The sequence below is a fragment of the Ictidomys tridecemlineatus genome, chromosome 14 (genome assembly GCF_052094955.1).
Source record: "Ictidomys tridecemlineatus isolate mIctTri1 chromosome 14, mIctTri1.hap1, whole genome shotgun sequence".
Classification (NCBI taxonomy): domain Eukaryota; kingdom Metazoa; phylum Chordata; class Mammalia; order Rodentia; family Sciuridae; genus Ictidomys; species Ictidomys tridecemlineatus.
Genome location: NC_135490.1, coordinates 51,004,077 through 51,114,730, shown reverse-complemented (window position 1 = coordinate 51,114,730; position 110,654 = coordinate 51,004,077). Strand labels below are relative to the sequence as shown.

The 110,654-nt window shown below is 36.9% G+C and overlaps 1 protein-coding gene and 1 pseudogene across 2 annotated transcripts; one reads left to right on the top strand and one right to left on the bottom strand.

The window, feature by feature from the left end:
• Nucleotides 1–16,448: 16,448 nt before the first annotated feature.
• Nucleotides 16,449–47,558, top strand: LOC144370392 (protein FAM151B-like; annotated as a pseudogene). The gene is made up of 7 exons (XR_013430369.1): nucleotides 16,449–16,597; nucleotides 22,172–22,297; nucleotides 23,806–23,971; nucleotides 27,471–27,688; nucleotides 30,816–30,951; nucleotides 39,135–39,139; nucleotides 43,813–47,558. The product of XR_013430369.1 is annotated as a protein FAM151B-like (transcript).
• A 5,574-nt stretch (nucleotides 47,559–53,132) lies between these two features.
• Nucleotides 53,133–70,027, bottom strand: LOC144370391 (ankyrin repeat domain-containing protein 34B-like). The gene is made up of 4 exons (XM_078031136.1): nucleotides 69,644–70,027; nucleotides 68,550–68,679; nucleotides 66,716–66,797; nucleotides 53,133–56,392 (listed from the first exon to the last, which is right to left on the bottom strand). Exon 4 carries the CDS (start codon nucleotides 56,367–56,369, stop codon nucleotides 54,825–54,827), a length of 1,545 nt encoding a protein of 514 aa, XP_077887262.1. The 5' UTR covers nucleotides 56,370–56,392; nucleotides 66,716–66,797; nucleotides 68,550–68,679; nucleotides 69,644–70,027; the 3' UTR covers nucleotides 53,133–54,824.
• Between the last annotated feature and the right edge of the window lie 40,627 nt (nucleotides 70,028–110,654).

Here is a 110,654-nt window from a genome sequence, read left to right as displayed (position 1 = left end):
ATAAAAATACAATTTTAAAACACTTACTAAACATGCCAAATATTATTTCAACATGTAATAAATATCTTTAAAATATTTATTCTTTTACAAATTGTACTAAGTTTTCAAAATCCAGTATGCATTTCACACTTACAGTATATCACATTTTGAACTAACCACAACATCCTGGTCCATAGTCAGAATGTGGCTAGTGGCTACACTATTGAGCGGTATACTTTTTAAGTAATATTTTGAGATCTGACATACCACTCTGTTTATAATTAGTTCACATTCATGTCTCCTTTATAAACTGAAATGGCTGTGACTACAAATATAAGCAAAACTGTTAATTCACTGGATAAATCAGTTCAGATCCCCCTTATCTGGGAATCTGGTTAACACACACAATAAGTAGCAAATGGATTATTCCTTATTATGTCTCAAGTAGTCTTCAGAGATGGTGCTGATCAACATGTGCAAACACAATTTGTAGCAAAAACACAGGTTAAACACCAAAACATTTTTATATCAAAGCATAACACTGCCTTAATTATACCATCCCTTCCCCTCACATTCTTGAGCACATACTTCTATGCAATTTATTTATAATATTGCTCTCTAAATTTGATAAATTTTATCAACCATACAGTCACCATTCAAAAATAAACAGAACACTATATAAGACACAAATAAAAAAAATCAACCAGCTACTTTTAATACAATTTGTCAACCAATCTTAAATTCTTGAGTTCCACTGAATTTGATTCTTCTCACAATTCCAATTAAGATACTACTAAGAATTCTCCCAAGTCATTAGGATATTTGCTTAAAATGTAAATAATTCCAACAATGTGTTTTCTAGAAAATAACAACTACAACCATAGCTTAGCACATAAAATTTGTCCTTTAGGCAAGTTACTGAATAAATCAAACAGATACAACTATACTCCTGTTTAATGCTTTTACATTTTGTAACACCATATTCAACAATTTCTAAATTTGGAAAATCAATTCAGATTGCACACAAGCACTAACTTTAAAACTTAAAACCTTACAGGTTTCTACAAAATACTTGTGAATAAATATATTACACAGAACAACAACAGAAAAATCAACACCACTCAAACAAATCTCAGCAAGAAGCACAAGATCACTATATTCATAAGTACAGAATATATGATACATGCTAAGAGTATTTTTCTCCTAATTTAATTTAATTACCTAGGCAATTTTTGTTTAAAGCACTTGCAAAGCTTTAAGAAAGCAAACATAGCTAGCTAGCCTCTTCTGCTGCACATACATACAAGGATAATACATTCATCTCCTAATATTGTTTCCACAATTTAGAAATCAAAACAACAAAAATTGTTTCTTACCTGCAGTTAGGAGAGGATTAAGGGTTATTTCAGCTAGATCCTTCTGAATTCCCTTAGTGAAATGGGAACAGACAAAAAGTATTTGAGACAGTCTAAAAAATAACCAGAAAATCAGAATGCCCTCTACCATCATGCAGGTAAATGAAGGCTGGTTTTGCCTTCAGTAATGCTAACATGACTGCTTCCTCTTTGTTCTCAGAGGCATAACCCAAACTCCTTTACAGAAAATTGCAGCTTTTTTTTCACTTGCTACTGTAAATAGGTAGGTCATTTACACCTGATTTGAGAAAGTGCTCCACTACTACTCAACAAAACGATATAAAATCTATTTTAAAACTGTTTTTACTAAAGAAATTCTCTTTGAAGCTTATATGCAAATGAGACAAAATGGAAGGAGGAAAAGCACTAGAATATTTTTGACAATGACTTCAATCCACATTTACTGGGGTAAAAGTTAGAAAGCTATTGCAAGAGCACATTAATAGTTTTGTCAATATTTTATCTGTTTTTTTAAAAAAAGTTTAAAATTTACAAATACCTTTACCAATGAAAAACTTCCAAGGACTATTTTAGCAATCTTACTTAACCATTTCTTTTCTCTGATCTTAGGTACAGCATGTAAATTTAAATTTCATACTCTTGGAGGAAAGAGGGCCTTGAGGTAACGGGAAAAAGCATTTCTGTGATTTTCTTGAAATTTACAATGTTTTCAAATGTTGTTTAATGTTCTCTCCACAAGATTACAACACACTGAGAAGAATTTTAAATTATTTCAAAGACTGCTGCTATTCAATATAATATTCTCAAGTTCATTAGTGTTTGATTAATGGTGCAATGACGGTGAAAATGTATAGAAAAATAAGAACATGAATCACTATAAAATGCAATAATTGATCAGTTTTTATATTCTCTTTTTCTTTTAGTTGTGATCAATGAAAAACAACAAAACATCAACATTAGGTCATGCTATAGGTACCTTTTATGTTTGATTCAAGAGTTCTACTCAATACAACCACTATCACTGATGGAGTCCCATTGATGGATTTTTTTGCCATCATAGAAAATAAAAGTCAGCAGGAAACAAATAATCTTTCACTTCCAACGAACAAAATGTTTTTTTTTCTGCTGTTGATTTTCAATACTATGTCAAGAACATCCAGGAGTTTTAAAGATGTGCAAAATTTTAACAGCAAAGTGACACCTGAGATTGTTAATGGCTACTTTTCAGTTTTATTTGATCTCACAAGAACAAAGAGGGATGACTACAAAAAAATTGTACCTATTATGCAAGATTTAAAGACTTGTTTGTAAAACTAAGCAAATTTAAAATCTTCTTTTTCAAAAAAAGCCAAGGCCTGACATTCAACGTTTTTTAGCAAATATAAACTTTTTTGATCATTTCCTTTCATGAAAAGTTACACATTTCCTTTTATGAAGCTGACACCACAGATGCCTGGACTGACACCCACGTGGACACGTGCTAATTTCACTCAGGAGTATAACTCACAAAAGAAACATCCCCAATGTACCATCTAATTCAGTTTCACAGATTTTCCTTGCCAACTCCTTAAACTGTCAGGATGAGAATTCAGTCTCTAGGACTCTTGCTGAAATTACCAAAGTACAGAATAAGTTTGCTTAGAAGCATAATTTTAGTGAGGATGTTTTCATGCTCCCTAAAGGATGACAATTCATTCAAGTACAAATAAAATTGGTCATGAAGTATTTCTGCAGTATTGTTCTTGATGTAAAAATAAAAGCATTTAATTGCTTGGAAGACAACCTGACAATGTTACCTTTTAGCACTAGTGGATAACTTACCAGTGGTTTTCCTAGAGAGTTTGGTGCTCTTCTTCCAATGGGTGGCAGAAGGTTGTTTCTTCATGATCTTCAGGCTCTGGAGCAGCAGGGTCTTGCTGGTTCACATCTGAACTGCCACTGCTGGTGCTGGGGCTGTCATCATCATCGGACATTTGCTTATCACTGGCCATCTTCATGAAGTTGTCACTTGGAAAACGTTTTTAAAGAGAAAAGGGAAGAAATGTTAATCTAAGAAATCAATCAACAGCTTTTCCTTATCTTAATATCATTCCCAAATTGTATCTTTATAAAAAGGCTTCAAAAGTGTTAACATTTATTGTATGAAAATGTTACTGGGGATAGGATGAGTCTTACAATGCCAGCTCTCAGGGATTGTCCGAAATCACCCACTCACATTTTTTTCCATTCCTTGGATAATCTATCAATTGTCTACTTTCTCAGAAGGCATGAAAAACATTTGCCAGGGAAGTTAAGGCAAGGAGTATTAACAACATATGACACACTGTAAATAACAGGTTTTTATGAAAAATGTTAAAAAGTCACTACAGGTCTAAATATTCACAGACTGACATGGGTCAGAGCTACCAAATTCCCTTTCCCAGAGGAAAACATTCCCTGTTAACCGCTCATATGCTTATTTAAGGTGAACATCCCTCTTCTATGCACGTAGAACCTTTAAAAACAACACTGGGAAATTTAAAACTCAACTAACAAGCTGCCCTAGCCTTTTCCAGGGCCAGCAATGAAGAGTCATCCAGCCGCCACCATGGGAAAAGCAGAATCCAAACTGCACTTTCGGCAAAGCTCCCCACATCACCAAGGTTCCTTGCTCAATATTTACATCACGGGGGACATTTTATACAAAATTAACGAAAAGAAGGGTAAAAGCCCAAGGAAAAACAACAAAGACCCAAGAACTGCAACAAATGTCTGTGCCCTCATGGGCTAGCCGCTGCTGCTGTCGCTGCTGCTGCCGGCGTCCACGCAGCTCCGCAGCCCTTTGTGGGGAAGGCCGCCCCAGCCGCCAAGTAATAGGAGCAGCCAAAAGGCCCCGCAGCTCGGGACACCGGTGACGTGGATGCCTGGCATGAATGTAGTTGCTGCTGCCGCTGCCACCACCGCCCTAACTGCCCACCCCCCAGGACCCCAGCCCCGCTGCCCTACCTTGCCACCTGAAGGAAGCTGCCACCGCCCCTACTGCCCCCTACGTGGACCCCAGCCCCACCGCCTTACCTCACAGCGGGAATGAAGCTGCCGCCGCCACAGCCCCAGCCGAAGCCCACGGGGACACCATCCCCGCTGCCCTACTTCCCAGCGGAAACGTAACTGCTGCCGCCGCCGCCCTAACTGCCCACGCCCCAGGACCCCAGCCCCGCCGCCCTACCTTGCCGCCTGAAGGAAGCTGCCGCTGGCCCTACTGCCCCCCATGCGGACCTCAGCCCCTACGCCTTACCTTGCAGCAGGAATGAAGCTGCCTTCGTCACTGCCCCGGCTGAAGTTCACATGGACACCATCCCCACTGCCCTACTTCCCGGCAGGAATGAAGCTGCCGCCACCGCTACCACAGCCCTAGCTTCCCCCAAAGCCGACCTCAGTAGGACGAGGCGGTGGCAGGGACGAGGCGGCGGGACTGATCATCCCCTAGCAAAATCAACCAAAAGAAAAACGATTCAAATTAATAAAATTAGAGATAAAAAAGGAGAAATCACAGAGACATCACAGAAATCTTGAGGAACATTAGAAACTATTTATTCTCCAATAAACTGGGTAGCCTAGAAGAATAGGATATATATAGATATATACAACCTGCCAAAACTGAATCAAGAAGACAGAAAACCCAAAAGACCAATAACTAGCAATGAGAGAGAAATTGTAGTAAAAGACTTCCAAAAAAAAAAAGGTCCAAGACCAGATGGATTCTTAGCTGAATTCTACAAAAATTTTAAAGAAAAATGAATACCAATGAACCTCAAATAATTCCATGAGGCAGAAAGGGACAGAACACTTAAATTCATTCCATCAAGCTAGTTTCACACTCATACTAAAACCAGATAAGGACACATCAAGGAAAGAAAACTACATATGAATATCATTGATAACTTAGATGCAAAAATCCTTAATAAAATATTAGCAAATAATTTTCAACGACAAAGTAAGAAGACTGTACATCATAACCAAGCTGGTTTTATCCCAGAGATGCAACTATGACCTTTATTTTGCTTATTTATTTACTTTATGTGGTGCTGAGGATCACACTCAGTGCCTCATGTGTGCAAGGCAAGCACTCTTCCACTGAGCCATAATCCCAGCCCCCTGCATTCTCTTCTTATAGTTCTTAATTTTACATTGAAATTCATAATTTGAACTTGTCAAACATAAGCATAATTATTTATCTGAAATACTTTTGAATCTTTATCAACTTTATTTTGATTCTCATTCTTGTCTTTTTTATTGTTAGCTGGGCTTCTAGAAACTCTGCTTCTAGAAGTTGAAACCCCAAAACTGCAAAAGCACACTGCTCAGCCATCTGCTTTCTTTTTTCCAACTGGTAAAATAACCCAGGGGAAAACTTTTCCAAAATTAGCCTTGCTTCTCTGGATTTATGTATTCTTGTGTACCTTGACTTAGTAATTCTTTACTCTTGTCATATGCTCTTAATATTCCCAAGGAATTTTATTTCTTTTCCTGGATAGTTGGTTCAAATTATTTGGTCTATTCTGGAAATGAAAGTCTTCATCATACAACCTCTTAAAAAGTAGTCATTACTAGAGTATTCCCCAGCCCTACTAACAAAATATTCCCAAGAGGCAGCACGGGAATAGTGAAAACACTGCAGGCTTGCTCACTTTAGCCTGTGTTTGGGTCCTGACCCCACATTTACCAACTGTTATCTTTCTCTACCCATTTCTGGGATCCTCAGTGGCCTTTACTTTTGTATATATCATCAATCTCCTAAAGTGACTAAGACTATGAATTAAAATGTTAAGTACCTAAGCATAACAGCACATGGAACAAGTGCTTAAAATATGAACTACCCACTATTCTCTTCTCTTACTCCTACTTCTAGACTACACCATAATATTTATATTGTTCAAAGTTTGAACTTCTACCTCCTTTTTATTTCCTTCAGGTGATTCTAGTCACAAGAGTTTGAATTGGGGCATGACCAAGCAACTGTATTACAAAACCTGTATAGATTTATTCATCCAAACCCAGGGAACTGGCCACCTATCTACTGCAAGGTAATTTCCAGTTAATAGTTCGTAAGGTATCCATTTAGATACTGGAACATCCACAGAAAGCACCTAGAAAAAGGATTCTTGTCTGTGTATTAACTGTGTGTGTGAGATTAATTCTGAGTAGTTTCAGAGTGATTAATATATAATTCCTTTTCTTTTAAATTTCAGATTAGGGAAAGATTTTGAAGACTATAAAGCTGAATATATTTTCACTTGGATAGATAACATATTTTCTGAGCTCTTCCTTTTGAAATATCTGCAGTGTCTTTTTAACCTGAAGAATGGATGCTGTATTCTCAACATCTATTATTCCACACAAGATTATCTTTTACAGAAAGTCTAATGTAGCATCCCCCATTTTTTTGTAATGCTGAGAGAAAACTATATTATTTATTTTATCTGAATTCTTCTAGGCTAGGAGTCAGAGAAATTGGGTTTTAACTTTTGTACTTATTAATCATGAGCAGATTATATAATATTTTCCTTCTTAATAGTTTTATGTGTTTGCGTATCTTAAGTCTCAGTTTGTTAGCATTGCTAGGTAAATGTAACTGGTAAGTAGTAACAATAGTTTTTTTCTAATGTATATCACTTGTTTTTAATAGTTCTCATTTAGTTATCAAATTCTTCAGTCTTTATTCCCTATATCTCCCCTCACCCATTTGAGAGGACAGCATTAATTAATTAAAATCAACTTAAGGTAGGCATACAATACAAATAATTTTTTCCCCTTGTCCAGTCTGATGATAGAGCCAGAGTCAATTAGTGTTTGAAACGAATGGCACGAGTATTAGGTAAGTAAAACAATAGGTCACTGCAGAAGTGTGTTATAGTACCTGTTTCCATTTTGATACACACCTTCACTAATTGTTTTTTTCTTTACATATGGAAGAATTCAGGCAAGATCTAGAACTTCTCACTGTAGAGGATCTTGTAGTAGGGATCTACCAGCAAAAATTTCTCAAGGAGCCCTCAAAGACCTGGGTTCGAAGCCTCCTAGATGTGGCCATGTGGGATTATTCTAGCAACACAAGGTATTAATAGTGATTTTGATAAGAAAGTTACTTTGGTTTTTTTACTGAATTATATTTTCTTAGAATTGGTATTTTTTTCTGAGAACATATAGTAGGGCTAGTTGTTTTTGGCTTTTTGAGCAATTTTTTTCTATGAGACTTTGTATTGTATTTTTTTGAACATAAGACTCCATTGATTACAAGATACATTGTTACTTTGTGTACCACTAAAAACAAATGGAACTGCCAAATAAACTGACTGTTCTCTCTTATCACTTAGAGTTTCTGTACAATGAAAAGAATGTTTTTAAATTTATTAGATTTCTTTTTTACTGCATGAAACATTTTTGTGCTTACTGATAAAGCAACATGTAAAATAAATACATTGTCTGAAGTATTTTTTTATTTTGAAATAATCTCAGATTCACTGAGAAGTTACAAGAATAGTAACACATACCATTCTCTGATTTCCTAGTTAACATTTTAGTACATTCTCATTACAGTTTTGTCTCTACACACTTTTCGTAAACCACTTGAGAGTAAGTTGCTGTCATCATGATTCTTTTCACCTAAATACTTCCATGTGTTTCCTAAGAATAAGAACATTTCTCTTACATTACCATAGTACAGTTACAAAATCAGGATATTGCCAATGACACTGCCTAATGTGAAGATCATATTCATGGTCTCAATGGTTTAGAGAGTGTTAGGTTTCCATAGTGTCTGGAGCAAAAAATCAAAAATCAAGCCAGAGTACAATCCAAGAACACAAATAGTACTTTGTCTCTTTCAAAGCTTCTTTAATCTGTAACAGTTCCTTAGTTTTTTCTTTAACTTTCATGATCTTGACATTTTTTGAGAGTACAATCCAGTTGTTTTATAGAATGTCTCCCAGTTTGAGTTGGTCTGTTTTTATTCATTGTTAGTTTAAGGTTATGCATTTCAGGCAGGAATACTACAAAAATGGTGCTGTGTCTTCTCAGTGTGCAATTATGTGGCAGTATGATGCCAGTTTGTCTCATTCCTGATGATCATGATAACTTTGTTATTTCTTTAAAATAGTTTCAGTGGGCTGGGGATGTGGCTCAAGTGGTAGTGCGCTTGCCTGGCATGCATGTGGCCCGGGTTCGATCCTCAGCACCACATACAAACAAAGATGTAGTGTCTGCCAAGAACTGAAAAATAAATATTTTAAAAATAAATAAATAAATAAAAATAAATAGTGTCAGTCAGAATTCTTTGTTGAATAGTTACTCTTTTGTACCTTATTAATAAATATTTTGCTGGAAAATGCTGTGAGATTAGATCACTATTTTGCTGCTAGAATTTTCATATCCATTGATGATTTAGTCTAAATCATTTACTACTATGTGAAATAGTGGTTTTTCTAATTTGATTATTTCTTTTGCATTTTTTAGTTGAAATTCTGTAAGAAAGAGCTTTTCTTTTTCACTCTTTTTTTTTAAAATATATTGACATTAGCATGGACTCATGGATTCCTGTTTTATTCAGTGGAATCTAATCTGTTATTACAGTAATTTATTTTTATGCTCAAATTGTTCCATATATGGCCAGTGGAAAGTCCTTTAAAGCAGTGGGGTTTTTTTTTGTTTGTTTTTTATGGCACTTAGAGTGAGCCACATCCCCAACCCCTCCTCACCTTTTTCCTTTTGGAGATGGAGTCTCACTAAATTGCTGAGGCTTGCTTTGAACTTAGAGTCCTCTTGCCTCAGTTTCCCAAGCCACGGGGATTACAGGCATGTGCCATTGCGCCCAGCTTCAAGCAGTGGTTTCTGTGTCCTGACATTAACTCTTCATTCTTCAGGTGTTTTTGATTTCTGGCACCTTATTTTCCAGAATCACCTTGTAATTCTGCTCCACCCTGAATTAGCTATAATTCCAGCCATTTATGGTTCCTTATTCACTAATGATGGCATTGAGGGTTAGGATCTGGGTGCTAGGTGTACTGTTGATTCCTTACTAGAATGTCATTGATTCTAGGTCTTAGTGCAGACAGTCAGGAAATGTGTGTGTGTGTGTGTGTGTGTGTGTATGTGTGTGTGTGTTCATACACACCCTCCATGTACATGCGTCTCTTCTCTTTTTTCTCTGTATCTTGCTATGAGTTTGTACTGACCCTAGTTCCAGTGCAACACAATAGAGTTGTGTTGTATTTTCTTATTTTTGTACTTCCTTTCTCTTGAAAGTGAGAAACGTGGATCTCATATTTTTACTTCCTTGTTCGATCCTAGAATGCATTGAAAGTAGGTTCAGAGTTAAATGAGGCACTGTTATAAAACAAAAGAAATGGCAATTATGATTTGTTTATAATTGTCAGATGGCATGGAGTCAAAGTAATGTTCAGAAGTTATTTGAGTTATTTTGTTTTCCACTTCAGTATAGTTAAATTATGTGTTTGAAATAAGTTTATTTGCTTGTTTATATTCTGTGTATTTGTTGATTTAGTTATTGTTTGAAATTGTGAAGTATGACCATTTTTCAAACAAGATATATGCAGATGTGTTGCTTCAGGCCATCTCCATAACTTAAAACTGGACTCTCTATAGTGCTGAGTTGTATCCAAGGACAGGGATATCTTGCCATTGGTCAAATCTACTTTTGTGTCTTTCAGATACATTTGAAATTTTTCCCACACAGATTGTGTATATCTGGAATTGGCAAATTTTTTTTGGGGGGGGGAGCAATTTCTTTTTTTTTGTTGTTCCGAATCTGATTTATTATACAGCAGGGAAATAACGGGTTTAGATTATACTACAAAAAAACTGGAACTGCTCATAAACAGCAACTGGGCTTACTTGGGGGATGATGGGAGGAATTCTTCACACTACTGCGTAAGGACGCAGACTCCTCATCCTAAACAATCTATTAAAAAATAAACAGGCAAATTTCTTGTAAAACAAAAAACAAATCCACATACTAAATAACATATCCACAAGGACTATAACACATCCCTTAGGGGATAAGCATGTATTTGTAGGAAGCAAACAAAGCTTTCCATAGAGAAACCATTTTCACGAGATGATTAATTGGACCTGCAATGAAGAAAATACATTTCAAAAGATGTGTTCACAATGAACTCATTTTTCACTGAAATACTTAAAAAATAAGACCCTTCTCTATATCAAAGAATTAAAAAATATATCATGGATAAAATAAAATTTTAGTAACAGTCTAAGTCCTAATCAAAGATATATATTTGCAAAAAATATAAATTAAAAATAAAAAGCATGACAGTATAATACTATTTGGAACTACTCAGAATAGGCCAAGCTGAGTTCGTATTCTGATTTAAGGAATTACTTTGAAATGAGTCTCATTCGCACTATAAATTTTTATATTTATATTTGTTGGTGTGACCCCAGGTTGGTATAAATAAACTCTGCATTCCGTTTCCAATCACTTCCTGTAGAAAAAGAATAGCTACACATTCCATTGAGAAGGCAGAAATATACAGCACCATTCCAGAAAAAGTGATTCAATGTCTTTCTTATCTGCTAAGTATGCTATCAGTAAATCTTAATCTATTTAAACTTACAATATAACATCCTACTGCTGGTAGTAAGATTCTATCACATCTTCAAAAGTTGATGCATATATATGTGTGCACACAATAAATAAGTCCACACATTCCTTTTTTCATGTGCCATTCAATGTGTGGCACTTACTATGTGTTCAATAAGTACTTACTGGAATTTTTTAAAATTAGAAAATAAAGGCATAAAAGGAAAATAACCCCTCATAATCCTACCATGTAGAAAGAATTTCTGTTTTCTGTTACATATGATTCCAACCTCCTTTCTATGCATATAAAACATTTTTATAAAGTGGGATCACACTTTATGTACTGTTTTGCCACTTGAAAATTAGTTCTCAACATTTTTCTGCCATGAATTCTTATACAACACCATCTGAAGAGCCATAGAGTTACCCATCATACAGATGCTCCATAACTGAAACAATTCCTTAGTGTTGGAGACTCCAGTAACTTCAAGTTTTTCACTTTCATAACGTTATAATAAATATAATGTGTTCTTTATGTACTACCTCAGTTATATTCCCAGGATAAATTCCAGAACATGCACAAAATGGAAACAACCCAATGTTTATCAACTGATGAATGGAGAAATAAAGTGTGTGTGTGTGTGTGTGTGTGTGTGTGTAAATCAATCCAATGGAATATTATTCAGCTATAAAAATGTAAGAAACACTGATACATATTACAACAAGGAGGAACCCTGAAGATATTATGTAAAATGAAAGAAGCCAGATACAAAAGGCTACATATTGTCTGAGTCTATTCATTATATGAAATGTCCATAAGAAATCTATGGAAACTGCAAGCTGATTAGTGGCTGCTTATGGCTGGGGGTGGGAAAGTTGAAAGAATAAGAGGGTGATAGCTAAAGTGTATTGGATTTCCTTTTGAAGAGATACAAATGTTCTGAAATTGACTGTGTTGATGGTTACAAAATTCTGTGAATATCCTAACAATCAGTGAATTGCATACTTTAAAAGGGTGAATTTCATGGTATATGAATTATATATCAATAAATTTGTCATTTAAAAAATTCTGAGGCATTTTATTGATTGTCTAAAAGTTAAGCAAACAGTTTAAGCTTTGATATTAAGAATTATTTCTTAAAACTAAAATCAAATTTGTCTTAAGAGTACTCCTAAGGTTATGAAACACTCAGATCACTGAGACTGAGACTTCTTAAACTTGGCATTAAAATATTAATATCATTAACCTGTGTGTTCACTATTTACAAATGACAAAAATCCAAACAGGGCAGACTGCTTGGAGATACACACACACACACACACACACACAGAGTCATATGTCACTTAATGATTGGTATATGATCTGAGAAATGCATTGTTTGTCAATTTTATTATTCTGCAAACATCAGAGAGTACACTTCAACAAACTAAGATGACTATGATATCCCTAGGAAAGATAATCTCATGAAACCTTCTACATGTATATGGTCTGTTGTTGTTCAAAGTGTCATTATGTAGCATACACATTTTATTTTATTTTTTTATTTTAACTGGGGATTGAACCTAGAGGGATTTTGTGACTAAGTCACATCCCCAGGTTTTATTTTCAGACAGGATGTCTCTAAATTGCTAAGGGCCTTTCTAAGTTGCTGAGGCTGACCCCAAACACATGATCCTCCTGTTTCAGCCTCCCTGAATCACTGGGACTACAAGCATGTGCCAGCATGCCTGGCTATATTTTTTTTAACACATAAAAGAATACAACAATTTTCAATAATCAGAAAAATTAGCTGTAGTGTCATTACATGAAATGTGAGATTCTGGGTCAATATAGAAATGGCAGAAGGAATAAGATGGTTGTATCCAATTCAACCAAGAATTTTTAGGTGCCTAGTATATGTCAAAAAACTGGACTAGCACCATATCAGGCATAGAATTGAGACACGGTCTAGTGTTGCTTCTATGTCTAAATGAAGAAAACACTGAAGCTCTGTTCTCCTGACAGGGCATGTGCTACTCCTTGGAAAGGGTGTTGATGAGTTGAGTCCATTAACATTCAGCATTATTATTGAGAGATGATTTATGTTTCCTGTCATTTTGGTTCATTTCTAGTTATCAAGTTGAAATAGATTCTACTTTGATTAACTATTCTTTTAGTTTTAGTTTCTGTATGTTTTTATTTGCATATTTTATTTTTTCTTAATAAAATATTTATTGAGTGTGTTTTATAATGCCAGCTTTCTAGTTGTGATTTTTTTTAACTTTTGTTTATTATGGATGTTATTATCTCATATTAAAATCTGATATAATTTAGTATTCTATGCAGAATCCGTTTTGTTTCAGAGCTTAGTATATATTATTTCAAGACCTCCTAGCTTTTAGGGTCTTTGAAAAATCAGCTGAGATCTGGATCGGTTTGCCTCTGAATATGACCAAACATTTTTCACTATCAGGTTTTTAAATTCTATTATAAGTAAAATTCTATACTTATTCTGTATGTTAGGCATTTTCATTCTATTGTGTCTAGGAGTGTTGTAATTCTATATATTTGGAGTTGTATATACCTCCTGTGTTTAATTTTTCATTTCATTCTTAAGATTCTGGAAATTTTTAGTTATTTTGTTGAAAAGATTGTTCATTTTTTGTTTTGAAATTCAATACCTTCATCTATCACAGTGAATCTTAAATTTGGCCTTTTCTTCTTCTTCTTCTTCTTATTATATATATATATATATATATATATATATATATATATATATATAATTCTGTTCATGGTCTGGTAACATCTTTTCTCCATGATGAACTTTATTTTCAAGATTATGCACTACTTCTTTATTACCTGAATATTTGTCCTTTAAGTCATCTAGTGTATTGGTGATGCTTTGCATTGCATTTTTAATTTGGTTTATTGATTTCTGAATTTTGAAAATTTCTGATTGATTTTTCTTTAGAACTTCTATTTCCTTATTGATATTTTACTTCTTGTGTCTTCTCTGTGATTTTACTTTTTACATTATCTTTTATCTCATAGATCAGTTGAAATATATACTTTCAAAATTGCTTCTCTGATATTTTCTTCACTGTGGTTTTTGTGGAATCTGCTTTTGAGTCATTCTGGTTTGTTTGGCATGCTTTGTTCCCTTGCTTATTCATATTGTTTGTGTGTCTATTCATGTATCAAAATGGATCTCTAACAACAGAACTTCTATTCTGTGCATTTCTAGTGATCCTGTAGATATCTTGTGGCTCACAGATTGTGGGGGAGCCAAGTAATTGCAACCAACTGTGCATAAAAAATATAGAACAAAATTGCATAATTAATTTTTATTTTCACACAAAGTTAGTTGTCACAATAAACAGAAATGTATCAACTTATATCAGTAATGACAGTAAGTAATCATGAGTTATATCTTTCATAAAATAAAAGAATAGGTGTTTTCTATAGCTTCAATTGTATTAATGTTGCTTTAGCATTAGTGGTGGTGTGTGGAGAGTGGAGTCTCTGTTTCCTGATCATCATGTGAGCTGCCTCCCTCTGCCACACTATTCTGCCATGATATTCAGCCTCACCTTGAGCCCTGAGGAATAGACCCTATTGTCTATGGATTGAGATCTCTGAAACTATGAGCCCCTAAATAAACTCTTCCTCCTCTACTATTGTTCTGGTCAGATCCTTGAAGTCACAGCAGAAAAACAAAACAAAACAAAACAAAAAACCTGAATAAAACTGTGTCACACCATTTGAGTTTTGAAATCCAGGAGTTGAGGTCAGTAACTCAGTATGAGGAATCAAAGGATCAAAGGTATGGGGTGACATTCTTCAGAAAACAGAGGTTCACTCTGAGTTCTCTCAAATAAGGTCTAATAAAATGCTATGTTCTTATAGAGAGGCAGGGAATCCTTCAAAACATCAAATTAGGCAAGATATTTGGAAGCATTTCAAAGCCACATTATAAAAATGACCCCTCAGAATTACTTTATTGCCTGTATGATATTAATCAAATTTGATCTTAAATTAGCATCTTGTTCAATGCTTCTATTTTTAAGACAGTATAAACACTTTGCTTTCCCTAATTCTTTATAAGACAACCTTACTATTTTGCTAACTCTTCATTAATAAGGTAAAAAAAAAATATTTGATATTGCTTTTTGTGTTTGTGTGTGAGTGTGTTAGTTTTCAATCACTAACAAATAGCTAAGATAATCAGTTTATAATGAGAAAAGTTTTATTTTGGCCTATGGTTTTGGAGGTTGCAATTCATGATGCTTTTGGCTCCATTATTTTGAAATTGTATGAGAGACTTGTATTACTTGTAATGAAGACTATATATGTATGTAACCATTATATAATGTGGAGGACTTTATAGACTTATATTTTATAGCATATTAACTGAAAATCAAGGATTTATGCACAGTGTGAGAGGTTTTCCAGATCATATACAATAAATATGTGTATACATTAGGCTCAGAAAAACTGGATAGCAAAGTTTTCAACTGTAATGACAGAATACTTTGCAAAATATACCTAGAGGAAGATCACTTTCATCATGTTTGGCTTTTGAAATGTTTTAGACAGGTATGTTGATAGAGTTAGAGCTACTGAAATATGCTCAATTATGCTATAATTCTTTTTATTTTTTATTTTTAGTTGTAGATGGACACAATACCTTTATTTTATTTATTTTTATGTAGTGCTGAGGCTTGAACCAGTGCCTCACACATGCTAGGCAAGCAGTCTACCACTGAGCTACAACCCCAGCTTATGCTATAATTTTTAAAAGTGACTTTAGAAAAAATACAGGTGGGGTATATGGATATATAAATAAATGTCCATATTTATAGAATTTAAATATCCGAAAATATGGAATATAAATAATGGATCAAATGATATAATTGATTTATTTTTAGATAATAAAAGTTGACAGCAATTTTATGGTTTTACCATTTAAGTTTGTCTTAAGACTTGAGTAACTATTTAAATAAGAAAAGAGGAATTAATTCTAAGAACAATATGTTTTAGGTTGAATATAAAGAATTATTTGTGATTTGATGACACTTTTAAGATGCTAATGAATACTGGTGTCTCCCCTCTTCTTGTTTTTCTCTTCTTTAAATTATTTTTTATTTATATATGACAGCAGAATGCATTACAATTCTTATTACACATATAAAGCACATTTTTTTCCATATCTCTGCTTATATACAAAGTATTTTCACACCAATTCGTGTCTTCATAACTGAATTTTGGAGAAGGGGAGAGAAAACTTGAAGCTTCATCTAAATATCCTTGTGCAACAACACTCCTTTTTATGGAGTAATAACGATACCCTTTCTAAGATTAAGAAGAAAATATATCCAACGTATTTGGAAATTCGTGCCCCACACCAGCAAATGCTTCCCATCGCTGTGGTCTTCCCTAGGAAGCTCTATCCGCCACGGCCACGGCCACAGCTATGGGCAGGCGAAACTGCGCAGGCGCGGCACTACCCGCGCCTTCCGCCTCGGCCTTGCTGGTGCGCCCAGGAGCTAGGAGCTCGTGGTTCTCCGAGTCCGCCTGCCACGCGGGCGATTGTCGGCTGGTTGCCCATCGCTTGGCGCCTGCGCAAATGGCGGGCGTCCGTCACCATGACAGCGCCTGCCAGGCCGGGTAAGCAGGGGTCCCCAGGGCTTCCGGCTGGGCGGGCTCGGTCATAGTGCGCAGCGCGGCCCTGAGCCCCGAGCTCGCCGCCCGCCTTCCCGAGCCAGAGCCCGGAGTTGGGCCTCTCTGAGAGGCTCCTCTGGCGGCAGGGGAGTGTTTCAGGTCCTCTTAGCTCTCCTCACCTAGTTTTCCTTGAACTGAGCGGCTCCTGGCGGCCGGGGATGGGCGCGCGCCCACCATCCTGTGGTAGAGAACCACGGTTCCCGGGAGGGCGTTAAAGAAAGAGCGTTTAGGGCGCCCGAGAACGGCTGGTTTATTATTTGGAGATCTTGGTTGGTTTGAAGGGATCGTGACACTTGCCCAGCCCATAATTTCAATGGACAGAATAGGGAATAGCCCATGGTCAAGTGCGCTGCTGCTTTGGGAATTGGTTGAGGGTTGACAATGCAGGGAAGGCATGGAGCACGGCCTGCCACCTTCTCGGTGTACGACTTTTGCAAGCTACTAACTAGTGTTTGCTGTTGTTTGACCCCTGGAACCCAAGGTGTTTTAATCCGCGGACGTCCAATTCCCCAGAAGGTTACAGTCTCTCTTACATAAGCATGAGTGGTGGCATTAGACAGCCTCGGTGGCGCATTCCCTCATCAGCTTAGATATTTTACAGAATGTAAATATAATAGGTAATCTTTATGGGGCATTTAAAGTATATTGAAGTAGGTCAGAGCTTTCCAGTACCAGGATTTGGACTCATTACTAGTAGTAACTTTTTGGTGTTTTCTCACAATCCTGACTGAAGAGTAAGATCATAGTAAATATAAATTTTTTATCCTGCATTTTTCCTAATATCACCATGTCACAAAGCTTTCTATAACAAATAACTTTAAGTGACTGAATTTTTTAATCAAAAATTATACTGTAATTTATTTAACCAATTTCCTCATGTTTCCTTTTTTTTAAAAAATTAGAACTCATGCAGTAATGAACAATTTTTTATTATTCTTCCTCAATTCTGATTTAAAAAAATCTTATGCAAGATTTTTGTAACAAGAATTATTGAATCAAAGAATGTGAACATTTTTTAGGGCATAGTTAAGCCTCATAGAATGTTTAATTCTGAAAGTCCAAATCTCAGACTAGGCTCACACTCAAAAAATTAACCACTCTCATTATTAAGCTGTAAAAATACAGATTTTCCTGAATTAGTGCAAGGTTTACAAAATGTTGGAATAAATGTGTGCTCAGGTGAAAATTTCCAGATTGTGACACACGCCATTAAATAATAATAATGAATTCTAATCTCATGAACAGTTTTTGGCTTAGCTAATTCTTAACCAGTTTGTTTCACTAGGTGAATCATTTTCTTCCCTTAACTTTTTAAAAAATAGTATCTTTTCAGTGTAAAAAAATCAAAAGGCACAATAGGATTTTTAGTGCAAGGTTCCCTGCAGTCCCTCAGTCAGTTCCTCTCCACACAGGCATGTGTTACCATTTCTTGTATATCCTTTAAGAGGTTCTGTGTACAAGCCACATGTAAAATATATAATATGTTAATATATGTAATATGCATAGTCTTTCTCCCACTTTCTTTATATACAAATTAATTTTATAGCACTAGTTCTTAGCAGCTTAGAGTAAGTAAGTTTATTATATAGTTCTAAAAGTCTTCAAAACAGTATAATTCAGTAGTTGGCAGTGTATTCACAGACTTGTGCAACTATCACTACAGTTAATTTTAAACTATTGTCATCACCAAAAAAAGAATTAAAATCCCCTTTATACCTCAAACCATAGCTGCACATCTACTTTCTATCCCTACCTATTTATCTCTTCTGGAGGGGTTGTGGTTCAGTGGTAGAGTGCTAGCCTAGCACGTGCGAGGCGCTGGGTTAGAGCCTCAGCACCACATAAAAATAAATAAATATCTATTCTGGACATTTCATATAAATGGAAATGTACAGTGATGTGATCTTGTCTGTATGACTTCTTTCATTTTGCATAGGATTTTTCAAATTGTGTTCATATTGTGGCATGTATCAGTATTTCATTTCTTTTCAGGGTCAAATAGTATTTTGTTGTATGTGCATATGACATTATTTTATCCATTTATTTGTTGATGGACATTTAGATTGGTTATATTTTTTACTATTATAAATTGTTGTAGTTGATTTTGTGCTGATATATAACAGAGACCATAGACTGGGTAATTTGTAATGAGCAGAAATGTATTGGCTTACAGTTTTGGATGCTGAGAAAGCCAAGATGGAGGAGCTAAAGGGCTTTCTTGCTATGTCATAACGTGGCAGAAGGAGCATAGCTGAAGAGCAGCAGGAGACAGAAAGAGACAGTGAGGGAGTACAAGACAGAGTGTGCCTATTCCTATTATAAGGACATTAATCCGTTCATGAGGGTGGTGCCCCCATGAGCCAAACATATCCCATTAGGCCTTACCTCTCAACCCCACTACCCTGGATCATAGGTAATCAGAGGCTTCTTAAATTCTAAAAATATTCATACAGTCCCTGACTTAAGATGATTTGACTTATGATATTTTTGACTTTATATGGTGCAAAAATATACTGGTGCAAAAACATTTCATTTTCCATGTTCATATAGTATTTGATAAATTGCATGAGATTCAACACTTTATAGTAAAATGGGCTTTGTGTTTGGTGATTTTGCCCAAGTATAGGTCTTCTAAGCATGCTTAGTAGAGTAAGCTAAGCTCAGATTTTCAGTAGGTTAGGTGTATTCAGTGCATTTTTTTTAATTTATGATATTTCCAACTTACAGTGAATTTATTAGGACATAACCCTATCATAAGTTAGGGAGCATCTGTATATAGTTGTGGTTAAGTACAATATAGCAATTTCACTCATTAAAAGGGCAAGAAATTTTTTAAAAATTTTAATTTGTTATATATGACAACAGAATGCATTACAATTTACATTACACATATAGAGCACAATTTTTCATATTTATGGTTGTACACAAAGTAGAGTCACATCCTTCATGTCTTCATATGTGTACTTAGGGTAATGATGACCATTGTATTCCATTGTCTTTCCTACTCCAAGAACTTTTTAATTCTAATGTTTTAGATTCTTCAGTCACAGTATTTGTAAGTGTTTCATTGGTCATTGTAATTATACATAGTAGTGGGATTCGTTGTTACATATTTGTACATGCACACAATAGAAGAATAAAATTTGGCTATTTTGTTGCCCATTATTATTAATTTATAAATTGCCTTTATAAAATTTCAAATGCAGTGTTTAGTTGAAAGGTGCTATGGAAATATCTTATTATGAATCATTATCTAACAACTAGATTCCATTAAGTAACCATTTATTTAAGTCATTTGGTCTGTCTCAAAAACTTTATTTGTAACAGCCACATTAGTAACATTCTATCATGAGAATATACTATGATTTAATTATCATCCTATAGTTGGACATTTGTTAGGACCAATAATAGGCCTTCTATAATGCCTGGCTTAAATATTTTAAAAATGATAGCTATGCACTGCCATCTAAGTCCGAAAAGTCTCTGACTCTATCCTGTATGCTAAGTAGGGCCATGCATGGTGTGTTGGAGACTGGGGATAGTGGATTCTCCCGCTAACCCTTCCTTCTTTATTCTATTGCCCATCATCTAGGGTGGTTGCTGGGTCCCTATGCATATTAATAAGAAGTTTAATTATTTGCTCCTCTGTTCACTGATAAAATATTACTTTTATTTGTAGTTTCTGATAGCCTTTTTAAGGTTTGTAACTGTTGTTAGATGGAGATCAAATGACTTACACATAGGGAATTTGTAAGCAATGTTTAAGTGAAAAAAACAATAATTAGGGATGTTAATATTATGAGAAACTTTTTTTATGGTGTGGAAGATCAAACTCAGGGCCTCACATGGGTTTTTTCCCTCTTTTTTGCTTTTTAAAGCTTTCAAAACAGTTCTATATTAGAAAATGGCATAATATGGAGTTGGCCTGGATACAAGTATTTTTTGCCACCACCTGCCTTAGTCTCAGTTAACTTTCATTTTAAAATATATAATTATGAAAAATGTTGTATGCCAAAAGTAGTTGATAGACATGAGAATTATTTATATTTGTACATACTAGATAAATCTATGACTGTTAATTCGAGTTTACTTAATATGAGGGTCTGAGAATCATAATTTGAAGATGAATATGTAGCAAAATATGAGATTTGAATTTTATTTTATTTATTTACTTGTTTGTTTGTTTGGTGTTTTGAACCCAGGGGCCCTTAACCACTGAGTCATATCCCCAGCCCTTTTTATTTTTTATTTTGAGACACGGTCTCATTAAGTTGCTCAAGCTGACCTTGAACTTGTGGTCCTCTTTCCTGGACCCAGTCTCTGGTATTACAGACCTGCACTACCATGCCTGGCCTGTCATTTGAATTATAAATTGTCAATAGACAGTAAGACTTCAGGTAGAGAAAACAATTAAATTGCACAAAACTTAAAAGTTTTAATTATAGCTTTCGCTTTACATAAATTAGGGTCACATTCATTAGAAGACATTGTAAAATATTCTGCTCTTAAATTTCTGCTTTTTTCTGGTTTTATTTTCTTTCTACATTTTTATGCTTCTGGTGTTCAGACCATCTTATATATCTACTAGTTATATTACTCATATGTATTATATACCCGTCACATCATAAGTATTCTTTGTTTTTTTAATCTTGTATTTTCCTCAGGCTAATTACTTTGTTATCCTCCCTGGATAAGTCTTCTGTTCATTTTTATTATTATTTTTTTTTATTCTATCACCTAGCCATCCCTTTTCTGGGCATATACTCAAATAAAATCACTACCTCTTAAAGATATCTCTATGAACATTATTCACAATACTCAAGTTATGGAAAGAACTTGGATGTCTAAAGGCAGACAAATATATCAAGAAGATATGCTATGTCCACACATTGCACATGCATGAGCATGCATTGGGTATATGTGCCTATGTGCACGTGCATGCACACATACACACACACACACACACACACATATACACACACATTCAATGTAATATTATTCAGCTCTAAAAAGAATGAGATTTGCTATTCACCACAATATGGATGAACTTGAAGGACATTATTGTGCTAAGTGAAATAATCCAGACACAGAAAGAAAAAAAACTCATGACTTCATTCATATGAGGAATCTAAAATTTAAAATTTGAAATATACAAAGATGGAGAATAAAAGTGTGGTTACTCAAAGGAGGAATGATGAAACGTAGGTCAGAGGATACAAAGTGGCAAATACATTGGATGAACAAATATAGAGATTTCATGTTCAACGTGAGGGTATATGTGATATTATAGTGTATATGTGATTTATGCTCAGTGAATAGAGATTTTAGCTATCTTGCCACAAAAACTTTAAAAATAGGTAACTGTATCAGATGACTGATAATGTTAATTTGCCTCATTTTAGCAAGATTTTTACTATCAATATGTATCTATATGATCTATCTTATTATACATAATAAAACATTTTAAAATTTTACCCATTAAAGAAACATTCTTTTTTCATGTAAATACTGTCATTTTAGGATCTTGGAGTGAAAATATACTGGAATATTTTCTGAGAAATAACCGTATTACAACAGAAGATGGCACTGAGATCATCTGGTATCATGCAGCTAACCACAAGGCACAGATGAATGAGGCATTGAAAAGTAAGTCAGTCCAGTTTCTGATGTTTGTTTTAAAGAGTAGATTAATTCAATACCTTTTTTTGATATCTAACCAAATTTTTTTAGTCCTAATCTAGCAAATTCATTGGACAAAGGAGGGCATTCTTCTCTCTGCTTCCACCTGAACAGTGAGAAACAGCTGTCTGGATATTTGTGTTTGCTAGAACTTTCTTCAAAAGGACTGTTCCAGAATTTGGATTTGGGGATGATGGTGGAAGTTAGAAATTATCTCTCAATTAAGCTGTACCCACTGACCTAGCTTTATAGGTAATATAAGTAATATTTTGAACCCCATCTACTAATTTGGCTACCTTATTTTTCAGAATTCTTTCAGAAAATGAAATGCTGTTTGTTGAGCCTTCAAACTGCATCGATAGCCTGAAGGCCCTGTGCAAACTGGCCTGTTTTTTCAAGTTCTCCTGTCCCAGTATGCTTAGTTTGCATCTGTACCAGCCTTAGAGTCCTCTCATGGCCCAGCTCTTCTCCTCCTCTGACTGCTATATACATTCTTTCTGGAATGCTCTCTTCTCACACTTTGCCTGGCTAACCTCTTAAACATCCTTTGGTATCAATTAAATTGCCTGTTCCTTTATGAAGACTTTTCTTGAACTCAGAATCACAATTCAGGATAGCTCCCTGTACTCTTCCTTCACATGTGAACTTCTGTGTCCAATTTCTTTTATTTAGCATATTTTTAAAGTTCATTTATGTTCTAAGGTCTATCATTATTTCATGTCTATTTATGATTGTATCATTTCATTGTATGTATATTGCAGTGTGTTTATCCATTCATCAGTTGATAAATATTTCAGTTTCTTATTTTTTGATACTTTTACTATTGCTATGAACATTCATGTACAATTTTTTTGTGGACATATATTTGCAGTTTTCTTGCATTATGTGTCTATAGAGTAGAATTGCTGAGTCATAGTATGTTTAATTTTTTTAAACTGCCATATATTTTTAAAATGGCTCTATTTTTTATATTCCTACTGCTGTGTAGATAAGGATTCTAATCTTTCCACATCTTTGCCAACGTTTGTTACTGTGCATTTTTAAAAACAGCCATCTTGGACTGGGATTGTAGCTCAGTCGTAGAGCACTTGCCTAGCATATGTGAGGCACTGGGTTCAATCCTCAGGTGCATACAAATAAAAATAAAGGTATTGTGTCCATCTATAACTAAAAAAGTTTTTTAAAGATAGCCATCTTGTGTGGTTTCTTTAAAAAATATTTTGTTGTAGATGGACACAATACTTTTATTTACTTGGAAAAATTCAAAAGTAGAACACTAGTTTAAGGTAAATTCATTTAGCTTCTTGGCATGTTTGCTCATCTGTAACAAATAAGGATTAAGTACAGTACCTGACATGTAGTAGTTACTCAGTGTTAGTTTTCTTTCCTTTCTTTTATCTTCTTTAAGAGGGACATGGCATCTCCTGCAGTTCTACAGTTTTTCAGCATTAACTTAAGTTCTTTTATTTGGACAGGTAATGCTCATATGATAGAGGCCAATGTAATTCTTCCAAGTAATGGATCAGAGCATGCACAACCAGTCATGGCCCATCCCCTTGAAACAAACAGTGATAATACTCTATAGGATTGGCTCACTGAGGTTGTGAAGAGCAATAAAGGCATCAAGCTGGATTTCAAGAGGTATTTGTACAAACATGCTACTGGCTGTTATAGAGTAACTTGGGGGCAAAATTAATAGCCACACATAGTCTGACTATCTACTTCTGTATCTTTTCCAAAATGAAAATGGATTTATGGACTCTAGTATGTTTCAGAGTGGACCTAAGGCCTACTGAGCTGTTTTCTATAATTGTTTCTTTGAGGCTAAAGCTAATTTTTATAAAGGGATTTATCATGCATGATCATTCTGATAACAGATTGCTAAATCTAAAGTTCTTTTGTTAATAAGTAGTCTTGGAAGGAAAGGTTCGGAGAGGTTTTGTTTATGTGTATTCAGTTTGATTTATGTTGATGTGTAAAGGGAATAATTTGGAACTTTTCAGTAACCAAAGAATTGCTTAAAAATACTATTTTGGAGACATTGATAATGAAGAATGAGGCTAAATGTCATTACTTCTATGTGCCCACCATAGGAAATTTTGCTTTTAAGTATTTTGTTGTGAAAAATTATAGGTAAAACCAGGAATAAACTGTGACACCAGAAAAGCGGTGATAAGCCCTGTGAAGGCTGCTGCTATTGAAATCCAGGGTTGGCAGTAAACCTGCCTCATCTCTGAGTCATATTTTAAAATTGAATTATCCTCTCTGCCCCCAAAAATAATTATTTGGAGATTTTATGGGATTTTTAAAGTGACTAACCATTTCTTATGGGGCTGACTATATCAATAAGCCTCATTATTCTGTTGGTGAACAAATAAATATACAGAATCTTGACATACAGGGGTTTTAATTGACTAGGTTCAAGAGTTAAAGAGCTATCTTAAAATCATCAGGCTTTTCGAGTGATGACTGGTTCAGCTCTGTTTTATGGACAAAGAGACTTAGTCGCAGAGAGATTAGGTGATTTACCTAAGGATGACAGCTAAGCTTTGCCAGCTGAAGTAGCACCAGATCCTAGGCATTCTCTGCACTATGATAAAGCATCTGATCCTTGATACTTGGCAGTTTAAAGTTTTAGAATGCCTTGCCTTTTCATGTGCTCATTTTTTTTGTATATCTACTATTGCCCCTTGGATTATTGACTGTGATCTATTCTTTGGCTCCCTATATATTAGCCTGTTTATTCTTTAATTTTTTTAAGTTTTAGATGGACACAATACCTTTATTATATTTATTTCTTTATTTTTATGTGGTGCTGAGACGCAAACCCAGTGCCTACCACACACTAGAAAAGCAGTCTACCACTAAGCTACAACCCCAGCCCCTGTTTATTCCTTTGTGTGTGTATGTGGGGGTGGGGTTCTGGGGATTGAACCCAGGGCCTTGTGCATGCAAGGCAAGCACTCTACCAACTGGGCTATATCCCAGCCCCCCCCCCCCACTGTTTATTCTTAAATGCTAGCAGCTACCCCAAAAGAACTGGGCCACTGAAAACTAAAATTTTATAGTGATTTTTTTCCATAACATTTGAAGGGGAATGAATGTAAATTAATGGTTATAAGAACACTTATTACGCATCAGACACTGTTGTAAGAGCATTACATGTATTTTTCATTTAATACTCGTAACAATCCTAAGAGGTAGATCGTTGCTGCTATTCTCATTTTCCAGATTAGGCAATGGAGACCGAAGGGATAAGTAGCCTGCCAGAGGTCACATTGTTGGTAAAAAGAGCTGTCACCCCAATTGGAGAGTTCATGCCCCTAACCAGATTGCTGCACTACCTGTGTGAGAGGAGCTGAATGATATTTTAGTCAATGTTTAGTAGTTCTTATTTTATGCTTCTAGGTTACATGCTTTAGTATAAAAATAATAAGTTTTTAAATTTTATTTGGAGTTTTAGCCAACTCCAGAGTTTAAGCAAAGAATTATTTTCCTTTAAAATGTAATTTGAAGTTACTTATTATAATATCAAGTATAGTTTATATTTTGTCATCCCCAATGTGTATATAAAACTTGTAGGAAAGTAGGATAAGATATTCAGTACCATGCTATTTTGATTTCTATAGCGATGTGGTATGTTTTGTTGATGTTGTTTTCTGTTTTTGTTTTTGCAGTGCTGGGGATCAAACCCAGGGCCTCACACATACCAAGCAAGCACTCTACCACTGTGTCACATCCCCAGCCCACCTTAGTAGTATGTTTTGAAATTGGGTCTTATGGTGCCTCCAGCTTTATTCGTTTTGCTCAGCATTACTTTGACTATTCTGGGTCTTCTGTTGTTTCATATGAATTTTAGATTTGTGGTTTTAGCATGGCATTGATACAGTACAAGACAGGAAGAATTTAAAGCAGAGAAATGAGAGTATTTAAATTAGAATCTACAAAGCCAAACATTAGGGCTTCTTGAGCCATTCTAGGGCCTTCATTTCAGGAGCAGAAGAGTGAGAAGACTTGAATCTCTTTCACTCTGCTGATATGTGGGAGAAGAGGAGTGAGAGACCAGAAGCTAAATGCTAGAGCCTGGTTTCTCTGGTTTATTTCCCAACTTACTGAGAATATTAATTTTTCCTCTTAAGGTAGGAGGCACAAAAGGAGTGGAGAGAAGAAAGATAGAAGCACAGATGGAAGTGTCCTCCCCTAAGATGAGGTAAAAGTGTGGAGAGTGTTGCTGAGTGTTCTCTCCAGCACCCACCTTCATAATGCTTAGCCTTCGCTGCAGTTAACTTTCTTGGAAATGAGCACTTCTAAAGGTTCAGAAGGATTAATCTTAAAGGTCAGAAGATAGAATTAGAAGTAGTGAGGTTTTCTAGTACATTATGTGTATAATTTTAAAAAGTAAAAGTGATGTAGGCTGATTAAAACCTTATTGTTTTAAAGTACATAGGTGTCAGCTTCAGTAGATGTAGGGAGAAAAGAAAAAAAAAAGAACCAGCCTTTCAATTTAACTAAAATATCCTTGTCTCTAGTTTATAGAATAGGTGCTTACAGTAAAAGAAAAATAAATGTGGAACTCATAAACGCTTTAAGGAAATATAGTTTTTTTTTGCTTTCTAGTTATTTTTAGAAATGTGTTTATGTCTCCAAATTCACCCAAAGAATACATGAGGGAAAAAAAATATTTCTTTTTTTTCCTTTAAGGTCTTGAGCTGGTACTGGAGATATAGTGCCTGGACACACTAGGTATTTCATGACTGTGTATGTGTAGGTTATGAGTACATTTAACATTTATTGTCTTATTTATACATTGTCTGATGTGTGAATATTTATGTCTTATATTGTTTCACACTTAGTGATCCTAATATGGAGAGCTTTGAAACCCCTATTTGGTCCATAAGTAGTGGAATTATTTAAGTACTGATAGAACTTTTAAGTTCCTTTCATGAATAATAAGTATAAATCAACATTTTGAGATACCTTAACTTTCTCTTCTGTGTGTGTGTGATTTTTTATTTTATTTAATTCAGGTATTATTATATTACATTTTTATTACAAATTCAAGAACTTTAAAACCATTAGTCTAAAATAATTTCTTTTTACTCTAGAAATATTTCTCATTGTTACCAAACTATGTTTTTAGTCTGGCAGCTGTGAAACCATCCATGATACTCTTAGAAAATGTGAAGAGGCACCTAAAGTGTCCCATATGGATTAATGCTGATATTCTCCCTGGTCCAAATGGAAGTAACAAAGTAGTAAATGCAAAACCATTTATAGACACTGTGACATTCTTTTTTCCAGATGTGACATTTTCCTTGTGTTGGACAACAGGATGGCATCCTGAGAAAGTCAATGAAGGTGATAATGCTAATAATTTATTTTTTGTTGGTCAAATTAAAATATTCTTCAATTATAAAAATAACATCTTTAATATAAAGTAAAAAAAAATCATCCCATAAAATGTAAGAGTAATGGAGAGAAAGACCTGACCCAACAGGTATGTGTATGACCCTTCTGTTATTTTAGATAGATACTGTGTGTATGGTAGTATCTTATCACAGAGCTTCCGTGGCAAATATTTATTTGCAAAGTCTAGAATAACCAAAATTGCCTCTTTAAATTCTTTGAACAAGTCCCAAATTGGTCTCTTTCAACTTGTTAACTGTTTTAGACACCCCCATCTTCCTTAGAGCAAACTCCATATGTCAGATGTCAAAAGCTTTTCAAATGATATGAAACAAAAAGTGGTTAAAAATTTCAAATGTTTCAAATGATATGAAACCAAAAGAGCACAAGTTCTGCTCCCAAGTCATTGGACAGGGCCCTCATTATGTTCTTTGTGGCTGACAGGAGAGTGGGAAGCCAGAAGACATTCTGTAGGCTGGATCCCTTCTTTTTATTCTTGTCTTTCTACAGGTGGACCTCACATTCAGTTTGTTCCTGGTTGAAACTTATTACACTATTGGGTTTATCTATTTCTTCATACATCCCTATGTAGTGATTTCTAGATAATCAGCCAGTAAGCAACTCTCTGGGCCATCTTACCCACATGTTAAATATAAAATCATCAACTAAAAGACATTAGAGACTATCAAGATTGTCCTGTGGATTTCAGGGTGTTCAGTTTCTATTCATGTGCTTTTTCCTTTTCCACTATGCTGAGAATGGAATCGAGGGTTTTGCACATACTAGGCAAGTGATCTACCACTGAGTTACAACCCCAGCCCCAGATGTAAAGTTTTGCATCCAGAATAAATTTAGAGTAACTACTGTCTAGTGAGTAGTAACATTTAGCTAATAACCAATAATTGGTATAATCGAGAAAAAAAATCATATGCTTTAACCTAATTCCACTTTAATTTTCTAATAATTTAGTTTTTTATTAGATTAATTAAAGTATATAGCCTATAATTTGAAATGTTTGAGGATGATAAACTAGAAACTATCTGATACTGCTGTACTGGTTCTAAACTCCATTTCACTGTTTAGTCTAACTCTAGTCTTAGCCTCAGGCTGAACTGAATGCAGCCACACGTGGGTCTTTGGATGTCTCCAGGCTACTTTTCCCTTCCTAACTTCTCATCATTGCCAACTCAGGCTTTATCCTCCCTTAATTCTTATGTTGCATAGTTTTTTTAAAAAGAGAGGTCATAGGTTTATAATAACAAAGGCATAGCTTCTGTTAGCAATCCCTTCTTCTAATGATAAAAATATTATTTTCTAAAAACATTTCTATTTATCAGGAATTAACTGCCAAACCAACATATTGACTTAGGATTTCTATGCTGAATTTAACTTACGATACTTTTTACAACCTACTTTTGAGTTGACGGTAATTTTTAAAAATATTTTTATGATGTTGTTTATAAACAGGCAAGTGTGTTAACATGTCCTAACATGATCAAATTTTCCACTATTTCTTTTCTTTTTTTTTTTGGTACCAGAGATTGAACCCAGGGGCGCTTAACCACTGAGCCACATCCCCAGCCCCTTCTTTGAAAATATTTTAGATACAGGGTCTTAAAGTTGCTTGGGGCCTTGTTAAGTTGTGCAGACTGGCTTTGAATGCATGATCCTCCTGCCTCAGCCTCCTGAGCTACTGGGATTACAGGCACTGTGCCTGGCACTATTTCTACTTTAGTTAAAATGTACAAATAATTTGGAATAGCCAAAAATAAAACGGATTTGAATTGTCACTTGAACAGCTAGTAAATACCCACCACCTTATTTTGAGAAAGAAAATATAACTAGAAAATCTCAGTTTGTAGAGAATATTAATGAATATCAATGATATAGATATATCTAAGAGAAAAGCTTTAGAACCTTTAAAGTAAGTAAAAATAGTGTCAAATTTGTGTTTTTTAGAGAATAAAATTATGGCATTTGCAGGTAAATGGTTAGAGTTAGAGAATATCATGCTAAGTGAAGTAGGCCAATTCCAAAAAACCAAAGGCCGAATGTTTTCTCTGATAAGTGGATGCTAATCCATAATGGAGATGGGGTTAGTGGAGGAACTTTGGATTGGCCAAAGGGGAGGGAGGGGAGCAGAGCAGGCATGGGGATAGGAAAGATGGTAGAATGAGACAGACATCATTACCTTAGGTACATGTATGATTACATGAATGGTGTGATCCTGTGTACAACAAGAGAAGTGAAAAATTGTGCTCCATTAGTGTACACTGAATTGAAGAGTATTCTGCTGTCGTGTATAACTGATTAGAACGAATAAATTAATTAATTTTAAAATTTTGCTTTTTTTTTTTTACACTTGAGAGATTAGTAAAATCTTTTTGGGTTTTTGTTTTGTTTTTTGGTGCTGGGGTTGACCCCAGGGCCTTGTACATGCTAAGCTCATGCTCTATCACTGAGCTGTACCCCCAGCCTCCAGCCACAGTAAAATATTCTTTTTTTTTTTAAAGAGAGAGAGAGGAGAGAGAGAGAGAGAGAGAGAGAGAGAGAGAGAGAGAGAGAGAGAGAGAGAGAGAATTTTTTTAATATTTATTATTTAGTTCTCGGTGGACACAACATCTTTGTTGGTATGTGGTGCTGAGGATTGAACCCGGGCCGCACGCATGCCAGGCGAGCGCGCTACCGCTTGAGCCACATCACCAGCCCAGTAAAATATTCTTAATGTTTTAATTTTTTCCTGTTGAATTTGCTCTAGGGTATTTATGGCATGATTTTTATCTACATTTCCCACTTAAAACATTTCCTTGGGCTGGGGATGTAGCTCAGTAGGTAGTAAAGTGTTTGCCTGGCATGCACTGGGACAAGGGTTCGATCCCCAGCACTGAAGGGAATTTTTTTTTTTTTTTTTGCGTTTTATGTTATTTAATTCACTCCAACTCCAAATGGAAATTTTTATGAATTATCTATGAATTTACCTGTAGATTATCTATGGATTTACCTATTAATAGGTAATTTAGTTTTTTATTAATCAACTCACAAGATTCCAATCAAAAACTTAAATTTCTTTTCCTTTCAGGGTATAGTTGGACAATGGTGAAGGAGATGGAATATATATGCAATGAACTAAATCAACCTGTGACATTCCCTGTCAGAGCAGCATTAGTTAGGCAATCTTGTTCTCAGTTACTCTGGCTGTTAAAGAAATCAAACAGGTAAGTATTATTAGTTTAACAATATAGAGTATACATGTAAGACAGAAAGGGCATGAAAATTGAAAGACAGTGTGAGAGAAAGAGACCGAGAGAATGAAAATAGTATTTAAGTGCACAGACTCCTGCATTAGCTGAAACTCCATGATGAGCCTTCACTTATTTTACATCCTATTCCACAGGAAAGTTTAGTAAATGTTTTCATCGTTTTATTATGTTATAAATTCACAAAATTTTATGAGTAGATTAAATAGTTTCTCTTTGAATTTCATCATAATTTCAGAAATCTTTTTCATATAAAATTAGTTGGACCACATATTAACTACTAAAATGTATTATAAAGTTAGATATTTTAAAACAGTTTGGATACTATGTTTTTAATAGACTGGTCAATAGAAAGTTTAAAAATAAATCCAAATCTATCATGTATAGGAAAAAGCTGGCATTGCAAATCACTGGGACAAAAGTTTAATAACTGATGTTAGAATGGCCATTTAACTGTGCAGGTAAATCAATGATGACAGCTTCCTTTTTCCTTCTCCAAAATAAATTCCAGTTGAACTAAAGACTTGAACATCAAATAGTAAATGCATAAAAATCCTGGGATGATATTTAAATATAGTAAATATATTTTTCTCCTTAGTACAGAAACTATAAAGGAAATTTTGATACATTTGAATACATAAAAATGGAAAGATTCTGGTAAAATAGTACTTTTTATATATGTCAGAGAAGTGTAAAGAATTCTAACACATAGTTTCTACAAATTATCCAGAGAAAGATCTAGATTAATAAATTCATTAGATTGGAGAGAATAGCAGAAACTGACATAGATTACTAGAAACAGTGTAAACTGGCCAGTATTTTTTTTAAGAGAAATTGGCAGAGAGCCATGAATTTCATCAGTGAGGACTTATCTTATTAGTGGAAGTTCACATAAGCACACAGAAATAGGTACTAAGATATTCTTGAAGTATTTTAGTTGTGAAAAAGACTTGAGACATTCTAAATCCCTATCAGACAGAAACCAGTTGAATAAATTATGGTACACCCATATGATGGAGTATTATATACTCATTACAGATAGTGCATTAGATGCTATGTTTAATAAGGAATGTTCTCTAAAATAATTTTTAAGTGAATAAGGTACCAAAGATAGGTGTAGTTTGATTCCATATGCATGGGAAAACAGGATGTATAAAAGTATTTTTAGATGAATTTAGAATCATTTGAATCAATGGCTGCTAGCATTATGCTTAAAGAGAAACATTAGATGGTACCAGACAAAGTCCTAGTTAGGTTCTTTGTTTCAAACAACTGAAACAAATTCTGGCTAACTTAAGCAGGAAAGAGATTTATTGAACTACAGGGAGACATCCACTCTTTGCAGTATCCTGTGATGCTATTAGACATTCTCTTATTGCAAACCCATCATTTATTTATTAACTCTGCCTCTGGTTTTGTTTTCATTAACGTTGGAGAACTGCATGGAAATCAAGTAGCATACTGTATTAACTTTTAAAGATTATTATTGAAATTAAAGCATTCAGTTAAATGAAAAATTGTAAATTCTCAGAACTCTAGAGCCCTTGAGAATATATTCTCATGCCTCCATCTGAGAAACATTTATAATACAGATGAACTATATTTTCATGAAAACATAGTACTCAAATAATCAAGCACACAAGCTCCAGAAGACTATGGGAAAACATGATATATAAAAGTACATATATAAAAGTACACCACATTTGTGAGAAAATTCAGTGCAGGCTGAATTCCATTTCTGTACATTTTATATTGTCTTTTAACAGTGTGTCACAGTGCTTTTCAAATAGTCATGTTCAGTCCTATGGAATTTTCAATTCACAGAGACATCTGATAACCCAATAGACCTCAATCAAAAATAGATCTTTTAAACATAATCCACATGGGCCTGTAAAAGCTGAATTAACACAGAGTATTCTGTGGACATGATGAAAATTATTAGCTGCTAACTAGATATTCCTGAGCTGTTCAATGTGGCAGTTGATCTAAGAAATCTAAGAGTTTCTCCCTATTAAGCAGAAAGTATTTCTTAAATATCTAGTGTTAGATCTTTCAAACTGGAAAGTACTGGTTTATGCAGAAATAATTTATTTTTTCTATAGTTTTTCACATGTAAGTAGGTCAAAACAAAAAGCTATTTAAATTAATATTATAACAAAGGTAAAAGTAATTTTTTAAAGCAGGCTATTTTTCCCACAATAAAGTATCTTATCTTTCAAAAGATATTGCAAAAAAAAAGGTGTTGTTGAAACATATATTTAGGCACAGTGATGTGATTATCTTCACCCCTTATTCTGAATTTATATAATGCATTTTAAAAATTAATTTAAAATTAATTAATCCTTGACCCATATTTTCACAATAAGGGTGAGGTGTGACTGGTTGGAGAAAGTTTTTAAGTAACAAATTCTAATATAAACAGTGAATTACCACTATTCAGAATATCGATTAATACAGGCCAATGTATAAATATGTTTAAATAAAATCTTCTAAAAATGATTTAGAAAGCATTTTAGGATTTTTGTTATATCTTAGGATTGTCATTAGAAAAGTTAATTATTGTAGCACTGTACTTAACAAGTAATTATTGAGAGTATCCTAGTGAATAGGATGCCAAATAATAAATTGTATTTTATTATTTGTTTTAGTTATGAAGTGCTAATTGTTTTAAGTATGCATTTTTATTCATATATTGTTTCAACCACTAAGAGTGTGTGTGTTATAAAACTTCCCTGTATTAAAGTGCTTTCATCTAGTTTCTTCATATAAAAAAAAATTGCCAAAGCACTTGGCAGTCTCTACGGGGAGATTTAAGCCTCTTTTTAGTGATATAATACAGATAATTTTCCCTTCTCATTCAATTTATCGCCTAAATATATGCTAAAGGAACTAGATAAAAATGTGTAGCTAAAAGAACACTAAATAATCACTACTAATGAAAAAATAATTTAGAATTCATTTCAATACAATCTTATTAATGTACAAAGACAAATATGTTTGTATATTAATACTTAATGTAAGTTAGCATTATAATACATTTTCTTTAACCTCATAGTAGCAAATATTTGAAGTTAATATGTATATTGGAATATAACACGTGTGTGTGTGTGTGTGTGTGTGTGTGTGTGTGTGTGTGTTGTTGGAGATCAAACACAGTTCTTCACACATGCTAGGCAAGCACTGTACTGCTAAACTACAGATCCAGCCTCTAAATGTTTTATTGAAAAAATTTAGTTATATGTATGGATGTTTTTCATAGTAGCCAGCATAAAAGGCCAACACAAAATTAGTACAATTAATTTTTTTTCAGTTCTTCTATGAGCATTTATTTAAATGATGTCTGACCTATAGAGTTAGACTACTAAGAAAGAAAACATTTGAAAATTCGGAGGTTGTATCTAGTTATTGTCATACAGCTACTGGTTTCCTTAAATTAAATATCCCCTCAATAAATACAGTAGGAATACATGTTCTTTGAATAAAAAATACAAGAAATCAAAGATAAATGCAAAAAGTCCGAGTTCTTTTCCCCACACACTGATCTTCATTGTCGGAAGCAACAGACTATAACCTAATAGTCTGGGGTGTGCAGAGACTGTCCATACCACTTTCTCCTCATGCTATTCCTCCAGGTGGTTGCCAAGTTCCACAGATTCTGCTTTGCCACCCTTCCTACCATCATCTCTTATCATTAACTGGTCCCCATGTCTCCGGTCTTGTCCCTTTTTAATCTGTTTTCCACACTGCCACCAACCCATTCTAAAATTGAATGTTTTCCAAGATGCAATTCTGATCATGATGTCATACTTGAAAAAAAAAAGCCTTTTGGGAACTTTCTGTCACCAGTGGGATAAATGGCTTATAACTACTGGCGCTTAGAAATTGATGGTCCAAATATACCTTTGGTTAGTACAATTGTTTTTAGACTTACCTAGTTACTCTTTCTATGGAGTATAGGATCATTTTCATTCTACTAAGTTTCTAATTTTGTAGTTTGACTGTTTTTCTAATTATCCTATAGAAAAAACTATAAAACATTTTTGTCATTCTTAGAGTCCTGGAAGGGCTTATATTGTTTGAGATAGGAAGAAATAGTAAATTAATTTTTTTTAAATTAGGGCAAAATCACTGAGATATTTATTCAATCATTAGTGATTCAAGCAACAAAATTTGAATAAGATTCTGCCAGAAGACTGAAGGTTAGAATTATCTTCATGGTGGATGTAGGTGTTTTAATTTTGTTCCTAATAATTATCTCTTATTATCTGATGTTTTGGAGTTTACATAAAAACATCAGCCTTGTTTATCTTGATAACATGAATCCTCAGCATTTAGAACAGTGCCTAGCACACTTCACAGGGATTTACTAAACTCGTGTTAAAGGGAAAAACCAAATGCTCATAGGCATTCTTTAATCATAGAGACTTAGAAATCAGTGCCTTCTGGAGAGAATTTTCTGGTTTTTAAATAGTTACAAGCAGCAATGTTAAACAAAGAGTTTTAGAGGTTATTTAGATTACTCTGGTGTCAGGTGCTGCATAAATCATTTTGTGGCATGCTCTAATGTCATTACTACATGATACATGACAAATACAATATAAATATATACAGTACATTATTTGTACAATACAATATAAATAGTATACTACAAAGATGTTATGGCTTGGATGTGTGTGTACCCCAAATGCTCATGCATGAGGCAAAGCAAGAAGATTCAGAGAGGAAATGATTGGGTTACAAAAGCCTAAACCTGCTCAGTGAATTAACCACCTGCTGGTTAATTGAGTGGTAACTGAAGGCAGGTGGAGTGTGGTTGGAGGAGGTAAGGCATTGGGGGTGTGGTTTGGAGGAATATATTTGTATCTGGCAAGTGAAGCCTCTGTTTCTGCTGCCTGATCATCATGTGAGCTGCTTCCCTTTGTCATACTCTTCTGCCATGATGTTGTGCCTCACCCTGAGCCCCAAGGAATGGAGCCAGCTGTCCATGGAATGAGACCTCTGAAATGTGAGCCCTGAAAAAAACTTTGACCTCTACAGTCATGCTAGTTGGGTTGTTTAGTCACAGCTGCAAAAACAGCTGACTAAAACAAAAGAGGAGTGGCTTCTAAAAAAATAACACTTCCCAGAAGATGCGCAGCAATGTTTCATTCACCTTTAAACAAGATCTTCATCTTGAAACAGTCAATAATGCATAGTACATGAATGAATCTTGTGATGTTGAGAAAGCCATTGAAGTAGGACAGCATTCATTCTTTGTCAGGGAACTATAACAATGAACTGCCAATCAGTTTTTGCTTCTTGCTTAAGCAGCTGGTGAACTCATCCTGCTGTAGAAGCCACAAAGCATGGAGAGGTTCCAATTCTTGACAACATACCTGTTCAAGAACAGTTGCTCTGCTGAGAAGTTGAAGTTTTTTAAAGTTTTTTTTAATCTTAAACAAGCAAACAAATATATAACCATCTTTAAAAATTTTTTTTAGTTGTAGATGGACACAATATCTTTATTTTATGTATTTTTTTAAATGTGTTGCTCTGGGTTGAGGCCATTGCTTTATATACGTTAGGCAAGTGCTCTACCACTGAGCCACAACTTCAGCCCTTCAACTTCTTTTGACTCTTAGACTATTCATATTATTTTATTTGTATAATGGGGACTTATAGTTCAAGCAGGATCATGGCAGAGGTTTAATTCCCAGTCTTACACCTTTTCCTGGAAAATATAAAAAACACAAGGAGAATGACAATAATATCAACAAAATCTCACATGCTGAATTATCAGCAAACCAGAAGGCAGAAAGAATAAAAACCTCTCTGAATTTCTGATTACTTGTAAATGTTCCAGAAGCAATTGAGACCGATATAAGCTTTTATTAGAATCTTGGCCATGTAGCCAGAGTCTGTTTTCTGATCTCAACTTACTAGGTGTGCTTATGGGACCACATTTTGGCCAGCAAACATCATATCTGTTCACAACATTTTTTTTTTCCTTTTTCTTTCAACATTTGTGGGTTAGAATGTGAATAAGATGGTAAATGGCAGCCTTCACTTTTGTGCATGAGAATACTCTTGGAGTTAGTAGAGGAAGAAGATAGAGTAGAGTAGAACCTGAGCTCTAGATGACCATGGAAACAGAGACCCCCAGCCACCTGAGTCCTCATTCCTGCCGTTGGACAATTTGGGAGAGAAATACAAAGTCTGTCATGTCTGAGTCACTGTATTTTGAAATTTCCGTGTTAAAACAGCTTAACCTGTGCTCTAAACAACATACTGGCAGCCGGATGCAGTGGTGTATGCCTATAGTCCTAATGGCTTGGAAGGCTGAAGCAGGAAGATCGTAAGTTCAAAGTCAGTGTCAGAAACTTAGGGAGGCTCTAAGCAACTTAGTGAGACCCTGTCTCTAAAGAAATTACATTAAAAAAAAAAGGCTGGGAATGTGGCTCAGTGGTTAAGCACCCCTGGGTTCAATCCTCAGTACCAAACAACACTAAACAAAACAAAATAAAACAAAACAAAAAAACATACTGGTTATTTTTGCTTGCTTTCCTCTTCTACTAGAGATTTAGAATCAACCTATTGGTTCAAAAGTGAAAAACCCTGTTATTTTTTTTTTTTGAAGAATAATTTGAATTAACATCAAGAGAATTGAAGGTTTATTATGTTAAGTCTTCCTAAAGACATATTAAACATACATTTGTACAGTTCCTTTTTTGTATTTCTCAAAAGCATTTAAGCTTTTCTCTACTTCAATATTTTACATTGTTTATGAAGTTTTTTTTTCCTACTTAGTATTTTATGTTAAGTTGCTATTTAAAATAGGTTCTTTGCTACCATTTTATCTTGTACTGGTTGTTTTTTTATATATATATAGTATACATGGGTGTGTGTGTGTGTGTGTGTGTGTGTGTTATTGATTTCTGTAAATTTACACTGTGACCTAATATATATATATACTAAATTCTCTTATTCATTTTTAAAAGTCTTTCAGATTATTTTTTTTAATTTCTAAACAAAAAATTATATTCTTTTCCATCATATTAATTTTATTTGTTCCCTTTCAACCTTTATACCTCTAAAAATTTCTTTTTCTTTTCTAGGTATGTTGCTTAGTACCTCCATAACAGAGATTGTCACTATGGGGATTTTAATTCTCCAGAAGACAATGCCTGAGGTCCATTTCAGTTGTCAGAGCTTGTGTGTGTGTTGCAGGGACAGGGATTCCTTTGTCTTTTAGTGACAGAGGCCAGCCACACTTCTCTAAATACCCTGTATTACACAGGACAGCCCCACACAGAAGGCAATAGTGTCAAGATTGAGAATTCTAGAAAAGTATTAAATAATAGTATTGCTAGTAAACATATACATCTCTCTACCTTTAATGTACAAGTTTTTAGTAGTTTCTAGTGATAACAGTCTAAAGAAATATTAGTATTCTTATGGATAATTGAATTTTACTAAATACCTTTCCAACTTGTATAAAAATACTAATGTTTTCTCTGTATCTATTAATAAGATAAATTATCTTGATATTTCATAGTATTTAACCATCCTTGCATTCAACACTTTATTATGATATATCAGTCTTTTAACTTGCTACTCAATTTAATTGCTAATATTGTAATTAGAATTTCTGCATTAGGAAGTGAGCTTAGTCTGTAATTTTTTTTTCCTTTCTCAGTTTTAGGCATGAGTGTCATGCACATTTCATAAATAAACGAGGGATCTTTCCTTTTGGATGTATTAAAATAATAATGAAATGGCCTGAACCTTTGTTTTGGTAAATTCAATAGTAAAATGGTTTGGGGAAAGCTTAACTAAATGACTTTTCTATTTTAACCCCCTTTGTGGTACTGGGGATTGAACCCAGGGCCTTGAGCATGCTAAACACTGAGCTGTATCCCCAACCCTTTCTAACATTTTCTAACAGGTTCTTATTGAATTACCTAGTCTAGCCTTAAATTTGTAATCCTCATGCCTCAGTCTTCTAAGTAACTGAGATTACAGGCATGTTCCACCAGGCCCGAGTCTATTTTCTTCTTGGTAAATGATTTTTTTATGTTTTCTATCTCTTTGGAAATCAATTTTTACAAATTATATTTTCCTAGAAAATTGTTCGTTTCATCCAGGTTTTTAAATTTGTTCAGATATGGTTGACTGAAGTACAGTTTATTACTCTCCACTTCTAAGTCTTTAAGATAATTCCCTTGTTTATTTGAGCTTTTCCACTAGTGTCTTGATTGGATTATGTGATTTTTTTTTCTTTTTTAGTTTATTTTTATTTTTTTATATTTATTTTTTAGTTATAGGTGGACACGATATATTTATTTTATTTTTATGTGGTGCTGAGGATCGAACCTGGTGCCTCACGCATGGTATGCAAAAGCTCTACCTCTGAGCCACAACCCCAGCCCCAGTTTATTTTGTTTTTAAGAATCAACTTTTGGATTTATTTATTTTTATCGCTTCTGACTTATTATTTTCTGCTTTTTATCTCTATTAATAGAGATTCTACTTTCTGTAGTTTCTTTTCTTCCTTTGGATTCTTAGCTTACTTATATTCATTTTTATATTTGATAATATATTTATAGTCATTATTTATATTTATCAATGTAAGCATTTAAGACTGTTTTTTTCCCTCTCTCCATTTCTTTGGCTCTATCCTATCACTGTTACGTAGCTTTTCATCTTATTAATTTATAAATAATCTGTAGTTGTAACTTTTTCTCTTTTGTCTCAAAGGTATTTAGAAGGAAATTTTTTAGGCACCTCAGTGGTAGAATTTTTTCATTTTGTTAATTTCCAGCTTCATTGTCTTGTAACTCGATAATGTCTATATTCATACTTTATAGACTTTGTTGAAGATCAGTTTACTGTAAATCTGTGGATTTATTTCTGGGCTTGGTTCTGTTCCATTGATGTGTGTGTGTCTGTTTTTCTGCTAATGCCGTACTATTTTGATTACTGTAGATTTTTTTGTAATGTAATTTAAAATTTTTTTGTAATTTTTATAATGTAATTTTAGGAGTCTGCCTGTATTTTTGAGGATTTTTCATTCATATTCAATTAATTTTAATGTCATTTTAAATTAGGAGTCCGGTGCCTCCAATTTTATTCTTTTTGCTCAAGATTGCTTTGGCTATTTGAATCTTCCATGGTTCCACATGAATTTTAGGATTGATCTGTTTTTATGAAAAATGCCATTGGTATTTTGATAGTGATTTTATTGGTTGCTTTGAGTAGTATAGACATTTTAACAATATTAATTCTTCCAATCCCTGAACACAAGTTATCTTCCTATTTATTTGTGCCATCTTTAATATCATTCATTAATGCTTTGTAGGTTTTGGTCTAGAGATATTTCACCTTCTTTGTTAAATTTATTCTTAAGTAATTTATTCTTGTTGATACTCTTGTAATCAGAATGTCTCTTTTAATTTCTTTTTTGGCCAGTGTGTTGTTGGTATATAGAAATGCAAGTGAGGGCTGGGGTTGTGGCTCAGCGGAGCTGTCGAGTGCTCCTCTCATGCGTGTGAGACCCTGGGTTTGATCCTCAGCACCACATAAAAATAAATAAATGAAATAAAGGTATTGTGTCCAACTACAACTAAAATAATAATAATAGTAAATAAATGCAACTGATTTTTATATGTTGATTTTTATATCCTATAACTTTATTAAATTTATTACTTCTAACAGCTTTTTTGGGGAGTCTTTTAGGGATTTGAGGTGGGTACTGGGGATTGAACTCAGGGGCACTCGACCACTGAGCCACATCCCAGCTGTATTTTGTATTTTATTTAGAGACAGGGTCTCACTGAGTTGCTTAGCGCCTTGCTTTTGCTGGGGCTGGGTTTGAACTCACGTCTTCCTGCTTCAGCCCCCTGAGCTGCTGGGATTACAGGCTTGTGCCACTGTTCCCAGCATCTTTTAACATTTTATATGTATAAGATAATTTAATCTGAAAACACAGACAATTTTATTTCTTCTTTTCCAATTTGGTAAATTTTTAATTTCCTCCCTCTCCCCTCCCCCTTCCCCACCCCCTCCCCTCCCCCTCTCCCTACCACTCTCCCTCCCCTCCCCCTCCTCCTTCCCCTTCCCCTCCTCCTCCTCTTCTTCTCCTTCTCCTTCTCCTTCTTCTTTTTTCCATAATAGATTTGATTAGGACTTCCAGTAATATGTTGAGAACTGGTGAAAATGGGCATCCTTGTCTTGTTCTTATTCTTAGAGAAAATACTTTTAGCTTTTCACTATTGAGTATGATGTTAGTTATGTGCATATCATATATGGGCTTTATTATGTTTAGGAATTTTCCTTCTGTACACCTAACTTGTTGAGTTTTAATCATGAAAGGATTTTAAATTTTGTTAGATATTTTTTCTACACCTATTGGAACAATTATATGATTATTATCATTCATTCTATTAATGTACCATGCCACATTTATTGAGTGGCATGTTTTAAACTGTCTTGCATCAGAGGGATAAAGATGATTGTGATATATGATGGTTTGAAAGTGCTGTTGGATTCAGTCTGCCTATATTTTTTTGAGAATTTTTCATTCATATTCTTTAGGTTATCAGCCTGAATTATTCTTTTCTTGTAGTATCATTTTCTAGCTTTGATATTAGGGTAATGTTGGCCTCCTAAAATGAATTTGGAAGTATTCTTTCCTCTTTAATTTTCTGGTAAGGATTTGAGAAGAATTGATGTTAATTCTTCCTAAAACATCTGGTAGAATTCAGTAGTTAAGTCATCTAGTACTGTGGATATAAAAAGGAAATTGATATTGAGTAAAACTACTAGCTTCTTTCACACAATTACATGCTGTTTCTTTTGTGCCTTTTTGTTGTCTTTCAGAATTATTTTTAATATAATTATTTAAATATGTAATGCATGGGTTCAAAAACCAAATAAACAAATGGTTACACTATGAAAATCCTCTCTCCATCTGCCTAATCCTCCTGCCCAATCTCACTAACCATCATCGTTAGCTTCTTGTTAACCACAGTTATTATTCTCTTCATGCACATCAGAGTAAAATATGAATTTATTCTTATTTCCCTCTCCTTTTAAAACAAGAGACCTATTTTATACACTTTGCTTCTCAAAGTGGGAGAAGGAGGAAAGGTAGAAGAGGAGCCATGCAAGGAGAGGAGGCTGAGATGGAGCAGGGATGCACAGGTGCCTTCTTAGGTGATGGCCGTGTGCTATTTCTTGCTTTTTATTTTGGCTACAGTGGCATTCATTTTATAATGATTTGTTAAAATCTACATTTATGTTTTATGTACCATGCATGTTTTTTCACAATAAAAAAGTTTAATAAATGAAGCCTATGACTTGATTCAAATGAGTTCAATTTAATATTCAGCAATTTTATTTCTCCCATTTCAGTTTAAATACAATAGAGGAATATTAAATGACGAAAAATAACACTGGAAAGCTATTCTTTTAACCTAAATGATCATATCTGTGTCTTTTTATAAGGTTTGTCACCATGGTGCCCATAAATTAGTAGATTCCATTTTAGCCAAAAAAAAAATAATAATAATACAGGTTTCAAAACTAATTTTCATTTTTTTCTATTTTGAGTTCTTTGATGTAGTTTAAAATTCTTTTTGATTTGTTATATGATGCTGCTATGCAACAAAATCCAAAGTACTTTCTTTTGTTATTATATTTCCAAAATGATGTTACTATTTTTAAGGGCTGGAATGTGTCAATTTAAGACCAGATGCCTCAGGCAGTTATTTCTTATCATTAGTAGAAGAAATGCTTTAAAGATTTTTCCCTTAATTCTGACATGTTTATGAGAAAATAAATATGAGCTTAACAGCTTTGCATTTCCCTAGACTCTAATGCAATAGTGGTATTATCACTGGAAGAAATGAAAATGAGGAGTGTAAATAACATTTAGATTCTGAGCATATTCATATATCCACACAAATTTGCATATGTTGTTTTTTAACTCCTCAGAAGGTGATATAAACTTATTCTGTTATTGTTTTTTAAAATATGTTTTTACTTGTAGGTAGACACAAAACCTTTATTATTTATATGTGGTGTTGAGGATCAAACCCAAGGCCCCTTATGTACTAGGCAAGTGCTTTTCCACTGAGCCAGGACCCCAGCCACTGTTCTGTTATTCTTTAAAAAAAAAAAAAAAACATTTATTTTTTAGGTGTAGATGGACACAACACAATGCCTTTATTTTTATGTGGTGCTGAGGTTCGAACTTGGGTCCTGCCTGTGCTAGACTAGCGCTCTACTGCTGAGCCACAATCCCAGCCCAGTGTTCTATTATTCTTAATGACATCTCTTGGCATTCTCACATCTCATACAAACCCCCAAAAGGCATAGTGAGTGAATGGGTTGACTATGGTGACTATGAGTGTTGGGAATGTCAGTAACATTTATGCTCTTTTCCAGTTGTGCTTTGTACTCTGACCAGGTTATAGGTGGAATTTGTATGTGGGGGGATGAATTCCTTGATTAGCAACACAGTCTCTTCAGTTCCTTTTCCCCAAATTAGACCCATTTTCATTACCATCAGTATGAGTTTCCAAAGCCATTTAATTCACATGGAGAGGTGATATAATTTAGACAACATCAGTGTGAATTTTTTGTCTTTAGTCTCTTTGATGTTGATGAAGGAATGAAATAGAAAAATATTAATTACACCATTGCTAATTAATTTTTTCATCTGTGTGCTTTTGATTCAGAGACAAATTGGAATATTTTTAGGCTTATGGGAATTGCTCATTTATGTTTCTTATTTTCATTTTAACAATATAGTTCTGTTTTATTTTAATACAGGTACAGGTCTGACAATTTGGGCTGGAAAAAATGATAACTATTCCATTGAAGATTTGCTTCATATTTGAGACCATTTTAATAAAAGTCAAGTTTTCTATGACATTTTGGAACCACAAAACCATGAATTTAAACAGGCCATTGGAATCAAATTTACTCTCTAAGAAGAACATCTTCTAAATTATTTTCTGTTTTGGTTTTGTAATCCTCTGCTTTGGTCTGAATTAATTGCCATATCATGATTATAGGCTTGTGCTCAGTTTTTCTAATCAAAAAGTGCTTATTATATGCTTACTCTTTTAGACATATGTCCTTGTAATGCTTCATTTATATAAAAGATTTGATAAGAAGAGACTTCAGTGGGCTTAGTATAATAATAATTTACCAAATGTTTCCCAAGCTAGATTGTAAATTCCTTCACGGTAAGGGTACATACATCTGTATCCTTTGCTCTGCCTGGCATGGTCCTGAGCAAGGCATTCAGAAAAATATGTTGCTTCTTTTTTGATTTAGTAAAATTTGATTTACCAGAGAATGCCCTAAGGTATAATTTGCCTTTTGTTAATCAATTATTTTTTTCTCCCAGAAAATCAATTAGTTTTCTATAGAGAAAAAAAGAGTTTTGGTTTTGAATGCAGACAGATTTTCTTTACAGCCCCATTTTTGTCCTTTACTAGCCACAGACTTTGGGCAATTTTAATGACATCAACTCTCCCTTTCCTCATCCATAAAGTGGGGAGTAAATTGAGCATTCTCTCAGAAAGTTGTGAGGATTAAGTGAGACTCACATTACACAGACATCTAACTCAATGCCTATCACACAGTTAATGCCCTACAGATAGTTTCTTTAAACAAAAAAAGACATCTTATGATTACGTGCATTATAGATAGATGGTTCTAAAAGATACAACACAAAACACTGTAGACATATACTTAAATAGTTATAGTATTTCTACTTTAATATTCATCTCTAGTTGAGCACAGTGCTATTTGTCATATAACACCTAAAATTTCATTTTCTGTGATTGTTTGCCAAAATGAAAGGTGCAATTTCATATTAAAATTTTTACAATTGTAATAAAATTTTTTTAATTACAGTAAAAATTTTGTTTTCTACAATGACATATATTAATTACTTTTGTACAAAGACTTGACTTAATAAATAAACTGCATTTTGATGAAATTTGAAATAAAATTTATTTGTCCAGAAGAAATTGCTACTTGATTATCTTACCCTTGATAATATTTTTAAATATTAATATTATAATTCCTTTATATTGAGAAATCTATAAGCAGAATAGCACTTAGGTTAAGATGTAAAGGTGTTCTTAGGAACAAAAACACCCAAGGAAGTTATAAAATGTATTCTGTTAAAGTAAATTTTGAATGACTATCCATATGGGAAAAATAACCTTGAATCCCTACTTCACACCATACATGAGTAATTTGAGATCTTAGGCCTAAATGTGAAAGCTAAAACTATAAAGCATTTAAAAGAGAATAAGAATATTTTTGTGACTTTGGAATAGGCAAAAGATTTTTTTTTTGCTTTTTAATAACCAGAAAGCACTAACCAGAAAAGAAAAAAATGATAAATGAACTTTATCAAATTTTAAAACTTCTCATCAAAAAACCACCATTGACACATACCTGACAGGGCTTATATTTAAAATATATGAAAAATTCCTGTAAACTCATAAGAAAAAGCAAAAAAAAAAAAACTAATTAGAAATGAGAAAAGACTTGAAAAGATGCTTCACAAAAGAAAATAGTCAAATGGCCAAAAGAATATGAAAAGGTTCACAATCGAATTATTCATCCAGTAAAGGCAAATTTAAACCACAATGGAATACCCATATATACCAACGAGAAGGGCTAATTTTTTTTTTGTACCAGAGATTGAACTCAGGGCATTAACCACTGAGCCACATCCCCAGCCACCTTTTATTATTATTTTATTTTGAGATGGGGTCTCTCAAATTTGCTGATGGACTCACCACGTTGCTGAGGCTGGCTTTGAGCTTGCTATCCTCCTGCCTCAGCCTAGGGAGCTGCTGGGATTATAGGCGTGTGACACCCTGCCTTGAAGAAAGGCTAAGAATGTTAATGAGGACCAATGGTGCATTGTAGGAAAGAAAGGAAAGCAGTTTGGCAGCTTCTTATAAAGATAGTATCTATACCCAGGGCCCAGCCATTCTCACTGTAGCATAAATTCAAGAGGAAAGAGCTAATATGTGTGCATAAAAAGATCTCTACAAGAATTTTCATGGGGTTGGGGCTCTACCTCAAGGGTACAGTGCTTTCCTTGCACATGTGAGACATTGGGTTCTGTCCTCAGCACCACATAAAAATATTGTGTCAATCTACAACTAAAAAAAATTTTAAAAATGAATGTTCATAACAACTATATTTTTAGCCAAAAATAAACTAGAAACAACCAACTTTCCATCAATTAGAAGATTGCTAAATGGCAAAATCACTAAAAATGTTTGAACTACTGATACGTAAAACAAAAAAAAGGTAAATATTAAAAACATGCAAAAGGAACAGTTTACATGAGCCACATAGTATAAGCATCCATTTATATGAAGCTCAAGAAGAGCCCAGACCAGTATATTGGGATAGAAGTCAGAACAGTGGTTACCCATGGGCATGGGTAGGTTATTTTCTAAGATGAGGCATATGGGAATGTTTGGGGGTTGATGAAAATGTTCTGTATCTTGTTCTTCTGGTTATTTCAATGTGTATGTAGTCAAAACATTATTGAACTGTACATTTTACTGTATGTAAATTATATATATGAATTTCATGTGGAAAGATGTTACAATCTATCTTGGCAGGTTGTAAAATAACATTATGGTATCATACTATTTATGTAAAATTGTATGTATTTATATTTATAGAAAAATTTTGGAAAGAAGTTCAAACACTAAAATAGGTAAATGGTTAAGTATTAACTATTTGTCCCTTCTCTAGTTCTCCAGTCTAACGTATTGAAATCCCAAAGCCTCCAAATGCTATTGCCCAAGACTGGCAAAGCAACCCTAACCCTAACTCTGATAAGATATTTATTCAGTTGTTCAAAAATTCAGAATGACTAACTTATGCTATGTGCATGATTTTAGTCAGTTATTTCCCTGATGTGAACAAAAGACCTGACAAGAAGTCTACTTTAGGACCCACAGTTTCAGAAGTCTTAGACCATCGCCTGCCGAAATTTTTTTTCTTTGGAACCCGAGGTGAGGCAGAATATCATGGTGGAAGAGTATAGGGGAGGAAAGCAGCTAGGAACATGACATCAGGAAACAGAGCGAGCTCCACTCTTCAGGGACAGAAAAAATACCCCAAAGTCACGCCCTCAATGACCCGCCTCCTCCAACCATACCCTACTTGCCGACATTCACCACCCAGTTAATCCCTACTAGGTACTAATGCACTAATTAGGATAAGACTCTCATAACTGAATCATTTTACATTGTCTCATATGTGAGCTTTTGGGGAACATCTAAAATATCTAAACCATAAGAGCATATATGGGTATATCACAATTAATTTTGTAGAACTATTACACACCAATTTAAAAATAATGAATAATAGAAGGAAGACCAATAGAGCAGAGAAAGGGAATCAGGGGAGGGGGTGAGTGAGCAAGGTATTAAAATAGAACAAATGATGTTATATGCATTTATGAATATGTCAAAATGAATTCCACTGTTATGTATGAATATAATGAACTAATAAAAAATTCAAGAAAAGCACAGATGATTTTGTCCCTGTAAGAGTGATAGAATTGCTAATTATTCAAATATGTACTAATTTATCCAGTGGGAAATTATTAAAAGTAATTTGGAACAGTTTGCTTATTTGCTAAGATTTTGGTTCTTTGCACACACACACACACACACACACACACACACACAGCCATATTTAATTGGATATCTAGTGAATATATAGAAAAATGCTCTCTAACTTCATTAACTAAGATGTAAGTCTCCCTAGTAGGAGCTTATAACCTACTTATAGTCATACAGTCATGAATCAATGCAAGAAAAATGACAGTAGTGTAAAGAAATCCTTTCTATAGAAAATGAGAGGATAATGAATAAGTGGAGCCAAGAACAGCTGATAATGAGGTCTTCAAGTAGTAGGGAGGGATCCTAGGGAGCTCTGCGGACCTCAGCAGCAGGAGTTCAGGGTATAGTGTTTGAGTAGCCCAATCAATGTCAGCCTTCTACTTGCTGTAATTACTTCTCTCCCCTCTTTATACCCATCATCCTTTAGTCTGGGCACCAGTCACCTGTTTTATTTTTTTAATGAGAATCCCATGAATCCTCCCAGCTCAGTAGGAATTCTGAGGAAGGAAAGAAACAGGCATCAAATATCTCTGTCTGATGTGCTAAGGTTCCTAACCTAAGGAGCTTATGTTCTAATAGGGAGAGAGAGAGAGAGAGAGATGTGAATGATGAGTTGCACACTTGCTAAAACTCCTCAGATCTGGGTGTGGTGAGAGCCCAAAGGAGACAGCAGGGAGGGCACGCTTGGGCTGTGTGTTGAAGGATGAATTGGGTTCACTCATAGGAAGGGCCTTGCAGTCGGAGGGGGCACACCAGCCAGTGGGGAAGATACTGATCTGACATAGACATTTTTAAAAATTACCTGTGGCATACTAGACTCTGAGGCAGGGCCTGCATTCCTTTTCTGAACTAAACTTTGTATCTTTTGTCTTAAACAGTGGGAGGCATTGCACCTTTCTTTTTAATATTTATTTTTCAGTTGTAGTTGGACACAATACCTTTATTTATTTTTATGTGGTGCTGAGAATCGAACCCAGGGCCTCACACATGCTAGGTGAACGTTCTGCTGAGCCACAACCCCATCCCCCCCATTCCCCCCAAGCCCGGCCCTGCACCTTTTAAGTAGAGAAAGGTTATAATCAATTTTGAGTGTTAGAAAAGTGATCAGAGTGACAGAGGAGGAGAGAGACAAATTAGGAGACTCAGGATTCTCAAAAGTGAGAGAAGATGAAGGACAGAATTATGATGGAAGCAGAGGGGGATGGAGAAGCTCAACAGATAGAGGAAAGGCTAAAAAGGAAGAATTCTACAAAGCTTAAAACTAGTCAAATGAGTATGGGGGAGAGGGAGGGGTTTAGCGTTTTTAGGTTGTATGTCAGAAGATCAGGTGATGCCACTGAACCCAAATAGAAAAGAGGCCAGGGTGTGGCTTTATTTCTCAGTAGCTCACTGATTTTTCTACTTCATACCAACTTTGGGGAGAGGGGGAATGAAAACTCCATCTGCCTGATTCTGAACTTATCTTCCATTTTAAGAAAGATTTTTCTAAAAAAATTAATCCTATCAGTTTTTTAAATACCATCTTCCCTGCTCTCCCCAGTGTGTATATACTTCTCCCCACCTAAGTAATTTTTACTTTACTACATATTTAAATTATTTCCTAATTATTGCGGTTTGGACATGAGGTAGCCCCCAAAGCTCATGGATGAGTAGATGCAGGGACATTCAGAGGGGACATTATTAGATTAATTTAGTGATTGATCCATTTGATGAATTAATGATTTGAATGGATTAATAGGTGATACTGTAGGCTGATAGGGCATGGCTGAGGAAGTAGGTCATGGGGGCATGGACTTGGGGACTATATTATGTCTGGCTTCTTTTACTTTAAAGCTGTCTCCGCTTCCTGGCTGTCATCAACTGGGCAGCTTCCTGCACCATGCCCTTTCATCTTGATGTTCTGCCTCATCTTGGGCCCAGAGCAATGGAATCATCTGACCATGGACTAAACCTCTAAACCATGAACCAAAATAAGTTTTTCATCTTCTAAGTTGTTCTTGTCAGGTCTTTTGGTCATAGCACTGAAAAGTTGACTAACACAGTAATCTTAATAAAGCTACCCACATGGTCCCATGATTGGAGGGAAAGAAAGCAGGCAGGCTAGAAGGACTCCCAGCCTCCTGTCCTCTTAAGGAGGTTGCTTATGTTCCTGTCTTGCTACAAGTACCAGTCGGACTCACCTGGTGACTGAACTGTCCTGAATCCGTCTGGCTGCTGCTGCAAAAGCTTCAATAAGGCTAGTCATTGTCCCTTTCTTCTTAATCCCTTCTGTGGAATGAAAGAATAACAGTTTTGGAAATTTAATTGAAATTTTGTTTGTGAAAGTCTGTTGCTACTTTTGTCAATTCAAGGGCCAATTAAAACAACAACAACAAATGCTTTCAATGTGTAGGTGTAGCTCAGTGGTAGACTTGCCTAGCATGCATGATGCCCATACAGTCCCCATATAGTATAAAATAAAAAAGAAACAGCAAACCAAGCAACCTCTGTGTTAGAGTAGAGGGCTTGTGCTCTTCACAGAACCTGTTGAGCTCTGCTTCCAAGCTGGGGCTCCTTCAAGGATTCTTCCATGACTTCCCCAGACAGAGGTGGACTTTTTCTGCTGCTGACAGTTTTGTGTAGGGACTGATAGTTGAAAAAGTGTATGGTGGTGTGCCCCAACCCTGCGGGTTCTGAGGACTTGAGGGTGGTGTTAATGGGGTTGTGATAGCTCATGTTTACCACAGGACATGATAACAGAAGGGTGCCCCTGTGTGTGCCTCAGATTCCATCCACATTCCTTCTATCTCTGATTTTGTAGTTCTGAGAATCACTCCAACTAACACTATGACCCCTTTTGGAAAGGAATCCAGAGTGAGTAGTGGAAGAAGTATCATTATGTCCTTTGGTAGAAGTGTTTTTCCCTTGGATGCCAAAGGAAATTTCTTTTCAAATTGACAGGAAGCCCCTTTTAATTGAAATATTTTGCCTGGCAATCAAAATTTGTGCCATTATAATCAACCCTTGATAAGCACAAAAATATGGCTAAAAAGTCTTGTGGTGATTGAAATCCCCAAATCTATTTTTGACAATTAGTTTTCAACTTATCCCAACTTTACATAATGCTATTAATAAGAAAAGGCTATCTCAAAGAACCTTCTGGTTGAAAGGACTTTATAGAATCTCTTTTGTCAAATGTCTGATCAACATCCTCTCTGCTTATTTCCAGAAATGGCAGTTCACATCTTTCTAGAACAGGCTTTTCCATAGAAAGAGAGTTTTGAGTAGCTACAAGGGAACTGAAATGTTTCTGTAACTTCATTTTCTGGTCCTAGTTTGTTTTTATCTGGAGGATTCTGGACTAAGTCAATCATCAGTCCTTAGAGTATTGTAGGCCAACTCGCTCATTTCAACTGAGTCCTTTTCTCTATAGGCTAAACAACACTAATTATTCAACCTATTTAAAACACTTTCAGGGTAGGTGATGGTGCACACCTATGATCCCAGCAACTTCAGAGGCTTAGACAGGAAGATCAGAAGCTCAAGGTCAGCCTCAGCAATTTAAGGTGTCCCTAAATAACTAATTCTCTCTCTCTCTCTCTCTCTCTCTCTCTCTCTCTATATATATATATATATATATATATATATATATATATATATGGCTGGGGAGGTGGCTCTGTAGTAACCTCAGTTGTAAAGTGCCCTGGATTAAATCTCTAGTACTAAACAAAAAACAAAAACAAAACAAAAAAAAGTGCCTTTACCATCTTTTTCATTTTCTTGTGTATATACTTTGGTTTAAGATTTGGTATCTTGAATTAAAACCACTGTTTCAGATATGACCTATGAGTGCAGAATCAGTAGAAGGCACTGATTAATCTTTTAATAACATAGTCTTATCCCTGTTGGCAATCCCAAACATACTTGAATTATATTAAGCTAGGAGTTAAATAAGTGTCATATTTTTCCCTCATTAATTGTCCATCATCTTAATCGTATGCAACTGATTTTCAAACCCTAAACTAATGAGATCCATGACTGTTAAGCTTTTAGGCTATTGGTTTTGTTCCAGTGTTCTAGCCAATTAAGGTTCTTTAAAAATTTTTTTGTTAATGTTGTTAATTGCAATATTAACTATTCTTTCCAGTTTGTTTGTTTGTTTCCTACCTTTTAAGAATTGAAGACATTCTGTATCTGAGGCACATGTTTGTAATCCTAGCAACTCGGGAGGCTGAGGCAGGAGATCATAAGCTAGCCTTGGCAATTTAGTGAGACCCTGTCTCAAAACTTGAAAAAAAAAGATTTAGAATATAGCTGAGTGGTAGAACACCTTTGGGTTCTATTTCTAGTACTGCAAAAAACAACAAAACAAACGAACAAACTGTAGAAATGGGCTGGGGTTGTAGCTCCAGTGAGTGCTTGCTCAGCACATGGGAGGCACTGGGTTCAATCCTTAGCACCAAATAGAAATAAATAAATAAAGGTATTGTATCCATCTACAACTAAAAAAAAAGAAAGAAAGAAAGATACTATAGACACATTCAAAGAAGGTACACAATATAAGGAGTTCTGGCACCAAAGAAGGCTATATAAACTCAAATGTTAATCTATTAAGAATTATGACTTCTCATTGGGCTAGACCCTTCTTGTTTTAATAATGTAGGTTTTGAGTGTGCCTATAGTTCCAGCTATTTGGGAGGCTGAGGTAGGAGTATTGCTTGAGCCCAGGAGTTTGAAGTCATCCTGGGTAACACACAGCAAGACTCATTTAAAAAAAAAAGTTTTATCATTATTCAGGTAAGAGTAACAACAAGACCCTAGGAAGTTAAAGCATCAGGAAATAAAAAAAATTTTAAAAACCTGAGGAATATACTTCTCATCACCCTCACTAGTTCATTCTCTCTCTCTCAAGTAAGCCATATGAGAATCAAATTGGATGCACATTGTCAACATTTGTCTCAGTAACTGAGACTGCCTGATGTCCTCTACTGAACAATTCTTACCATTAGTGTCAGCTACATTCTTGGAAGTACCAGTCCCAAGAGACTGAAAATGGTACCTGTAAAACTAGTTAAAGAAGTACCATCAGAATTTCACATGAAATCATACTTACATAAAGTTAAAAATATAATTTAAAATAGATCTTACACACACACATACACACACACACATGTACACACTGCAAATATCTGCACATTGGTATCCACAGTATATATTCCACTTAATGGAGTGAAAAGTCCCATGGGATAACTTTACAATTGGACTCCAAAAATCTCAGCACCTACAATGTTCTGAAGATGGCTAGCAGGTGAAAAATTCTTCCAAATATGGCCCCAAATTTTTAATCCCATAAAAATTTTGTCATGTTGGAATGAGAATATCAGATTTTTCTTGATTTTGTATTTCTTCAAAGTAACATATATGGCTGTTTCCATTGAAATTTGTAGAAATATTTATTATTAGTATTTAAGAAGTAAACATCAGCAATAATCAAAATGATATTTTAAATTTTTATTGATACCATTTTGTTTATGAACTAATCTATTTACATATTCATTTAAACTGTATCCTTACAACTTGAACACAAGCATTTTTCTTGACATTAACTCACAAAAAACATTTACCTACTTAAGAATTTCTGGTGCAATTTTAAGTTCTGAATAAAAATATTTCTAATGTGATGAATATTAATTTTTTCAAAACATCAAATGAAAAACCTCCCATTACTTTTTAAAATAAAAGCCACGAGACATAAATAATCACTATATACATTATAACTTGCTTTTGTCAAATTACCAAGAAGAGCATCATGCCTATTGTTAAGATCTCCCCCATTACAGAATGCAAAGCAATACTATTGTATATGACAATATTCTGGTTAGTACACTCAGGTTTTGTATAGTTTGGTTTATTCTGTTTTAGAATTGCTAGAAAAAAGTAAGTAATCTTTGTATAAACACCATACTTTAAAGTTATGTAGATAATGTAATCATTTTTAAATATTTTATAATAGTAGCATTTATCTTTTTAGAAGTTATGCATAGGTCCAAAAATACTACGTGATTAGAATGTCACACTGAGATTATCCTTATGTATCTTTATTATATGAATGTCTAATAACTGCATATTGAAATTAAAAGATATTGCTTAATATTGACCAAATATTTAATACATTTTGTCATTAAGTTTCTACTGGCTTTCTTAATTTTAAGTTTACCTAAACTAATCTAATAATTGGCCTTTCTTTTTTAAAATGAAACAAGCATTATTTTCTGTTTGTGATAAATGTCAACCTTTTTTTTTCTTGTTGGTTGTTTTTTTTTTTCTTTTTGGAAGACAAGTATATATTGATGTAATTTAGGAAGAATGCTTTTTGAATTCTGTACTACCTTGTTATTGGAAACCTGTAGATGCTACTTCCAAAAATAACAGGAATTAAAAGATGTGGTACAAGAATAATACCATAAGACAGCAGTTGTATATAAGGTTGTTTAAAAACAACCAAAGCAAAATAAAAAGCACACAAAAAACTTGGCATAGGATATTAGTAGCTTGTAAAATCCCTGACTCTGCCAGATTGATACTGATTTAGCTGACACCAAAAATACGGGTGGCCTACTTTAACTATAGTGTTTTGACCTTTTAAATTTTTAAATTAACTCTTAACTTACCTGCAGTCAACATTTTTTTTTCAGAATTTGATCTTTCTTTCTTTGTACCTTGAGTTGATTGAAGTTAGAACATTTTAGAGCTGTCATTTTCTTTTATGCTTTTTGCATTGTGGAAAATCACCTTATTTGTTGACATAAAATGGTAAATAATTATGACTTGAAAACATTTTTTCCTAATAAAAACATTCTGAAAAAATTTTTTAAATCTTCAAAATATTGTGACCTTTCTTTGCTCATTTTTGTTTAAATGGAAAACCTGGACCACATGAAGGCTGATAAATATTGGAAGCTTTGAGGAAAAATAGCTTTCATTTTGTTTGAGAGAATTACCTTAGCAGAAGCTGTACAATATGCATATGTTCACAGTGCTTAATTCAAAACATAATATTTTAGTCTATCTAACCACAATGGGCTAACTAATTACAAGACATAAAAGGATGGACATTTAAGCTTTCTTTTCTAGGTGTGTATTTCTCTGACACAGACATCTGAAGACAATGTGTTTTGTAGCCTTCTCTTAAAAATTTACCAATTGCTTAATTTGTTCTGTTTGCAAAGACTGTCTCCTTAACAACATTTTTTTTTTACTTTTTAATTCTTTAGGGAAAATAGCAACTGTTGGCATAAGCACTTTTTGACCACAAGAAAGAAGGCTGCAAATCCTATTGTTGACATTGATATCTGAGATGGGAGGGTGAGGATTTACATTTAAGGGTGGCAGAAACCCAGGCCTGGTCTGCATAATATTGTGATCTAAAGGGAAAGCTCCAGAACCCCGCCTTTCTAAAACTGCAGGATTTCTCCTGCTCAGGGGCCCTGGGGGGATGGTCTCTGACAATTCTTTGGAGTCTGACAACAGTGAAGAAGATGGCAAGAGGATCTTCTTTTTTCCTATAAATGCTTTGCCATATTCTAAAGTTGGTGGAATAAGGCCTTCGGAGAGCTGGGAATCAGAGTTGTAGTGATTCGCCCCTGAGTTTCTTTTTTGAACTATGCTTCTCAAGGTGGAGGTAAATATTGTCTGGTTAGGATCTGGGTCCTGATCAACAGGAATTTCAGCACATGGCTGATTTCCATCTGGAAACAGAAATTGATAATTTATTTCATCATATGACATCTTCCTCAAACCAGCCTGATCAAAAGTTCTGAGCAAATGCGCAGTATCTTTTACATCAATGCTTTGGTGCCTTGTGATGAATCGCTTAGAAAGTGGCAGCCCATTGGTTTTGGAGAATTCTTCCTCTGGTGTAATATCCAGGAGCTCCTCTTGCAAGGAGGCCACTCTGTTCTGGTGCTTTAATAACGGGGTACTTTTGATCCAGGCTGGACCCTGGGATAGCTTGGGCCCATTAGGGGACACTGCAGGCTTCCTCACGGGAGAGCCTGGTTCCCAGGTATCATCACTGCTTCCACAGGCCTCCCGGTCTTTAAAGCCAAAAAGGGTCAGTTCAGTTTCAGAAAAATGTGAAAGTTGCGATGAGGCTGTTTTGATGTCTATCTCAGAAGGAGTGGTGCAGGTGGCTGCGGAGTGACACCCATCGATGTCTGCAGGAGGCATGTTTAGGTACTGTTTGGTAGTGTGCCTCCCAGAGGGTGATTTTGCAGTGGTTATAATGATGACCTCTTTCCCCTTTGCCTTGCAAGCACTAAGGAGAACTTTCAGGGTCTCCCTGTCTTCTGCATTTATTGCATAAACAAGAGCTGAGTAACCAGGACGGTCTTGCAAGCTGAGGTCAGCTCCGCTCTTTAGGAGCAAAGAAACAACTTCTGGACCAGCTTTTTCTAAGCAAGCGTGCATCAAGGCAGTTTTCCCAGATTTGTCCTGTATATTGGGATCGGCACTGTTTTCTAACAGGTACTTCACCATTTTGGCTTTACTGACACTCTGGGGATCCACATGTTTGGTCTTACAAGCAATCATTAAAGGCGTTTCCCCGAGGTCATTGCTCTCATTGATGTAGGCACCACCTTCTAGCAAAAGTCTTGTGAGGCGAAGTCGGCTCTGATGGACTGCTTTGATCAAGGAATTTCCATCACTTGAAATTTTTGTACCTTCATCCATCTTCAAAAGTCAGAAATCAATAGCTGGTTATCAAAGAAGATGAAGACCAAAAGATTAGCGGGAATCAACGTCCCAATTTACATTCATTTTGTCACTCACAATTTCTGAAATAGGTATAAAGGGGACATACATTGGATTATGTTATTAACAAATGCAGAGAAAAATCATGAATTGCAAAGTAAATTTTAGAAAAGAAATGACCTTTAGGGAATTACAAACTAAAATGTATTTTTGAAATCATCCTTGAATATTTATGATGGAATGCCAACATGTTATTCCCTAAAGCTCATTTTTAAATAATAACCCACTTATTTTTTTACCTGTTAAAACATATTTTTTAAATTATTTTTAGTTGTAAATGGACACAATAGCTTTATTTCTGTGGTTCTGAGGATTGAACCCAGAGTCTCACACATGCTAGGCAAGTGCTCTACCACTAAGCTACAGCCCAGGCCTGTGGAAGAAAATATATATATATATATATATATATATATAATTTTTTGGTACTGAGGATTAATCTCAGGGGCACTCAACTACTGAACCACATAAATCCCAGCCCTATTTTGTATTTTATTTTTTATTTATTTATTTTTAAAAATATTTATTCTGAAGTTTTAGGTGGACATAATATCTTTATTTTACATTTATGTGGTGCTGAGAATCAAACCCAGTGCCTCGTGCATGCTAGGCAAGCACTCTACCACTGAGCCACAACCCCAGTCCTTATTTTGTGTTTTATTTAGAGACAGGATCTCACTGAGTTGCTTAGCGCCTCACTGTTGCTAAGGCTGGCTTTGAACTCGCAATCCTTCTGCCTTTGCCTCATGAGGGACTAGAACTACAAGCATGTGCCACAGTGTCTGGCAGTGAAAAGTATTTTTAAATGAATAATAGTAAAAAGTAAATTTAAGTAAAAATGCCAATGTTCTGTATAATTGCAATTGAATCAACTAAAATATAGCATGTTTGTAGTAGCTTAATGTAAAAGCTCTAATATTAAATTACTTAAACATGCCCTTAAATAATGCAAGTGATACTAGATTTTCAATTTGAAAGGCATTTTTATGTTTTGTTAGGTGATGAAAAATTATTTGGTCTACAAAACTTTAAGAGAGCTGACATGATGTCTGAAATTCACACTAAGCTAGCAATAGTGAGCGAGATTGTACATTTTTATTAATTCCATTATTTAAATTACATGCTGACTAGACTATGGTGTTATTAACAATTTCTGGGTTAATTTTTTTTTGTTCTAGTTAGTTATTCATGACAGTAGAAGGCATTTTGACACATTGTACACAAATGGAGCACAACTTCTCCTTCCTGTGGCTGAACATGATGCAGAATCAGACCAGAAGTACAACCATTACATGTATATAGGGTAATAATGTCCACCTCATTCCACCATCTTTCCCATCCCCATTCCCCGGTCCCTCCCCTCACTCCCCTCTGCACAATCCAAAGTTTGGGTTAAATTTTAATGGTACTTCATTTGCTCTAAAAAGGTCTTATAGGCAAGAAATCTGAAAGGAGCCCTGGAAGCTTGGTAGACTTAAAAAAAAACATTGAAACTGAAAAAGATTTACATTTAATTTATTTAAATATTTTAAATTCAAACTCCTTCAATAGATCACTTTAGTCAGGGGTAATAATTATGCCTTCATTAAGGCTAAGGGAAATTTTGTCTTTTATTGATATTTAGATGTAAAATGGATGTCTATGTAATATTTAAATCTAATTTAATAGGGTAGTTTTTAGAAATTGAGAACTTATATTTATGCTAATCATTGACTTTTCTCCCCGCCCAGGACTGGGGATTGAAGGATTGAACTGAGACCCTTGCACATGTTGGCAAGTGCCTCATTACTGACCTACATCCCCAAACTTTTTATTTTGTTTTGAGATGGAGTCTTGCTCAGTTGCCCAGGTTGGCCTTGAACATGTGATATAATAACCTCTTAATAGAAAGAAAACACAGAGAGAGCAGAAAATTTAAAAAAAGAAAAATATAGACATGCACAGAAATTAATTCAATTGTTAGGTATCCATAAGCTCTTAAATGTACTGGGTACTGAGATGCAAAGACACAAGCCTACCCTGAGGAGTTCACAATCTTTGGAAAATACTGCATAGCTGGATTATTGTATAATCATCTGGCTACAGGAAGAATCATGACAACACAACAGCTTCAACAACTCTGAAACAAAGGGGGCTTCACAGAAGCCAGCCCTGGATCTGGGTCTTGAAGACTGTGTCAGATAGGGCTGTGAGTGCATCCAGGTAGTAGAGTGCTTGCCTAGCAATCCCCAACACTGCAAAGAAAATAAAAATTAAAAAACCAAAGAATTTGGCAGGCATACAAAAGAGAAAGAGAGAATTAGAGAACACTGTATGCAAAGACCCAGAGGCATACCACAGTAGTTATGAATTACAAAACAAACTCTGTTTACACGGATATAACCAAATTGAGCGAAATACTTTAGCAGATGGTTAGAGTTAGGGTTAATATGGCAGAACACACACAATTTTGCTTCTTCCTGACCAATCCCCACCGCACCACAAAATGAAAGAATTACCCCCCCGACCCCCAAAAGATAGAGGGAAAATGAAAGAAGGGGACAGTGACATTTTGGAAACTAGTAAGCTGGTAAGCCAGTAGCAACTGACTCTATCAACCTGAGAAAGCTGGGCCTTGAGTCAGCAACGATAAAGATAAAGCTGAGAACCAACTCCACACACACCGCGGAATCCTGAAGGCAGCAGCCAGAAGCTTTAGAACTGGGGTGACGATAGTGATGAAGAATTCATGGAAAGTAAGGAAGGCCAGGTGAAAAGCTGTTAGAGAAGTCTTGGGTCCTTGCTGCTGGAAGTGTGATCTCACCTCAGACCAGCAGCAAAAAGCTTACTAGACAGCAGATCTCAGACTCAAGCCCAGAGCTACTGCATCAGCACCTACCTCTTCACTAGATCCCATATGATTTGTGTGCACAGGAAGCATTGCCTTAGGTGGTTCCCACAACTCCAAGTCACTGGCAGTAGACCAGTGTCTCTCTCTTATTCTGGATGTCCAGAATGTTAGGGAGAACTTGACACAGGTATTGCCATTTTGAAACATATCCTTCATCTTCGAACAAGAGTCACCTCCCAGTTACTCTGACTAAACCCCCAGACAATACTCTGTCATCTTGGTTTGGCCTGAAACAATGACCACTTCAACAATGGAGGTGAGACCACAAGCATCCTTTCCTGACAACCCCCTACCAACAGCCTAAATGCAAAATTTCTCCCACTCTCTCAAGTCCCTATAATGACCCCAGGCTATAAGCAGAAGTTGGAAGACAGGTCTCAGTCTCCACTGGATCCCCTCCGCAGGTTTGTCCCTAATAAACCTGTTACTATTGGGACATCTCTCCCCCCTCTTTTCTTCATTTGGTTCTTTCCTTACACAGAGGTGTGCTGAAATGGTGAAACAGGTTTCTGGGTTGGAGACACTAGGCATATTTGAGAACAACAACAGAAAACCGGGAATAAGTGTTTCACTTTTTGACCACTGCCTGGGAGACTCCCTAGCTCAGTTCCAAAAAGGCTGGAAGCCATCCCTTACCCCTGCTATACTCTCCTCTCAAGAGCTGGATCTGCTAAGAGAAAACATCTAGGCAGGTTCCTCTACATGCCACCAGATAATCCCACAGTGAAGCTTACACGTGACAAGCCTCACCTGTGTGCTCGAAAACAAACCAAAGTGCCTCCTACACTGAAGACAGACATCATAGTAAAAGAAATAAGCAACTTGGAGAAAACAGATGTTAGGAAAATGAAAATTTCAAAACTCATTATCCTCACATGAACAAGATATTGTAACTGCATTATAAGAATAAAATCATATGAAAAAAAAGAATATTGAGATTCCATAAAAAAAGTTCTCAAAAGGCAAAAACACGATACAGATCTGGGAAATTCAACAGAAAAGCTGGATGAGAAGGCTGATAAGATCTCTAAAGTATCTCTTACTAGACAAAGGCACCATAAATATACATTGGAGAAAAGATAGCTTATTCAATAAATGGTGCTGGGAAAACTGGATGAAATTAAACCCCTATCTCTCACCATGCACAAAACTCAAAGTGGATCAAGGACCTAGGAATTAGACCAGAGATCCTGCACCTAACAGAGGAAAAAGTAGGCTCAAATCTTCATCATGTCAGATTAGGTCCTGACTTCCTTAATCATATTCCTAAAGCACAAGAAATAAAATCAAGAATCAATAAATGGGATGAATTCAAACTAAAAAGCTTCTCAGCAAAAGAAACAATCAATGAGGTGAAGAGAGAGCCTACAGAATGAGAGAGCAAATTTTTACCACACATACATCAGATAGAGAGCACTGATCTCCAGGATTTATAAAGAACTCAAAAAAATACCAAAAAATACAGACAACCCAATCAATAAATGCACTAAGAAGCTGAACAGACACTTCTCTGAAGAAGAAACACAATCAATCAACAAATATATGAAAAAATGTTCATCATCTCTAGCAATTAGAGAAATGCAAATCAAAACTACTCTAAGATTTAATTTCATGGCAGTTAGAATGGCAGTTTTCAAGAATACAAGCAACAATAAGTGTTGACGAGGATATGGGAAAAAAGGCACATTCATTCATTGCTGGTAGCAACCAATCTGGAAAGCTGTACGGAGATTCCTTAGAAAACTTGGAATGAAACCACTATTTCACCCAGCTATCCCTCTCCTCAGTCTACACCCTAAAGACTTAAAAACTGTGTACTATAGTAACACGGCCACTTCAGTGTTTATAGCAGCACAATTCACAATGGCTAAACTGTGGAAGCAACTTAGATGCCCTTCGATAGATGAATGGATAAAGAAACTCTGGTATATATACACAATGGGATATTACTTGGCATTAAAAGAGAATAAAATTATGGCATTTTCAGGTAAATGGATGGAGTTGGAGAACATCATGCTAAGTAAGCCAATCACCAAAAATCAAAGGCTGAATTTTCTCTCTGATAAGTGGATTCTGATCCATAATGGAGGGAGGGGGCATGGGGGTAGGAAAAATGGTAGAATGCAAAGGACATCATTACCCTAGGTACATGTATGACTGCACAAATGGTGCAACTCTACATCATATACAACCAGAGAAATGAAAAGTTGTGCTCCATTTGTGCACAATGAAATGAAATGCATTCTTCTGTCATATATAACTGATTAGAAAAATTTTTTTAATGTTAAGTAATTTTTTTAATTAGAAATTTTTTAAAATTATTGATAGTTGATTGCATGAAAGCTCTGTGTAAATTTAAGATAAAAAAAAGTCAAAGAGAAAAAAATCTTTAAAGTAGTCAAACAAAATGAATAGAGTGGGGAAGACAATTAGAGGACCAGACCAGGAACTTCAACATTCAAATAATGGAAGCTGCATAAAGGAAAAAATACTGGAGGGCAGAGGTAGGAGCACAGGGGAGAAATCAACGAGATCAAGAAGAATTTCTATGTCCAAGGAACATGAATAACCAAATTAAAAGGGCCCTATTAGAGCATCCCACAATAAATGAAAGCCAACCATACTTATAACACCTGGTTGTAAATTTCTAAAACAGAGAAGATTCCACAGGTTTAGAGGTAGGGTTCAGGGAATGTGGTGATAAGTTTCATACTTAAGGATCCAGAATTACTATAGTTTCAGATCTACCAATAATAATGGTGAAAAACATTGGAGGAATAGCTTTAAAATTCTGAAGGAAAATGAACCTGTTTCAAATTCTATATTTAGCTAAGCCATTGGACAAGAACTAGGACAAACTCTCAAAAATTTACTGGAGGAGGTAATTGACAAAGATGAAATAGTGAAACAAGGAAAAAGGAGAACATGAGACACCAAGGGCTAGACATCTTCAGGTAGGAAAGGCACCCACCCCCAGGAAAATGCTGAAGGGAAATGTTGGGATAATGAGTACCAAAGATACCCTCTCTAAGATCACTTGGTCATTTCTCCTTCTGTTAGCAGAGGACCACATCCCAGGGGGAGCCTGCTCTCAGTTCTTGTCTTTGCTTGCTGTGTCCCAACCACGTTGCTCCTCTCTCTTCTATACTTGTCTTCTGTGGCAATCATGGTGCTCATTTCATCTCTAGTGGGCTTCAGAGGAGAAAGACTGAACAGCCCATTCATTCCCTTTAGATACCAGTACTGGTCTCACTGTGCACTGCCAGCAGCTCTGTAATGTTGAGCCCCACGCTTCCCAGGACCCACTCACTCTTGACCTTGCCTACAGGAGTTCTTGTAAGCACACCTGGACGTTGAGCCAGACCAAGATGCAGAGACTGTCCAATTTATCTTCTGAGAGCTGCCATCATATATTGGCAAATATTGCTCTTTCCTGATGTGTATAATTGTGTGCTTGTTGCCCAGTTTTTTTAAAGATACAATTATTTTACTTACAGATCATTTATAAGTAGGAAATTAAAATGAAAGCAAAAAAGAATGATAAACATAAAAGTTAAGAGAAAATGATCATGTTCTATTTCTGAATCTTGGTGCTATGTATAGGGGTGTCATTTTATTATTATTGTTTAAACGGTACCTATTTCATATACTCTTCCATATAATGCCACTCTTATCTATTTATTGTAAAATAAAACATGCATTCAGAAAAAAAAGCATAGCATACATGCAAAATTTACAGAGTCATACGAGGTCTTCTTTTTGCAACATAATTCATGGTGTTATCAATAGTATTTTTGCACAAACTTTCCATTGCAGTTGCCATGAAAGGAAGCATTCTGAAGAATAAACTTGTTCCTCTCCACTTTGGTATCATTCGTGATGCAAACAAAGAACAACTACTCAATAAATATATATGTAAACACAACAAAAGTAAACATTTTGATTTTACGTCCTCATTGTCACATTCTGTAAGAACTATTCCAGAGATAAACATACCTGTGACTCAGGAACATAGGAATTTAGAATCTACTAGTAGCTTGGGTTCCAACTCAAAAGATCTATTCTAAAGCAAAACATTTGAAAAGAGCCACAGTGAGAGAGCCATCATAAAAGATACTTCTTTTAGTATTTTTCATTTATAAATGCATTTAATACAGCAAAGAAATTTAGAGAAGTGATTTGGAACATAACATCGAAAATAGAAATCACCTAGTAACTAGTAACTAGTAATAAATCACCTAGTAATAATAGATACAGTAAATGGTCATTTTTAAAAATCTTTGGGAAAAAAGTAGCATTTAAGAAACACTGAAATATGAACAAGTTGCCAGGTACCATATTTTAATATTATACTTTCATATAGGGAAATATGCTTTCTATTTGGGAAATCTTGCTTTGGAGTTTTGTTGTTTTAAACTCTCATAAGAACCTATTTGGGAAGTCTCTGGACTTTTCAAGTAAAGGCCTTTGTCCACAACACTAAATCTGAACACTTCCCGTCAAAACTTTTCTTTCACTAAGATTGGTGTCAAGAGGTTCCAGGAGAAAGGGAGCTGGCAATAGGGGCAACCTGGATCCCTGAGTGGCACAGTGTCCACCTCAGTCCTGTGGAAAGCGGGATGCTGTGGGCTGCAGATCTTAAAGAAGCAAATAAATGGTATCAACTGGCTGCCTAAGTTATCTGTCATAAATACAATGGTAGATCCTCTCTCTCAAGGGCTGGAGGGCTGGCTAGCAAAAACAACTCCATGAGGTTTACTCTTTCTTCATTATGACGACTTTTGTTTTTCTTTCTAAGAGACAGGCCTCGCTATATTGTCCAGGCTGGCCCTGAACTCCTGGGCTCAAGCGATCCTTCTGCCTCAATCTCCCAAGTAATTTGGACTATAGATCCATATCACTGCAGCTGGCTATAATGACTTTTAAAGTAACTTGGTTTGCTTACTTTTTAACATTTAGTAGGACAATTCTGAACATTAAATTTTTCAGAGAAAAAAAAGCCATAGATATTTTATTCTTTAAATGTATAGTACATATTTGAGTCCCTAAGGTCACATTTTGTAATCAGTATCTTACTGGAATAATCTCCTATCATTAGGCCTTCATCCTCTTTCAAGTGTTTTTTTTTTAACCTTTCCTTATCTATTTGTACATCCAAAGTGCTGATATTCTGATATTTAAGTCTGACTTATTTTTCATAGAGCTAAATTTACTTTTTAATTAAGACCATTTCTCTTGCCTACAATGTTCTTTTCTCCTGTCTGAGAGAAACATCCTGACTGAGCACCCAGAGCTGAGATATTAAAATTCAGTCAACTTCTTCATTATATGTAGTGTTTAAGCAACCCCCCAGTTCAGTTTTACTTTCCACACAGAAAACACTCCAACTGGAAGAAGTTCAGACTCGCAGGCCCAGGTTTCAATCCCGACACACCTACTAATGAGCTATATGTCCTGGTAAAGGCTCAGTCTATCAGAGTGTTGGGTTCTTCCTTGTAAGGTGCATCTGCCATAGACATGCTGGGACATGCTGGGACTAACTAAGTTGTTGGCCATAAGGAACAGCAGCCATTGAACTGCTTAGACATGTCTGCTTGCAATTGATAAAGAGCTATAAGGGGCACTAGCCATAGGCATTCTTAGCAATGACTGGTTACATATGATAGGGAGTGCAGCTCCATAAGCATGTGCAAAGAACATGTCCAGTTGCAAATATATTACCTCACTGGATATAACCAATGGACGTTGACTTTCACTGGGCATAACCAATCATCAAGGTACACCACCAACATGAAACTATATTTAAATTGCTGGTCCTGCCACATTGAAGTGTTTTGCTCTAAGAAATCAGTGAGAATGGCCACCTTGCCGTCCATCCCTGGACTGACTCCACTATTTCCTGACGTCTAGCCATCGGCTGGAGAGAACCACCAGACAAGGACAACGTCTGCTCTTTGACTAAGAGAAGTCGCGTGGCATTGGAGGTATTTGGGGGCTCATGGTTGCCCTAGGATTGTGTGATTTGTTTATAGTGTTTAATTAATGTGCTTTGAATGCTAGTTGGGGTACTCCAGCACACCCAATGAGCTTTGCATTAATTGTTTGTTTTTGGTGATTGGTGTGACCGAATATATGCTTGTATTTAAAGATAATCCACCTCTGAATAATTATTACTAGCGCTGCTCATGACATTCCCCTATGGAATGACAATCATAATATTCCATGTGGATGAAACATGAAATTAAACAATGCTAGAAGACTTTCTTGTGCCTTCCTACTCACTACATCCTTCTTAAATTTTTTTTTTTTATTTCAGGGATCTGGAGATGTAGCTCAGTGATAGAAAACTTTTCTAGCACAGGCGAGGTCCTGGGTTCAATCTTCAGCAGCACATACACAAACATTGTCTCATAATTCTGACTCCTTTTATTTTTATCACATCTCTAACCTGAAGCCTATTTAAGTAACAGATAAAATACTAAAAATGCTTTTTCAGAATCTATAAATAATATTTTGTAAACATAAGTGGAATATAATCAGTGAGAAATGGAAAGAACATATCCTTTAAGTACATTTTCTTTATAATTTCTAAATCCTATGTTTTTATAAGACCTTAATGATTAAACAGTTGCACAAACATTTTTATTTTAAAGTTAGAATGTCTTTAACATCAATTACAATTCATCATGGCATTTTATCACAATCTTTCAGTATCTCTCTCTACAACCAAGACCCCATCAAAATTAGAACTACTTGGTTAATTTTTTAAAAAGATATATATATATTCTCAAGAACAAAGAAAATTAGAGGGGACGAATCATCAGATAAGTAATTTCAAATAAGCCCTGGAAGAGAGTTGAGCTGGTGGAATGGTAGATAGCTGCAAAATAAAGAGCCAGGGGAGGAGGCTCAAAGAGAAGGGAGCCCACCCATTAACAGGGCCCATAAAGTTGAGCACTCAGAGATTCCAAGCATTGCAGAAAGTGGCAGGGAGGCACAGGACTGAAGATGAGAGGACAGTTGAAAATCTGCAGACAGAGTACCTGGGCCTCCAGCTATTTCACCCTGTCCCAAGTAGCAGACAACTAACTGCAAGAAAACAAAGATTGATAACCTGAGCAAACTGATCAGAAAGGGTCTGAACTTGAAGGCAGCAAGCTGAAAATGTGGATAAAGTGAGAATCTGTAGGCTGAAAGTTGAGATCCCCAGTTCTCTGCCTGCCCTGCTACCAGGAGACTGGAAGCCAGGAAGAAAGAAAATCGTTGCATTTTAAAATTATGAGTCCTATTAAAAATATCTGTGGATAAATGAAGCAGTTCAAACCATAACTATACTCACCCTTCTACACACCCACTCCAAATGGAAATAGAAAGTTACCTGAAAACATTATTCCAAATTTCATACTTCACTTTTTCTCTTCTGTCCCTGGATGAGTCTCCTGGCAGCCAGCTGTCAGTTCCTACCAAAGGAAATCAAAGCTATTCAGAGGCACATAAACACCAATGATTTGCTGCAAGCATCTTTCTCATTTAGAGTCTAGTTTTTTAATTCCTTGTTAAGAAATCTCTACAGTGTTTGTTCAGTTTATCATATTTCACCAATTACGAGTTTGTAAAAGCGCCTGGAGTAGATTTTATGCATAGCAAACTGGTGGGTGTCTGTTTGTAGGATGGAGCCTGCCCTGCAGGCCCTTACCTGGTTCAGCCAGGCGAGAAGGCTAAGGAAGAAAAGAAAAGAAAAGGGAATTCTCCCAAGGTCCTTTGTCTTATCCACCTGCCTGTCAGAGGTTAAGTACACGTTTCTCTGTCCTTTCTTAACATCTCTTTGTCTCTTGGATGACCAGTTTGCTGCAGAGCATGGTTCTGTCTGGAGAACTTGACTCATGCAGTGTCTAACGTGACAGTGCCATTTTGGCTGAGGTACTTTAAAAGCTGTCTTGGAGGTGACAGGCTAGGCCTTTCCTATGGCTTTCTCTCCCAATATTTCCCTGTTTTCCTTTCATTAGGTCAAAAAAGTTGTTTTCCTTTGTTCCTTTTACTATACTTTCTAATTGGATCCATTATCCCACCATAAAGTTAGTTGTCTGGCTATGGTGGAGGAGAGAGGGAGTGAAACATCACAAATAGGTTTGAAGCTCAAATTCAGTCCTTCCCACTAACCCGAGTCCTGCCTTTATGCAGAAGAGACAGCAAGGTGTGTGTGTCAAGAACCTGGGCTGTCTCTCTTCAAGTTACCAACCTTTGGGAAGTAATTTCTCACCCCTAAAATGAGGATAATATCTATGTCACAGTAGACAGTTCTAAGAATTTAAAAATACTCAAATATACTTGTTGCTGAAGAATTCAACATATGACAGTTTCTAAACATGCATCAGCAAATACAGGTCCTCTGCATGTGAATCCTCTGTGCTGGTGGGGTTGGACAATGAGGCCAAATTTCCTCTACCAATGGGTTCTCACCTTTTGTGGGCATAAACATCACAGGGAGAATCTGTTAAAAATAAGATTCCAGGCTCTATTCCTAGATATTCAATACCAGGTGCTTGCTGCCCACTTCAAGAAAATGTGGGGCAGTCTCTTCATTCCTATATGCTATCAACCCCTACCTCTAACTCTTACAGGTCTTCAAGTGGTTTGATGCTCAACTCCTCTGCGGGAGTGAAGGGTAGAGATGGTTAGCCCAGAAAGGAGTTAAGGGAGCCTTTTTCGGTTTCAGAGTACAGCCTTGAGTTAGAACAGGCCCTGGGGGTTGGAGGTTTGCTGCCTTGCTCTTCCCAAACAAGTCTGAAAAAACCTGGTCCTTTGGGGAGCCTAAGGCCAGGATGCCCAGGCCAACTTGGAGTAAGGAAAGCCTGCCAGCCACAATTAAAGCATGCCTCTCCTACCCAGCAAGATGCATCTGAGATTGTCCCAGGAAATGTAAGGGACTGGCCAAGAAGAGTGCTCTTCCCCAGCACCAGTTTCTAAGAATTATTGACAAAATGCCTAAGGGAAGGAGTAGCTAGTACTGTTCCCTACACATACCCACAAAGGGCTAGGTTATCTTCTATTACCTTGGGGCTGTCCCCAGGACCTTTAGGAAAAATCATTGGGATATATACACCCCTACATCTCTGAATAGATTCCCCCTCAATACACACACACATACACACACACACACACACACACACACACACACACACAGGTAACAGAGGGGTGGGTGGAGGACAAACCTGCACCTCCAATCTCAGGGAACCAAGATGACTAGATTTCCGAGCTATTGAGGATGCTGGCAGCGTCTCTGGATCCCCCATGGCGTCTCTTCAGGCTTTTCCAAGAACGGGAGGGAGCAAGCCCAAAGTGCTGTCAGAGAAGGGCAAAGGAAGGTGACTGGGGCGACAGCGTTGGGGCACGGATGGGGGCGGGGCGCATGTTTCTTCACCTCCTCTGTGAGCCAGGGCAGCGGCTGGAGGGCTGAAGCTATTGCCATCCACGAAAGGGGATTCTGACCAGGGCCCCTGAAGAGTGGTTTCCTCACCTCCAGCCCTCTGGGAGGATGCAGCCCACCCTTGGGGAATGGCGAGCCAGAGAGGACAGCCATTGCCCTTATCCCAGGGAAGGCGCACCTCTGCACCCCGGCTCTGCGTGAAGGGGGTCTCCAGCGCGCACATCCTTGGCACCAAGGATGTGCGCGCTGGAGAGCCAAGGGACCCAGCTGCCCACCTCTGTTTGACTCCGGTTGCTCGAGCCAGAGGCTGCAAAGGACTCCACAACCCACCATCTGCGCCCAGCCTGCATCTCCTGCTGCCCAGCGGCCCCAGGCACCTACGGAGACACGCTCGAGCTGGACCCTCCGACCCGCGCGCTCCTGCGGCCGAGCGCGCGCCGCCGACACCCAGCAGTTCCGCGGCTCGGGTACATTCCCCCAGCGCCGTGAGGCAAAGAAGGAGGCGGAACCCGCATCCCGCGGGGTCCAAGCCCCAGCCGCCCCCCGCAAAGCGGGACCCGAGAACCGGCGAGGATTGCAGGAGGCGAGAGGGTATGCTCGGGCTGAGCGCACCCCGGGGTGGCGGGGCAAAGGCGCTGGGGAGGCCCGTGAAGCCCGTTGCCTCTCGGTGGGCCGGGTCTCATTCTTGGCTAGGGGCACTGCAGTGTCAGGATGCACGTGAGGTGCGAGATCCGGAGCCTGAGCTCGAGGGCGGGGCGCACGAAGGCCACGCGGCCTCGGGGTCTCGGGCTGCGCCCTCGGTGCCCTCCTCCCAGCAGCTGCCACGGCAACCCAAAGTTTCCCCAAGTGCAGCCGGCAGAGAAGGCGCCGCACACTGACCTGAGACTCTCTGTCGAGTTGGCAGCGGCGCCCGTCGCTTCCCTCAGGCAGCTCTGACCCTCCGAACTGGTGGCCCCAGGGAGCAAAGCCGGACCGAGCTGCCCACCCGAGTCTGCCGTCGGAAATGGGTAATGGTTTTTGGTCTTTAGCGGCGCCAATCTCAGATGCTAGTCGGTGCCTCCCCGTCCCCGCCCCTGGTTGGCAGAGAGAGGCAGGCGGCGGGCTGAGAAGCTTGGAGTGGGAGCCGGGAGGCGCGCACTTCGCCAGACGCTGGGGCTGTGCGGCGATTCCGCTGGGAGTGACGCGCGGACTTGGGGATTCGCCGCAGGTGGGGGCCGCGTGCCAGTCCAGTCCCGGGGGCCAGAGGTTTTTCTCCGAAGCTCCGCCTTCTGTTCTCATAAGCCGGGCCCCGCCCCTCCTCTGGCCACTGCGCTTTGGCCCCAAAGACTTGACTCGTCCTAGAGCTAGGGTGGTAGGGTCCCCAAGGCCCCTAGGATCTTTGGTCGGCTTCTGCGCCCCTTTTTCTGCCCAGCTCGTATCCATGCGGCTGGTCAGTGAATCTGCCCTCGCGGGACTCTGCTCTATCCTGATCACTTAGGCAATGCCAGAGCCTCACTTCTGGTTGGAGTGTTAGTGGGAACAATCATTCTTGCTTTTATTTTTATGAATTCATAACTATATTACACTGCTATTAAGGCTTAAATGACATTCACCAAAAATACAGTTCATATATTAAACTCCGCTGAAAGATCAAGAAAGATGAAATTAAAACAACAGTTTTTGTTGTTGTTGTTGTGGTGGTGGTGGTGGTGGTGGTGGTGCTGGGGATCAAACACAGGGCCTTTTGCACATGAGCCAAGTGATCTACCCCTCATTGAGCTGTATCCCCATACTAAGGAAATGGTTTTAACTCTGTGCTTATCTTGGAGAGTCTGACAGAGAAAAGATTCACTGTTTTCTATCATTCGGAGTCTTTAGAAGCAAGTTCATGGGACATTTTACCCTAGAGGTGGGAGTTGGAAGTCCTGGATCTGGGTTGCCCTTTGCCATGGTTTGTTTGGAGGTTCCCAGAAAGGAATGGGCAAATTTGCTGGAAGTCTTAGGTCTCTTCCCATTGTCTATTTTTAAAGCTTTTTATCTATGTATATGTAGTGTACATATTTAAAGGTGCACATTTCCCAAATTCAGTGATTTTGCACTAATTGAATAATCCAGATTAAGAAACAACACCGCCAGCTCCCCAGAAGATCTCTTTATATCTCCCCCTTGTGGGGAGTAGTGGTTTCAAACAGCATACATTAGTTTTGCTTGTTTGGCACTTGAATCACCTTGTCACCCTGTCACCCTGTTGTTTGACTAATTTACCACAATATTAAATTTTAGAGATGAATACTGTGTGTGGTTGTGGTTTGTTCATTCTTTTTGCTATATAGTATTCCATGATGTGAATACAGTTCAACTATTTTACTCCTGATAGACATTTGGGTAATATTCAGGTTTGAGACATTACAATATGGCTATAAACATGATACTAGATATCCTTGGGTGAACATATGTACCTATTTCTGTTGGGTACATACCTAGTACTGGAATTGTGAGTCACGAAGTAGGCATATGTTCAGCTCTGTAGATATTGCCAAACAACTTTTTAAAGTAATCCAATTTTTCTTCCTATGTTATTAGTTTCCTATTGCTATTTTTTTTTTAAAAAAAAATGCAGTTGTAAATGGATGGCATGCTTTTATTTTGTTTATATTTTTTTCTGTGGTGCTGAGGATTGAATCCAGTTCCTCACATGTGCTAGTCAAGTGCTCTGCAACAGCCCCAGCCTTCCTTTTGTTATTTTTTACCACAAACAAATCACTGCAAATGTAGTGGCCTAAAATAATACAATTCTTTTTTTTAACAGTCCAAACTGGGTTTTATGTGGCTAAAATCAAGTTGCCTGCAGGGTACCTTACTTTTGTGTGCTCTAGGGGACAATCTGTTTCCTTGACTTTTCTAGCTTTTAGAAGCTTCCCTGCATTCCTTGGCTGGTGGCTCCTTCCTCCAAGCTCAAATCTCTCTTCTTTTTCTCCTCCCATCTCTGTTTCCATTGTCACATGGAAGCATCTGATTCCCCTGCCTTACTTATAGGGAACTTTGTGATTATACTAGGTTCACTTGAATAATCTGCCATCTCAAGATTATTTTTTTCAAAAATTTTTAGTTGTCAATGGACCTTTGTTTTATTTATTTATATGCAGTGCTGAGAATCAAACCCAGTGTCTCACACATGCTAGAAAAGTATTTCACCACTGAATTATAACCCCAGCCCCAAGAGTCTTAATTTAATCATGTCTACAAAAACAAAGCCTTGAGATAAAATCCATAAGAGGATTTTCCCTGGTGACCTGGTCTGTGTTAAGGCTGGTAGGAGAGGGAGCTGATGTTGGAACATAATGTCTGGCCACCACCAACCTGCCACCACTACCATGTCTGAGACAAGGGCTTTCATGTAGAGAATGATAGTCTGGGTTGCTTGGGCTGGGGACCAATGCTGAGGGAAACATTAGGGAAAGCAGACTCTGCTTTGTGGAGTGGTATGAATACATCTGAATACATCTGCCAAATTCATATACTGAAACTTAATTGCTAAGTAATAATATTAAGAGACAGTGTGTTTAAGAGTTAATTCATGTGGATGGAGCCCTTAAAAATAAGATTAGGAGTCTGGGGTTGTGCCTCAGCAGTAGAGCAGCCTCACATGTTCCAGACCCTGGGTTCAATCCTCAGCACCACATAAAAATAAATAAGTGAAATAAAGGTATTGTGTCTAACTAAAACTAAAAAATAAATATTAAAAAAAGAATGAGATTAGGGCCCTTTAAAAGGGCTTGAAGTAGTCAGTTCATGCTTGTCTGTCCTTTTGCCACGTGAGGAAACAGTGTTCACTATCCCGGCAGCCCCCGCCAGGATATTGCAACAAGGCATCATCATCTTGAAACAGAGAGTAGCTCTTGATAGAAATTGAACCTCTTAGTCTTCCCAGCCTCCAGAACTATGAGAAATAAAGTCCTACTATTTGTAAATTACCCAGTCTATGGTATTTTGCTGTAGCAACACTAATAGACTAAGACTTGTTAGTTGTTAACAGCAGGAAGGCAGTGTTCAACACAACATATGCTTCATTGTGGGCAAGGCTTTGTGGTGTGGAATGTCCCCCACATACCATCATGTCCCTTTCCATCATCCATTTCTGGGGATGAATCTACTTCAGGATTGATGATGGGATTGTGAGGACTGACTTCCTATAGCAGGAGAGGTAAGGTAGGGTGGATGGGATGCCAAAACCTGTCCTTCTAAGCTGGGGTGGAGGTATCATCCTGACGGAAACAGGAGTAATATAAATGTTAGGAGAATTATTTATCTACCCTCTTGCTGCATTCCCAGAGAGTTTGAAGACAGACCTCTCTGCCAGATGCTCCCTCCAAATGGCCCTCAGATTAACCACCAATAAAGTTCATGGTCCAGAAATCTCTCATACATATTCAGAGTTTCCCAAACATCTTTACATTTTCTAATTCTCTTAAACATGAGCTGACCATCTAGGATTTTCTGACTTGAAAAAGTTTCAAATGTAAAAAAATTAAACCAAATAAATAAACAGAAATATCAAAATTTGGGGGAAATAGACAATGTAGGAAGAAGAAAACATAAAACCCGTCACTAATATAATAGATGCAATATAAGACAAGAAAAGGTATTATGTAAAAGAAACAATCAGAAATAACAAAAGGCTTTTGAAATTTTAAAGAGCAGATATGAAAATATGAAGTTGATAATCTCAAGAGAAAGGTTACATAATAAAAATAAAGTCATCTCTGAAGAAAAAAAGGGGGAGGGAGAGGACAGTCAGAGAAAGGGAGAGAGGAAAATAAAAAGGCATGGAGGAAAATAAAAAGGCATGGAGGATGAATCTAAAATGTCCAACATCTGACCAATAGGAGTTTCAGAAAGAAAGGACAAGGGATAACATAGGAAGAAATTATCAAGAAGCCAATCCAAAGTTGGGTGCAGTGGCACAGGTCTGTAATCTCACCCCTAAGGGGGTTCTCCTTAGGACAAGAAGCTCTGTAGGTAAGTGTTGAACACTGAGCTTTAGTCACACTGAGCAATGCAGAGCATGTTTTGCTTCTTATATTAATAATTTTCTTCCTCTGGAGAATTGCAAAATCAAGGCCAGAATTCAGTAAGAACCTGTTTCAAAATAAAAAATACAAAGGACTGGGACTCAGCAGTAGAGTACCCCCTGAGTTCAATCCCCCAAATCAGAAAAAATAGGGAAGAAAAGAATCCAAGAAAATTTCCCCAAGATGAACAACATGTTTCCAGATGTGAAGGGCTTGCTTAAGTGCCTAAATCTTTCCATAAAAATAACTGTGGAAAAGGGAACATCTGGAAGAATGTGCTCTCTAAAGCCCCAAATGGGTAACACCTAAAACAATAACTAGTATAAGCACACTATCAAGAATATGGAGTCTTCACAGGAAGAATTGAGTATAGGCATAATCATGGAGTTTAAGTGGCTTCATTTGGGGAGTGGCACCATGGTGGGAATGTCAGTCAAAGGCTACTGGTTTTCTGTCCAAGCCCTGACATACAGCAATTGTTTGACTGCACAAGACATGCACAGGTGTTTCGTCAATAACAACTTAAATGTTAATTTTAAAATTAGTGATAGCTAGAGAGAGAGAGGTAAGATGGGTATGATGGGAGAATCTGGATCAAGCATGTAAGAATTCTTACTATTCTTAGATCCTTTCTTAAGCCTCAAATTATTTCAAAATAAAAAGTAAGAAAAACTAATGATATTCAGTGCTCACCATGTATTTAGTACAGGTAAGCATTTGACAAGCACTATTCCTTTTAGTCCTCACAACTCTTATTATCCTCACCTTACAGGTAAAGAAACCAAACTTCCTTCCTTCATTTTTCAATAATAAACATCTGGAATTTAGAAACACATATTCTAACTGGTTTAGTGTGTGTGTGGCGGGGGGGGGGGGTGCGGTTTTACCCCAATACATTTCCCTGTCACCCACCTCCAACCCCACTCCAAATAGTTAAGAAACATTTTTTTACATTTTTTTTGTTTGCTTGTTTGTTTGTTGTACCAGAGATTTAATCCAGGGGTGCTTAATCACTAAGCCACATTCCCAGCTCTTTTTATTTTATTTTTTATATTGAGACAGGTCTCACTAAGTTGCTTACAGCCTTGCTATGTTGTTGAGGCTGGCTTTGAACTTTTGGTCCCCCTGTTTTGGTCTCCTGAGAAACTTATTTTTATTTAGAAAGCTTTTTCTTTCTTTCAGGAGATGAATAAAATGATTTTAAAAAAAGCCTTAGTGACCCAAATTCAGAAAAGCAACCCTTATTCTTCCCATCTCTAATGACAGGTTCTCAGCTTTTCCTCAGTATTTCCAGATCTGTCCTAGAGAATTGAATGGATCACTCAGGCTACAGGACTTTGCTTGTGGTGGGCCTCGACTTTGGCTTGGCCTCCAAAGCTCTGGCCTCTCCTGCTTTGGGACCACAGGGTATTGTGGAGGTGGCTCCACCTGGATCTGTGGCAGGCAACGTGGAGCTCCATCCCAGTGGAGCCTGGCCCCTGATCATCAGGACCTAGCCCCTGATCCTCTTAGTTTTAAAATACAGGAAAGTATTTTGCTTTGGCTCTGGAGATGCAAATACATTTTTGAAGGCCTTTTTCACTGAAGAAAAGATTTTGGTACAGTGACTATGATCTATTTTTGGAGGGAGTTCTCCTTAGGACAAGAAGCTCTGCAGGAAAGTGTTGAACACTGAGCTTTAGTCACACTGAGCAATGCAGAGCATGTTTTGCTTCTTATATTAATAATTTTCTTCCTCTGGTTTCTTTTCATGCTTCTCTTTAGGTCCCCCTTTCCCCTCACTGTTCAACATTCTAGTTCAACCTTTCCCTGATGTTCTCTGAATCCTAACAGCTTAAAGTGGGGATTTTTTTTTATAGTTTTCTTTTTTCTGATTTATCTTTGGGAGATAATTGCTTCCCTGCTCTGAGAAGAAAAGAAAAGCTTCTAATGTGCTAGAAAGATCAGTAGTGAGGGCTAATGCTTCCTTTCAAGAGTTCTATGCTTAAAATCCACAACCCTTAAACTTGGCTGTGCTCAGTAACAGGGAATCCCAGCTGCATGCACCTCTCTCCTGTGCTGCCCAGGGCACCCTCACTATGAGAACAAAGGAAAAGTGACAGAAAAGATTGGCTTCAGAATAGTCTTTGGGAGTCTCCCAAATAGCAATGGAATATAAATTTTTTGTTCGATTCTTGGTTCTTAGTCCATAATCACTATGCTAGACCATCTTCTCTGCGAAAGGAACTGGGATTTTGTCTGTCAATATTGCACAGCATGTGTATTAATTTGGCTCTTTTTTATTTTTCAGTTTTAGGTGGACACAGTATCTTTATTTTATTTTTATGTGGTGCTGAAGATAGAACCCAGTGCCTCATGCATGCTAGGTGAGCATTCTCCCACTGAGCCACAACCCCAGCCCTAATTTGGCTCATTTTTTAATTGAAAACTGTCCTTCAGAGATGAGAGTCTCATTCTTTGGTCTCTCAACAAATTTTCCTCTTTGACTTTATAATAAGGCTATAATTTCTCAAAGTTTAGAAGATGTCTCTGATTCTTTTCTTGGTCTTTATAAAGGGTTTAGTAAATATAACTTCAGAAGCAGTTGTGAGATGGGGTTATCCAGTTTCGGGATTGCATCCTGAGATTTACATGGCTATATCCAAACTCCTTTTCTGGAATGCAGATGTTCAAGGTCATGAAAAGCTAGTCTGTTGTGCATTAGGAAAAGTTGGCATTGGGCCTGATACAGAGAGAATAAGTCTTGGACAAGAGGACAAGGCAGGTCTAATGAAGGAGAGGCCAGTAGGGGTACGCCTAAAAAAGGACAATTGACCTATGGACTTCAGGATGATCAGGACCAGAGTCCATATTTAAATATCAGTTAAGGTAGCTTTGGACAAATTTCAGTGTTTTAACCAAATGGGACTAAACACACACACACACACACACACAGACACACACACACACATATTACATAACAAAGAATCTAAGGCTAACTCTTTCTCTTTCTCTCCCTTTCAGTCATTCTTAGTTCATAGTTTTGTTCTCATGATCACAAAATAGCTGTCTATCTTCTAGACATCATATCCATATTATAGTCCTGAAGGGTAAGGGTCAAAAGGCAAACAATGTGTAACAACTGTTTTTCTCTTATTTTTTTAAAAATATTTATTTTTTAGTTTTAAGTGGACATAATATCTTTATTTTACATTTACATGGTGCTGAGGATCGAACCCCCCAGTGCCTCATGCATTCTAGGCGAGTACTCTACCACTGAGCCATAGCCTCAGTCCCATATTTCTCTTATTTGATCAGGGAAAAAAAAAGATTTCTTTGGTTCCTTCCTGACCTCTGACTTCTACTTTACAGTCACTGGCCTGAACTGGTCATGTGACTATCTCTGCCTTTAAAGGAAGCAAGAGTCATTTACTGAGCTCAGTGAAATCAGGATTCTGTGAGTACAAAAAGTCAGGATTGCATGTTTCTACCAGTGTCCCTGGACAATTTAACCTCTCTTGGCTCTGTTTTCCTCATTTGCAATATGAACATTGGACCATAATAGTGCCTACATCAGAGGGTTATCATGAATATAATGAGCTCATGTTTATAAAGCACACAGAACATAGCACTATGAAAGTATTTTTAGATAAATCAATAAAGGGCAGAATATCCACTGGATAGGCATTTAGTATGGCCAACCATTATGCATGGTTATTCTGCATGGTAATCCTCCTTTGAGGTAAACATTACAGTTAAGCATTGCAATCTGATATTAGCTGTCCTTAGAGGATTTAGGGAAGGTCAGATGCCTTCATTCGGCAGAGACACATGACAGCAGCCTGGAAAAGTATTGTGGGTGACCTGTAGAGAAGGGGCCAGGGACTAAACAACCCAGCTCCTTAGAGTGACAAGGCACACCCACAAGAGTGGTAGCAGAGTTATAGCTGGGATATGGCTGTATTTCCCAGCTTCCCTTGAAACTGCTGTGGCCAGGTGACTAAGCTTCTGTCATCAGAGAGTGGAAGTGAAGTGCACAACAGAAGGTACCTGACTACTTGCTCTTCCCCCACAGGAGTGGCAGTGATGGGAACTACCTGGTAGATGACGATGGCACAGCTCTCAGGAATATTAGATTCCTGAATGACTTTGTAGTACAGAACCACCCAATGACCTGGAACACCTACTCTGGATTGTTAAATGAGAAAGAAATTCCTATTTATTTTCTTTTATTTGTGGTGCTAGGGATAAACACAAGGCCTCATGCATGCTAGAAGAAACTTATATTTTTATTTGAGCTTTTTGCATTTTGTATCTCTTCTTCCTAGCTCTTTACTTCAACTAATGTAACTATTTTCATAATTTAAAATAGTATCTTTAGAAATCTATAATATGCATGGAATATTTCTGAAAAGAGATTTGGAAATTTTAGTAACATTGGCTATGTTGAAAGAGGGGAACTGAGAGGCTGGGGGACAGGAGGGAGTCTTATTTTGTTTTTAATTGATATCTACTTAGAATAGTTGAGATTTGAACCATATAAATGTAATATTTTTCAAAAACTAATGATAAGGGCTGGGGATACAGCTCAGTTGGTAGAGTGCTTGCCTATTTGTGTGTGTTTGTGGGGTGCTGGTTCAATCCCCAGTATCACACACACACACACACACACACACACACACACACACAAATAAACAAATAAATATATAGACAGATAAAAAAGAAAGAAAGAAAAAAATAATGATGAATTTAATTTGAAGTGTTGATCTTGTGCACTGTAGTTTGTACATGTTCATTACTGATTAGCACTCAGCCTGCATTTGGGTTTCTTATCTACTAATCCAATGACCAGGCGAAGGAGAAAGGTGATGGATGAAGCTGGCAGAGAGAGGAGCAGCCGGTGAATGCCTGAGTGGGAAGGCAGGACTGCAGCGCTCTGCCTGAGCTTCCTCCCAGTGCAGCTCATCTGGGTGCCAGCAACTGGAATGCTCATCTCCCATCAGACAGCCTGTGCGTCAGCTTGAGGGAGGTGATCACTGCATGCAGATTAATGTCACTTCCATTTCTGAGCATCCTAGGTCCCAGGATGGTATCTTTTTCATATGAGGCACTCAGAGAGATTCATTCTGTATTTTTTGTTGGGTGAGCAAAGTGGCATTTTTATAACCAACTGAAGGAGAATTCAGTTCTCATCCTTGCAGTACAAGTTCATTTTTTTTTCTGCCTATTTTATGTTGGGATGAGTAATTTATTATTTTCCTATTCATGATTTCCAAAAAGACTTCCATTTCAAAGCCAAAAGGAAAGGGCAGTGTAATGTTTAGTAATTATCTCCTGAAGCACAAAATGGGGGTTTCTTGTTTAATAAGGATTCAGGAAGGGCATAGTGTGATTGATAGAAGCTCAGAGTTCTAGTGCATATTTGAAATGATTGTTTTATGCTTGCTTTCATACAATGGCTCCGTTTGAAAACTAGGGCCCCTGGGGACACACTGTTTGCTGGAGTACACGGTGGCACTTTCCCCTCCTAGGATTCCTTGAACTCAATTCATTTCCAGAACAGTTAGCCAGGTGGATTCTTTGGTAAATTAGAAACATAAAAAGATTCAAATAACTTCAAAAATTGCTTTTTACTGGCTTGAAATTTAGAATCTTAAAAAACTGATATATTTTTGATAGTATCCATTTGAATTATCCTTATTAATTCTTGGTCACCCAGCCATGCTAGCTCCGGAGGGCCATTGCGCAGCCTGACCAGGACATCGCAGCCTGTTCATGACTCCCTGGGGAATTCATCCTGGACCACAGCCAGATTGGATGCTCATAATTACTAGGTGCATAAGGCAATTGACCCATTTCTCACTTTCCATATGCCACCTTGTCATGAAGCATTCTCTGTCCCCTCAACCAGGAGCTGCAATTTCAGTTTGTTGCTTTCCTAGGGTATTTATCACTGCCAGTCCAGTATTATAGTTATGTGCATCCACATCCCCCAAATCAGACAATTCATATTTGTCTTTGCCATGAGGCCCAGCACTGGGCACACAGTAGGTGCTTATGAATGCAAAATACACTGTGTACAGGGAATTTTTTAAAAAAAATGCACCAAATTCAGTTCTTCTCTGCCAGAACTGTGCTCTTTGGCAGAGATGGACAAACATAGTCCATGGGCCAAGTTCAGCTCTGGTCTGCTTTTGCATGGCCCATTTACGTTTACAAATGATTTGAAAAATCAGAAGATAACACATGAAAATTATACAAAATTCAAATCTCAGTGTCCATTAATAAAATTTTATTGAAACATGGCCACATCATTAGTTTACACATTGTCTGTTGTTGTTTTTGTTCTGCCTATGGAGCTAGGAGTCAAAGCCACTGGGTACACTGAGGTGAGGAGGAATGTGGGATCCATGACAGATGACTCTGAGTTGCAGGATGATTATTTCTCTTTGGGAAGGTTTTCTTTGGTTGGTCCCTGGCTGTCCTTAAAAAAAGGGGGAGTCTTTTATGCAGTTATGCCCCTGCAGTTCATCAGCCAATCCCCCTTCTGAGATGAACATTCTCTCAGAAGGTCTATCTTGACTCCTGAGCTCCTCGACAAAACTCTACTAATACCTGGGCCTTGAGTGCCATAAGTTGCGGCTTTTGTTTCTGGGTGGAAGAACAGCTTGTGAGAGGTAGCAGGTAGATTCTAGGGAGAGACTGAGAAGTCTTGGCTCTTGTGTCTCTTCAAACATGTCCTCTAACTTTGAGGTAAGTCAGCTTCCCTGTCTCTTGCCACATGATGCCCTGCCCTCCAGACTCTGCCATTACCAGATGCAACCCTTCAGCCTTAGACCAGAACCTCTTTTCTTTATAAGAAGAATTCCAGGTAACTCAGACACACCTCTCTGACCTATAAAACTGCAATGGAACATCTTGGAAAAACATCACATCAGTTTTGTGAAGAACTTTGAACCAGGACTAAATACTAGGTATTATATTCACTTTAAAAATCAGTGACAGCCTGTACTCAGAACAAAGATGTGGTTTTTTTTCTTCTTCTGGTGATTCATTATTCACTCTAGATACTCATTTTTGCCATGCATAGGTGCCATGCAAATATGAAAAGCCAGCCTAATAAATTAGTCACTACTTTGATGAATATGTTTTCATTAACAGAGGCAACTACTGATTCATATAAAACACTGAAGAGATGAGGTAATACTGCAATAATTAATAAGATTTAAAGTTGCTCATAGCATAATCAAACCCTGTACACATGCCTTCATGATGTGTGAATATTTGTTGTTGTTGTTTTTTTGTGTGTCCAGCATCCAAATACCCTTTCTATTCTGGCAAATCCAAGATTGTTTTTCACGGATCCAGAATCTTTCTTCTGTAGGAGCTCAGAAGAATGTACCTCAAAGTACAGCAATTTGGCATGCTGAGTACTTTGAACTAAAGGAGATTGGAAGGCCTCAGTGGTGAATGTCTCTCTGACCTTCTCCAGCCATCTCTCTCCCTCAAAGTCATAGAAAACAGGATTCTTCTTCTCTAAATAATATCATAGAGACTAGAACCCTCTTCCAAAAAATCAAGCCATAAAATCCAGAAAGTCTTCTCTCTCCTTTCTCCCTTGAAGACTCTCATTTCAGAGTAGTCTTTCCTCATACCTGGGAGGCAGGAAAGCTACAAAGAAAAGCCAGGAAGAATCTAAACATACAGCCCCTCTTAGTTTTTCTTCAGTGAATCCCTAGTAGATCTTTTCTCTTATCTAATTACATTTTTTATGTGGCTGGTCCATTCTTCATCAAAATTAGGCACAAAAACAGGCCTTTTACCATGGGTGTTTATTTCTGAAGGCTCCCATGTCATGCAAAACTTTGATTAAGTAATGATGGGTGAGGAAGGGTTCACACCTTTCTGCCTTCACTTTTTGGCTCTGGAAGCTGGAGAGGAACAGAAAATCCCCCTACAGATCCCTGAATCTTTTGTGAGGACATCTGAGGAGCTCTGTCAATCAGATACTCTTTCCTGGGACTCTGGATCTTCAGGAATGATAAGAAAGCCAGAGATGGCTGGATGGAATTGAGACTTCATGGATGATGACAAGTGTCCAGGGCTAATGATGTTGGGGCCAACACTCTCCTCTGACTGAGCCTCTGGTAAGAGCCTGGCTGTACTATGCACACCTGATTTCCTATTTCCAAGGCTAATTCTCCAGGCTTTCTGAAATGTTTTGAAACACCCTTGAATTGTTTCAGTAACTTCTTTTTCTGCAGCAGCTCACCAGTGTTGGTTTGATTATCTGCAGAAACTTTGGCTGTTTCATGCTCTTTGTGAGGATAAGACACAGGGTATTATACAAGAAGAAAACTTTATTCTAGACCTGGTTCAATTAGAGGCCAGAAATGATTCATCTTAAAACTACAATTACTTTAAGGGCCCAGCTGACTTGAAAGCATATGTTTTACAAAGAATATTGTTCTTTAACATGTCTGTTCAGTGCATTCAATTGCTACTCACCTCTTCTGTGGACGAAAGACTAATCAGGGGCAGGTCACCATCTCCAAGAGTCTGACAAGGCAGTAATATTTTGGAATTCAAAGAGACCATACAAACGGTTTCATCCAAACACCTCATTTTACAAATAGGAGAACTGAGGTTCAGACTAGCTAAAATATGATTTACTCTAAATTGTGTAGCTATTTATAATTACTGAGAGTAGGGATGTCCATTGGATTTGATGGTGGGGAACCATGTCATTTGGCAGGAAAGATAGGCAGGGTAGGGAGGAGAGAGGCAGAGACAAGTGCTTAGTTTTAAGAGCTGAGATTATGCAGTATGAAGTTAAGAGACCGGGGTGTTGCAGAATCAGGTCAGAGAATGGCCACACATGAAGTGTGAGAAGCTACTGGACAAAGGGGACAGGAGAGTCTCCAAGCCAGAGCCAAACTTGACCTTCTCTTCTTGTCCCTAGGGATGTATGGATAAGGAGCCTAAGAATTTGAATATTTTTCTCTACTTCCTGGTTGTTGTTTTTTAATGCCCCCTGAAGTTTGTTGAAACTTCTCACTTTTCAAAAACTCTCATGAATCCAGCTGTAACTTCTGGAACTTAGGCCCACTCTATCTTTGATCTGGGTGTTGACACGCCAAGTAGGATCAGGTTGCCAACGGACATGCCACCAGTAAGTTCCACTGTCTGGTCATTAGGTCGAATCAGTCCTTCAGTTTGAGGCTTTTACTTTATGTGTTGTACAGATAGTAGCTACATGGACTCCTCAAGAGAACTAATAAATTATTTGGAAGGAGGGAATTTGATTCATTTAGGCTTTAAAATAGAGATTTTAAAATAAAATTGCTTTCTTGGGCATCACCATGAGTTAATGTTACATTATTGACAGATGGGACATATTGAAAGCACTGATATACCTTGGGATAACTCATCCCTTCTGTATGCTATTGCCATTTAGAGTTGATTTTGGTTTTTCATTTGATTTATGCCTTTGTTAGTCAGCTCACCATTACAGCAATAAATATCTCAGATCACTTATAAATTATCAACTTATAAAGATAAAAAATTATTTTGGCTCACAGTTTCAGAGGTTTCGGTCAACAGTCTAGGGCCCTGTCACTTTGGGCCTGTGGGGAGGTGGTGCATCATGATGGAGGTGGTTGGCAGAACAAAATCATTCACTTTATGGATAGGACATAGTAGAGAGCGAGAAGGGGGCCAGGGTTTCACAATCCTCTTTAAGGGAATGCCCTACTGACTTGAAGACCTCCCACCAGGTCCCATCTCTTTAAGGTTATACCACCTCCCACTAGCATCATTTTGGGCAACAAGAGTTTATAAACAAATGGGTCTTGGGGGATACACTTATCCAAATCATAGCATACCCAATAGAGATCTTCTTTTTAAATTTTTTTAACTTATGTTGTTGGATGAGTATGGATCTTCAGGGAAAAGGAAATTGTCTACAGAACAGGGTGATGACTATATAGGGAATAGAGGTTTCACAGGACAGAGAAGATGAGATGAAATCCTGCCCAAACTGAGACATGACTTTATGGAGAAAGTTCAGCTCTCACTCTAGGAAAGAAGAAGTGTTCAAAAATGAACTGCTTCTATAAGATTGAGGTTGTCACTCCTACTTAAACATGGTAAGAGAAAAAAAAATGAAGAAGTGAGTACCTGATTGAGATACGATATTAAAAAAAATAATTTTGAAACTTTGAAAGTCTTTGGTGTTTTTACATCATAGTGGTGCAGCATTTGTAGTAACAATGTGTAACATATCATAGAATCACAACACGCATTCAGTCACTGTGAAAAGGTGAAATTGTTTTAATCTGCATGGAAGTAACGTTTAGGTGATGATAACTGTTCACTGTATAATAGGAGAATTTGATGATTTGTGGGTTTAAGTTGGGGATGTTATTTCTTGTAGATTGGAAAAGTTAAGAAATAGAAAATTAGTAACATAACTTTTAGTTTTGCCTCCAACTCAAAGAAAATCATTTTAAGCTTGAAATATTAAAATGGATTATGAGGTCTTCATACTAATATAATATAATCCGTGTCTGCAGGTTCTGTGGAAAAATATGTACGTGTCAAGACTTTGGGTGGAAAAACACCTTTTTTTCCCCATTAGAACCCCTTTCTGTTGACTGACATCTAAATGTTCTTTTGATCCTAGTGAAGATTGTTTATGGTCATCAAAGATATTCTGTGCAGATTTTAATATCCTATGCAAGATTAAGTCAGCAGCTGAACTTAGTTCTCAATGAACAGGAAGATGTTCCCTACATCCTAATGGTTTACCATTCTGACCAACATTCACTAAGAGAGTTAACCAGTGTGACTGGAGCCACGGGTCAAGTCATTTCCAGTCCTGGAATTGGACTGGACACATTCTTTCCTCTGATTCTTGGTTTATGCTGACCCTGTTCCCTTTCCTGCCCTTTATTCCCTATTTTTCTAACTCTGACACCTCCTTAGAAGACCAGCTTAACTCCTCTGTGCAGCATCACTGACCATTCCAAGCACGAGAGCATATGCTTTATGCAAGCTCCTGTAGTTCTTATGTAGTCCTTAGATGTCTTTAGACTTCTTTATCTTCTTTATCTGCCTTATTGTAGTGAAATTCTCAGCTCTCTGAGGGAGTACCCAAATTCAGCACGGGCAAAGAGCATTGGGTGACTGATTGACAGTCCCCACAAAAGCTAGAGTTGGGGAGAGGGTTATGAAGATTAGGACAGGAGAAGAAGGTAGATGTGGATAGGATCAGGAACATGACAGCATCCTAAAATAATTCAAGGAGAAGCCAGCTGATCTGTGATGTAGCATTTGTAGTAATGATGTGTAACATGTCATAGAATCACAACACGCACTCAATCACCACTGGAGAGTGAAGGCAAAGAAGGTGTTTGGCCAGCCTTAATGTCTTTGTGGACTTCCTTAATTGACTAGATACTTAACTTGCATGTGTGTTTTTCTGGGGATGAAGCACAAGGCCATTATACTTGCTCCTTTACAAGTGGCTCTCCACTTTCATGCTCTGCATAAACTGCTCTTCTGGACTTTCTCTCCTCCACCTCTTCTCTCTGATTAGCAAAAGCTACTGTCCTTCAAAACCCAGTGTGAACACCACAACTTCTGAATGCAGTGTTAGAAATGATGACTTAGGTTTCTAGTGACAGCAGCTCAACCCAAAGTAGGTCTGGCAGAAAAAAAAAAAAGAGGTTAATAGTCTACAAAATGTTTGGAAGGACAGAATGCAACTAGCCCTCTGTGGAATCTATAGCCAGCAATGCAATCTATAGTCAGCAACTTCCCCACTCCATTTCTCATCCTCGTTTCCTATGACATGATGGCTCATTTTAAATCCTGCAGAGAGAATAAAAAAGCAGCATGCAGAGAAGGGAGCCATCTTGAGATTTCTGAATGCAGACACAGTCTGAAGCTCCTTTGGAGATTCCTGAGATACTTTCATATCCTCATAAACAATATTGCCATGCTTAGATCATTCTAGCATGGGAAGGCTTCTGTTTTTGTTGGCTACAAAACACATGACAAAATAAACTGAGATCTTGGAATATAATTATAAAAGGAAACATGCAACTCTTCTTCAGATGGTCTTTGATGATATCACCGATGGGAGCAGGAAGCTTGGGGGTCACTGGGTAGACTGCATTACTCAGAAAGCTTTAACTGATAATCTTTTGACCATGGGCCAAAATTCTAGGTATGTGAGTTTAGCAAGATGCTTTGGGTGCCTCAGGCCACATCACCTGGACCATCTCTGATTTTAACCAGGCTTCTATTACCTAAGTGACCTTGAGAATGTATCCTTTTAAAAGACCTTTTCCACCTCTTCCCTCTTTCCACTCCCTAATTCTTCTTCCTTGGTTGCATCCCTAAGAAACAACCTGTTCTCAGACCTAGAGTCTGCTTTTAGGAAAGTTCTACCAAAACAGAGAGATATTTTGTATACAGTACAATATTTTCCCATAAATAACTTCAGCATTTAGAGTATTTGAACAAATATTATTGGAAAATAATAAAATGAAAATAAAAGAGTAGATTTCAATTAAATAACATGTGAGAAGTACAGACTTTAGTCCATTATGGTTGATGTGGATTTTATTTAATTTTAGTAATAATTCTTCCAGTTCTGATAGCTTCAACCAGGAAAATTTGGTTCTTCTCAAATCATTATTTCTTTCAATATTCTATTAATCTCATATCTCACTGAGACACTCTGTTCTCAGCTAAGTATGAAGAGGTGGGATTGGGTACATTTTGTACCATATCCTTAGTGATCTGTAATTATATCCTGTCATTAAAATGCTATTCTAATCAACTTTACAGAGCTCAAATACCCCTTAACATTTTACTTCTTCCTAATACTAAATGGAACACTTAGGTCTTCATAAAATCGTCTAGGAACATGTCATGAGTGTAAACAAAATAAACTAAAACCATCATTTTTTAACTTGGGGTCAGTTATCTAAAGAAAAAGTTTAATTTTCAATTGCAAAAGTAACATAATAATATTAAGAAAAATTCGAGTGAATAAAAGTATTATTAATAGAAACATACTGTCAAAACATTTTAATTTTATGATTATTATGGTTGGTCCTTTTATAAATGCATTTTTATGCAATTGTAGTATTGGCAAAATTTTGTGTTCATTTCTTTACAAAGAGAATTTTTGAACCTCAGAAAAGCATCTTGAGAGGTTCGCTAGTCCTGTGTAGTATTTCAAAATTATATGCAGTCTGTTGGTGCTGTGACTTGAATGTGTCCACTCCAGAATTCAGTGTTGCTCATGTGATGGTATCAAGAAGCAGGGCCCTTAAGAGATGGTTGAGCCAAGACAGCTTTTTCCTTATTAATGAGGTTTATATAATAGAGGCTTCACCCAGTGACAGATGAGCTTGCCCTTCTGGCTTCTGCCATGAAAGGACATGGCAAGAAGGCCCTCATCAGATCAAACCAGGTGCCTTGACTTAAACTTCTCAGTGCTAAAACTGTAGAAATAAATTTCTGTTACTTATAAATTTTAATCTCAAGCACAAAATGGACTAAGACAAATGGGCTTTAACATCCTTAGGAAAAGTGTAACGGAGGCTATTTTCCCAGTTCCCTTTCTTAGTCCCCTAGCTTGTCTTCTAGACCTGCACAAACTAGGTGCTATAGTTTGGAGACAAGGTGGATTCCCCCCCCCCAGAGCTCTTGTGTTGATGCAGGAACGTTCGGAAGTAAAACAATTAAATCATGGAAGCTGTAACCCAATCAATGGATTAATCCATTTTATGGATTAATAATTTGAAAGTACTTCTATACTGAGTAGTCACTGCAGGCAGTTACTGGTATGTGGCTGCAGGAGGTAGGTTTCTGGGGGCATGCTCTGGAAGGTTTTATCTTCTTTGAAGACTCTTCCTTCCCTTTCTGCTTTCTGGCTGTTATGGGGTGAGAAGTTTTCCTTTTCCCCTGCCCTTCTGCTGTGATGTTTGTACCTCAACTTAGGCCCCAAGCGATAGAGTTGGACTGAACCTCTGAAACCATGAATCCAAATAGACTTTTTCATCTCTAAGTTGTTTTTATCAGGTATTTTAGTCACAGTGACACAAAGACTAACACATAGGCAATCTTTTAGTTGCCATATTGATGTAATAAGTCATAATAGAATTCCTTAAAATATCAAGTGCTTTTAACATTTTAATGATTTTTTAACATTTTTAATTGTTGAAGTGTAACATTTATTACAAAGGGGCATAGTTGGTTGGTATTTGTGTTTTAGAATCTTGATAAGAACCTTGTTTAGTGCAACATTTTTATTTTTACTTTCTTCCAAGCCCTATGACAATATGCATTTATCTTCAGAGACAATCATGAAGCCTTTTTTTAAATTTATTTTTTAGGTGTAGATGGACATAACACATGCCTTTTATTTTTATGTGGTGCTGAGGATCGAACCCAGGTCCTTCCTATGCGAGGCGAGCGCTCTACCACTGAGCCACAGTCCCAGCATGAAGTGTCTTTTAAATATATATTTTTTTGTGCTTTTAGTGGTAGGACCTTTCATTATAAACATTCCTGTTTTTCAATTTTAGGATTTTTTTTTCTTGTGTTATTTTTTTGATAGTTTGTTTTCATGTTTTTTAATTTTGGGGGTCTCTATTTTTAGCACATTAATCCTCTTAGACTAATCATGTGTCTGTGTGTGCGTGCATGTGAGTGTGTGTGTGTGTGTGTGTGTGTGTGTGTGTGTGTGAGAGAGAGAGAGGGAGAGAGAGAGGAGAGAGAGAAAGAGAGAGAGAGAGCTCTTCGATTATTCATCTGTTTTTGTTTTTTAGTTCTACTTTTGGTAAGATCTCCTCCAATTTGTTTTTCAACTTCATAGGTGATTTTTTTAATTACTAAAAGCATGTTTCTAAGAACTCTTTCTTGGTACCTGAACGTTCTTTTCCTAAAGCGCCATATTCTTCTTTCACAGATAAATCTTTTTAAATCTCCTTTAGACTATTAGAAAAATCATATTGAATTTTTCATCTCTTCTTTTTATAATGTCTGAGTTCATATTATCTGCATCACATTTTCAAAACTTTGTATCTAGTAGAAGAAAGAGTCTTCAAATTTTGAGCAAAAATCTAAGAGTTTAATTTCATTGGCTGATTGGCCTAACTCAGTTATTTGCTCATTCTTGAATCAGGTACTATATAGGGAGACCACAGTTTTCCAAATGGTTGGGAGTGAATCAGCATTCCTCTCTCAATTAGACAGGATGTTGGCTCTACCAGAACTGAGATTGAGGGAAGAGTAGCCCTTCAAAGAAAACTAGAAGGCATTACTAAGGAAAGAGCCAAAGAAAGCTGGACAGACAAAAAAGAACTTGATCTTTAGGCACCAGGTGCAGGGGTTTCTTCTGCAGCAACCTACCTGACCTGGACATCAAAAGCCAATGTCTGAATTCCTATGGAGACCAGTTACTCAGAATGTCATGGCATCTCAGTCTGTCTCCTGATAGCATTGCTTCTTAGACAAGTCTTCATATTATGTCAAAGTCTGGCTTCCTGTAGCTATCATCCATGACCTAGAGGGCCTTTGGTGCACCCTTCAGAGATATGAAGGCAGATCTCATGCTTTCAGGTTCTTTCTTTTCAGACTTAATACCCTCTTTTGCTATAGCTGTTCCAGTCTTGCAAAGTGTTGAGTCCTTTCCTTTCATCCTCTGTTTTTACCTCAAGGTTTATGCCGTTTGGTACAGCATGAGCAGCCCCGATCACCTGGCACCCTCATTTCCACTTTCACAGTTGATTCACAGCACTTTGCTCAAAATTAGTTCTGAGTATGATCTGAGACTATGTGAAGAGTTCATTTAGTTTCTCCAATAATACACATTGAACCTTTATCACAGCAATTCTTAAACTGTCATTGCACATCAAAATCACTAGAGAAACACAAATCCTGATGCACATACCACACCCCTGACCAAAACTGGATTGTCTGGGATGGGCAGATGCGAGCTCAGACACCAGTATTTGTTAAGCCTTCTAGAACTGGGATTCTCTTGTACAGCCAAAGTGAAGAGTCATCACTCTGCTGTATAGCAGGACTTCCTAAGAATCTAAAGTCAATGGTAACAGGCTTCCTAAAGGTAGATATTTCAGAAAATAAGTATGAGGCTTATCTCTATCATTTGCCTCTAGCTAACCATGTATATTTTCTTATATAATTATTCATCAACTCAAATCAGGTAAAGCAATCTGGGGATAAAAAAGCTATTTGGTCATAGATAATATCAGAGTTTTTGAAAAAAGTGGTTATATTGGTACTTAGCTAAAAACTGCTTTTATATAATTTACTGTTTGGTTGACATCAAGGGTTGGACAGTCTCTGAGTTTATTTAAATGACTTTCTGCAGAGTCAAGAGCAGCATTATGTTCTGGTGGGAACTTAAGAAGAGCTTCTTGAAATTATTTTCAACCAAAAAAATGCATTTCTGTCTTTTGTAACTATGGATTAGATGCCATCTGTAGAGCTCCCGAGTTTTACAAAAAGCCTACATTTAGACTGACATTTATCTTATAATATGGCAGTAGAAAACATTCTGAAATATTTACTGAACAAAGGTTAAGGCCAAGCTTTATCAATGTGCTGTTTATAGAGCATAAATCTGCACTAAAATGGGTAGATTTATTATTTATGTTTAACCACAGTGTCTATTGTATATTTAAAATCCAATATTAAATAGATTCAGGGATGAAGGAAAGGAAGGGAGGGAGGCTGAAAATTAAGGCAGAAAAAAGCCCATTGAATATTCTTAGGAGCTTTCTCATCACTTGCTGAGTTCAGAACGTTTTCCCCATTTTTTTTTTAAAATTTTCAAACATAAAGAAAAGCTTTCAGAATGTTGTAATGACATTTGATGACCTCATGTATGATCTAGGATTCTCCAAAGGAACAGAACCAATAGGATGGATTGATTGATTGACTTTAATTGGCTCATACAGTCATGGAGTCCGGCAAGTGCTGAGAGCCAGGAGGACCTATGACTTAGTTCTAGCCTGAGTCCAAAGATCTGAGACTCAGGAGAACTGATGGTATTAGTTCCTGTCCAAAAGCCAGCAGGCTCAAGACTCAAGGCACACATTTCTGTTCAGATCCAAAAGGAGGATAAAAGCCAATGTCCCAGTTTAAAGGCAGAAAGGCAGGAAGACTTCCTTCTTACTCAGGGTAGAGTCACTGTTTTGATCTATGCAGGCCTTCAATTGATTAACCAGTTCACATCAGGGAGGATGATTTTCTTCACCTAGTCTCAGGAGAAACTTGCTTTTTTGGTTGACGTCTTGGTCTTCTCCTCTAAAACACTCTTGCAGAAACACCTAGAAGAATGCTTAACAAGGGCTGGGATTGTGGCTCAGTGCTAGAGCACTTGCCTCATTTGTGTGAGGCACTGGGTTGGATCTTCAGCACCACATAAAAAATAAATAAAACAAGAATGCTTAACAAGAAGTTCAGCACCCCAGTGGCTCAGTCAAATCAACATGTAAAATTAGTCATCACATTTCATATTAACTTTAAATTGGTTCAAAACAATATTACCATAAACTTAGCAGCTTGAAACAACACATATTTATTATTGCAAGGTTTCTGTGAGTCAGGATCCTGGGCATGGCATAGCTGGGTTCATAGAGTCTCATAAGACTGCACACAGTGTCAGGCAGGTTTTTGATCTCTTCTGAGGCTACACTGGGAAAAGATTCACTTCTAAACTCACTTAGGTAGTTGGCAGAATTCTCTGTGTCTGTAAACTAAGGGCTTCAATTTCTTACTGGCTGTCAACTGCAATCTGAACCTCAGCAGCTGTAGGCTATATTCTTGCCTTGTAGAATTCCCCTACATGGCCTCTTTCTTCTTCAAAATCGAAAAGTCTCCACAAGGACAGAGGGTACAGTCTTATGTACCGAGGAACATAATCATGTACACATAATCATGTACATTCTGTCTTCCTTATATTACTGTTCAGAAGCAAGTTACAGATCCCATGTACACACAAGGGAAGAGGGTCACATAGCAGGACAAACACGAGAGAATATGATCATGGGAACCTCTCCAAGCCTGTGAATCATAATTCTCCGTTTATTTATTTTCATTTCTCTTTTTAAAATTATTACAAAATGTTTACATGTTAGGGGGTACCATGTGACAATTCTTCATTTAGAGTCAAGACTTGTTAGCATTTTGCATGTCTTCTTTCTCTCCTCATGTCTCTTTCTCTTTGTACATGCACACACACACACACACACATACACATACACGTGCACATGTGCATACACACATACACACACACACCCTTTTGCTGAACTATCTAAAAATACTTATCATGACAAAGGTACCAAAAACATACTTCAGAGAAAAGACAGCTTTTGAAACAAATAGTTCTGTGAAAACTGGCTATCTGTATGTAGAAGAATGAGACTAGATCCCTTCCTCTCACCTGCATACAAGTCATTTCAAAATGAATCAAAGACCTGGACATTAGAAGAGAAATTTTGCAACTCCTAAAACAAAATGTAGGGTCAATACTCCAACACAAACATGCAAGCTATGATTTCCTCAATAGGACTCCTAAAGCTCAGGGAATAATACCAAGAATTAATAAATGGGATGACATCAAATTTAAAAGCTTCTATACAGCAAAGGAAATGAGAGCATGAGGAGAAGACAGACCAATGGGGAAAAAATCTTCACTAGCTACTGTTCTGACAGAGGATTAATATCCTGAACATATAAAGAACTCAGAAAACTAAACACTCCCAAAACAAATGATCCAACCAATAAATGGACAAACTGAACAGACAGCTCTCAAAAGAAGAAGTACAAATGGCCAGCAATTTTAAATATATTAAATATATTTAAATATATCAGCAAAAATTTAAATATATTTTTTAAATGCTCAACATCTTGAACAGTTCGGAAAATGCAAATCAAAACTACACTAAGATTTCTTCTCACTCTAGTTAGAATGGCAGGCATCAAGTATACAAATAATAATAAATGCTGGTGAGAATGTGGAGGGAAGAAAACATTTTTACACTGGTGTGGGATTGTAAATTACTACAACCACTTTGGAAATCAGTATGAGTTTCCTCAAAAGATTAGGAATGGAATCACCATATGACCCAATTATACCACTCTTTGGTATTTACCAAAGAATTAAAGTCAGTGTTATATGACAATACTTGCAATTCCATGTTTATAGCATCTCAATTTACAATAGCCAAACTATGGAACCAGCCTAGATGTCCATCAATGGATGAATGGAAAAACTAAAAGTGGCACATATACACAATGGAGTTTTATTCAGCCAAATAAGAATGAAATTATGACATTTTTTGGTAAATGGAAGGAATTAAAGAATAGCATACTAAGTAAAATAAGACAAACTCAGAAAGTCAAATGGTTGTATGTTTTCTCTAATATGTGGAAGCTATAGAGAGAAGAGAAAAACAGGTGGGGCAGGATATTATAAAAATAGAAGGGAGACCAGTAGAGTAGAGGACGGGTACCATGGAAGATAATGGGCAGCTACTGGTGAATGAAATTGGCCAACTTATACCTTATGTTGAGTGTGTGTATGAATATGTAACAAGAAATCACATTGTTATGTGTGATTATAATGCAACAATAAAGAGAAAAAATAAATAAGAAGAATTGATCTTATGGAAAAAAAATACTGTTATTATCATTTCCCTCAAAATAACATTCATCTTCTAAGAGTAGTATGTATCACTATGCTCAATCATTTCAATCATTTAATAATTTCAATCATTTAATATTCAGATGATATTCACATTTCTCCAATTGTAAAAACAAGACTTGTGTAAATTTTTTAGAACTAAGGTCCAATCAGGCTTCATGTATTATATTTGGTTATGTCATTTTATTCTAGCTCAGTTGTCATGAAGTTAAAATTTTTTTTCAGTATGTCATTCATATATACAGAACAATATGTCATATATACTAGATATTGTAGCAAGCATTATAAGCAAGAAAAAGAAAATAGATCTGAACTTTAGAAAAGAAGAAAGTAAACTGTCTAAACTTACAAATAACATGATTGTTTACAAAGAAAACCCAAAAGAATCCATAAATTTAGTATTAATGAATCTATCAAGGTCTCTTTATACAAAGTCATTATGCAAAAATGATTTCTATGTTACCAACAATGAGCAAAAATGAAATTTAAAAAAGCAATGATAATACTATCAAAAAGTTCTAAATTCCCACAAAATAGACCTAACTAAAGATGTATAAGACCTCTCTTAAACTGAAAACCATAAAATATTGATGAGAGAAATTACAAAGTCAAATAAATAGAGCTATTAACTGTCAAAAAATAATGTCTAAACTGGATCTGGTGGCGCACTCCTATAATCCCCGCTACTCAGTAGAGTGAAGCAGGAAGATTGCAAGTTTGAGGCTATCCTGGGCAATTTAGTGAGACTTTGTCTCAGAATAAAAAATAAAAAAGGCTATATCTGTAGCTCAGTAGTTGAGCTCCCCTTGGGTTCCATCCCCAGTACATCCCCCACCCCACAAATGTCTAGATTCAATTGAAATCCCCAGAGGTATTTTTGTCGGAACTGACAAAATAATTCAAATTTATGTGGCACTGCAAAGAACCTAGAATAGGCAAGACAATGTGAAGAAGAACAAATTTTGAGAACACATACCATAAGATTTCAAGATTTACTATAAAGTTAGAATCATCAAGGCCATGTTGTTTCAAGGACAAAGTGATCAGTATAACCAGAGTCTATGTACAGGTCCAAACATATACAGTTACTTGACATGAGACAAAACACCACTGCAATCCAAAGGCAGAAACATGGATTTTTCAATAGTCCTGGTGCAGGGAGATATTTCTATTTAAAAAAGAAAAATACTTGAGTGGTTGGGATTGTGGCTCAGCGGTAGAGTGCTTGCTTGCCTAGCACATGTGAGGTACTGGGTTTGATTATCAGCACCACATATTAATAAAAAATTAAATAAAATAAAGGTATTGAGCCCATCTACAACTAAAAAAAAATTTAAAAACTTGACCCCCTATGTCACACTACATACAAAAATTAATTTAAGGTAGCTCACAGGCCTACATATATAAGGTAGAATAATAAAATTTCTAAAAGAAAGTGTTGGAACAAGTCTTCCTGATTTAGGGAAGCATTTTGTGTATGTGTGTGTGTGTGTGTGTGTGTTGTGTGTGTGTGTGTGTGTGTGTGTGTGTGTGGTGCTGGGAATTGAACTGAGGACCTTATAATTCTAGACAAGTGCTCTATCATTGGGCCACACCCTTAGCTCAGAATCAAATATTTATAAACAGGAAACAAAAAACATAGCAACTAAAGAAAGAAAAAAGACAAATTATATTTCACTAAAATATAAAATATTTGTTCATCAGAAGATCAGAGATACAATTAAGATCGTAAAAAGAAAGTTCTAGATTGAGACAATAGCTTCAGTGCTTATATTTGATAAAGTTCCCAGATATCCAGGAAACATACAGAATTCCTCACAAATCCATTTTTAAAAAGACAACCCAAGTTTAAAAAAATATGAGCAAAAAATTAACAGGCACCTCACAAAAAAGATATCCAATTGGCTAATAAACTTATGAGAAGATGCTCTGCATCATTAATTATAAGAGAAATACAAATTAAAACCACAATGACATATACACCCATCGAAAGGGCTAGAATTTAAAAGATGACAAATCCAAGAATTTTGAGGTTATAGAAATATTAAACTCTCATTTTTTTGTGGTTGGTACAACCATTTTAGAAAACTATTTGACATTAACTACTAAAGTTACCATCTGCTTCCCAATGACTCAGCAACTTATCTTACCTTGTCCTCCTCTGAGGTTTATCACCAAAGAGAAAAGAGTGTCTACTGAATGAATCACGTGTGCAGGGAGTGTCCCTAATTCAAAACTGGAAAGAGCCCAACTAGCCACCCACAGGGAACAGATACACATAATATGCTCTATTCCTACAATGGACTAACAGACCACTAGAAATTAATCCAGTGTGATAGAAGTCAGAATAATGATTATATGTATGTGTAGTGGTGGGGGGTTTGTGTTGACTGGGAAGGGGTATCATAGAAACTTTTGAAGTGCTGTTTTATGTCTTCATCGGAGTAGTGGTTACAGGGTGCATATATAAGTGCATCTAATTGTGTATTTTAAGGTTACTACACTTTCTATAGATCACTACCAATGTTATACCACAATAAAAACATTTTAAAAACAAACATACACAAATCTGAAGTTTGACTCTGAATTTTCATTAATTGAATAGCCCTGTTCTCTTCCCCTAAATGCAACCTCTTTCTTGGCTTCTAATATCATGTATTAATGTAGTGTATTCATGAGCTTTATACAAATGAAAATTTATAGTATTAATTCTTCTGTTTCTGTTACTAAACATATTTGGGGGGTGGATACCAGGGATTGAACTCAGGGGCACTCAACCACTGAGCCACATCCCCAGCCCTTTTTTTGCATTTTATTTAGATAGAGGGTCTCACTGAGGTGCTTAGTGCCTCACCATTGCTGAGGCTGGCTTTGAACTCATGATTCTCCTGCCTCAGCCTCCCAAGCTGCTGGGGTTACAGGCATGTGCCACTATGCTCAGCTAAGCTTTTCAGTCTTATAGTGCAGTTTCTCTTGTTTCTAGTGATGTTGAGCCACTTATCATATGTTTAAAGGTCTTTTTCTGTGATAACTGTTTAAGTCATATCTTATGCCCACTTGTGCTCCTTTTCTTTCTTCATTTTTCATTACTTTTTAAATATATTGTGGAAACTGAAATTTTAAAAAAACTATCTCTCCTGCCAAAACCACAGTCATATGTATTGTCATAGTATTGCCTGTGAATTATTCTGTATTTATTACAGAAGAAACAATGACTTTGGGTCCTTTTCCACTGAAAGACTAAAATACAGAGATTTTTGTCAGTCACAATGTTTTTTTTCAGTGCTGAAGACTGAACCCAGGACCTCCCACATAGGCAAGGGCTCCGTCATTGAGCAACTCCCCAGTTCACATTTTGTCCTTCACTTTCATTCCCAAATGTACATACCTTGACAGATGTACAAGATCTCTGTTACACCCTGTTGGCCTGTCCTGTATCTATGGTGTTTGACCAACTCTATTTCATATTACTGCCAGCCCTGGAGCTCACATTCTTTAAACATGTGTATTCCCCCGTCCTCAGGGAGCCTTTCTCCATCTCTCTATATTCATGGGGACTTCACACATGACCTACCTCTTTTTCCACAAATGCCTTCATCCCTCTTCACCTACGCAGTGAGCTGGGCCCCCTCCCAACTGCTTCCTTCTTGCTTCCTCTCCAAGGCAGTGGGGCTCTGGGGTCCTCTGTGTCCTTCACCTCCTCTCTGTGCAACGTCAGTCTCTGCTTTTTAAAGTCTTCCATTTCAGCTGATCAGTCTATCCATGCCTTAAATCCTTTCTAGAACGATGCTCCTTAATGCATTGCCTATGTCCACAATGGAGATAGCCAAGTAAATTATAGGGCAGAGCAATGAGAGTTCCAGACTGGACCAGAACCCCGTGGAACACAAGAAAGACCATTCATGACTGAACTTTCCCCAGAACCTGTAACCCTACAACCATTACACACATGTGAACACACACACGCCTCCGGAACTTTGAAAATGTATTTTATCTTAAACCTCGGCCAGACAAATTCTTGTCTAACACCATGAATCTTTGTCAGAAAATAATGATTTTATTCAGTCCCTGTCAAAGCACACACCTAAGTGGCAGGATGGGAGTGAGTAGCTAGTTTAGGGATGTCGGTTTTTTGCCTTTCTATTTCAGTGAGTGAGCCTCCCTTAACTATCCCCACATCCTCACCCCTGCACCTAGGGGTGCCCCCCATACACCCCGCCATGGATCCTTTCACTCTCAAACCCACTTTCTCTTGCCCCAGTCTCAGATGCCTCTGCATTCTGACAGCTCCACACCTGGATTCCAGCTCAGCATCCTCCACTGAGCATGGGCCTACCATCCAGCTGCAGAACCACAGCGTCTCTGCCAATTCTGGACACACCTCAGATACCATCTGTACAAATGGGAGTTCTAACCTCCCTGCCTCTTTCTTTCCTAATCTCCTTTTCTGGGGTTCAACAACCCTCTCTTCCCCAGTCTCTCAAGCCAGAAACCTGGGAGTCAGCTTCTTATTCTTTCTTTTCCTCACTTCCACAATTAAAAAGTTCTAAAACCTGGCTGGGGCTGCTCCCCTCCTCCCCCTCCCCACTGTGGCCCCATTATTTCAGGTCCCCATCTTCTCTCCTTGATGTTGTTACAGTTCTCTCTTGACTGCCACTACTTATGGTCTTGCTCTTCTTCTTGCTCCGTCCCTCAGTGTTCTTTTTCTAAAAAGAAAAATCTGAGATTATTCAGATTGACTATTGAGATTAATTCACCTCTCTGAAATTCTTTCGTGACTCCCCATGGAACACAGGATAAAATTGAACCTGCTTAGCAAGAAGTTCAAGATTCTACAGGAAATTTGGCTTCTACTACTTTTCTAGCTTCATTTTTCACATATTCCTCCTTAAACTTTATGTTCCAGCAATTCTAGTGGGTTTACATTTCTTGGAGTTAACTGTAATCTCTCCAATTTCCAAGGGTTGCATGTCATTTTCTTTGCTTGTTCTATGCATAGTTCTATGCATAGTTCTTCTTCCACTACTTAAGCATCAAAAACCTCTTCCTCATGCTTCAAAGATCAGCTTAGATGTTGTCTACTCTGGAAAGCCTTTCTCAAACTTCCTCAGCCAAAGTGACTGTCTCATTTCTAAATCTTATACTCTTCCTGTTAACTTTCTCACCAAAGCCATTTGCTTAAATTTTGGTACTTTAAATAAATTTTGAGTCCTTGAGTTCACAAAGCATGTCTTATTTATCTTTGGATGTCTAGTGTGTTTATGATTTGCAGTGAATATTGAATAGATCCTTAATGAATGAAATAATGATTGCAGAGATCTTAACATTGGGTCTGTGGGTACAAGGTGGGCTCTGTTTTTACAGACATGAGCTCACTTAATTCTGGACTATTGATTCCATTTTGCAGATATGGATCAATTTTATTCACCCTTGTATCCCTATTGCTGAACATAGTACCAGGAAGTAGAAACTCAACAAATACCTGCTTCTTAAATTGGGCTGCCAGAGTGAAGTATCATAGATTGAGTGGCTTAAACAACAGAAATTTGTTTCACACAGTTCTGGAGTCTAGAAATTTGAGATCAGGGTGCCAGCATGGGCAAGTTGTGGAGAGGGCCCTTTCCTTGTTTGTAGATAGGTGGCCACCTACTTCCTATGTCCTCATAAAGTGGAGAGAGAGCAAGCTCCATTCATCACCTCCTCTAAGGATGTGGATCCCATCACAGGGCCCCACCTTCATGACTTCATCTAAAACTAATTACTTCTGTAAGACCAAACACCATCACGTTAAGGGTCAGGGCTTCAACATATAAATTTGGGAGTTGGGGAGGAACATAAACATTCAGTCCATAGCATTGATATTTAGGGAAGGTATTACCATCATGTACCATTGAAGAAATGGGGTCTGGGAAAGGTTAAAACTTGTCCTTAATCACAAGCTAAGGAAGCCAAGGCTTGGCGCGCCTGCCCTGCCACATGGCATTCAGAGAGAGAAGCAGGATGCTTCTCTGGACCAGGCAGTTCATTGACTGGGGAGAAGCTTCATTCCACAAGCAGCTGTTGGGCTATTACAGGGCCTGACTTAAGAAGATGCGCTGGGACAATCACATTAAGAATTTGAACCAAGAAACTGAAAAAAAATGGGGCATTAGTAGTGAGATCTCAGATAAAAACTTTTTCAGGGTGGTAGGCTGGAGTTACAAGGGGGTATGTAGACTAGATTGGGAGACAACAACTGATTCCCAGTGGAACCCTGTGGTCCCAAAGGCATTCACATTCAGGTTCCAGTTTGTTTCTTTATACTCTACACCCTGTCCTGCCCAGCATTCAAGGTGACGCTGGTGTTTGTTCTTTGCAACTAAAGGTTTTAACAAAACTCCAAGGATTGAAGGATTGAAACCCATGCCTTCTCTCTCTCTCTCTCTCTCTCTCTCTCTCTCTCTCTCTCTCTCGTTTAGAGCTCTGTTCACTGTTTCACAGCTGGAGACATTGTCTTTGTACAGATGTTAACAGAAAGCCAGGCCAAACAAAAAAAGCACCTTTTAAATGTATTTTGATGACAATAAGAAAAGCTGTAATTGTGAAGTGAGTGGGAAGAAACAGCCAGCAAGGCAAACCAAATCCCCTCTCAATTTAAGCTAGACCAGTAGGAAGGTCCCAAGAAACCTAAAATAGGCCTTTAATGGAGTCTGTTCGATTAAGCCTCTCTGCTTTCTTTGGATACAAATCCCTAGGAGTTGTGCTGGCCCCCTCCTGCCACCTCCACTTGCTGTCCTGCTTGCCCAACACAGCGGGAGAGGGAGACTGGGGAGATCGGGTGGCTACTCAGCACGTGGACTTCCACACCTCAAGGCTGTGAGGGTGCTAAGAATACACAATGGTTTCTCTCTGATCGTGGCCTTTTGACACACAGCTAATGAATATATGCCAGGTACAAATCGTTCTTTCCCACGAACTGTTCTGCAGGTCTCCAGCGAAACAATTACCCTGTTCCACTTAGAATGACTCAACGACGGATCTGAGGGCTGGCTCATGCTGCAGCCTGTTTTCCTGCCCTCTTCCCTGCTTTAGCATTTGCGTTGAAAAGTTAAAATACAAAACTCTGAAGTTCTCCCACCCCACCCCACGCATCTGCAGGCGGGGGCAGCTGGCTCTCCAGTCCTTCTGGTGGCAGCTGGGGATGCTTTTCATGCGCCGAATGGGCAGGTTCACGATGCTGGGCAGTAACAATGGCCATCCCAGAGGGGTTGGTTCACCCCCTCACTTCTGTGAAAAGATCCTTCTACTTGATGTTACCTACTTGGGGGTCACCTTTTGAAAAGTCTGAAAAGAGCTTATCTTACAATCAACATTTCCCAGAATCAATCACAAGCCACAGGCCATGAAAAGAAACAGAATTTGATATAAAGTGCATTCAATGTACATTATTGTTCAAAGTTTGCAGAGCTGAAGGCCAGTCATTGGAATGTTTTCAGAGGGATGATTTTTAGAAGATGTAAATACCTGAAAGCACTGATAAAAATCAAGAGCAAGATGTCCTGTTTGAGCCGGAATTTCAGGGGCTTAGGGGTGACGATCTTAAAATTTGAGTTCATTTTTCATTTTGGAGCTAAGCCTGAACTATGGAAAAAAGTGACAATTAAGATCCAATCATAAACCCCAAACCTCCAGAGTATAGTTCTCATTCTGTTTAGACTGAAACCACAGTATCCTGATAGATGTATCTTTAAGAAAAGCATCTTGGTAGAACTGCAATGTGACTTTCGTGTCTAAGAGCATGTTGCCATTTTCCAAGAAGTTTTCAGATATGAAAGCAGAGTAACTCCAAGGAGGCATATATACAATTACATTTTCAATTACTTGAATTAAAACTATTTTTAATTTTCTCTGTTAACGTGGCTAGCCCATAATACCAGTTATTTAATAGAATACTAATGTAGCTGTTGCTTGAAAGTATTTTGCTGATGTGGTTAATACCTACAGTCAGTTGACCTCAAATTTAGGACCCTCTAAAATATGGGTGGGCTTCATCCAATACGTTGAAGGTCTTAGGAGCAAAATCTTAGGTTTTCTGGGGAAGAAATTCTGTCTCCAGTTTGCACCATCAACTCCTGGCCAACTATCAGTCTGTTGATCTACCTTTTAGATTTCAGGCTTGCCAGTCCTCACAATTGAATGAACCAATTCTTCAAAATACACCTCTTCTTATTTATTTATTTATTTATTTATTATTGGTTTGGTTTCTGTGGAAAACTCTGATTAATACAATCACACTTATTTACAAGTCATACATAATAACTAATAATAAAATTAATTTTTTTTAGTGTTTTTGGGGATTGAACTCAGGGCTTTCTTACATGCTGGTAAAGTGTTCTACCACAAACCTATACTCCCAATAGGTAGAGCTAGAAATTCAGGAAGGTTCAATCTGGATGAATCTGCATTCTGCTCCTCTATGAATTTGAATTTAGCACATTGACCACATTCCTAATTTTAACCCCAGTGCCACAAAATTCAAGAGAGATAGGAAGTGAGAAAGATGTTTGGGTTGTCAGGCTGCCTGGGGATGTGCACAGAAGCATGTAGGGTGTAAAGAGCCAGCAGGGGCTTTCAGCAATTGAGGTCACATGGTCACTCTTCCCTCTCACATTCCAGAGCAAGGAGATTTCAGGAGGAAGTTTTCATGCCTATGTCTCTGTGGAGTTGGAGACAGAACCCAGGGCCTTGCACATGCTAGGTGAGCACTCTATCACCTGAGCTATACCCTGGCCCCGGAGTAAGTTTTGGGGACAGAAGGTGGAGAAATCTCTATTACTAATGGACTCTTGGACAAGGAGAGGCTTCCTATTCTAGACGAAAGGTCAAACAAGAATATACCTCACACATGAAGAAATATATTTATATTTTACTAAATATAATGACATAGACAAAGGAAATATAGGTAACACAGAACTAGAATCCAAGCCCAATTTATGTCTTTTAAAAATAAAGGCTCCCTATGATAAAATTATTTTCAAGTATCAAGAATGGAATACTTGTTTCATTTTTTATAAGAGAAATAATTCAATATCTAGTCTCTGCCCATGAGTGAATCACTTTCCTAAAATACACAGTTCTTCCCTAAAGCCTGAATTCTGCTTATGTTTCTCACAACCATAAAAGAACAGTTAATGTTAACTTGTTTGAGACTTTTGTTTTCAAACACCTGGAGGACCTTCGTTAGAAGCAAGATGCATTTCTAATCCACCCATCTAAATCTCTTAATCCCAGAACAAAGTCTCAAAAATTGAAAAATGAAGGAAGCAGGAGTCAAGCTTTAGGTAGATGTCTATTTTTGTTTATGTGTGGCAAAACTTGGCTACCTGTTCACCAAACCTGTTTCCTCTTTCTCCTGACCCATAGCTAGGCTTTATTTCCCAGTTTCCTTGCAACTGGTGAGGTTATGTGACAAAGTTTGGACCAATGGAATGTAAGCAAAAGTGGTACGTGCCACTTCTCAGCCAGTTCTCCCTGCCCAACTTTCCACACGAGGTCCTCCATTCTCCTTTTAATTTGGCAACAACCCTGGAAACCATTGGTGAAGAAAGAAGCCACAGCTGGAGGGAGCCTGGATCCCTGAATCACCAGCTGAAGAGATACTTATTGATCAGAGACACCTGTATTGAAGTTCATGTGAGTAATAAATAAATGGCTATTGTGTTAAGTCATTGAGATTAGGGGTTCATTTGCTAAGACAGCTACTGAGTCCTTAACCAACACAGTGGGGGGATAGCAGTTTTTCACTTTTAACATACAGCAGAGAAGGTGTACATTGAGTTTGCTTAATTTATTGATTGGGAATGCAATTTATAGCAATGTAACTAATTAATGAAATGCCAAATCAACTCCAAATGTGGGTGCCATATAGAATTTATTATCAGGAGCTTGAATATATGATAGACATTAAATATGACATTTCAGCTCTAGATTCTGACCAGGATTTTTTTCTCAAGCACCGGATTAGTGTGTTATGAGTATTCATGTGTCAGAAGGTCTGAAAAAATTTTTTTTATCAGTGTAGAAAGTGGACTCAGTGGTAACCTAGAAAGATACAGGATGGCTAGAGGTATGGGAAGGTATTTACCCTATAGGTATTTGGCCTACACTAAGGGCACATAGCCACCCAGTACACAGTGAATAATGGATAAGTTAGTATGGTCTCCTGCTCATAGAATATAACCAACACACGAACACACTCATACACTGCTGGTGGAACTGCAAATTGGTGCAGCCAATCTAGAAAACAGTATGGAAAACTTGGAATGAAATCACCATTTCATCAGCTATCCTACTCCTCAGTCTATACCCAAAGGACTTAAAAACAGCATACTACAGGGACACAGCTACATCAATGTTTATAGCAGCACAATTCACAATAGCTAAACTGTGGAACCAACCTAGATGCCCTTCAGTAGATGAATGGATAGGGAAACTTTGTTATATATACACAATGGAATATTACTCAGCATTAAAAGAGAATAAAATCATGGCATTTGTTGGATAATATAATGCTAAGTGAAGTAAGCCAATCCCCCAAAACCAAAGGCCGAATGTTTTCTTTGATATGAGGATGCTGACTCATAATGACAATGGAAGAGGGGGAGCATGGGAGGAATGGAGGAACTTTAGATAGGGCAAAGGGGAGGGAGGGGAAGGGAGGGGGCACGTGGATAGGAAAGACAGTGGAATGAGTTAGACATCATTACCCTAATAACATGTATGAAGACACAAGTGGTGTGAAAATACTTTGTGCACAACCAATGACTTGAAAAATTGTGCTCTATATGTGTAATATTCTGCTGTCATATAAAACAGATTACAATAAATATATAATTTAATAAAAAAAAGAGCTGAGCATTGTTTCCTACTGAAGTCTCCCCCCCAAAAAAATAGTTCATTTGTAAATTGATTGTTTAAAACTTGAAGTTCGGGCTGGGGCTTTAGCTCAGTGGTAGAGAGCTTGCCTAGCACATGTGAGGCAGTGGATTCAATCCTCAGCACCGCATAAAAAATAAATAAATAAAATAGAGGCATTCTTGTCCATCTATAACTAAAATAATATATATGCATATATATATGCATATATATATATATATATATATATATATTGTGTGTATGTGTGTGTATGTGTATATATATATAAAACAAACCTTGAAATTCATTCTCCTAAAGTAACATTATAAAGAGTTTCTAAAGATAATACACAAATGTTTTATAAGTCATATTGTAATATATATCAATATATTAATATCTTTATCAATCTAATTTACAACATTTTTGAGATGCTTGAGAGGAGACAAAGGTGAATAATGATGGGTTCTGTCCTGAAACAGCTGGCAGTCTGGCAGGGCAGCTATGTAGGAAACAGTAAATAGTGTTAGTTGTATTCTCATTCCATCCTCCTTGCTAAGAGAGATTACTGATTTTGTAGTGTGGGGAGGCTGTATCACCCCAGATGCTGCATCAGGACTGGCTAATTTAGACTCTGGGTAGCGGGTAAGGCCTGCCTGACATTAAAGAATCCCAAATGTGCATCTAGAGTTTAGACTGACTCTGAGTCAGTCACTGCAACCCTGTGTCCCACGTTCTTAGCTTGCTTTGCAGCTAGGAGTGGCCATGCTCCCCAGTCTGGCCACTGAAATGTAGGAGGAGAGTCTGCTGGGAGAAGTAAGATTTGGGGCAAGTTTTGATTTCTGAATAAAAGGGAAACATGTGCCTGACATTGTTCCTTTTCTCTCTTCTTCTCCCTGTGAACACGGATTTGATCTCTGGAGCAGTAGTAGCCCCCTTGAAGGAAACCTAGAGTAAGAAAAGAAGCATAGAGTAAAAAAAAAAAGCATAGAGTAAGAAAAACCTCAATTTGTTTTACTATCAGTTGGGTTTTCTGGGACCTTCAGGTGCAAAGTTCCTAGTTACTAAAGGAGAGGAAATGAGAATAACAGTTGTAAGCCATAACAGTACTGGGAGATAAGAAGGAAGACTTGGTGAAAGAGGTACAATTTGGAATTTGGGTCAGATTTTGAAGAATTGGTAGGATTTAGACTGGAGGATATAAAGGAGGAATTATAGACAGGAAGAATAGCATTAGGAAGGGCACAGGAGTGGCAAAGTTTGGGTCTATCTGGGGAATTTTGAAGAGCTGAGGTAATATATATATATATATATATATTTTATGAATATATATATAATAGGTAGGGAGGGCAAATGGTAAGCAGTAAGTGCACAAAGGTTGGTCAATGTCATCTGCAGAATGTCCTTAAGGTCAAGGTGGAGTTTGGCCTTAGTGAGGTGAGGACCATTTGGGTGAGACATTGATATCATCAAGGTACAGTTCAGATAGCATTTGTGACCACGTTTATGATAGATTGATAGGGAGGGAGATCAGACATTGAAAAATCACCAATGTAGGTTACTCCAACAGTCCCAAGTGAGAAAATACACACCTGAACTAGATGTGCTTTTGAAAAAGTGAAAGAACAGAGCAGGGACTTGAGACTTGTGGGAGAGGGCCTGAAGACACCTTTCTCCTGCCTTTTTAAGGGACTTTGCTGTCTTGGAATCTAGAGATGAGGTTTCTCCATGGCTCTCCCTCTGCCTGAAGCATATGTTTACCTTCATCCTGATTTTCAATTACCACCTCTTTAGACCTGTCAAGGCCACGCTCAAATCCCCTCTTACAAGAATCCCTGTGTTCATCGAGAAGAGAATGGATAAACAAACTGGTGCATTCATTCAATGGAGCACCATATTAAAACTCAGTAAAATGGAGACCAAGTCTCTGAATTTCCTAAGCATACAAAACCAGTTAAACCATAGAGACAACCTTGATTGCTTGATTTGCAAACATAAAGTAAACATAACTTGGGCTATTTATTATAAATCTCTCTATTTTTAATTTAAAAAGTGAAATTAAGTTCAACCAACCCAAAGCTGCCAACTGAATTATTGTTCTATAAGCATGGATTTCCCAATGGGATAGACTAAATAAGATGATGATATACTTGCAACCCAGCAATTATTTTCTTTGCCTTGCTTCTGAGTTCATCCTATAGAAAGCCTTGCATTTCCCTGGTGGCAGAGTCCTGAACCACTTTTGGTTTGGATATACCTAATTCATGAATTGCTGTTTGTTCAAACTCTATGATATTTAATATGCCTTAGTTTATCTTTTAATACTACTCAGTAATAAAAAGGAACTAATTACTGATACATACTACCTGGCTAAAACAAATAAATTATGGTGAGTGAAATGAGCTAGATCAAAAGAGTACATACTGTATGATTCTATTCATGTGAAGTTCAGGAATACACAAAACTAATCTATAATGACACAAAAGCGAGAATAGTGATTGACTCTGGTGTCGGGGATGGCGATTGACTGGGAAAGGATATGAAGGAGTTTTTTGGAGTGACAGAGAGAAGTTTGGGTTACAGTGGTCAAATATAGAATGCACCAGGTGTGGCAGCACACACTTGTAATCCCAGCAGTTTGGGAAGCTGAGGCAGAAGGATCCCAGGTTCAAAGCCACTATCAGCAACAGCGAGGCACTAAGCAACTCAGTGAGACCCTGTCTCAAAGTAAAATATAAAATAGGGTTGGGGATATGGCTCATTGGTTGAGTGTCACTGAGTTCAATCCTCCCCTCCCCCCCCAAAAAAAAACCCAAGTAGAATGCTATGCTTAAGATCTGTATTTCACTACACAAATTTTACCAAACAAATAAACAAATACTGTGGTGTAGTTAATGATGTGCAAACTGAAGAATGAAACATGAAGTATTACTTTGAAATACAGCAAAATGCAAGATGGGCAGCTGGCTAAATATGTGGGAGCAGAGATAGCAAGTATTAAAAATAGAATCTAGGTAGTGGATAGATGGGTACTTATTGTACCATTCTTTCAACTTTTCTGTGTAATTAAAACAGTTCATAACAAAATGTTGGTGGAAAAATAGTATGTAGTTCAGGTTTTGCTAATTCACCTGTCAAGAGTAAAGACAGCTGGCAGCTTTGGGCAGTGCTAGGCAGCTCTAAGCCTTTGTCTTGCCATGAAACCAAGTCTTCTTCCCTTAGAAGAGGACCATGACCAGTGGCTGAAAAGGGGTAGTTTCATTTAGAATCCCAATTTGGTTTTTCTTCAGTTTTTCCTGAGTTACAGCACTGTCAGGTCTAATAGACTAAATTCCATTCTGTTAGGGCTTGTCCTGAGTGTGTGTCCTGTGACTCATGGGGCACAGAATTAGAAAGCACCTCAAATTTACCTTCCAATAATTTTTTATGTACCTTGATTATTGACTATAAAATTATTCCAAGTATCCCATATTGATGTGATTTTCTCTGTTTAGTTCCAGAAAGAACGTGGTTTAAGAGAAATGTCAATGTATTGTCTGAGAACATTTTGGTACACATGAGGTCTCCTGAGGGACAGAAAAGGCTGGGACATATCATTAAAAATGATCACTAATGTAATTTTCCTTTCCACATAAATAGCCCAACTTCATGTAGATTGGTTATAGCCTTTATCTCCTTTGTGAGTACTAATATGTTTTCACTAGAATTTCTACTTCTATTCCAGGTACTCATTTAATTATGCATTTCTTCTTCTCTACAGCCAGAACATCCTTAATCACAGGGTTCAATCTTTCAGAGGTAATTATTTTTCTAAATCCTTTCAGCAGTTGGCCAACATTTCCCTCACAAAGTCATCTTAGCTAATTAGGTCATGTGCTTTGCAATTTTTTGTTTATTAACTATTAACAAATATATTTTGTTGAGACATCTATCACTGAGGTTGCTTACTATGTCTCTGACTTGCTGATACGAAATACTTCCATATTCATTTTTTTACTATATACTTAAGAAGTCTTTAGTTTTTAATAGACCAGCAACATGTAAATCTAATCATTATTTTACTTTTATCTTCTCCCATCTCTACATGTTAACTTATTACACTTTGCATGTTTTCCTTCTCTTAGAACTAGGGATAGAAAACATCATTTTTTTTCTTCCCTTAGGCAGGGTGCAAAAGTTCTAAATCAGTGCTTCATAAATTTGAGCAGGATTCTGAATCAGGGGTACTTGTTTGAAAGGCAGATTTTGGGTCCTTTCCTTAATGCAGGTGATGTGGGGAAAATTTTGAGAAACAGTGCTTGTAAGGAAGTAGGTGTTAACAATTACGAGTTCATAGAAACAAAACGTTCTGAGTGTTAGAATATATGTCTTATTATTTACATTTTTGCCATATTTTTTATATTTTAGTATAGTGCTACTCCATAAATCAACCAGGAAAAAGTGAGACTTGATTCTCTATGAAAGATGAACAAAGCAGGCACCATGCAGAAATCCTGACACCTAAAACTGTTCTCTGGGTTTCTGTGTGATCCACGGCTAATTCCTTATGTTTTCCTTTCTACATTTTTAAGCTGACCATGGAGATATACTGCAGTCAAAGTTTCCTTGAAATTTTAAGTGGGGTGTACAAGAAATAACAGAAGCCCAGCTTTCATGAATTAGTGCATTTTTATTAGGAAAAAATGTTTTTACTAAAGAAATACATGAACATGGATTAGTAAAATCAAAGGGTTCTAAAGTCTTAATATGAAAACAGTCCCTTTTTTTAAAATATTTTTTAGTTGTAGATGGATACAGTCTTTATTTACTTATTTTTATGTGGTGCTGAGGATCAAATCATATGTGAGGCCGGTGCTCTACCACTGAGCCACATTGCAGCCCGGTTCTGTCTTTTTTTTACCCTTAGTTGCTCTATCCAGGGGTGCTCTTCATTCTCTTGGCTTTCTGGTAAGTACCTTCATGTTTTTTGTTTTTTTTTTCAAATTAAAATTTCTCCAAGTTTTGAAGCAAATGCATGTATTCATACATGTAAGTATTAAATCCTTTTGAAACTTATTAATGATTGCCTAATCACCTCCCCTCATCAACCTCATGTTTACATTTGCTTTATCTTCAATGAACTTCCTTCTTTCCAAATGTCCCAGATTTGTCAATAAGCTATTATTTTTACTGTTTGTTTTCTAAGCAAGCTACACAGTTGTAAAATTTCCTGTGTTGGATTATATTTATGGCTAATAAATATTTATTATTATTTGAAATTTATTTTATTGATGAACATAAAGGGCCCAGTTTGTTATCTTAAATAAGTCTTTGTGAAAATATGCACAGTTGCCCACAATCCTAATCACAGTAGATGCACCTAAGCCAGACAATAACACTTGTCAAACTCTCATTCTGTCAACTATTTGAAGCGTACTTTCTTCTTAGAAATATTAAAATTAGAAAATCTGTTATTACACAAAATTATTTCATTCACTAAACAACCTCTGACATTATTCTGATAGTATCTCATTCTTTTTAACTGTTGCAAAATTAAAAATAAATAAAATTTATAGACACATTAGTTATTCATTTCTTTATTTATTGACATTTGGGCTCTTTCCAAGTTTACAAGAGAATGCTACAACAAATATTCTGGAGTCCGTCTCTTTGCTCAGGATTGAGTTCTAGATGTGGAAGATCTGGGTCCAAATCCAGAATCTTCTGAATTTGAATTGATATTGCTAACTTGCACTTTAAATGGTGGTATAAGCTTACAAGGCAGAAAATGCCATTTCTTTTGCATACCTAGTTTTCTAAATCTTTGCTAACATGATAGCTCAGACAGGTTTTATAGTGCATTTTGTAAGGTTTAGTTTCTAACTTACTGATTTTGGTATCTAGAAATATCCATTCTCAATTATCTCTTAGAATTTTTAATTGCTGCTAATATACTTGTTATTACATTTCTTTTGCAAAGAGCAGCCCATCAACGTAGTATCTCCTGGAATCTCAATGAAGATCAAAAGCAAATTTTAAAGGTCTCAGAGTTTTCCTTTTGGTAATCTCCTACTTGCTTCTTTATTGTCCATATTTGAGTTCTTAATTTATTCATTCCCTGAGTGAAAACAATGTTTATTTAGAAGTAGGATGTGAAAAAGAAAAAAAAAAGGAAAATTCACAGTTTTTACCTTGATCTAATTTTCTTTAAAAAAAATGAGTTCTAGCACTTCTG

What these genes read in the sequence shown, in the direction of transcription:
- LOC144370391 (XM_078031136.1), bottom strand. Translation starts at nt 56,369, where the DNA reads ATGGATGAAGGTACAAAAATTTCAAGTGATGGAAATTCCTTGATCAAA.